At 40.0% G+C, this 144,179-nt stretch overlaps 1 long non-coding RNA gene across 1 annotated transcript; it reads left to right on the top strand.

Annotated features, from left to right (window-relative positions):
- Positions 1-4,634: 4,634 nt before the first annotated feature.
- On the top strand, positions 4,635-118,538 carry LOC142103643 (uncharacterized). Its single transcript, XR_012679407.1, has 4 exons — positions 4,635-4,711; positions 10,928-10,997; positions 115,737-115,861; positions 118,122-118,538. It is a non-coding gene; the product is annotated as an uncharacterized LOC142103643 (long non-coding RNA).
- Positions 118,539-144,179: the final 25,641 nt, after the last annotated feature.

A 144,179-nucleotide genomic window follows, 5' to 3' on the forward strand; every position in this document is an offset into this window, starting at 1 on the left:
TTATTTATTTGTTACATGCCTCCCACGCAATAGATAATAGTAGTTATGGGTGTAGAATAACTATTTTGGGGCTAGTTTTGAGATTGTTTTTGACCTAGGAGAAATGGCAATAGATGGAACTTACATTACTGTGCACACGGAATGTTGAGGTTAAACGATCACTAACATTTCACACGTGAGTGTTTGCGGTGACATTTTCTGTTAAATGGACAGATCTCCATGTACACGAATTTGGTTACACTGTCTGCTCCGTGTACTTGTATAAAACATGAGAAACACGCTCCCTGCCTCCGCTCCTGATTTATCTCCGAGCAGCCAACATCTCTCCTTTTTTTTTTTTGTCAATGACTCCCCGGAGACTGAAAAATAATACATCGTTGTGTTCTTAGCCTAACAATTGTTAACATATGACATTTGTGTGTGCCCCAAGATGATGTACAAATATGTTTCACCGAGCTCTTGTATGAAAATCATGAGATCCCATTTTCCGTGCCCTTATACTAATGATAACGGTGCACATTAGTCTTTTCCTTTTATGGTTCTTTGTGAGTTTGGCATTCAATTGAAAGCGGCTAATGTCAGCAGGAAATCCATAGGTATTGTAGTCGGTGGCAAGTGAGACGCGTTTGCAGGATCTGACTGAGCTTGTTGAGAAAACTGAATTTATTTCTAAAATATGGCTCTAAGATGACCAACTAGACTGGCACGCTTTATGAAATCTTAAGGCAAACGTAACCTGCCTACAAGCAAAGTGTTTTGTTTTAATAATCTCCAGTTGTTCAAAAAGAAGACGATTTTATAGTAGCAGAAAATTCTAAATTGCCCATAGTCATCAATTAAACAATGCCACCTACTGGCACTATTATCATAAAAAATGGTAAAAAGTTAGATATTCATTTTAGGTTGTGAGCTCTTTTGCTTTTTTTTTCCCCTATCATGTGTTTTCTTCCCAGTAGTTCTAAATACCTCATTTTGAAAAAAATCAATGTATTCATTTATTGTTATTTCTTTACCTTGTGCATGTAATAATGCAGGTGGTAGTTTATTTGAACTTTCTCTGCTATATCTTGTACACGTTGCTTTATGAGGATGGTTATAACACTGAAAAACACCAGATTCCAGCACGACCCTTCAGGGCATTACAAAAGTATTTTTGTGGACAGCGTGTTTGCATTTACAGAACTGCACGAGATGTTGTGCATCAACATGTAGACAGCGGACATATTGCAAAAGATGATTCACGGCTGGGTTGCTAAAGGGCAATGTGCGCCAACCTATTCACTATAGTTCATTTTGCGGGCCGGCATTTAAATGAGCTGGCAGAGGTAGAGTGTCATATATATATATATATATATATATATATATATATATCAGCTTTTAATTGGTCCTTGTTACTCACCCTCACCATTTGCTGAGCTACGTTGCATCGTTAGTATGTAAGAATACACAGTACATATGAACAGGTATAAAATTAGTTGACCTCTGGTTAATCCACTCACGGTTCTGTGAGGAAATCTGGAAAATGCGTCCTAGGGGTAGGGGCAGCAGACATCACTTGGAACCGGTTTTAACATTAAACTTGACTTGCACTAGACAGATTTTCCCAACTACATGGCCCTAAGCCGGGGCCATTTAAATAAACAAGATAGTTGGAAGACGCCGGTAGACTGAACAAGTCCAAAATGAGGAAGGGGGGGCTAAGGTAAGCACTCCACTAGAACTGTGTCCCAGGAAGGCAAAAAAAGCCCTCTCCTAAAACAAGAGATCTCTATGTACCCTTGTGCATTGAAAGGAATACCGATAACTGGATCTAATTCACAATGCATGTGCGTGGCCCAAATGCTTACAGTTCAGCTCTTTGGTTATTAGCCAGACTGGAGAGAGTTACTTTTAATTAGTGTTTATGTTGACAGGACATCCTGCAGCCTACAGAAGGTGAACCCAACGCAACAGGAGACCCCAGAGTATTGATCATGGCGTTCATTAACAATTTCCAGTTGTTTAGCTGTATGAAGCGGATGCATAAAATAAATGCGTTGTTCTACTTTCCAGGTTTTGGAATTTATTGAAAAACCTTGTACATATATGATTAATCAGCCTGGGAGAAATTGACTGCAGCGCAGCAGAAACGAAGTTTTCCCTCCTCTTTGTATAATAAATGGAAGCATTTCCCTTTGCAGATTTATCTCTGAGCGTACAATTTGCTTTGTTAAAACTCTTGTTTGTGCTGTGTCTGCTACAATGTCTAAGGAATGATCTGCTACTTTCATATTAAAGTGGATGTATCACAGAAAAAGAGACAGTATGTACAGTTTGTAACACTAAGATAAATACTGCAGGTGTTCACTGGGGGAGAAACGTGATTTGCTACGCATGGCTTATAAAACAATCTGTATAGGTCACACGTCACTTAATATCCCACAGAAGAACTGTCACCCATATATCTAGCGTCCTCATGACTTGGGCTGTAATGCTGAATATTCCGGGTGACCATCTGACTGGCTGTAATGGGATATTTCATTTTTACACTTTATGATAATAAGCACAGATATTATAAAACAAATATCACAACTTAGGATATTTTCTGAGTCTGGAAAAAGTAGCTACATTTATTTAGACCAGTGGTGCACAACTTTGTTTGAAGAATTGACCCCAAGTGTCAGTGTGCCATTGTTCTAAGACCCCAAGTGTCAGTGTGCCACTATCAAGGGAACCGAAAGTGTCAGTGTGCCATTCTCGTGGGACCCCAAGTGTCAGTGTGCCATTCTCGCGGGACCCCCAAGTGTCAGTGTGCCATTCTCGCGGGACCCCCAAGTGTCAGTGTGCCATTCTCGCGGGACCCCCAAGTGTCAGTGTGCCATTCTCGCGGGACCCCCAAGTGTCAGTGTGCCATTCTCGCGGGACCCCCAAGTGCCAGTGTGCCATTCTCGCGGGACCCCCAAGTGTCAGTGTGCCATTCTCGTGGGACCCCCAAGTGACAGTGTGCCATTCTTGTGGGACCCCCAAGTGACAGTGTGCCATTCTCGTAAGACCCCCAAGTGTCAGTTTGCCATTCTCGTGGGACTCCCAAGTGTCAGTGTGCCATCCTCGTGGGACCCCCAAGTGTCAGTGTGCCATCCTTGTGGGACCCCCAAGTGTCAGTGTGCCATTCTCGTGGGACCCCCAAGTGTCAGTGTGCCATTCTCGTGGGACCCCCAAGTGTCAGTGTGCCATTCTCGTGGGACCCCCAAGTGTCAGTGTGCCATTCTCGTGGGACCCCAAGTGTCAGTGTGCCATTGCTGTAAGACACTAAGTGACAGTGTGCCATTGTTCTAAGACACCAAGGGGTAAATGTATGAACCTCCAATTTCTGCAAGTCACCGGAAATCGGCGACTTTGCAGGGGAAATTTAAAGCGGCAAAAGCTTGTAAAGGCCAACTTGCCTTTACAAGCCATCGCCGCTTTAAACACAAGTGTCAGTGTGTCATTCTCCTGGGGACACCAAGGGGTAAATTTATCAAGCTGCGGGTTTGAAAAACCGGAGATGTTGCCTATAGTCACCAATCAGATGCTAGTTATTAATTTAATACATTCTACAAAACGACAGCTAGAATCTGGTTGGTTGCTATAGGCAGCATCTCCAGTTTTACAAACCTGCAGCTTGATAAATTTACCACCAAGTGTCAGTGTCCGGGGATAGATTTTGGTAGCATTTGTTAACATTCTGGTTTTTACAGTCTTATCCATTGCATACATGCGATCAGTATACTCTCCTACTGGTCAATGCAGTAAAAAATGCAATGCAATCCATCCCTTATATGTCATTCCCAAACTTCAGCAAAACCACATTTTTTATGACTATCAAAAGGTAAAAAAAACCTGAAATAAGCAAAACATCAAATGAGAATGATACCAATGATAAACTTTTGCATTAATTTTTGACTGCAAGTCTTACGTTGCAATTTTTACATCAGTCTTTGATAGTGCACACTTACCATTGATGGGATGATAAACGAGTCTAGTGGTTCTTGTTCGGCCCCATATATCACACAGCACTGAGTCCAGTGGTCCTGGTTAGGTCCCACATATCACATAGTATTGAGTTCTGTGGTCCTGTGTATGAAACATATATCACAGCGCTGAGACTAGTGGTCCTAGTTAGGTCCCATAAATCACAGTTGTGGGTCCTGGATATAACATACATATTACATAGATATTACACAGAACTGAGTCTAGTAGTCCTGGTTAGGTCCCATATATCACACAGCACTGAGTCCTGTGGTTCTGGTTAGGTCCCATACATCACACAACACTGACTCCAGTGGTCCTGGTTACGTCCCATATATCACACAGTTGTGGGTCCTGGATACATCATACAGATTACACAGATATTATACAGTATTCAACTACAGTGGTCCTGGTTAGGTCCCATATATCACACAGTTGTGGGTCATGGATACATCACACATATTACTCAGATATTATACAGTACTGACCCGAATTTACCTCACATATTACACTGAACAGAACCTCCGGGGTGTATAGAGGGAGCTGGCTCGTGATTCGCTGCTGAACACCACGTGATTACATTTTTCCTGTGAGTTGTAGTCCCGTGGACGTTCTATTCACCGATGTGTTACAGGTGTCGGGACTACATTTCCCACAATGCTGCGGGAGGTGGCAAGCGTGTCGTCGTTCCTCCTCAGACTATGACTAAAATGTCCGCAGCCAGGTGAATCATAGTGTTACATTTTCAGTGAGTTTAACTTATCATTGTTTTCTTTCAGGTACATTGTAATAGTGAAGCAGATATTCATTGTATAAAATGTCTGTTTGCAAGCTTGACAACAAATCATGCCCTGGTTTACGGTTTACCTCAGTGCTTCCCCATATTACCCCTCAATCCTGATGGCAGCTTATTTACTGTAAATCATTGCACTTGCTTGCTGTTGTTGAATTTTTTTGTTGTTTATTTTTTTAATTAGTAAATATTAGATTTTTGTGTTTATTTGATTTTTGTAGACAGGCCAGGACCAGTGTGCATTGTTTATAGCATCCCACACTTATATGAAAAGTCTGTATGTTTTCAAAACAGAAAAAAAATCTGGTTTTCCATTATTTCAGTGCGCTTTATTGTCGCTGCGCAGGAGTTGCAGATCAGAATTGTACAATCCTATTTGGTCCAAGGGCTGTGTTGGGGGGGATAGTAGTCCTTTAAAGATGTCACCATGAAGTATTATTTGCTTAAACATGTAAAATATGTTTACTACAGATAAATAGAAACCTCTGTAGTTACGCCGTAACCTATCAATAGTGGTAAAGAAAATTCCCACAGAGGCGTTGTGGCCATTCCATGTATTGGGTGTGGTCACATGAAATGGGGAGACAGACATTCCCCCTCATGTGTAACATATTTTGCATCCCCCACTCCTGTAGTAACACATTGTTCCTCTATGATCTCTGTAGTTGCACATTCTCCACCTCACCCAGGTAGTGAAATCCTCCAGGATGTTTTGGTGTATGTGTATATGATAGATATATATATACCTCCCAGCTGTCCTGATTTTAGGGTTTAGTGCTGTAAAGCGCTAGGCAGCCCTCTGGAGGTGTGGCCATACCCCCGTCGTAACATGGCCTCTCCCACTGTCTCGATGACGGGTACTGAAATGTTGAGAGATGTAATATAGCTAGTTGACGTGCCTTTATGGGCCCTACTAGTTGGATTGGATTAAGGATAAGTGATTTTCGGAAATAAAATTGTTGTGGTTGAATTGGCCTTTTCATGAGTCAGCCATTTTATGTGCGTAAACTCATATGCAGCCTATCACTTCACTAGGAATTAGTGACTTTTTCATGAGGCACAAATTTGAAGGGCTGCATCCTCAGCCCACAAAATGTCTGCTTCCACTGTGTGTAGGCTACACTTACAGGAACCTGTAAAGCCAGTATTGTATTACTGAGCTGAATAATACATGCAAAATAACTAATCTTTTTGAAAGTAACTAAATTTGTCCACCCTTCTCTCTTTCACCTCTTCGGTAGTTTGTCATGTTAGTTGGGAACAGCTTCATTAACTGAGCAGAAAGAGTGCAAGTGACAGGTTTGTGACCTTGATCTGCAGAAATACATTCTGTGGACTGGTAGGTTTATACACGGGTAGAGCCAGTGATCGGGTTTGCCAACACATTTCTGTACTGACGTGTATGTTATAGAGGTTCTGTGGCTGATTGGAGTTAGTGCATCTCTTACCTGGATTTAGTAAGCCACGCAACCTGTGGAGTGTACATTATTAGTAATTAAAGGGAGGAGCTGGCAAACCCTGCCGGTGATGTCACAGCAGCTCAACAGACTGCGTACGATTCCATTAGGACACTGCGCTAAAGATGTATTAGGTGGCTTTAGCCGTCTGTGATGGAGTAAGTAAGGAGCATTAAACTTTACTTTTTAATACAGCTGCAGTAGAATATATTTCTATGCATATTCATGTGTATGAACATTACAATTAGGGGACTCTAGTACTTTTGCATATACTTTACTCACTTTCACAAGTCCTTCTTTATCCTTGTCTTTGTTTTGCACTTTTCACCTCCATCACAAGACGCTGTCAAAGTCCGCAGCGCAGCATCACTCGAAGAAGGGAGAAGCTGGTCTGGAGCTGTCCCTAGAGAGACTTGCTCAATCGTAATCTTCACGAGCCACATCCATATCTATCAGAAGCAGCCTAATTATAGAGCTCAGAGATTTTAATGGCTCACTGAAATTTACATGCAGTTGGAAATATGAATATTCCGAAGCCAGCAGTCAAAATATCAAATGATTGGCTTTAGAATCAATGAATTATAATGCAGCGTTTGATTTTCAGAGGCGGGTGCTTCCAAATAGCTCGGCACACATCATTACAGAAGGAACGAACCCCACTTATCATTAAACAGTTTGCATTTTACGACTAGTTATCACGTATATGCCTGAACCTTTATCTGTACCCACACAGGACACTGTCAGCAAGCAATAAGCCTTTTTTTTTTTTTTTTTTAACTGTGCACCTGCAAATACTTTTTAAAAATATTATGTGCGTTATCTACTCTACTTTTTATGACATGTGTATAATACAGACAAACTTGTCACTTTACTTTTGACCACAATGATCTATTTTTCAAGTAACCAGACAGCACTTTTTGTCTTGTTAGAACATTTACACCTCAGATGCACTTTTGACATTCTTCACTGGGTGCGTTTCTGCGCCTTTTGTTCCCCCCCTGTTGTTGTTAATATATTTGTTTCTCCAGCCTCTTGGAAAGATCCTTATATCTAGGTGGTGAAGATAAGGAGCTGCACAAGCAGCCCTCAAAAACCGAGAGTACTGTTATAAATCCCGTTTTATTTTATGAACAAATAAATGCTCAGATAAAATATTCGAGGATCGTTGCTTGAATACTTGCCATAGGAGCGCTACTGTAATAACCACAGTGACATTAATTTAGTGCAATGTGCCGTAGGAAGAAGAAGGAAGGAGGGAGAAGGGCATTAAAAGAGAAAAATTACTATCCCTTGGATTTATTGGGATTGGCCTTCCTCATTTTCAGCCATCATTAGTTGATTAGGTGCTGATGACAGTATGGACGATTGTGCTAGTATAGTTGGCTACGAAGGGCCCTGAAGGTACTCTGTTAATTGAGACGATGTTCATATTCTTAGTTACTGAACATAACTGCAGAGAAATGAATAAAAAGAAAATATTCTTGTATAACTGACCACCTCAACTTTTGTCTGTTTCTCTGTGATGAAACGAAGAAATCCAGCTAACCGGAGACAAGGAGAGCAAAAACATCTCCGTTCATATATTTTTAAAATTTTGCTTTCATCGTGAATTCATACTACACTTATAACCATCTGACTTTATTGTTGTCCATGAAATATATCTTCATTGCTTAAAATATAGTCTCCAACCGAAAAGGGGGCATTCTAGACCCCCAAGGTGCAGGGGTCCTGTAGGCCACCGTCCCTTGCCTAACAAGCACCACTTGAACCATGGTGGGCACTGCCGTTTTCTGAGCCCTGCAAACACTGGAGGACTGGATCCTCCAGCAGAGTCCAGTCGTTTTAGAACTCAGTGATTTTGTGACCAGGAAACTGGCATTCTAAAGCAATGATATGAACAGTTAGAGCATCATACAGGTGAATGGGCAATTCTGTTTTCCTTGAAACTGTCTCATGGATGGGCCACTGGACGCCTACCCCCAGAGTCTCAAAGATGGGCCACTGGACTTCTGCCCGGAACAAGGATTCTTTTTTGCGGGGGAAATAAGCTTTGACTGCAGTTGTTTTGTAATTGTTTTTTCATTTGACAAACCCACCCTCTTGTTCGTGGTATTCTATGCAAAGGAGAAGGTGGTTTATTAAACTGCCTTGTTTTTAAAAAAAGAAAGATAGCTACTGTTTCTTTGAGAAGCATAATGAAACTAATTATGTATGTTTATGACATGTAAGTGTCTAGAGAAGACACCAATGTGGATATATGGGATATAGCCAGTTCCTAGAAATGTTTATATTCCACCGTTGGGAATGAAAGAAGATACTGTGATATAATACTGCTTTGTACAAGCCAAATCACAGTGCATGCCCCTAATGTTTAAGGAGGGGCTCGGGGAAAAATGTAGTACTACAGTTGCTTGTGCTATAACTTTTGTTAATATTTAAAGGGCCTATTCTGAGTTTCTGGTCTTTAGGGATATTCAGCAGTTCTTACTAAACTGACATGTTTCCATGAACATGAGATGGGAGATGTGGTATGGTAACACGAGTGTAGTGTGCACTGCATGAGTGTCTATCCATAGAGATTACTAAACTCTGAAAGGAGAGATGGAATAAATTAACATATGTGCACAGGTCTTAAATCTTTGTGGTTAGCACTTCTGCTTTACAGCGCTGGGGTCATGATTTCAATTCCCGACCATGGCCTTATCTGTGTGGAGTTTGTATGTTCTCCCCATGTTTGCGTGGGTTTCCTCCGGGTGCTCCGGTTTCCTCCCACACTCCAAAAACATACTGGTAGGTTAATTGGCTGCTAACAAATTGACCCTTGTCTGTGTGTGTATTAGGGAATTTAGACTGTAAGCTCCAATGGGACAGGGACTGATGTGAGTGAGTTCTCTGTACAGCGCTGTGGAATTAGTGGTGCTATTGTCTTCTCCCTACACTTAATACTTAATCCTCTGTCACCTTTTCTTCATCTTTTAGCACTTTGCAGTCAGAATTCAAACAGTAGCTGTTCCAGTCAGAGCTAGAGAGATCTATGCATGCAATGCATGATGGTGGATGTAGTTTTCCTTCATTACACACAGAGCTGTGAGGTCAAAGTAGGATGCACTTTACAGAAAACTAGCTGGGATTCACATAACCACCTACAACGGTTGTTTATTGGGTCACAATATTAAGAGAGAAATATTTTGTTGCCACATATTTTTCATACAGATTTTTTTTACAGATGCAGTTACCCTTGAATATGTTTTTTATTTTCTGGAGAAGGCTACATACTTATTAATAACAAAGATGTACAAATCATGGGCCTGATTCATTAAGGATCTCAAATGAAGAGGATACTCATTTCAGTCTCCTGGACAAAACCATGTTACAATGGAAGGGGTGCAAATAAGTGTTCTGTTTTACACATAAGTTAAATACTGACTGTTTTTTCATGTAACACGCAAATACTTGATAGCTTATTTGTACACTGAAATTTAAAGTTGATATTTGTGTGTTACATGAAAAAAAACAACAGTATTTAACTTATGTGTAAAACAGAACACTTATTTGCACCCCTTCCATTGTAACATGGTTTTGTCCAGGAGACTGAAATGAGAATCCTCTTCATTTAAGAACCTTACTGAATAAGGCCCCATGTTATTATCCATTAGGGCATATAAATCTTGACAATAAAAGGTAGGTGGAAGTTTCCTTTAAATCTGAATTAGTAGGTAATGTTGGTGAAACCATAATTTGAAGGTCCCCATCACCCTTTTCTTCATCCCTGTAAAATGGTTCAGTTCTTGCAGTACAGCAGGTGCTAAGCTGATATATGATTGTCGGTTGTCATTTACTGGAGAGCCTCACTATTCACCAACACTGTCAGATAAATTTATCAATTGTCTTTGGTGTTAGTTTTTTCTATTTTTTTATTTTTTTTTGCACTATGTAAACCAACTGTCCTGAAACTTCTGTATCCTGATGCGTCCCCTGGAACAAGTGTTGAAATATTGACATAAAAGGCGTGCAGAAACATAGTTGTGACATTTAAACTGCATAAATGGAATTTTCACAGCCCTCAGAGATAAAGAAAGTGTTTAATTTGATCACTGATCTAGGAGCTGCCATAAAACAGTGCTTCAAGTCCAGGGAGGTGATTGTTGACGAGGTGGATTTATAACATTTTTGTGTGACCACACCATATTTAAGACTTGAAAATATTTTGTTAATATGTCTCACTATATATAACACAACGTTTAATTTTGAAGTCATTATGCACGGGGCTACAGCATACTGCAGCAACTCCTGATACTTGGAAAAGGACTTTTGCCTGAAATCGCCTGTTGAAGACTAAGAAACACACAGTTGCTGTAATTTGACAGTTTGTGAAGAACATACACCATGTAACCATGGAAGCAAAGTGTGGTCTATCCTGTTTCCATAGTTACATATGTTGCTAAGGAGAGTGCATTCTTCACAAACTAGCTCTTAAATTGCAGAAACTGTGTGTTTCTGAGTCTCCAACAGGCAATTGTAGATATAAGTACTAATTCAAGTATCACAATAAATTTCAGTAATAGGTAGTGCATAACATAATGATTGTTAGCAACATCATCTTGGGTAGAGATACTCTTTGAATCAAGCAGGTTTTTTTTCTGATTGACAATCACCAGCTCAATTTAACCCTTTACTGTTTCATATTTAGGTTATACCTGTGTCTTTTCCAGTCATTGGAATCTGGAGGACTACAAACCTTTTCCACAGCTGAATTGTTGGTAAGTGCAATCTATGCATACATTAGGAAGCACATTATAATGACATTTGAATATGATGTACCATTCATTTTTACTAAGTGTGGGTTAGGAAACCAGCCCTTTATAATTGGCATGTGGTGACGTTTACATTACGGGTAAGATGATGTTTAAATAACAGTGCTCACAATCTGATCACAGAGCTTGTTACTGTATCATTAACATCAACAAACACCTAAATAGGAATTATCAGGAAGACCTTCCAGAACCACAGATCAGAGTCCATTCACATCTTGTGACCATTGCAAATCTTACAAGTCAACATTCTCTGCTTTAAGTTACACTATCTACTAATAAATGGGTAATTACAGATGTAAACTTTTTTTTTTTTTTTAAAAACTGCAATGTTGTAAAGTCATTGTGTCTGAAATAGCCGTATAATAAATTAACTTGTCAAGTAGATACAACATGTAATAATGGTATTCTGCCTATCCAATATGCAAATAAACTCAGATTTACACAACTACTCAATTTTCTCTTTGCTAAAACCCCCAATTAAAACTGACAAAGATTAGCTCCTTAACCCCTTTGAAGCTAATGTGGACTCAGGATAGATATATGTGTGTGTATGTGTGTGTGTGTGTATGTGTATATATATATATATATATATATATATATATATATATATATATATATATATATATATATATATATATATATATATATATATATATATATATAATGCTGCTCTGTGATAGTGAATAAGTTAATGTGTATTTTATAGCACAATGTTTGATTTCATGACTTTAACCCTTACGTAGTAATCGTAAGAACAGCAAAGTTAGGAGTGTATGCGGCACGAAAGCATCTGTTTTACATCGGTACCATCACTAGATCCCAGTAGTCTGTGCGGTTATTTTTACTTAATATTCTGTTTGCTGTATATAGTATCTTCTGCTATTTTATTGTATGTTTCTGTATCTTTATCATGTTATGTCCATGGTGTCCTCTTTTTGTAAAGCATTGTGGTATATGTTGGTGCCTTATAGATGAATACTTTTAACAATAATGAGAATACTCTAGAATTAAATATTATTGCACTACTTCCCGTGTTTGTGCACTCTGGCCTCTGAAAGTGTGGTCATATTGGAGCGATCAACTCCATGATCTGTTTTCATCCCTGGACTTAGTTGTTAGTATCGGAGTTGTCTTTAGTAGGACTTTGTTGATATCCAGACGTCACTGCCCACTGCTCCATCTTCACTGAATACCAGATATCACTGTCACACTATTCACTTACCAGTTAATACCAGATGTTACTGCTACACTGCTTACATGGCAGTGAATACCAGACGCTACTGCCACAGTGCTTCTGAGCCAGTGAATAACAGACGTTACCGCCACAGTGCTCCTGTGACAATGAATACCAGATGTTACCGCCACACTACTCCTATGGCAGTGAATACCAGATGTTACCGCCACAGTACTCCTGTGCCAGTGAATACCAGACGTTACCGCCACAGTGCTCCTGTGCCAGTGAATACCAGACGTTACCGCCACAGTGCTCCTGTGCCAGTGAATACCAGACGTTACCGCCACAGTGCTCCTGTGCCAGTGAATACCAGACGTTACCGCCACAGTGCTCCTGTGCCAGTGAATACCAGACGTTACCGCCACAGTGCTCCTGTGCCAGTGAATACCAGACGTTACCGCCACAGTGCTCCTGTGCCAGTGAATACCAGACGTTACCGCCACAGTGCTCCTGTGCCAGTGAATACCAGACGTTACCGCCACAGTGCTCCTGTGCATGTGAATACCAGACGTTGCTGCCACACGTACATGATAGGTTATGCAAAGTTCCAGTGCAGGCCAGAATCCAGGTATGTGGCAGATATGGTGTGCTGCCTGATACGTGATAGGTGTGCTGCCTGGGACGTGATAGGTGTGCTGCCTGATACGTGATAGGTGTGCTGCCTGATACGTGATAGGTGTGCTGCCTGATACGTGATAGGTGTGCTGCCTGATACGTGATAGGTGTGCTGCCTGGGACGTGATAGGTGTGCTGCCTGATACGTGATAGGTGTGCTGCCTGGGACGTGATAGGTGTGCTGCCTGATACGTGATAGGTGTGCTGCCTGATACGTGATAGGTGTGCTGCCTGATACGTGATAGGTGTGCTGCCTGATACGTGATAGGTGTGCTGGGCCACTGCACAGAAGCCAGAATATATAAAATGTAGAGGAAAAATAAGCTCCAATATTAGGTATTTCAAGAAGGGGAACTCTATAACCATTTTCAGATCTGAAAACTCACATACAGTGGGAAAAGTTATATAAAGTGTAACAGAAGTGGGTTTCTCAGTGAGGGGGACATGTACCCCAAGGGTACCTTAGGGAATGTCAATAGTTATTTCAGCCTGTTACATTTTACTTAAAATAATGGTGTCCTTTACTAAGCAAAGTTTATAATAAATAATGTAATATATATACAAGAAAGCTATTTACTAAACAACAAACATATATAAAATGTTATTTATTATTTATATAAATATTATTCATTTACTAACCCTGCTCAAAGGTCAAATATAAACCAAAACCAGAGCGTTCAATCAGACATTTACTTTCTGGGGGCGATTCAGAGCTGGACCCAGGTGCATTCGTGTCACGTAAATAACTGCGTAGTATTTGTCACACCGAGCGTGTGCACTCCGTGCTCCAGTATTTTCACCTGCACGTATCTGATACTTGTGGCCCCTTTGCGTTTAGAGTCATCCGGGGACTTAACATGCAAGTTCAGGACCATGCAAACACAAGCTAAACACTCCCCTTTAAGATGCGTCTTGTTTACCTGTGAAATACATTGCTTGGTAAGTGCAACAACTGTCCCCACGCAGGATGGGCGCAGTTTTTGAGTTGATGTTGACTGGCGCATATCTGCTCTTGACACATCTGTACGTAGATTTACGTTTGCACACGTCTAAAGATGGCTGAAGCTTAAAATACAAACATGGAAACATAAAGTGTGCAGACTCATATATGCAAATGATATTTCATCATCATCAGTTGTTTGTATAGCGCCACTAATTACGCAGCGCTGTACAGAGAGCGCATTCACATCAGTCCCTGCCCCATTGGAGATTACAGTCTAAATTCCCTAACGCACACACACACTAGGGTCAATTTTGATAGCAGCCAACTAACCTACTAGTTATATTTCCTATTTCCCACATTTTTTTTCTTAAGTATTGTATTTTTAGTAATATTAATGGAAAATCACCAAGCATATGTTATGATTCAGGTTGATATGCAAAGAAAATGCCACACACAATACAGACCGGTTGACAAATGCTCCGAATTCTGAATACCAGTGTGTTCAATGTAACAACTTCATGTATGTCAGATCATACCTCAATACTGGCTCTTTAGATGAAATATTAGCCCTTATAGACTAGGATAAACAAGGTCATTCCTTTGATGAGAGTGGACAAAACAAATAATATTTTAAGTCAAAGACACATACTCACACGGCTCCATCAGGGGTATTTTTAATTGTCGTAATGAACTGCAAAACATCGTGACCTTCTAAGACGTCCGATATGGGAAAAAAAAAAAGAGCAGTCCATATATTTAAAGGTAACAAATGATTCATGGCAACTTAACAGAAAGGCCTGTGGGTCTTCTTTCTGTGCGAATGTTTTTTTCTGCATTACAAACCCTAACATTAAATTGTGATAAATTGAGAGCGGAGGCTATTCATACAAATCAATGGCTTTAGTGTATGTGTCATTAGCCTGAGAAATGCAGGCAGCGGTCAGTACTATTAATCATGCGATGATCCGCTGTCTTCAACGGGATGCAAGTAGATGCGTAAGGAAGGTTAAGGAATTAAATTATCTCTGTGTGTTGTTTTATATATTCACCTGGTAATGGTACAGGAAAACCTATCCGCATAATGCCGTTTAACAAGAAAGCTTCCCCTGATATAAATCAGCTTGCTAAAATGTTGTGTTAATTTACTTTTAATAATAAAACACAAGAGTATTGTGCAATACCTCTCATCTTCTGTAGGTCATCCAATGACACAATCCGGGTCATATATTCACAATATTGATGTACAGATAATTGTTCATCGGGATGCGATAAAACAAATATTGCAGAAATGATATCTGTGATTTTTTTTTTTTATATCTCTATAAAACAGTAAGGACTCTTATTGAGCAAGTCCATGGCCAGTAAGAGACTGCATGATCCAGAGTAAAACCTTAACGCAGAGTGTTTCTCTCTTTCATCCTATAAATCTAATGTTCACTAACCCATGACCATGTTCTTCATTCCGGTAACTTGCCGTGGTAAGGGGGTATGATTACAGTTTAATATATTACTGATAGAGTTCATTTTTGGCTATCACGGTATGACAGGAATATGTGAAAGGATTAGAGTCTTGAATTTTGAATCCACAACAGAAGAGGATATTGTGGATGAACAAATAGCGGTAGCGTTTCTAAGAATTTTTCATAGTGATACACGGTGTGAATTGAATGTTAATATTGTCAGTATATATCTTCATTTAAAGGGTAAGTGGAAGCAATATTTTAGGGAAGATATCAAAGACTGCACATTTCTTGTGAGAAATAATATACCAGAATATCCACCATCCTCTCGCTGTTCTCTGCACTTATTATCATCCAATCAGGCTCTTCTATCAACCCCAAAATTTCCTTTGTTCCATGCACCTTCAACTCACGCTGGTGAAGTAGGAATCCTCCTCTGGTCTTCCCAATCCTTTGAAGCCCATCTATCTGTATTTTTATTTTTTCTCCACTCTGTATCCATGTTGCTGTCCCGTCTACCATTTACTCAACAACTTTGCTGCTTGGCTGACGTACCTTGTATCCATTGATTTACCCACCCTCATACTTTGTGATAAAAAACCCTTATAACTCTGCTGCCACAAAACTTTTTTCACTTACTATCTACTTTTGTTTCTCCCAATGGACTTCATATTCCACTTATTGTGATGGTCTATTCTTTTGACTTTGTCTTTTCCCGCATCAGCCACCCTCTAGTTTATCCAAATGGGGTTTCGCACTCTCTGATAAAACCTCCTTTCCTTGAGACTTACCCTCTGACCCCCCTCTTTGTGCATTCAGCTTCAACTAAAATCCCTAGACCAGGCTTGGCTAACCTGTGGCACTCCAGGTGTTTGTGAAACTACAAATCCCAGCATACCCTTCCAAAAATAAGCTGCTATATATTGGCAAAGCATGCTGGGGCTTGTAGTTTCACAAACACCTGGAGTGCCACAGATTAGCCAAGCCTGCCCTAGACCCTCTTCTCCTTTCTTCTTGAACTTCTCATCTATCTCATTATGACTGTGTCCTGCCCTTGTCTCCTACTACAGCAATACACTTACTTCAGCCCTTGACATGGGTGTTTCCGTCCCCACCACACAGAGTCTTCAAAATTCACATCTCAGCCGTTGGAATTTTAAGCTTACTTGTAAAAGTTATTCTTCACTGCTGATATTTGCTGGGAGAAATCTTGCTCCAACACAAATCCCCAAAGGGTTACTTTTTCGCACATTTAGCTGACTGTATGAGGGAGATAATGTTTCATTCTATGGAACCAGGGGAGGACTGGGATAGGGTGGCTTCTGCTCCCAGGCTGGTACAATATTAGCATGTTGGGGCTACCACATGCGTGCGTCCGTATGTGCTCCATTTTAGGGCTGTCTGCATGTGCCCAGCAGGCTACAGGCAGGTAGAGGATGCTGTCTGGCCACTCGGTTGTGTTTTCAACACAACTAGAGCTGCTGAGCCGTATCATGAGTCTGATTCTCTGCCACAGCACGCAGGCTTCCGTCATATCTTGAAGATATGCTAGCACAATGATTGGTGGATGGCAATGGCCCTTCACCAGTCAGCGTAGTGGAAGGTTTCCACACACCGATTGGTGAATGGCTGGAAATATCCACCAACCAGAGTACAGAGTGCTGTTAGAAGTCTGTACAGCGCGCCTAGAGACAGCAAAGAACTGCAGGAGGGGTAAGTAATGTAACTGGATTGCCTCCAGATATCTGATGCATTTTTAGGGAGAGCAGTGGGGTCAGATCTGGGGTCTGCTTTTCTTTTATTATAGCAGAGATTAAGGGGATATCTGGATTATTTTGTCACCAGAGATCTGGGGTCCGACTCTTTATTACTACAGATATTCGAGAGGGAGAGGACATGTATAATAATGCTACCATAGAGCTGGGGTCTGACTTTTGTATTACAATAGAGATTACAATCAAGGGGGGATGCATTATAAAGCTATCCTAGACCTAGGGTCTGCTTTCTTCCCTAATCTATATTTCCTCTATTTAACGCTATCAATATTAAATTAGTACAATAGTGTTATCGTTACATTATTACTTGTATATAAACTGTAATCCTGTATATTGAGACTGAATTAAGACAACACTGTGCATCTAATGATCAAGCCAAACAGCCCTACTTTAATCATTGCTTCTTTTGCCTCCCTATTAAATTATACGAAAATTGAAATGTAGATTAATAGCATATTACACTAGAATGCTCTATGTATTGTATATCGGTGGCTAGATTGCTGTCTGTTTTGTATAGATCATACATTTTTGTATTGTATAACGGTCAATATAATGGTCTGTGTATTGTATAGAGGTCACTAGAATAATCTTGTGATTGTGAATTGGTCACTAGAATGCTCTTTGTATTGTATAGCGATCAGTAGAATGCTGTCTATTGTATAGCGGTCTGTAGAATGCTCTCTGTATTGTATGTAGGTCATTAGAATGATCTCTGCACTAGTCAGATGGTGCTGTGTTGTATTTAATTATAGCTCTTTCACATCACAATTTTTCATATGTTGTTTATTTAAACCACACCCATGTGTTTTTTTTTATCACGCCCCTTTTTTCCATTTCGGTGCATTAGTAGAAACGTCTGGGCCCCTTAAGCTAAAAGTTGCCAGCCAGTCCATGTATGGAACTCATTTTAATAATGATATTTGCTAAGTTACCAGCAATAACTAATACACAATAAGTGCAGTTTATTACTCCTAGAATTTCATCTTTGCGCAATAGGAAATCCTTTGCTGTTTGGCCTCATCCAGCCAACCTGAGACCCGGCTAGAGCTGCAATTGTTGATTTTCTTTCATCAAATATTGTAGCGGAGAGATCAGACCCAACATAATATTGGCACTGTGGGATTGGCATCCCTAAAGTGATTGCTTTGAGGAAGGAGCACAAGTCATATTTCCTGTCATCATCTCCTAATGCCCCACTCAGAAACAACCGGTTCCTCTACGCAGAAGAACCTTGACAAGTTTTATGAACAGAGGTTTAAAGAAACATTAAAACTAATTTGACTGCACACAAGCATCCTGGTTTTGCTCATTAGAAGGGATGCAGTCTTACCAGACTGGTTTCTTGTATTTACGGTATAATGGGCCTGTATAAAGCCAAACCACTGATCTTCAATACAGCTTTTCCTATATCCATATCGTCAGCATTCAGTAAATTAAAAATGCTGTGATAATTTTTTTCATCAGTAATACATTTTTTTTTTCTTTTTCTGCTTTGCATTCTCAAACTTGTTTCACATTTCTGTGTATCAATCTTAAAAGAGTGTTTGATGAAGCAAGATAGCAGTAAAAGATGTGTAAGTGCAGGCACGCACCACCGCAGTCGTCGTCCTCCTTAGCCGACTGCTCGGTTATCCTGGACACCTCCGTGCAATCAACTTATCGCTCAGCGGCACAATGCGATCAGGCGAATTGCTGCTATGGGGGTTTGGCTTACTATGAACGTTCCGATTGACTCTCTGAATTTTATAGCGCAGGAAGCTCTTTACTGCTGTGCCGAGTATAGGTGCAGTCATGCTGTTCCTGTGTAACACCTGCCAGTCTTTGTATGTTGTCCTGGTTCTGGTCTCTGCTTTGGATCTGACTACTTTCTGGACTGCTGCCTGCCCTGAGTTTTGCTTTGGAACCGGATTAGTCTCTGGATTGCTGCCTGCTCTGACCACTGGGTGGGACTTAGACTATCTGTAGGAGGCTGCCTGATTACCACGCAGACTTAGCACCTGGTCTGTGTGAATCCTGCGTTTCCTTTTTTCACTACAGTAATGATGGGTGTCTCCTATATCTCTAGCACCAGGTTCGGTTACAGAATAAAATTAAGATCTGGGGGCAAACAAGTGCTAATGAGCACCTTTCTCTATAAGGCAAAGAAAAGATGATTCCACGACTAGCCTCGTTCACGTTGTTCATTCTAGGGGGGGTTAATGTATTAAGCTGAGAGTTTCTGGCGGGTTTGAAAAGTGGAGATGTTGCCTATAGCAACCAATTAGATTTTAGTTTACAACAATGATTGTATTATCAATAGCTTATAGAAAACCTAATACAATACAAAAAAAGAATATACGTAGATTAACCTGAAAGTGATAGAGAAAAGGGGGGTGGGGAGTGAGAGGAAACAGGGTGGAGAGTAGGAGGAGACACCTTTATGTAGTACATTCTACAAAATTATAGCTATAATCTGATTGGTTGCTTTAGGCAATGTCTCCACTTTTCAAACCTGCCGGAAACTCACAGCTTGATACATTTACCCCTAGCAATTTTTGACCTCTGGCCTCACAGTGATAAACATACACACAGACTCACTAAGCTCATATTAATATTTGTGCAATTCATATGTATATTATATACAGTACATATAAATTGCACATCTGTTATATTAATATCTATATATACATTTATGTATTAAGTCATTTACATATTATAAATTAACTTGCTTGTAGACGGCTGATGATTAGACGGTCCAATCATCCGACAATCTTTTTCAAAGCATTCAAACTCTGACAGTAGTGGAAAGTGCTGTTTATATGGACACAGGGCCCACCGATATTTAGTAGCTGTAGCAGACGCCTTTCTATGGTGAGTGCCTGGTTCTGTACATTCTTCAGTCTCCATGATATATATTCTCTATACAGGACACTTGGGCACATATGGTGCTGTGCAGCCCAAATAAAACACACCCCCCCACGGTGTACTAATTACTTTCTTCTTTGGCTTCAACTCCCAAATGAACTGTGTCTTGTGCAGTGCGCTATTCAGACACCCATCTATTAAGCGGGCAGAGATTCGCCTGTGGTCCGTGGTGAGAGGTGATCAGCTATTTTCTCTCACTGTTGGCAGTGGTGGGCCAGTACAAGTCTAAGTATGACCCAACTACTGACATACCCGACCGCTCAGCGATCGGACTGGATGATCGCATTGTAACAAGTTTGAACAGCTTTGTTGTTTTACAACGCTTCTCAAATTTCAAGTGGGGTAATATAGTTCAAAAAGTTTTCAATTTGTTTTTGGTTTTTTTAAAGTTTTATTTTGCAAGGTCAATACAACAATAAGAGACGATTGACAAAAATAAAATAGTTAAAAGAAATAGACAAAAAGTAATCAAATCAATGATCACCACAAAACATGCCAAACACTTAGTCAAACGATCCTTTAAATGTAGTAGTAGCGAATGACCCAAAGTTTTTAATGAGAGAGGGTTGAGAAGAAAAGACAGGGTGTAGAGAAGGAGAAAGAAAGATGCGAGAGAAAGGGGAGAAGTCCAAGAAAGAAGTGAGGTATTAGAACTGGGTTATGTAAAGGGCGAGCACGCCTGAAAGAAGGCTAGCCATGGATCCCAAACCATGGTGAAAGCTCTCGAAGTGTTCCGAATAATGCTGGTCATATACTCCATCCGTTGAGTCTGCCAGACTCTATTGATTATGGACTGCATGGAGGGAGGGGATTGCATAGGCCAGTCTGACGCTATTTGGCAAGTAGCTGCCGAAGCAATGTGCCTAATCAGTTTGTTCTGATGTCGGGATGCTGAGGAAGCCTCCAGAGGGAGTAGAAAAAATTTGGGTTCCAGGGGAATGTCAACCTGAAGAATTGCACTAACCAGGCCTCTAATCTCAACCCAGAAGCCTGATAATTTGGGGCACGACCACCATATGTGGAGGAATGTGCCTTCTTGGGAGCACTCTGGCCAACACCGATCAGATGAGTCATGGAGAATTCTGCATAGACGCGAAGGCACATAGTACAAAAGTTTTCAATTTTTAAAGGCTATTCTAGTATGGAGTACTGAGTTTTACTATTAAGCCAAACCTACAACTGATCATTTTTCTCTAAACATATTTTTGTACAGATTGTCTTTTTAGCAGGAGTTGAGGTGATCAGTGATATTTCGTGCCTCTGTTTTGCATTTCTGGAGGTGATATCACACAAAATTTAGAGGTTAAATATAATGTCTAACTGGCACAGTATTTGTTTTGTATTTTCCCATATGTTTATTTTACATTGATTTATATTTACCCAGCTCTGTAGACATAATAAACGCTTGTGACACCTGCACATTTTAATATGCAAATTAATTCCTTCCAATCATTATACCAATTACCGTTGCAGAAGCAGGATTTAGTTTTGGGAACTGATCACCTGCAAAATTGTTCCTTATTATTTTAACTTCTGCAAAAATAACTTCTAATTTAGAAAGCAGCATCTAGTAATACAAGGACCAAGCTCTCAGAATATATACATTTTAAAAGAAAACTCCTCCTCGCCTTAAAGTGAAAAAATGCCAATTTTATTGTCCCTTATTTTTCTATCTATGATCTTCACTGTGTGCTGAGATGTTTTCTGTAAAGTATCAGGTAAAAAGGTTTTGCATTTTACAAAAGATCTTTCTTAGGTGTATAAATGAAGCCACTTTGGCAGTGCAGCATAAAGAATACTTATGCAAAGAAAAAGGACTTGATACTTGGAACAGTGGAGAGAACTACAACTCCCATGATCCTTTGTCACAGCACAAATAGAATACACTCATTATAGGAACACAGTGACTTCGTGAGAACACACTGTAGCACACACAACAATCATTGTGTTCTTCCTCCTGCATCCCTGTAAGAGGAGCACTGTGACGGACAGATGTGTAGGTGTAACCGAGGTAGAGGGCGTAACCTCTGTTCCCCCTGATAGAGAGGTCAGTGGGGTGTAAGATTCAGAGACGGGAACAGTGCAGGGGGAGGATTTGGGTGTAGCTCGAAGGGGCACACACAAACAACTGACAGGGGAGAGCGCACATAGGGCCTGAGTCATTAAAGAGTGTGAAGCATAAAATAGGAGTAACTGTGCACCTGGGCAAAACCATGTTGCATTGGAAGGGGAGGTAAATTTTAAATCTGGGGACAGATTTATAGTTTGGATAGGGCATGTCCTAGATCAACTTTACATTTCAGTGTAACAATAAAGCTATCGGATAAGTGTGTGCTAGATGAAAAAACAGCCAGTATTTAACATATGTGCAAACTAATAAACTAATTTGCACCCCTTGCATTGTAACATGATTTGTCCCAGAGAACATTTATTCCTTTTTTTTTTGCCTTACTTTCCTTAATGACTCAGCCCCATAGTGTCTTAGTAACTGATCCTTGAACCAGTATATATTTCTTTTCTAAGGCTTTTTGCTGTCATTTATGCCAAAAAGGATTTTAAGTCTCGTATATAACATTGATGGAATACCAAAAACTCCTATGTGATCCTTGTCCATACTTGATCAGAATATACAGGATGTGTCCTCAGTATTTGTATTTCATGGAATTCTTGTTTTGTTGTTGACACGGTTTTAATGCTAAATGTTTTCTGCGATGACCACTGTCTCCTACGTGAGATTTTATGCTGGGAAGTCTGGTCTTCCTGTGAGGACCAGCTCTTAAAAAAAGCCTCAGGAATTGCTGTGTCTTTCCAATTATAACACAAAACACTACACCATTGGGTCACGGCTGAGAGGGAGTAAGTGTTCAGACACATTGCTGCTTACAGCTATTTAACTGGGGCACTAAAAGCTTCTATGCTTTCTAAAGCACTGTCTTCCTTCGCCATTCTCTCGCTCTCCCTTTCTCTCTAGTTTTCTCCTTTTAGTCTCTAAGAAGCCTAATTAAAAGCATGAGCAGGGCTCTCTCTCTGCCCTTAAATCAGTAATTGGGTTCAGCGCAGAGACTGTCAGGAAATTAACACATCACATCATGACAGCTGTTAATTTTTCCTACTTATTTGTCGTATGAATCACGGCTGATTTGCCAGAGTGCATTACAAATTAGTGGTCTCTAATCAAAGCCCTCTCTCCTGTGTGTAGCACCTACTTGTGTCCATGTATATGCGTGTGTGCGTATATAGGTACATATATATATATATATAATATAATATATAATGAAGTCCATTAGTGCAGTACTACGGTGCGCTAGCAGAGCTGTCTGTTACTAGGTGTGTCATCGTCAATAAATCAGTGTACAGAGATGCTAAGAGCTTAAGAAGCTGTTTAAACTTTGATGAAAGCTTTTAGTTACATTTTTAAACTTTCACATCCAACATTATTTTTCAAATTGACATTCCGTGGCATAATATCATGTCAAGTGTCTGGTTTAGTTTGAAACTCATTGCATATTTTGCAAAGTGGAATTTATAAAAAAAAAAAAAAAAAAAGTTTGCACAAGTGAAATGGTTTAGATGCATGAGTAGAAACTCCTGCGGTAAGGTTCTGTAATAGGAAGCTGTCTTTGACTTATTCACAGTCTGGTCTGTTTACAGGTCAATAGACACTTAGTACTCACCTTCCAGCCCGATATTTGCAGCTTGTCCAATATGTAAACACACCTCCCATTACTCGGAAACAATGTTTTCTTCCCATTGTCCCAACTGAGCGCCCAATTCCATTAAAGAGATCAATACTCCTGACAATTTATCATGATTGGCCAGGAACGGATGCAAGCATCATATGACTGGCTCTCATTCAATCCTGAGACGCCCAAAGTGTTCACTTTAAATTCTGCTAAGGTCGCCGAAATTGTAAACAGGAAGCGGGTCATGGGAAGTATTATATAGAGGAATGAGTAATTGGATCATCAGTAGGACACAATCGGTAGGATCAGAGAGAGGGATTCAACTTTACAGCATGGCCACACTTAGACTACTGGGTTCATCATTGGAGACCTCCTCTCCAGCAACAGATCAACTAGGAAGCATCACTGTCTTAAAATTTTACTGCTCAATATGGAGTCGATCACTTATTTATGCGGCTTAGAAGAGTGAATATAAAGAAGGGGAAACATAATAGAAATATTTAAATATATTAAGGTTCTAACATACTCCGGGGGTGGACTGGCAACCCCAAAAAAAGCAGCCATCTATGCCTGCCCCCTAGTGTGATTGATGTCTGCATGCACTTACTGGCAGAGCAGAGGAATTCCAAGCACTGGAGCAAAGAGTTGAGACAGGTATTTCTGTGAGTGAGAACAGCCTACAGCAGTGATGGCTAACCTGTGACACTCCAGGTGTTGTGAAACTACAAGCCCCAGTATGCTTTGCCAGTAGATAACTAGCTGTTAGCTGGCAGAGCATGCTGGGACTTGTAGTTTCACAACACCTGGAGTGTCACAGGTTAGCCATCACTGGCCTACAGAGCCCTGTAAGTAAAGTTTTTTTTTGCAATGCAAAACAATACATGCAAATTACAGCAGACATATAACTATGCTGCACATGGAGTAGGGATCCTGAGGGTTAAAATAACAAAGAAAAACTCTCATTTGAGTGTCGCTTGAATATTTCTATTGAAGTATTCATTTTAAGTGAACAAATATCAGCTATATGGCAGACAAGATGTCTTTACACTATGATGTGGTCATGGTATGGCTTGACCATCCCTCCGGTGCAGTAACACAGTCATGGTATGACTAGACCATCCCTCCGGTGCAGTAACACAGTCATGGTATGACTAGACCATCCCTCCGGTGCAGTAACACAGTCATGGTATGGCTTGACCATCCCTCCGGTGCAGTAACACAGTCATGGTATGACTAGACCATCCCTCCGGTGCAGTAACACAGTCATGGTGTGACTAGACCATCCCTCCGGTGCAGTAACACAGTCATGGTATGGCTTGACCATCCCTCCAGTGCAGTAACACAGTCATGGTATGACTAGACCATCCCTCCGGTGCGATGATGCGGTCACAGAGCCAGGACCAAAATAACATGATTTGCGGTATCATTACCCCCTGCACTTGCCGCTTGACCTGGCCCCCGTGATCTCCCAGAGAAGAGGTTTTTAAAGTTGGCTATTGTTCCTATTTTGTAAATGAAAGTCCATTTTGTGCTACATGAACAGACAGATCAATGCTATTACAATGTATTATATAACCTTTTACCAATAGAAGTAATGTTGGCCAAGTAGCCTCAATGTACACGAGTGAGGCCGAGATGGGGTATTCTGTACAAAGCACAACATATGTTCGCTTGTGTCACTCGGTGATATTTGTCCTTTTACCCATGTCCACATTGAAGCATATGAAGCCATGCATCAAACCAACAGAGAATAGCAGTCAATAACAGCAGCGGTCACGGTGACACCGAGGAAGCAAGAGAGACGGCCGATAAGAAAACCTGTCATGAGCAAGCGGATTTTAGCAACAAGTGTGACTGGTGCAGCCTAGGTAGAAAGACACAAATGGTCTGAATATGTCCAGGTAAAATAACCGCAGGAATAATCATAAAACACAACAGTCAACAGTTGTCTGCTCTTGTGAGCCTACGGATGGAAATGGAATTCATTAGGGCTTTTGTTTTTGTGAAGAATTTGCAAAACGATGCGTGTCTGGTACTGTCTGATCTGCTGATGGCTAGCACATCTGAACAGTGCTTTGCATCAGACATATATCAGACTTCTTGTGGTGGTAAAAACAGTATTCCAAAATCCTAGTTTATCCCTTAAATAACAGTTAAACCCATAAAATGAAATCTTCCTGGAAAATACATTGCTCAGCCTTGCATATAATTTTCTTTACAGGTGTGTTTAAAAAGTAAAGGATAATTATGTAACTATTGTCAATTCAACAACTCTTGCTCACTGTGTAAAGTGGTTCTGATGTAGGACAAAGAGTTCAAATGTGACAGCATAACATGTCAGTTAGGCAGCTGTCACATCACTGCCCCAATGTAGGAAACCGCTAATCAGCAGCCCTCTGGCTTACAGCTGGCTGCAATGGGATGGATATAGATATAGATAGATATATATATATATATATATATATATATATATATATATATATATATATATATATATATAGATATATAGATATAGATATATAGATATAGATATATATATAGATATATAGATATATATATATATAGATATATATATATATAGATATATATATATATATTGTGTATACTCAAAATACCTATTTTCCTTGCAGTTTGTAGCTATAAGACAAATGTGGCCCCCTGAGCCTTCACCTGTGGCCCCAGCTCCTTCTTGCTCTATAGGCAGATTTGTTTGTTATAGCGTGTAACACTTGTATAAAATGCCTACTGATATATTATTACAGATAGGTATTCTTTGATTAAAGGTATTGTTTTAATTACTGGGATTAAGTTTAATGTGCGGCCCTTTTGAAGGTCCGTCGGCCACCCATGTGGCCCCTGAAGAGTTTTAAGTTGCCCATCACTGTCCTAAGGACATAAGACTGCTGTGTTGCTCACTGAGAACATGTATCTCTCTCCAAAATGCTAAATTATTTTGCTGACTTCTGTACTATGATGATATCAGTTAATCAATATGAAGACAGTAACATTTTATATGTTATCAAGTGTAGTACAATTTCCATTAATCGATTTTTGTTTTATTTTTGTCACATAAATGAAGTAATGTTTTACACAACTTGCATTCTGATTAGTTATTGTTTTTATTTTACATACATTTGGTCGTCTCTAAAAAGATATTTTCTAGAAGCCGTGAATTAGTTTCCCCCCAGAGACCGTAGATTAGTAGTACAAATGGGAGAGCACTGGAGGGTAATTGCTCCTGTATTTTCTGAAATGTCGCTACAAAGTGGAACCCAGCGTAGGTTCTTGACCTTGCAGAAAACTAGTAGTCGATTAGACTGGCAGGAAAAGTGCAAGGTGACAATCTTCCATAGTAACCATATAACCAAACCTTGTCTGAGCAATACACATACAAGTTGGGTCTCTACATAATGTTGACATGTAAGAAATAGAGAGTATTTCATACAGTTGAGATGCAAATTGAGTCTAAGACTGGCACATGTAATTGTAAATTATCTGTTGCCAAAGACTCTTGTCTGCCAAGTTGTATAGATGTCTTTTTTTGTCTTGTTAAGTGCATGCCAATGTAGCTCTTCCATTTAGATCTAACTGGGCCTATTGGATAATGATGGAATAGAGCAAGAACTTGCTATGCTCATTGTCAGAGAAACAGTGTATTCAGACTCAGGAATATAAAGGTATGATGAAGTCTTTCTGTAATCATATTAAATGCATAACAAGATTAGAAATATATCAGACCACCTGAGTGTATTTTGGACCCCATCATTTCTTTGGTAACTATGACTAGGACCTAGTCACTTGGTAAGGCCATTTGAGGCTCGAAAAAGTATGCTTCCTAATTATGATCTTATGCTTTTATTAATTTAATAATGGAAGTTCTTACGATCAGGTCCCTCTACCCTCCTGTCTCTATACCACTTCTTCTCCTCCAACTTCACTGTATTAGCTATGCTTGGAGCTTTTGGAGTGTTGGTTTTACACATCATCATCATCATTTATTTAAATACAATTTGGGACAAACACCATAGTAAACAAAGAGGTGAGAAGGCCCTGCTTGCAAGCTTAAAATCTATGGTATGGGAGTTGGATACATGAGGATAAGTCTACAAATTGCATTTTGGTCCAACCAGATTGCAAAGGAAAAAGACAAAAAAACAAAAGGGATTAGTATGCTATATGATCCAGTCACAAAGCAATGTTGGTCAGAGGATTGTTGTCTTGTGTGAATTGTGTAACGGGTGGTAATCTAGAAGAAGAAGGTAGTTGAGGAATATTATAAGCTTGCCCGAAGAGGTGAGTTTTCAGAGAACGCTTGGAAGGTTTTGTAGACCAGAAAAGTCTTATTGTGCGAGAGAGGGATTCCATAGAATGGGTGCAGCCCGAAAGAAGTCCTATATTCCGGAAAGGAAGGATGTTATGAGAGTGGATGAGAGACACAGATCTTGTGCAGAAACAATTTGAGACAAGTAAGGATATGTATGTTGGTCCAGCTTTGTTGATGGCCTTGTATGTTCGTAAAAGTATTTGTTATTGGATTTGGTAAAACACAGGCAACCAGTGTAGACACAGACATACTGATTCAGCAGAGGAATAACTGTTTGCAAGGAAAATCAATCTGACCGCTGTGTGCAAAATAAGTAAGGAGGGAATTGCAATAGTAAATGCAGGAGATGATGAGTGCATGAATTTTTTGCAGTGTCTTAAGAGTTTATTGTTCTATATTGTCTTGCCCTATATGGTTATCTGTTTGTATTCTGTATGGTGCTGCGAAAATCTTGTGGTGCCATATAAATAAATGATGATGATAATAATATGCTTTTACTAGGAATATTGGTTGGCTTCTTCAGCTTCAAATCTTCCAGAGATTCCTTGGTCCAGATCTTATGTTCCCTTCCTATATATAAATGAGTAGTAATAAGATTCAATGCAAGAGAAGGAATTAGACTGGAACTGTGAACCAGGAGGTCTTACAATGGATATAATTGCAGCCCAAGTGGAGTTGATTTGAGGTTCTGTAATAGAGAAATGTTGGTGTAAACAGGATCACCTGTCCCCTAATAGAGATGGCGGCAGGAACGCAGCAGACAGGGATAAGAACATTATTAAACCCTGTGGCCAGTAGCTTGGATTTCACTCCCTGCAGAGACTTAAAACGCTACTGCATTTATAGTAAATGGATTAATTTGATACCTAATCTCTATAACGTCACATGTATTAGATACACACAAATGACAAAACTGGTAATAGCTATATATGATAAAAGTAAGATAAGTGAATATTTCAATTAATCTCTATAGAATTGAAATATTCTCATCGTATTCATTTATAAAATACTAATACAACTACAGAAACACTTAAAAACTGCAGAAACTAAACTTCAGAAACTCATTACACTCCAAATTAGCCGTAATGTAATTGTTAATAAAAGATAAAATGTAAAGCCACTTTGCTTTAGGGAAAAAGGATGTTGACACTTTCCGTTTGCACGGTGTCTCATTGGTCTCTCTAAATAGTAATCAGCAGTGGCCCCTGATCGTTGCAGGGTCCCAGCGTCCTTGGTAGCGATGCGCCATTGTGAGAATATCTTGGTGCAAGTGTTCCCCCTCTTCATCACTTAGACTACACACGTTGTCAGGGAAAAGGTCTAGATGGGAATGTAAAAAGTGAATTCTAATTGAGATTCTACAACCCTTATTCTTGTTATTGTCCAATAGTTCGTTCACAATGGACAAGTAGTTGGCCTCTTCTGTTCCCTAAGAATCCACGCACAGCAGCCTTGAAGGAGGACCAAGCAGCAAACTCAATTTCCGCCAATTTGGTGTTTAAATATTTCATCCATAAGCAGTTTCCTTATTTGGGGACCTACAAATACGCCTTCTTTTAGCTTTGCTTCACTTAACTTCGGAGACTGTTCCGTCGGATAACTGAAAGCCTGGCCTTCTTTATCCAAAATTCTTCAAAAGCCCTACTTCATGTGAAGCGGAGGTAAAATGATTTTATCTGGCTCTACTAATGGAGTGTACTTGACTTTTTTCTCTTCAGCAACATAGGTTTCTCTCTCTGGCCACTTTGTCATATAGTGATATTTAGTGTCTCTTTTGTCCCATAAACACAGAAACAGCAGTACTTTGTCAATCCACCATGCAAACCTATCAGCAGCGCAACTAGTGACAACAAAGATTCCATCCATGATCTTCATCCTTCCCTCCAACAACACAGCCATAAGTTCATACTTTTCTTTCATGTCCACTGCATAGGCCAAGACAATTTGTTCCCATTATGGAGTAACGCTGCTTTCAGACTACTCTTCCTGAAATCATTAAACAGCCGCCACTCACTAGTATTTTGCTCAGTCATTAAACCGTTAACATCAGTACACACACATTCTTTCCAAGCACTTATTGGGATTAAATGCTTTACTTTTCCAAATTCAGTTTTTCAAAATATCTTAAAAATCTTAAGTTTTATCAAATTTCTGAAGGTATATTTGGATTCTACACACAAAATTACATGAACATTGATATCATGTCAGATGCAAAAAGGCTGAGTAGTGAATCATCTCTGAGGGTCGCAAACGATGGTCTGTTCCGGGTTGTTACGATGCCGCTCTTATCCAAAAGCTGATTGAGCTTTCTAGAACTGCCTAAGAACCGTCAGTACAGACTGGCTACTTACGGGACCTGTTCAATGTAAGCACTGAGTTTTAAATAATGGAACATGGATACCCCTCTTAAAGTCCAACACACATGACTTGAAAATGTGCACCTTTTTAAATCTGTGACAGAAGGCTTAGAAGAATCTAATTATGTTATTGTTGTAGTTTTATATCATATCCATCTCTCATGAGCAACTGACGCATGATTTCGATTTTCTAGCATTTGTTAGCTATAAGGCTGCATTCTGTATAATTAAGTGGATAGATAATCCTCTTGACCTCCAGAGAAACAGGAATTTGTTTTAATGACTCAAGTGTTGGAGTATGGCATTTCTCTTCAATTGTCAGATTGCATGGGAGGGGGGGGGGGGGGGCATCGAATTAATTGTCATCCACACAACAGCCATTGCAGATGATTATTTTGAATAAAAAAAATAAAGGTTAAGAAGATTACAGAGAAGACACTGAAACTACCAGATACCTGTATACGGCACAAAAGGGTACTTTGTAGCATTGAAATTGCAGAATAAGATTAATTACATGGTTTGTGAGTTGATGCAATGTGTTTATCGGTGCCAGGAAGAAGTCCTTCAAATAAACGGACAAGAGATGATTTTGGGCATGAAGTTAATAAAATCTGGTAGAATCTTAATTGTGAGAAGCTTATACAATACACATAATTACAGATGGAAAATGACGTTGGTTTAAACAACTGTACGGTTACCAGTTACTTAAGAAATTATCTGATTGTGTTTTGTTTCTGAGGGAATTAGTTTCTTTCTCCTGCTTTGGAGGGAGGGGTGGAAAGGGTAGGTAATTAATGTAAAAATCCAAATGTTCACGTTGCTGTTTTATAGCTCATTGGAAGAGTGATTGTAAGTTGTGTGTTATTGTGTACACTACACCAATGCAAATGTGTGTGATAATATTAAAAGGACGTTGTTTCAGGTAGCTCCAATGCCAAATAAAACCTTTTCATGATATTTTATATAGTGACCTAAACAAATGGTTTAATTTTTGTAGATTCTGATTATTTTTTTCTGGAATTCCTGCGGCTCCAGAATTTTGTGACAAAATGTTAAAGGCCATTTTGCCTAAATATAGCAAATATGTGTTCTTTATTCAAACATATTGCATTTTACATTTAATTTCTGATCCTGGCTAGGAACAATGATATGTTTCGGTTCCAGAGGTTGTGTTTGTTTTTGTCACAATGGCATGACGGGCTGTTGAAATAGTTGTTCAGGCTTTGTTTTATTCGTATAACTTTTTGAATTATGTTTTATTTTCGTTTGTGACTTTAAGGGGCTGTTTCAATTTCAGCGATGAGCCTCCGAATGTAACTGCGACGGTCGGCTGCACTAATTTCCGCGTACTGCGGTATCTTAACATCGAGGATTTTCCGGCCCACCTTTATGGGATGCAAAGAACAATCTGTAGCGTTGCATCATTGCGCGGTGTCCCCGGAATGGTCTCCAGATTTTGGCTGCGTTCCTCTCTTCTATATGGAGGACAGAATATTCAAACTTTCAATGACCAAAACTTAAATCAGTTGGGTCTTACATCTTTGTCTGAAACCTTAGGCTGTCATTGGTATCCAAACATGCATGCTGCTACCACCTTCACATAGCCCCTATAAAGAAGGAGGTGATGGAGAATTTGCGCTATTTTACAGGTAGTAGCAGTCGGGGGTCAGCGTGTTGGGTAAGCGGCATAGTTTAGTTACCCAGCGCAGAGACCCCTGACTTCCCATAACACTGATTTAAAACCCGCTTGAAATTTAAATATTTCTTGCTGTGCATCCTAAAAAAGCCATCATGCATTGGGGCTTGATCTTACTCTTCTGGACGGGAGGGGTTTTAAAAAAATTATGAAGTTTGTTTATTAAATGGCAAAAAAAAAATCTCCGAAAATGATATTTTTGCTGGAGATTGGGCCTTAGCTCCATACATTAAAATATGGGAAAGCCTATTTAACAAAGATTGCGGTGGGTACAAGTAGGAAGAAGCCCATACTCCCGCATTCAACTCGAATCACCGTCATTTTGGCCCCTACTGGTAGAGTAGTCAAATATGAAACGTAGTAACCAACCAGATTCCGTCATTTTTTCCCCAATACAGAACTGAACACCTATCGGCTGGCAGAGCATGCTGGGACTTGTGGTTTCACAGCACCTGTCGAGAGCTACAGATTGTCAGGCCTTCAGTAGTGGTTAATAGCTACATAATCTCAATAACTATGAAGCGAGAGTTCTGCAGTGTAGTGAATTTTTTTTTATTTGAACCAATGTTAAGGTTCTGCATTAAACTAAATAAACAACAGGAAATGTAGTTGCTAAAGTTATGCACAACCTTAACTGGCCCCACCCCCCACCCCCATTGTATTTTCCGGTGTCGTCATTCATAAAATCACATGAGAAGTAATGATAAAGATGCAGCTGATGACATAATAGAACATTTCAACCATTGTTACACACTGGACACGGACATAACACATTCTCTATACTACAGACAAGCCAACTAAGGGACAGCTATGTCACCTCTCTAGAGTCTTTGTGTGTTGGGGGAAAAGGTCCATTATATATACAGAGAAACAAAAAAGTGTTTTATTTTTTTTTTTTATTAAACATGGATTTTAATTACTAGAAAGTCCTACATCAATTAAAATTCTGCTATCTCTCTTCAAAGCTGCGCAACCACTCAAACATAGCTAGGAGAGCAGAAGTTACACAAAAGGAATCTTAAAGATTAATTGCTGAGACAAATGAAAGTTTCCGGACACTAAAATGCTCAGAAAAGACTGCAAACAGATGTTCCAATAGTGAAAATCAGGTCTCTACAATCAGCACAATATTATGGGACTTGGGAATAACTGATTTTATTTTGCACATTATGGCATTTTTTATTGTCTTCAAGCACAAATGAGATGTAGTTGCTGAAATCACACAAGTCCTTTTCAGCAAATCTTCCAAAGTCTTGTACTGTAGAATGCAATAGAGTGAGCCATAAATCACCTCAATATAAAATTGTTACCATCACAAACAAGTGAAATAAGATGTTTTGTTATCAGATCTCACTTGGATCTTTAAGAGTTAATAGAGTGCAAAAAAATGATTATATCTTGACTTATAAAATGTTTTTTTTGTTTACTTTGTCAATTTCGAAAAATGCCCATGGTTTGCGGACAACCTCGATCGAACTGCTAAGAGACCTATGGGGGTTTTGTTCTCGAAAATCTCCTCTAAGTTGATCATCAAAGTTGCAAGCTCAAAACTATCAGGAAGAAAGCATGCACATTGCAAGAAGGCTCTATGATTTATAGCCATATTTAGAAAGACTTCTTCAGTCTTAACGATGGGTGAGGTCTCTGATACCAAGCTTTGATTTTAGCCTCGATCGCTCCATTCCTCTTTTGCGGAGTCTTAAATCTTCTCTAACATCAGGCAACGATTTTAAAGGATTATCTACTCGGCTGAGGTGTTTGCCTTAATGACACTTCTGTTTTTTTTTTCTCTTTTCTTCCTTTCATTACTAAAATCCAATATACGAGACCTGCGCTTTGTCAATATGATGCACATACAGTGTACAGTAGCAAAACTTTACAGATCTTTCTGTGTTTAATGTTGAACACGGACAAAAAAATCCATGACAGTATTACAGTATAGTTTAGACTTTTCTATACCCCCTCATAACATTGTGGAACTAAAGAAAACAAACAGGGAGTGCTACATGTCCCAGAAATCCAAGGAGAGTTCTAATATCTATAATAAATTACAGGAGGGGATACATTATTACTTATACACACATCTCACTTTTTATGAAGTATTTATATAAAGGTAGCAAACTATTAAGAATACAATGTTAATATACATCACCTGTGTCACTCACCGGACTGTGAGTGCCATTTCCCGTGTGTTCAGGAACCGTGGCCGTCCGCCATCCTGAGGGTCTGCGCATGTGCAGCCCTTATCAAACCTTCAGTACCTGTTGCTTTTAATTGATTGGATGATCAGGCAACCCTCCCTATTTAAACCACCTGTGATCATTACCTGGTTGCCTGATCTTGGAGTCTCATTCCCCATGAGCCTCTGAAGGTGTTCCTGTGTTCCTCGTGTATTCAGCTCCTGCTGATTCCTGTTTACTGCTATTGTGGTTTCCAGACCACTTCAACTCTCCTGTGTTCATCGTGCCTGCACTCAGCTGATTCCTATCTGCTGCCTCCGTTACTACTACAGAGTTCCTGATCGCCTCAACTCTCCTGTGTTTATTGTGTCAGCTCTCCGCTGCCTCCGTTACTACTACAGGGTTCCAGACCGCCTCAACTCTCCCGTGTTCATCATGTTTCCAGTTTCACTTACTACTGCTTCCTGAGTATTGCTTAGTTGATTCTGGATTACCTGCCATGCGCTGCACCAACCTGATTACCGCTTCCACCCTCCAGTGGTCTCTCCTGCTGCCGGCCTTCAGCCGTTCAGGTATCCCTGCACGTCTCTCTCTGACAGCCTGCTCTCCTGAACCGCGGTATGCATACTTTCCATTGACTTTGCTTTTGTATTGCATATCCATCTGGACTGAGTTGTGTTCTCCTCCGGAGCCTCCTATCCACTGAAGCTATTGTTACCATTGACTTTGTTTCCTAATGCCTGGATAGCTATTGTGACTTTGTATACTTCAAGCAGTGCTTGTCAGTTATCGTTGTATTGTGGATATCATCGTGGGATCAAGTTCTGTGTGCCCCGTGTATACTCTGCTTTACAATTATCTCCTCGTGCCCCTCCTCACATATATATAACAGTGGTACAACTTGCTGACGCAGACCACTGACTCCTGTTCCCTGTGACACCAGTTTCTAGTATCCTCTCACATAAGCAGTGGTACAACTTGCTATACGCAGACCACTGACTCTCCTCACGTTTCCTTGTCCATCTGGTTCCTCGTGTACATTCATCTACTCATTACCAGTTGCTGCTAGTCATAGACTTTCTTCGAGCATTCTCTCACCATCTGCTGTTTCTCCTGTTCCGTTGTCACCCTGCTACCAGAGAACCATAGTACCAGCTATATTACTCTGGTAAGTCCATCATCTGGTGATATCCTGGGCCAAGACTCCTAGTGCCCGTGACAGCTAACTAGGCAATTAAAGAGGATAAAGACACCAAGATTCCTAAATGACACACTGCAGTTTGATTAAAAACAAAAGAAAATAGCTTGCTAGATGAGATTAAGCTTTGCCTTTTTAATTTCCATTCAAAATAAACACTAGAAACAGACGTTATTTACAATATACTAGGTTGTTAAGACCTGTAAACAATTATTCCTTTAATCATATTATTTTCTGAACAATTTTCTTGATCAACTTTATATCTAGATTCCTGGTGAATATGTATTTATGGAGTTGTGCATATAGTCAATGCCAAGGTTTCTAATGGACTGTCATTATTATTTTAAAACGCGCCTATTGCCTAGAACACAGTACAGGTAGCCATTTTGTTGGCTGGATCAAACTGGAACTAGAGATATCACTGAGGCACTTTGTGAGGTAGATACATCATATTTCACTGATTTAATTACTTCCTGGTTTCTTGACAGGCTTGATTCTCAGGAACATTGGTATAGGGGTATGTTTTAACAAGGACAATAAAACTGGTGAACAACTGAAAATGTCATAATTTACCAACAAACTCTGTAATATCTGTGGTATCATTCCTCAGGAGAGGTGATCAGGCAGTGCGGAACTTGATCTCAAGTTTGATCTATAATTATGCAGTTATATACTTATCGAGAAATTGTTATCCACAAAGTTCCAATTTAAAGAAAGTAAAGAAAAAACAAGTATAATTATTGCTGAATTTAGGTAATTTTTTCATACATGCAGAGTTTCTTCTTCAAGTCATATAGAAGCTAATTACTAGTCATATAAAACGGCTAATATGTGTTTGTTAATTACTTTTTGGTATTAGCTTGGTGTGGCTCAGATGAACTCTGTGCAGCCATGGGTTAAAATCAAGGAGGGGAAGACTAAATTACTTTATCTCTTTGATTTGGTTTCTAAACTCTTCTGCTCTACCAATTAAGTACTTATGGATAGAGAGTACCAATGAGTACCCAATAGCAACTATGGCACGGGTCATAAAAGCTCAAATACTTGAAATCTCTCTCTAAGGTTACATCAGTATCAATAATATGCCAAAACCAGTCCCTCACATTCTTGATGAGTCTGTGAGATCTCAGGACATCATTACCAGTTGCTGCTAGTCATAGACTTTCCTTGAGCATTCTCTCACCATCTGCTGTTTCTCCTGTTCCGTTGTCACCCTGCTACCAGAGGACCATAGTACCAGCTATATTACTCTGGTAAGTCCATCATCTGGTGATATCCTGGGCAAAGACTCCTAGTGCCCGTGACAACCTGCTATATATTTTTCATATTTCCTGCATAGGCTTGGAACAGTGTTAAACTTTATTATCGGTTATTTGTATAGAGCCAATAATATTACGCAGAGCTGTATTATTGTTTGAGGTTTATTGTAGCTTAGGGATGGTGAGAAGATGTGAGAGCATTGGGTATAACCAGGCACCTTGGTCTTGGTGTGGGTTTTTAAAACGCTGTGTAAATTTACCTGTGTTATCCCTTGTCTTAAGCTGCACCCATCACAGAAAGTTCACCTCTCAAGACCAGAGCTGCAGTGAGAACTTTGTTGCAGCTACATAAGCCAAATCAGATCGCCCAAATAGACTTTCACTCAGCCTTCAAATCATTAGAAGCTCTCTGAAAACCCATCTTTTTTTTTTTTTTTTTTGTTATGCACCCTCACAACTGTCCCAATCTCCACTCTGAGCCACACTCGCTCCTCTTGTTTCAGCTGTGGCCTCTCCCACTTAGAATGTAAGATCTCTAATGAGCAGGGTCCTTCATATTCTTTATTTTATGTCTGCGTTTATTCTGTCTGCCTTGTATGTCCCTGTTTCATGTATATCCAGTTTTTCTACTGTATTGTGCTGTGGAGCACTGTGGCGCCTTACAAATATACGATGATAATAATAATAATCTCCTTGGTTATTTTTTTTCTTATTGAGCTAAATCCGTAGATGAAGGAAGGGGACTGGGGCAACTTTTTGAATGCAACTTTGTCCAGCAATTCAAATCCGACATTTAATATCCATTGACTTTAATAGAAATGTACCTTGTTAAAGCTAATATAATAATAATAATAATTAATAATAATAATGGTTAGGTATTACTGCATGCACCTTACAGAGTAGAGGCTCTTCGGGATGTAATGCTACTTTGTTGGAGGATGTGGTCGTCTCTCATACATTTAGACTCATACTTCTTAACCCATGATACCCATGATCTGAACCTGTGGGATCGGGTCAGAAGCAGTAGTCATGGGCCTATTGATTAAATTAGCATTACAGAGCACCAGGGCTATACGCTACACTGTTGCCCTGTTGACTGACAAGCTCAGAAAGTCTTTACTGATGCTTAAAAACGTCTCCCTTCTGAACCAGCTCCAGCATGCATCCAGGCTGGTCTATGTGAGCCCCACAAAGTCTTCTCTGCTACAGGTAGTTAGGCCATCCTTTGGCATAAGCAACTTTATAAAAACATAGAATTTGACGGCAGATAAGATCCACTTGGCCCTTCGAATCTGCCCATTTTTTATTAACCTATGGTAACCTCACACACTATTTGGTCCTTTATTCTTTGTAAGGATATCCGTATGTCTATCCCAAGCATGTTTAAATTGCTCTACGGTATTAGTCTCTACCGACTCTGATGTAGGCTATTCCACTTATCCTCTACCCTTTCTGTGAAGTAGTTTTTCCTCAACTTTCCTCTGAACCTACGTCCCCCCAGTGTCAGTGCATGTCCTCGTGTTCTAATACTTCTCTTCCTTTGAAGAATGTTTCCCTCCTGTACCTTGTTACCCTTGATATATATGAAAGTTTCTATCATGTCCCCCCGTTACCTTCTCTGATCCAAACTATATATATATTAAGATCTTTTAGTCTTTCCGGGTAAATTTTGGGCTGTAGGCCATGCACCATTTTAGTTGCCCTTCTTTGTACAGTCTGTAATGTATTTATATCCTTCTGGAGATATGGCCTCCAGAACTTAACACAGTATTATAGATGAGGCCGTACCAATGACCTATACAGTGGTGGTATTATTACTTCTTTCTTTCTGCTACTGATTCCTCTCCCTATACAACCAAGCATCTGATTTACCTTCCTCGTTGCTTTGTTACATTGCTTACCTGCCTTTAAGTCACCTGAAATAGTGACTCCTAGATCCCTTTCCTCCTCAGTAGTTTCCATTACAGTACCATTAATAATATATTTAGCCTTTGGGTTTTTGAGACCCAAGTGCATGATTTTGCATTTTTTTGGCATTAAACTGTAGTTTCCACTCTCTTGACCAATCCTCTAGTCTACCTAGATCATCAATCATTTGTTTTACCCCTCCTGGTGTGTCTACCCTGTTTCATATCTTTGTGTCACCTGCAAAAAGGCATACTTTCCCTTCTATACCATTTGCAATGTCTCCAATAAAGATATTAAAAAGCACTGGTCCAAGTACAGATTCTTGGGGTACTCCACTGGTAACCTTTCCCTCCTGTGAATGTACTCCATTTACTATAACTCTCTGTTTTCTCTCCTGCAACGAAGATCCTATCCATTTAACCATCGTAGAATCCAATCCCAAGCTTTCAAGTTTATTTAAAAGTCTGCGATGTGGAACAGTGTCAAAAAGCCTTACTAAAATCCAGATTAGCTACACCTCTGTGATCTATTTCTTTAGTCGCCCAGTCAGAAAAATCAATAAGATTTGTTTGACATGATCTCTCCCCAGTAAATCCATGCTCTTTGGGATCCTGTAGGTTACTGGTTTTGAGATATCCTACAACTCTTTCTTGTAAGATTGTTTCCATCAATTTCCCTACTACTGATGTAAGGCTCACTGGTCTGTAGTTGCCTCTTCCTTGCTTCCACTTTTGTGCAGTTGGACTACATTTCCTCTTTTCCAGTCCTCTGTCTACAGCATATCTATCTGAGAGTAAATATTTTTGTGTTTTGTATCTGTGCTGTGCACGCTGGGAGCAACGTGATACAACCAAGTTTATTACCAACAGTATTGTTGTCAGGTTTCCTAATGGTAGATTGTGGTTACGTCGGTGTTGACCGCTGTCTCGTCCAGACTTTGTTTGTAATTGCTGTTTGATACTGTTTATAGTTGATGTCTGTATGGAGCTATCCAGGACAACCATACAGGAGCCTATATAGAGAAAAGGAAGAAAGCACTTAGTACTTTTTACCATGTCCTTACATGTTTCGAGGATACCCATATCCCTTCATCAGCTGTTCACGGTGCTGTTGGTGATTTTGACCTACACTTCTTCAGCTGCTTGACTGCCATCTCCACAAATACAGTTATATGCAAAAGTTTGGGCACCTCTGGTCAAATTGAATTTTTAACTGAATTTCTAAGTGAAATAAGTTAACACATATCTGGAGGGTACACCCTTAAACATTAGGGGTCTGATTCATGTTCAGACATAACCTGCACGCAACTTGCTTTAAAAAAACCAGCACAGAACTTGAGCTTAGATCTGACTGTATTCAAAGCCAATCGAGTTTCAAGAAAAGTTTTAATTTCAATCTGGGTGTCCGTATGATCTGGCTAAATGTTGCGTGCCATATGTAGACAGACTGAACATGATACACACATGTATGTGTGCAATATAAAGTCGCATCAGAACGTGTGTAAAAAGAAAAATATTTTATACAATAAATTGACCGCTCATAATACTAGAACCATTACAACTGTAATTTTTTATCTAGTGGTACACATATATGTAGTTCTTAATACAAAGACGATGCCGTGACAGTCATCACTATTAGTCGTAGCTTACATCTGTGTCATTTGCATTCAGAAATGAAATACATACAATTGCGTTCATTTGCTTACGGTTCGTTGCTGAGCAGACACAAAGCTTTTTCACGTAAGAAATGGCACTCAATGTTTGAACATGAATCAGGCCCTATATATTTATGTATGATTTGTGCAACATTACCGTTTGTTTTCAAACTGTTTAATTAATAAAATAATCAACATATTGAATGTGACATATATGCAAAAGCTTTTAATGCCTCAAAATTGTATTGAATTCTTAGGCCTTAAATTAAACCAGATGAGGGCAATTTAAATTTCAGTTGATGACACCTCTAATCGTTCATCATTCTTTCTGTAGATAAATTGCTGAATGTTTGCTAGCCAACATGGCAACAGTGTGGTGTATAGCCCTGGTGCTCTGTAATGCTAATTTAATCAATAGGCCCATGATCACTGGGATTGGGCCATGGGTATCTTTGGTCAAGAAGTATGAGTCTGAGAGATGACCACATCCTTCAATAAGGTAGCCTTACATTTCCAAGAGCCGCTTCTCTGTAAGTTGCATGCAGAATTACCTAATTATTATTATTATTATTTTTATTATTAGTTTAATAAGGTGCATTTCAATCAAAGTCAATGGATATTAAGTATCTGATTTGAATTGCTGGACAAAATTCAGTCTCAAATCAGGACTGTCCCATTAAATCAGAACAGTTGACAGATATGCAAATGAATCACAAGTTAAAAAAAAACCAACTGGTCATTTATGTTTTCATTAAATGGGTTGGGGGAGTGGTACAGAGTAATATGCTGATAATTAGAATCTTAAGTATAAATACACAAGTGGATCTTCTTCATAGTCTCAATTTTCTGTATTCAAAAGGCCAAGAACTTTCCATTGATCCAGATTGTCGTGTGTGTGGTAATGCCGAGCTATGAGGCAGCGGTGATCTGGTAGAAGAATAAGGAGGTTGTTGCTTTATGGAAATATTTGCACTGAGCTATATATTCATTACAACATCTCCAGTAACTGTAATCAGGGCCTTTAAGGGTACACCTCTTTGGAGATATTTCTCCTGACATATACCAGGGGGATTAGTCATTTATGGAGAGAGGGGTTGATCTATTTAAAAAGAAAATCTGGGCCAAAATCGCCAAACTTAACTGCCAAAATCCTATAGTTGCAGACCTAACACTGTGGAGATGGGAATCTTGTGACCGCCATAATCCATTCAACGGGGGTAGTCCCACCACTTCCTGCTCCCTATATCAACTGCGAGCAGGCGCTATGATGCTGATTCTTTTGTGGGACCTGGTAATATTTTGTTATAAACCCACCTTTGATTTCCTTGAATCTTTTTCTCAGTTTGGCAGTCAGAAATAGCTTACTTCTGAATGTAAAACGCATAATGTGCCATTTGGTGTTTCTAAAGCCAAACTTTCTGTATTATGAGATTAACCGCGTTGGGCTCTCATGGTTTCTAGCCTGGCACTTAAAGTGTGGCTTACAGTGAGGAGAATTAAGGTAACAATCCCATGAAAAAAATTAGTTGTGTGTTTTTTGTTTTTTTTAACAAAATCACAGTGACAGATGAAAACCAGATTTTACCCTTTTTCCTTGGTTTGTTTTTTCAGATTTCTATTAATGATTGATAATTCTCAAGATATTCCACATTGTCATGTGACTACCATGACAACAACATTCACATGGCACATGATGTAGAGAGCAAGAGAGGTTTGGACCACTTGACTGATGTTTTGTTGTCACTGTGACATCATGTCATGTGACTGCCATCACATGACATGCTGAGAGTTGTGTGTCTGTGTCTGGGAGCCAATGTGTTTTGTGTCTGCTCTGTGCATTGTTACATCCTCTTACTTCTGCTCTCCCATCTACTATCACATAACATGATGAGAGCTGTGACCCTGGGGCAGCCATTATTGTTTGTCCTCCAGAGAAGTATTGAAAAGGGGATAATGATCTGTAGGAGGGTAGCTAAGAACGACTATCAGATGCATGCTTAAAATCTACTTAACTTGCTATTAAAAGAAAAAAGAAGTTTCAGTTTTCCAAATCAATCAATTTATCTTTTAAATGATTTACGCAATTCAACTGTGTAATAGATTTATGCATTTAAGCCATATCCAAAGCACCTACCACTTAACTAAGTGGAAAGGATCCTGGAGGCTGTCCTGTTCTCCCTGAAGTCCAGGAGGACTCCCAGAAATTCGTGAGTCTCCCGGATATTCTGGGAGAGTAGGCAACTATGATTTAAGCAATGACATGTAACCTGACCTCCCATGTTGCCCTCCTTATCCCTATCCCCAACCAGTGTTTTTCCTAAACTTCGAATGTAAACAAAATATCTAAAAAACAAAACAAAAAAAAACCCAGTTCATAAAGTTTGGCTGGACAGGTTATTTAAAAAGAAATCTTCAGCCGTACTAACAGGCTCCAAGTACCTGCCCCATTTGTAATGAGTATTGTTACTTAGGACAAGTTTTTTCATTTCTGTTACCATTGTGCTAGTTTTCATTTTTTTCCCCCTCAGTTTTTTTAGCTGGGGAAATATATACTTAAAATTAATATTGTGGTATCTTTCAAGCACAGGCTAGACTTTTTCTTTTATTTCATATTTAGAGAATTTAGTATTTAATAGTGAACATTTATTGAACATATGGTAAAATTTAAAAACCAAAGGAGCTGTTTAAAATGAGCTTTGTCAGCACAATGCACATTGGAATCAAAGATTATAATAAAGCAAAAATATGTGTTTTTTTTCTTAATTTACACACACACATGTAATCAACGGCACCTCTAATGTTTATGAACAAAGTTTTTAAATTAATTTCCTGAATGCGTTTGCAAACATTTTTATCTAAGTCCTTTGAATCTAGACAAATATTGTTTTTATTATGCTATCATTTTGCTTGGTCTCACTGCCACAAACCCCCCACTGCAAAGAAGGAGATACATTGATACCTGGACTTCCTCTGATGAATAGTTTTAATTAAAAAATGCTGTACTATAAGTATTTTAATGTTATAGACATTCCAAAGCTAGGCAACCATAAATTATTCTTTGTGTTTACACGAGTGTATAACAATAGCATCGCACTGACAAGAAATTGTAAGCAAGAGCAATCGCTATACATGCTTAATTGTCACAATTATATATATATATATATATATATATATATATATATATATATATATATATATATATATTATTGTCACTACGCCATGTTCCAAAGTAATAAAAGGCTCGTGTGCAACAATAACAAGGAGATATCAATACTAATTAAGCTCTTTACAAAAAAAATACTGATTTTCTCCATGTAATGTTTAATTGGAAAAAAGATACAGCTAAGGATCGGAAAGATTTTTTGTTTAATGACGGAAGCCAAAGGCAATTAATAGGCACCCTTCTGAAATTTTGCTTCATTTAAATCAGTCATTAAGTGCAGCATATGGGGAAAAACAACTAGAATGCCCAATAATTATGGGATCTAATTGTAAGAAAATGGCTCTATGTGTGTGTTTACCATGTAATTCTAATATCTCTGAATTCAGTATGTGATAGATATATATATAGATATAGATATATATATATATATATATATATATATATATATATATATATATATATTAGTATGCGTATGTATGTGTACAATATTACATTATCTGTAGAATTTTAAGAATTAATTTCTCCTTACCTAATTTTATTCTTCTAATAAAAGCTGTGTTTTTCTAATTAGATGTTCTTTATTTGTCTAATCTTTTGGAATTTAGTTTGGTATCTAGTCCTTGCTTTCATTACTGGCTCTCCAAGTATCAAACCCAATGCATATTATTTTTTTCCCCAGCTAATTATATCCTCATTTACAGACAGTTGCTTTCTCTGTTTGGCTGTTACACCAGTTACTATGACTTAATTAGCAATGTCTTCTGACCCTGTTATTTCTTATGACAAGATTTGCTCCACGTGTCCTGTGGCATTGTATCCTAGGGTCACTTCTCTCTAGGGTCAGAGTAGTGTCAAATGCAAGAGATTTACAGCCTAAAAATCACCGCTGAAGTTGCTAATTACTACATGCAGAGATCCTACAAATTAAAGCTTCTAGCATCTTTTATTCTTTCCCCCACTGTTTAAAAATGAATGTTTTAAAGGTGTCATTAGCAGGTTAGTTTCATTTATAAATGTGCCAGGGAAAAAAAATATAAGAGAAGTGTAATATAATTCTGCCTTAGAGAAAATAAAAAAAAACAAAATTGCTTTATAATTTTATGATGTGATAATTTTTATGTTTTATTTTTTCTTCTGTGCGGGAAATTAGGTTTTGTTTTTGGTTTTTTTTTCACCCTTGTAGCCTAAAACATTTTAACATTTTGTAAAGTTTAGCTATCCCTTTTTTGTGCGTCTATTTAACAAACTCTCTTTCACCTAAAAAAAATAACCGTAAACAATAAGTGAGAATATAATAAATGTGTAAACGTACATTATATTAAACAGAAGTTGCTCCAGAGCTAGTTGTTTTGCAAAATTACTTTTGTTGATTAAAAGCCACTTCAGAACTTCCGGCTGGTGAAAAGGGTTTTAAATTGTTTAATGCTGATTGTGATTGCTATGCAGAAAAAAAGCAATGCGAAGCACACCATTATATCACTGAATCTTTGTTAAGCAGGCCTTGAAAATGCTTGACAGCATAATTAATCTTGTGATATGAACAAAGAAACTAGCTCAATACTATTGAAGATGCTTATTAAAAATACTAAATACCTTTTTCCACTTAAAATCTCTCCAAATAGTGTGGGGTGGGATGCGTCCCATATATATATATATTTATATATATATATATATATATATATATATATATATATATATATATATATATATATATATATATATATATATATATATATATATATATATATTATTTATATATTTTAATATTGATGCAAAAGAGTGTAGCAGAATATAATTTGTAACTCAGATGACAATAATAAAAAGAGAGAATAAAGAAAATCAGTGTTAGCAAACAAGGAGATTCTAGCTAATAACCTTTAGACATAAAATTGTGCTCCAAAAGCTTTTAGCGATGATAAAAGAAAAAAAAAAAAGTTTTTAGTTTATTTTCCTTTTTTTGCTGTATTTTTTTTTTCTAAACAAATTGCGATATGGGCAACACATTTAAAAAGATAAATCTGTATAATATCTTTAAAGTGCATTTATTAACATTACAGTGTAAACATTAATCTTAATTGTGGTTGCAGCAATTTTTTTTTTATGCAGACTTTATATGGATTGTCCCATTGAAAATAATATTGTTCATAACTGTAGAGCATTTCTCAGTGCTGAATATAACAGCTGATTTCAGCAAGTGTACAATACAAGGGGGAGGGGATGTACGGTCCCTACACACATAACGTGTGGGTAGTTCAAACTCCATTTTTATCGCATCCAGTGACATACATGAAATAAAATAAATTCCTTGATTTTCAAAACATTGTTTTGTATTCAGATGCTCATTAATTATAAACCATTGTGTGTTATTTCAGGATAAAAAGTTTTGCTATAGTTAGCGCTGTTTTTTTCGGTGGGGGGGGGTGTTGTTGGAAACTTGAATTTTGTACTGTGATTGTTTGCTAGTGTGACCGCTGATATGTTATATGGTGATTGTCTTAGTCTAAGGATAATACATCATTGAACACAATGCTTGATTTTGGCTATTCTATGAATATTTTTTCACATTGTTCTATTATTCAGACATCTGAGTCTTTCTTTTTCGATTCCCTACTACTCAGTATAAAGAGAACAGCTTGTAAAGATTTAATAGATCTCAGCCAAAGAAACACCATAATGGCATCAATTAAAGATAGCATTTTAGTTAGCAATTTAAAGGCGTGAGGGTGGGATGTCAACTGTGGTTCCATACAAAGCACCCCAGTTGTTCGTGTAATCTGCTCTTATTTGTCAAATTATGAACATATTTGTTGTTTGTCTTTTTGGTTTACTTATACTCTTATGTTCTTAGATCCGTGGAGAAAACACGGTGCATTACACGATTACCTCTCTCTGTCCCTCTCTGATCTTTTTCTGTCTGCATTATCATCATAATTATCATCATCATCGGCTATTTATATAGCGCCAGTAATTCCGCAGCGCTGTACAGAGAACTCGCCCATTGGAGCTTATAGTCTAAATTCACTAACACATACATATAGACACACACACACAGACTTTGCTTAATTTGGTCAGCAGCCAGTTAACCTATCATTATATTTTGGGAGTGTGGGAGCAACCAGAGGAAACCCACGCAAACACTGGGAGAACATAAAAATTCCACACACAGATAAGACCATGGTCGGCAATCGAACCCATGACCCCAGTTTTGTCAGGCAGAAGTGCTAACCACTAGGCCACCGTGCTACCCACCAGGGCCACCATCATTGATGTATGGGAAGTACTGCTGTAAGGTGCTCACACTAACTAGGAGGCCTGCCGGCCTCACTCACTTGAATTGAACTTATTTTTTCATTCATATGTATAGCGTTGCACATACCCTTTTACCAGGGAGACGGGGCCTACTGCATGTTCTGACTGTTGCAGGATAACACTACCTTGTATTGTGCAGATCTTTGCACAGTTTGGTTCTTAATTTGTTTGTTGCACTTTTTAAAGTTAATCCTTCTTTTATATTTCAGTAACTTGTTTTTGCACTAGGGATTGTTGCATTTGGCGCACATTTACAGAGTTTTTAAAGACCACATTTGATTTTACTTTTGCAATTTATTAACTTGTCGGTATTGCACATTTTCAGTGGGGTTAAGGAAGGAGTCAAATATTGAGCAGAGGGAAAGGAAAAATGGGGGGATAGGAAGAGAAAAGGAAGAAGGGGGGAGTTAGTCTTTTGAGATTCACTACGTTACTCTGCCTCAGGTTCTTCTCACTACACTATTCACTCTGCCTCAGGTTCTCCCTCATTACACTACTCACTCTGCCTCATGTTCTCCTCATTACACTACTCACTCTGCCTCAGGTTCTCTCTCATTACACTACTCACTGCCTCAGGTTCTCCCTCATTACACTACTCACTCTGCCTCAGGTTTTCCTCACTACACTACTCACTCTGCCTCAGGTTTTCCTCACTACACTACTCACTCTGCCTCAGGTTTTCCTCACTACACTACTCACTCTGCCTCAGGTTCTCCTCACTACACTACTCACTCTGCCTCAGGTTCTCCTCACTACACTACTCACTCTGCCTCAGGTTCTCCTCACTACACTACTCACTCTGCCTCAGGTTCTCCCTCACTACACTACTCACTCTGCCTCAGGTTCTCCCTCATTACACTACTCACTCTGCCTCAGGTTCTCCCTCACTACACTACTCACTCTGCCTCAGGTTCTCCTCACTACACTACTCACTGTGCCTCAGGTTCTCCCTCATTACACTACTCACTCTGCCTCAGGTCTCCCTCACTACACTACTCACTCTGCCTCAGGTTCTCCTCACTACACTACTCACTCTGCCTCAGGTTCTCCCTCATTACACTACTCACTCTGCCTCAGGTTCTCCCTCATTACACTACTCACTCTGCCTCAGGTTCTCCCTCATTACACTACTCACTCTGCCTCAGGTTCTCCTCACTACACTACTCACTCTGCCTCAGGTTCTCCCTCATTACACTACTCACTCTGCCTCAGGTTCTCCTCACTACACTACTCACGTTTCAGTATTATCACTCAGACGGAGTCATGTATTTTGAGCCATGTTCGGAATGCAGAGTAGCAACTGGGTTGATCAAAAGATGAGGACATGGATGAAAACTTGAATCATGCATTCCTATTGATAAACGTAGTGATATTGACCATAGGAAAATGAAAGCTTTGCATGCGTCCTTTATCATCCTCACTCCTAGGTTTGAATTTGTTGAGGTTTTTCATATCCTCTCAAGTCTCTCCTAACGCTTGACATTTGCACAAGGGTATATGAAATCATTATGTTTGGTATAGAATATGCTGCCTTACATTATACAGTTGTATTTTATATAAATCTTAAATGTGGTACTATTATCTTCATTCAATAACCATCAACCATTCTGTTCAATGGTATCACAAAGATTTAGATTTGTCCGTGTAAACAAAGGGAACTGCACAATCACATGAAAACGTTTCTAATTTAGAATCAGATGAAAGTGAGCACTTGGTTATTTAATGTTAATCTTTAACAGCATCCTATTTCTAATATCTCTGTGTTTGGGTACAGATATATGCTAATTCCTGTACACAATTTAAACAAATACAGTAATATGGGTAAACTTCTTGTAGCTCTCCAGCCTTTTCCAAGCTTTCAATCAATTTCTAAGCTCAGGCTTGGAGCCAACATCATTTCCACTCCCTTAACACGATTATTTTCTGATACGAGGTTTCAAACAGTGTTTGACTGAGTTGATTTTTTTGGGGCTTTACAGTAATTTGCTGTAGGTATATATGTCTGAGACTTGAGCACAATTTATTACCCCTCCCTAATCTCTACCTGACTTCCCAAACCCTGAGTATTCCTAGCAGACAATCTCTATGGGACAGTCCGTTCTGGGATGTGCATTAATTACCGTTACTATGGTAATTTTAAAATCCGGATTGAAATTACCGTAGTAACGGTAATAATCCGCATCTATTACCGTAGTAACGGTAATAGTGCATGGCCAGCGTTGTTCTTTAGATCAACGTGGGGAATTGAATCTGCCCCTATAGGTCTTGTATCAATATTTTATCAATTGATTTTCCTCCATAGAAGCAGCAAGCACAAATACTTTTAGTGCAATATCACTGGTGAGTCTGATATTTGGAAACTTTTAGACAAGGATTTCACAGAGGTTCCAAAAATACCACCTCTTAATTACCCCACACAAATTCTACACTGACTGTGGTGTACAATTGATTGACTATCAAAGTACAAACATCAATATGTAGACGCAATCACATGTAATTAAGTTTCGTAATGAGATTATGGTGGTACTGGGCACCCAAGACCCTGTATTTTGGGCCTCCTTGGTGAATTGAATATGGCATAATTTCAAGTATATTCCATGGGTAACAGGTAATGTATCCCAGATGTACTATGTTCGCCAATATGTGAAAATAATATTAACAGTCAGCCATCTTCTCAAAAACACTATACTATTATATTTATTCATATTTTCCAATTGATATAAAGATGATTTGACAACAAGTATGGTCATTTCTGCTGCTTTTTGGTAGCAAACTAAGTATGTATGAAAGGATATGTGCACTTTTTCTGGCATTTAAAAAAAAATAGTGTGATAGACCAGTAGTCTCAATACAACTCCTTTGTCTGTCTTTAATAACTGTCTAGTAGAGTGTACATCACATGTACCTGAAACGAAGGAGACTCTGCAGCCTATTCTATCTTTGCGATGGGCACTCTTTATATGTATCAACTGTTAAACATAATGCACCTGATTGATTAAGGAGAGCAAAGCAAAAAAAGGAGTATTTTTGCTCGTGGACAAACCATGTTACAATGCAAGAGGTGCACATTAGTTTATTATTTTGCACGTAAGGAAAATACTGGCTGCTTTTTCATGTAGCACACAGATACTTGATGGCTTTTATTTTACAATGAAATTTAAAGATATGCCCTATCATCTATAAATCTATCCCCACATTTTAAATGTACTTCTCCCTCCAGTGCAAAGTTAGTCCTTTATTATGCTTTGCTTTCTTTAGTGACTCAGGCCCATTGTGTTTCTGCAAAGCAAGTATGCCAATGTCACGTTAATGACACTATAGATGCCAATATTTGGTATTGGCGCAACTAAACGGGGAGGCGCAGAGTCTAACACACCCCCGGTATTCACCAGGGATCCCTGTGAGGAGGTATGGACTTGGCTGCGTGAGGTGGGCAAGTCGCGGTTCTCCAAGTTAGTTACCAGTGCAATGGGTGAAGTACAGGAATGGTTGTGCAGTCGGGGTTAGATACCAAACAATGGCGCGGTATACAAGGAAGATCCAGAAGAATGGTCAGAGACCAGCAATGCCAGGCAATGGTCCCATTGCCTGGCAACTGAACGCGGCCTTACCGCGCATGTGTGCGCAGCATCGGGGCAGAACCCGGAAGTGCGTCCCATTGCCAGGCAAAGGGACGCGGCCCAACAAGGAGTACAGGCGTTCGCTGACTGCGCCTGACAGTCAAGATGTCAGTCATTCTTTGTCTGTTCGGTTAGAGAAGCACCTCCCACCTAACAAGTAACTTCCTGCAGTGAAGTGACAGATTACATGGTGGAATTATTTAGTGAAGTATATAAACATTCCAGTAATTTAATATATAGTATTTAGCTTAGTAATGCACCGTATTTGATATATATTAATGTCAATAAAGGTTTTCTTGCTGTAACTTTTATCCTAAAAGATTATAAACACTTCTGTTTACATGCCCTAGAGGGAACACCAAGTGAAATCGACAGGTGTACGTCCCAAATGTATTGTATCCTTCAGTATAGCCTTTCTAACCCAGGTGATCATGACCAATCTCACAATATTCAATAAGGCTGCATTTTTCTTTTCAGTCCTCTTGTCTATAGAAATATACTTACAGGTGTTTATGTGCCCTTTTGTTAAAATCCTTTTTAATGTGAATGAAAAGGTGCTTCAGAAACGTATTAGGAGTGTTTCTGAAGCAACATTTACCTTTTTAAATACAATGGGGAAAAAATAAACATCCCAACATAGACTAAAAAGATGCCTTGCTAAGGATTTCTGTTCACTGTCTCTGGGTCTTTCAGTGCTGAGGTTTGACACTTTTTGGAATATACGGAAGCAAACAGTTTGTTACAAAAATTTGCAACTGTTTACAGTAAAGATTGGAAATTAAGCAATCAAGCGGGACTTACAGATGTGTACAAATATCTGTTGTGTAAGAATAGATAGAGACGTGATGCCTTTGGTAGTGGCCCCATGATACAGAGAAATATCTAGTCATTAGGCACTAACTCCAGCTTTTATGAATGTCCATGAGTCCCAGACCTACAAAGAGCTGCCGTTATGCTAATCAGAAAGATTCTCAAAAACCTTTATCTTGATTACACAAGGAGCTCTCTAGCATAAATAATCCACTTATTACTGGGTTGAAAACATATAGATAAAAATAATATTTTAATGTGCAAAAGGAGCAACTATTTAGAAGGGACGTGTTTCAGTTGTTCAGGGGGGCGTTATGTATTGTGACTTCAGAGCGCTGGTTGAGAGTCGTTTGTAGTGTAGTCGATCAATAAAATAAAGTGGATTGGCTGCACCAAAGAAAGGGGAAATTGGCGTCAAGGGACCCATTTAGCAAGGTTTGTTCTGGCTACATGCTTTCTTAATCCTCAGAGAATCTGTTTCCTTACTGGTATCCTCATTTTGTACAGTACACTGTGCTCCTTAAATCCAGGATAGCTGTAAATGTATGTGCAACAGTGATGCTCAGTATGCTTAACATCGTCAATGAACAAAGTGGTGTGATCAGGAACCCTTTATTGTCAGAGAGTAAAAGTATAAGGTCAAACAGCTGTAATAAGGTTCTGTTTAGTTGTAAAATATAATAGCCTATTACAATAGGGCTGTCGAGCTAAACGCCTGCAGGCGAGGGGTGCCCCTACAAGTGTTTTTGGTGGCCCTCACAACCTCCATAGACTCTGCCGTATGACATCACTTTTTGTATATGTATTTGGTTCGCTGGCATATATAACATGTGGCCCTGTTTTAGAATACTCAATATGGTTATTCTGCTGGATTTATTAAGCATTAGTTATAAAGAGGAAATGTATTGTACATGTTAGGAGATATATGGTCATTGAGATGACTTTGGAAGAACGGAATCATAGATTGGAAAAAGTTGGACCAGTAAGCCAGTTGTTAATAATTTGAACTAAAATTAAACAATTTTCTGAAATGTTGTAGAATTAATAGAGTTTATACAACAATGTTTTTGTTGGGAGAATGTTGTTCACAATTTAATATACAGCCTGTTTTATTTAATTTTTTAATACCCCCATAAGAACAGTAAATTTATTCTTGATTCTGCTGGTTTTCCATGTTTTATCTAGACTTGGAATCACAAACCTTGTGTACATCTAAATGTCATTTGAAACCTCCAAGACAAGATGACAGGGGAGGATAAAAGCGTTGTTGTGAACTCTGTAGGAGCCTTGTGGTGCGAGAGGAGCTGGTGAGGCAATTGTCCCAGAGACGAGGAATGACAGTGATAGTGAGCAAGGTAAAAGATAGAACGAGAGAGGGAAATTGCAGTATCACAGAGGCCAAAAGGCAGGAGGTGAGGTATGTCCAACAGTGTTAAAAGTAGAGGAAGTATCGAAGAGCAAGAGTAGAGAAGTTTCCCTTGAACATTGCAGTGATGAAGTAATTGTGACTTTTGGAAGTGCCACATTCGAGGTAGTGTAGAGGAGAATTAAAATACTTTACCCAACCTTTCTATTAGTTTGGCCAATGAGGAGGAAGCTTAGGTTGTAGCTGACAGACAGGTAAGGTACGTAAGAGCTTTGAGGATGGTTGAAGGATTAGGGGTACATATAAGTGGAGAGAGATTGATGATTTGTGTTAGTACAACACAGAGAGTTTGAATAGACAGGAAATGGTCACACAGGTGTTATGTTAAGCGAAGACATTTGTATTTGATAACTATGTCCTTGCAGCAGTCAGCATAATATACAGCTTCTGCCCATTCACAAACCAAGCTCTTCTGCACTTTAGTAGGTTCATATCTAGGCTGTCTCCTGCAGCCCCCATCACGGTGCTAGCGAAATGAAGCCAAATGGTCTCACTAACTTCCAGCTTCGGCCTCACAGGTCCTTGACAGCAGCAAGTGGTTTCATTAATTAATACCAATATTGCACAACTAGAATCCGGTGCAGTTTGACAACATGAAGTCATAGTTGTTCTGTTGGTCGATACCACCAAAATTTTGATTAGATGACATTACAGTGTTCCTCTGCATTGGCTCCCCACATTAGCAGCAGGTTTGCATCTCTGCTGATGTGGACACAAACTAACCAAAATGTATGAATTGTGGGGAAGATTGAAGCAGGGGACTAGGCCTGGTAGTAGTCTGGTATAATGGATACAGCCTATGTGTCATACTGTGTCTGTGGTGGGCGGGAGACCTGTTTGCTGTTCACAGACTGTTGTTGATGTTATATTGGTGTAACGCTCCGGTCCCACAGATAGTACCTGTCTCGTTACCTGCAGTCCAATCATCTGGAAACTGCCATGTCCAAGTATCAGATATTCTCCAGTTCATTCATTCAGCTATATTCAGATCTGTGCAGGTGCAAGCCTATTGCACTTCAGTACCTCCTCCCTCTTTTTCATTGGCTAAGCACTTCTGGAGCACTATTTAAACCTCCTGGATTCACCTGTCTGATGCCTGTGGTTCTGGTTCCTGTTCTCCTTGTGGTTTGCCTGTGTTCCAGTCTGCTCTCAGTTCGTGGTCTGTGCTAAACCATCGCTGTTCCAGTACCTCTCTTACCATCTCCAGTGTACTTCATCGTGACAGCTCCGGTTCCCTCATCTCTACCACTCAGAGCCGCTATTACACCTGTGACTCCGCAGCTGCTATCACGAGTTACCATCGCTACTCCAGCCTGCTCTCAGTCTCTGGCCGTGTTAAACTATCGCTGCTCCAGTACCTCTATTACCATCTCCAGTGTACTCTATTGTGACAGCTCCAGTTCTCACATCACTACCGTTCAGAGCTGCTATTTCATCTGGGACTCATCGGCTGTTACTACGAGTTACCTCCACCACTCCAGTCAGCCTTCAGCCTCTGGCTGTGTTGAACTATTGCTGCTCCAGTACTTCCATTTCCATCTCCAGAGTACTTCATAGTGACAGCCTCTGTCCTCTCGTTTTATACCACAGAGCACCTATTCTCCTAGTGACTCATTGGCTGCTGACCATCAGCCTATATTATTGTTGTGCCTGTATTTATACCACTCATCTGTGGACCTCCATCGTCTCCATCCACTTCTCCTGACTCCCCCACATCATTCTGCTGTACACTCACTCACGGGACTGCGACCTGCAGACTTGGTGCAGCTAAGACCATACCTCCTTGCGGAGGTTCCTGGTGAAAACTACCTGTCTGTTAGACTCCGCGCCTGTGGGTGGGCTTAGCCATGTTCAGCAGAGCCTAGGGATCAATTTCCTGTAAGCCAACTGTAACAATTGGTAGTGTCTTTATATTGTGTGTTGGAGATGAGCCTATATGGGAATGAAGTAGTTGTGCTGGGCACAGCCTGGCTAGTAGGCATGAGACTGCTGGAGGCATATGAGGAGGGCATAGGCTGTTATGGTGGTAATGAGGCATGTTATGATGGGCATTTGAGGATTTTATGTTGGACACAGTGCGGTATGTAGTGGGCGCTGGTGTTTTTACGAACAGTACTTACTTTCTGCTATTCTGCTCACGTGTTTTACTTTATTACTGTCTCTGCATTGCGTATGAGCTTTATGGCCATATCACGAATGCTAAATATGTTGGTTTTCTGCTATGCCTGGTACTGTAGTGGACATGCTCTTTTTGAATACCAATGTGCTCCTCCCGTATGGTATCTAGGCCTCCATCATGTAAGTCTGTCAGAAAGACCACGAGGGATGAATGGGATCCTGCTGTCTCGGCTGGGATTGGATAGACTCCACCCAGAGGCGCGGAGTCTAACAGAGCGGAATGTATTCACCAGGGATTCTCGCAAGCAGATTTGGGCTTAACGGCTTCCACCCTGCAGGTCGCGGCCCTCTAGGGAACTTCCCAGTGAGACGGGACAGATAAGTACCTCGAGAGGTGAGGGGAGTACCCAATAGCTACCGGAGGTAGGATGAGATGAGACTGAGGGATGAGACCCTATGAACAGGAGTCTATAGTAGTACACTGGAGAGTAGGAGGCGATGATCCAGGATAGTGCTAACCACAAGTGGAGCAGATGAGCAGAGGTCAGCGATGGGCAGGATATATGGCAGACGATGAACCACAGCTATTACCACTTGGGAGTAGAACGGATCAGCGTAGGTCAGCGGTGCATACAGGATAGGTAGCGGGCGTTGATCAGAGCGATTACCACCAATGAGTGGAACAGGTAAGCAGAGATCAGCTGTGCACAGTATATACAGCAGACTATGAACCACAGCTATTACCACTTAGGAGTGGAATGGATTAGTGGAGATCAGCGGTGTATACAGGATAGGTAGCGGGCGTTGATCACAACGAGGAGAAGGGAGCTGCTGCCAGGCCAGGTAAGGTAAAGGTAAAGACTCGAAGAACCAGCACTGAAAGGTGAGGGGAGGAGCCTTATAAAGGAGTGCCAACCAATAGAAAGATAGGGCAGGTAACACAGGTGAGGCAGTTTGCACAGGAGCACACTGCTGCTGACAGAACAGCATGCAAGATAGGGAGAATCAGGATGAGGATAGGCGTCCCGATCCTGGAGTGGAGGTCCCAGGAGGTCCCTGTGTGACAAAGTCCTAAAATTGTGGCCTTGAGAAGATGGACAGCACTGCCATAGGGCAATTAATGCACATTGCACATAGGCATCAATAGCTCGCTACGGACTTGCACTGCGATTGCTACATTAACCTAATTGTTTTTGAACAATTCAAACTTGTCAATAAGCTGAATAAACTCAAAGAAAGCCTCAGAATAATAAAACTCAACTTGACTTCCCCAAAAATAACAAATCAAGTGCAACAATTTATAAGAACAATGGAAAGAAAAGCATACATTTGCATTTGTCTTCTGGAGCAGTTGTAAAGATGTATCTCTGAATGTGAAATAATCTTTATTCACATTTCATGTCCTGTCATGGATAGACCACATTAAAGAGCAATTCCTTCCTTGATAAATATTGTCTCTCCAGAACTCTTTTTAACTATTTCTTAACGGGTCATTTTTCACTGAAGCTCAAACTATCCGTGGATCCCAGTCACAGCAACAAAATCTCTTAATATATTCCTAGTGATACTTCTGAATATTAATAAAAATTAATAATTAATTTTGCCTTTGGCATTGCAAGAAATACTAGTTTTAATTAGTGTAGTGTACTCTTCTACAATTAAAAAATAATTGATGTCCACATGTATTGGTGGTTTCTGTGATCTCTTTTCCTGTTGTTGTCAACAAACGGTTTGAAAAACAAGTTCAAGACTGTTGTACTGTCCAACTGACTTACAGACCTACTGCACGACCCAAATCGACTATGATTTAACTGGACCTTTTTTTATTTGATATTATGCACAAGTCTATTGGAAAGAAGAAATAAAAATAGCACTCTACCAATTTAAATGAAATAAATTTGAGCATTTTCACTTTTCAGGATGATTTATCATGTTTACACAACGCGTTTCGGTTTCTTAACTGTAGTTTGTTGTTTATGGATTTGTTTCAGGAATTGCAGAAAAGATAAAGCATGTTCAGTCAATGGTAAAAGTATGTATTTGTGGTATTCTATTAACGATCCATCTCTTCTCATTGTTTACGTTTCTGACGTATTGCGTTTTTTGTTTTCTTGCCATCAAATAGAGCATTTGTAGATGGAGTCTTTGGGGAAACAAAGCTTTATCTGAGACTCTTTCCCAATGTGTTAAAAATAATGACTTGTGTTATAAGAGCAGAAAGTGCTGTTTTTATGTTTAGAGTTCTGAATGGATAACACTGTCTTTAAATACTATATGTAGTAAAGTCCTCAACAAATGTTTCTGTGTTTTGGTTTTATTATTATGACCCCATAAAAACCTTGTGTAGGAACTTTTGGGATTCACCCTAGCAGTTTTAAGGTTTTGGATCTTTTTAAATGGGAAGGGAAGGACCAAATTATTATTGTTTATTTAGCACCTTCTTATTGTGCAGAGATGTACAGAGAACTCATCTTTAAAGCCATTGTCGCTTTAAATTTGCCCCGCAAAGTCGCTGAATATCGGCCACTTGAAAAAAAAACGCAGCATAATACATTTACCCCCAGAAGGCTTTTTAGTTTTTCTTAGCAGGCAATAGTATATACTCTATAATAAGTATTGCATATAATTTGCCCTTCGATGTTCTAAAAGGTAATAAGAATAATTTAGATAAGTATGAATGTGCAAGCCCACGGGACTCTTTTATGGCATTACAAGCAGAATTTGCGCTAACACACCCACTTTTAACAAGGGGTCACATGGATTTGCCGGCCAAGATATGGCCATCTGTGGAAATGCAAAAGATTGCAGCAGCCAATGGGAGTAGTTGGGCAGAATGCGTTGTTCCTTGCTAAGTGTGCGCCTACACTGAAGTGTAAAAACAATATTTCATTGTGTGGGGTTGGAGACCGCTCTCCCCTTTATGGGAGGGGGCATAGACTTTTTCTCACTTGCAAAATTTCTTGAATTCTCCGGCAATTCTGAGGTGCAGGTGATCTCCCCTCATTCCTATGCTTTTAATAAGATGCATTTTGCAACTTTTGAGTTCTATGTCTGCTGGAAAAAAACACATTTCAATCAGTGTAATTAAAACATAACTACTGGTGACCCCTCACTCTCATGAATAAATTAGGACATATCTGAATCTAAACAAATAGGAGAGAAACTTAAATGTGGATTTAGGTTGGACATTTTTTACTATTTCCACCATGCGTATTTGAGCATCAATCAACCTGCAAAGCTAAATGTCGCAGATTATTTGGTTCTTGCCTAAAGCTGGGTACACACTACAGAAATTTCAACCAACTTTTTATGCCGAGCGATTTTACATGCGATCGATGTTCCGATCGCTCGGTCCATGGACTGCATACACACTAGCCTTGTTTAGGACGATAAAGGGAAGAGGGAACGTCCCTTTAGCAACTTTTTACAGCCATGTTGTCGTGAGCAATTACTGTAATTTCGTACTCACTGTTGTGGATCGGTCGGAAGTTTATACACACTACACAACAGAAAACGAGATTGGAACGAAGATATTAAACGGTACGACCAACCAAATGAGGCGACAATCGTCCATTTGGGCAGACTTTCGACCATCGTGTCACTGCACACACTGACCCGACTTTTGAACGAGCGGTCGTATGTCGGCTGATTTAGGCGATTATTGGATGAAAACTGTGTAGTGTGTACCCAGCTTAAGCCAGGAAGTGGACATGCACCTTGAGAGGTGTGCATGGTGGACAAGTATGTGTACCTTTTTGTAGTTCCTAAATAATCCTTAATGTCATTTACCTTAGAATGCTGTAATTACATAATGTAGTTGCTGCATGAACCAGTCCTGTGCAGGACACTTACATGTTGTCCAACAGTTGTACATGACATTGAGTTGCAGAATGTTCTACGTTTGTTCCATTTCTCTGTTGATTTACATCTCTCTTTATAAAACACAGTAGTAAAGTGAACCTTGAGAGGTTGTGTGGCATTTCTATGTATCACTTTGCTTGACATTTCTTTTCATTGTTTTTTATCTCCCAAGGATCCACCAAAGATTTCCTTTTTCAGACACTATCAAAGTTCCCCACTGTTACCTTGCATCATGTTCCTAGCTGTGCGGGAAGGGAAAGCTGAGGATCTGCTTTACTCCCACTTTCTCTGATGGAAATGTTCTATCGCATGCTGGGAAGGCAAGGCAAGCATAGCACTCGCTACAAAAGCTGGAGGAATACTCTGGTGGCAGGGAAAGTTTAGAAGCTTGCAAAAAAAAAAAAAATCAGAAGACTAGGAGAACAAGAAGTGTTTTTCATATATAACAAGATTGATTGTAACAAGTTTTCCTCGATACAATGGATTCATGTCCTGCCATTCTCCGAGCGCGTTACAAAATTTGTCAGATGAATAAGCCCTTTCATAACTAGTGCAATTTTTATATGGCCTTTTGATAAAAAAAAAATCCGGATTACGGTGCTGCATACAAATGTCCTGCCAGTCATATCTCATTTCTCGAACCTGTAGCAGGTCGTCAGGCTTATTTTACAGGCAGTACGTGATTTTCTGTTCTGCGTTGGAGTATTTCTTCATACATTGTTCATTTATTGTTCATGAAAGCTTTTGGTTTGTAAGTACTTGTTTTCCAAAACATAGAGAGGTTCTATGTGCAAATACAGGGAAAGGATTGGCGTATTTGCGTACTCGTGGTCGCTTTCTGTGGCCAACCGCCGGGGTGACGAATAGCACAAATGCACAGTAATGAGATTAACACTGAATAATGTATTTTACGCTCATGATTCAGATCTAAAAATGTCAGCTTTGGGATTTAGCAAGGACCTTGGTTACCTGGCTTCTGGAATTTGTCCAGCTGTCTTGTTTTTTGATCTATATTTGAATTGTTGTTTATTGCCGACATACTGGCCTCCCCCCCCCCCCCCCCACATCCTGTATACTGTCAGCTGTAGTTAGTTTAAGAAGTGGAGATTTTGTACTTTTTAGGTGTATTACTGGTTGTGAGTCCCTCCATCAGGTTAGTATCTACTCTCAAAGGCTTCAAGCGTGCCCTTAAGACTCATTTCTTTATTCAAGTCTATCAGTCCTCCTCCTAACTCTCTCCCCCAGTTAGTACCACCCTATTTTGTCTCCCCCTTTCCTTTAGGATGTAAGCTCTCAGGAGCAGGGCCCTCTTTCCTTGTGTGCTCCTTCTACTATTCCATCACCCCCTGTACCTCTTGGCCTGCTTCCCTAGACCTATTTTCTTCAGCTTCGGCCTACTTTTCGCTGATTTCTACTATCACTTTCACTCATTGTCACAGTAATAATTTGATTTGCATTACCATGTTACCTGTGTCTGTATATATATTTTTGTTAATTTTTTGTTCTTTCTGTATGATGATGTGTCATGGCTCACTATTTTTTGTATGTCATGTACGGTGCTGCGGACCCTTTGTGTTGCCTTTATAAATTAAAGATAATAATATATAAGGTTTTCTCCCCCCCCCCCGCAATATCTGTGTGTAAGAAACACACAAGAGGGTTGGACTATGATGAACCTGTAGTGTCCTAGATGAACTTGTTGCTAATCTGTTTAGAATGTTTACAGGGCATTAGATTATTAGCACATGAACAGAGCTAGACCAACCTGTACTAAATTAGAGCATTCTGAGGGCAAGTCCAACCTGTAGTCAATCAGAGCATTAGAACATTAACATGGCTAGATTAATGTAACCAATCAGAGCATCTGTAATAGCATGATGCCTGTGTGTCAGGTTACGCTATCAAAATGCAATCCGTGCAGGCGTTAAGGACTTGATACATTTTTCTTGCAGGTGTAGTACTGGTTTTATAATTGGAGCATATCTGTTTCATTTTCTTATTTAATACTTATTTGTGCATATAGGTGCTTCGTACTGAGAACTGAGGGATAGGGTTTAGTTCTGGTCTGAGACGAAACCGAAAGAAGTCTAGTCTTACGACCGCGGAGACCAGTCTGTTATGCTGTAACATTAAGAGATGTTTATATTGTTTCTAAGTGGTATTAATTGGGTTAAAATTTTCTGGCGCTAGTTCTGAATCCATAAAATGTTAAAATTAGTATTAGTATGCAAATTTTCTTTGAGGAGCCTTCATAATGCAAAGCGATGGCTATTAGATCGCACTCTAAATAAAGGTCATTAGGCAGTGCGGTGTCCTTAATCCTACTCTTTATTCTTACTATGAGCGAGTATAATGTGTCAAACTTAGAAAACTGAAGGCCAGGATCTTAATCACAACTAAAGTTATGCCATTTACAGTCTGCCCTTTCAACTTAAATTAACTAAACTATCGGTGAAAGTGAAAAGCCCGCTTAAACTCCTAAAAGAGTACTTGAAATGCTGTTTATCATGAACTTTGACAATTGTAGGATTATTTTTTAATATTCTAGATAATGGGGCTAAACACTACAAATACTAAGTGAACGTTCTGCTTTCCACACAATGCAACGTCCAAGAACTCTGTTCTGTGTCAGCCGAAGATCATGATTAAGGAGTTTATCAGAATGATAGAGTGGTTATGTTCAGTGACACCGAATATCCAGCATTTAATTCAATTGTCTCTCAAGCAGTAATTAATCAAGAAAATGTAATTTCATTTGACAACACAGAAGATTTGTTTAAAGGAAAGTTTATAGCTCAGATGCAAGTTGTTCTATACAATGTAGTGGCTCTCGCATGTACTATATAATTTTTAAGAAAATTTCATATATTTGCACTGTAGGCATATTTTATTTGCATATACACATTGCCTGTGGATTTTATCACATTTAGGTTGCTGCAAATACTTGTTTTAGTATGGATGTGCTCTTTAAATAAAGAGCTCATTACTGCTGAGGGCAGGCAATATATTTTAGTAGACCAAGTAGTGTGTTCACATTTCTGACATACCTTCTACCGTCCCTTTTTAGGAAGTTAACAGAAAAATTATTGCAAATCTACTAGAAGCACAAATTCTAATATGGGAGGCATGGCATGACGGCCTGTTGAGAAGGACGTGTCTCTGTCGAGCTCTGCATCAGTATCCTATATACCTGTATTCATCAGGGGACCGACCACATACCTGGATATTGAGAACTATGTTGCTGGTTGGGACCTTTCTCCCGCCAAGCCGCATGAAGGCCACCCACCCACTCTGTGCTTGAGATGAGGGGCCTCTCAATTGTTTGGCCACAACAGGCTCTTGACCCTAACCGACCGCACACTCATGGTCTTCCTATTTACTTCAGCAACACTACTAGTCTATTCTACTGATTGTCCACTCAACTATTAATTACACACGGCCTGAAGCCAGGCCACTCTCATGGACAATATTCCCTGCCCTCTATCCACTTCCACTGCTCATTACTCTGTCCAGAGCCAACAAGGACAGCTCATACATCTCAGCCACCACTTCAGTGTCTGAAATACCCACTAACGTGGCTCTGAATTACCCTGGTCTACACAATGATCACCTTAGCATTTCCAGCTATTTGCGACTACCATCAGCCCTGCTCATCTCTAGTCTTTTATGCTGGTAAACCACCACCCCAGCAATCTGATTTCCCTGCCCTTAACTCCCCTGTTTGCTTTCTTTACCATACCTTCATGCAGATGAAGACAATTTCCTCCATGGGAAAGCTTCAGTCACCTGTGGGCCTAAATCTGCAACTCCCCAATAAGCACGAGGCATCACGAGGATTCCCCTTTATTAGGTCACAGAGGCCAAGGCCAACTTTTAATTAATATAGGTGCCCCCGGCCTAGCATTTATATAAAAGACTTTAGATCACCCATTGGAATTTAGAATAGAAAGGGAGCCTGGACCACCTTTATCACTGGTATCTTTGCCAAAGAGTAGTCGTCATAGGTAAAAGACACTGCCTTCTACCCTTGCTTGCCCTTCAGCCTCTCTGATTCTCTAGTATCCCAATCTGACTCTTATGCCTCCTTGTGCTGGTATACCAAACAAGGGTAGCATACAGCAGCCCTTTAACCTGCTGAGCCTTAAATCCATAATAAATTACAATTTACAGTCTGATCTAGAACAATTGGATAATGGGAAATAATGTGACTGTCGTTACACCAGTCCACCAGGAGATCTCCTAGCTCAGAACCACTCCCTGATGAGAGGGTCCCCTAAAGTTTTCAGCATCTTAAAGTATTTTCCAAGATATAAAAGCGATATTTCAGGCAGAGATTACATCAAGCTGTTAATGAGTTCCACTCTGAGCTAGTAGAGATGTGCAGTAGAACAGAGGAGAACTGTGATGAACTGAGAATCTTTAGATCACAAGCAACCTTGGATTGAGACCTTGTGGCCTTCTGTTCAGAGCTGTCCTCCATAGGTGATAAATGTGAGGACCTCGAGAATAAATAATATTAGTATTATAGACTGCTACCTACATATCTGCTAGGCCTCTTTAACTACTTTCTCCCTGAGACTGCTGATGAAGATCTGTAAGTGGATATTGGTCATTGCGCCTTAAGACCGTGGGCTGCTCCCAACCAAACTCAGGAAATCATAACTCTGAATGCACTATTTCTGAATAAAAGAGAAATTGGTGAAGCATCAAGACCTTCAGCCTCCATTAATTAAGAGGACACTGAATTCTGATTAATGATTTGGCTCCTGTCACTATACAAAAAACATAAGAGCTCTTCAAATAGGGACGAAGACAGCAGGAATCTACAAATAGTGCAGACTGCAAGCGTTCATGGAATCCAGTAGCCTCTTATCTAAGACATCCAAAGAAGGAGCCCCAATTCTTGAAAAACTAAGACTTGGAGAAATCCCTTTATCTTCACCTACCTCTGCTACCTCTCTCAGTCAAGAAGGAACGTGGGTCCCCTCACCAAAATTACCGAAGATCTAGTCCTTGTGTTAAAATACTTTCTCTCATAGCCCATACACCTCTGTCATTTGATAATAGAGGATACAGTTTGATGTTCCAATGTTCAGGACTAACCACTTGTTGATGGTTTGAGTCACTTCTCTTGGCCATATGAATATTTCACCTCTAAGGGAACCATCTTATCTTGAATGCACATAGGAGAAGTGACCAAGGGCCGGTTCCCACTTAGATACTTAACAGTGTGTGATTGTCCATTTCAGTGAATCGAAGTACTTGGTTGGTTCAAATGTATTGTGACAGAAGCTCAGGGAAAGTGCTGAATGGCAGAGGTATATGTCCCAGGCTTTCTGCCCTGTGTACATTTAAACCCCAGGGAGATTGTGTGTGTGTGGGAAAAGCTTTCCAAAGTGTGTTTCTCAGCTGTAGGAAAAACTGGTAAGAGTCCCTGGGGGTTATGTATGGAGAGAGAATAGTGGGCTCCACACACAAGGCCCAGTCTGGGTCTTCTATTCTCACAGTAGACTAATCAGCACTTGCACCTGCAAGGTGCTGACCAAAAATTGCTAGGCAGTTTCCTCTGTCTCTCGGTCTGGGGAGGAGGTTGGATACCTCCTGAGAAACACTGGAAACGTTGACCAGTAAGTCTTGTATTTTTGTATGTATCTGGGACACAAGATATGTTTAGTTAGTGCCGGACAGGCAAGGATTTTGTTTCGGTTTGTTTATTTTTATGACTGAAAAATAAAATTAGCAGTGGCTAGTCAAGCCAAAACAACAGACTGGTGTGATATCCTGACTGGTCTGTCTGAAGTGCAGCCATCCACCCCAGAAGATGGTAACCCCGGTCTGAATATCTCACAAAAATATAGATGAGTTTTTTATGTTAAAAATGCCGACTCAATGCGATCCTTTCCAAAAAAGCTACCACGGCACTCAAGTGGCTGAGCCAAAAGTTTTACAAAAGTGACAAAGCAGACTCTGTTGGGGAGAAGATTTTGTCAAACACACGATAATATCTCAATAATTATTCATTCTCAAGGTCTCCTGGAGTGTGTGCTATCTAGTATCATCCTCTTATTGGGAATCACCAGCTTTTTTGGGGCTATACACACTGCTGGGATATTGCAGCATGTATTGCCAGCAACCTTTTCATATTAATCTGTACTTTGGACAACCCCTTTTTAATTGACCTTGTCCTATATGTTTAATAAATAGGGGCTGTCCCCTAAATCGGAGAGAGCTGACTTGTTTGTTTTTATTTGTGCTCATTTTGCTGCAGAGAAAATTAGGGCACTATAAGTCAGCGCTTCCATAGACTGAGCCATCTAGTATGGGGGGCCACAGTGAAAGCATACTCTTCACCGCAGGACACCCACCCATTTGCTATACATACAGGATATTTAAGAAGGTGTCATCAGAAGTGGGCAGCCCCTTTAAGAAATGTCTGTTTGTATAAAAGAAACTTATTACAATAATATTTCTGGGCATTACAGGTGCATTTGCTGATGGTAAAATTTAACCTATTTAGCAAATGCTCCAAATTCCATCGTCTCCAGAACATACCGCCCAATGGGGATTTGTTTCTTTCTCGTTTGACATTTTGGAATGGATCAGATTACAATGAACTTTCAGTAATAATTATGATGTTTTCTTTTTTTTTTCTTTTTTTGTCTGAAAATTTTTAACTACATGAAAATGTCATGAAAACAATATTTGCAAACAATGAATATAAAGAATTAAACTGCAGGGTACGTGATGTTTTATGCGAACGTTTTGTGTTTCATTTTTTTTTTGTCTCTGGATACGGCAGGTGAATTCCTCAATATGCATTACTGACACACCAAGCTGCATAATACTGCTTGGGAAGCAGAAAGTGCCCATTTATTAGGCTGCAGTATGTTTTTAACAGCTCACTGGACAATATTATTTGTCAATGTCAATGGATGAACCTACTGTATAGGAGAACAAATAGGGTGCCTTTAGGAATTCATTTAATACCGGCACAGCAAAATATATATAACAAATCTATGATCATGGTGTTCAAACAGTATGGCCACGGGACTCATTGCGAGGATGAAGAAGGTAACCCTTTTAGGTTTCCTTTAGTTGTCTGCTGTTTTCTTCAAGGTGGACAGTCAAGCAGTAGGGAACAATATTCTCCCAGGCTTTGCACCCAATGATAGCAGCTATGGATGGGTAGTTTACTTAGAGCACAGAATAAACCTTAACTATGTCCGATTCACACTTCTCTGCTCCCCCAAGAGATCCTGGAGGAGAGGTCAAGTGCAGGAGGAATGCGGCTCAGCAAATCGCGTCATTCTGATTCCGCTCCCCTGGCACAATGATTGAGTTATTTGAGGCCCCCTGTGGATCTGGGTGAAAAGTCTACTGTATCGGTGGTCTGGTAGAGTTAAACAAAATTTGTGGCTCTCCCGGACATCCCCGGTTTGGCCACACATGTATGGCAGATACCATAAAGCGCCAGTTGGTGCAGTTGATGGATAACTCTACACACTGTTACACAACGTTCATCATCCAGCAGCTTTTTTTACTTGTCCCCATTGACATATGATAATAGAGTAGACAAATGCTTGTTTTTAATTTATTTTTATGTGTTGAAATGATGGAGCCATTGTTAGTGTCCATACACCCATAAGGCATTGAGAGCAAATATGCTTTAGTTTACTGTGTTTTTCAGACCTCAAGACACACTTTTTCCCCCCCCCCCCCCCCCCCCCCCGAAAGTGGCTGTGTTTAATGGTCAAAATGGGACCCTTATAGGATGCCAGCATGCTGCTGACATGGAAACGGCATTATTATTTCAATGCACTCAATATTCACCTGAAGATAGGCAGACTGTATCTCTCTGCTTATTACATTGACATCCGACACTTCCCAGTGTTTTATACCCTGCCCTCCTGATGCTGGATTCACTCACTGCTGTTGGATGTTCCCCAGGATTAAGACATTTTGGTCAACCAACTGGTTGTAATCATTCCTAGAACCTCCTGACCTTTATTTTTTACAGTCTTGCATTTTGGGTAGTAGGTAAACCCACTTTACTTTTCATCTTCACTATTATGTTGTTAGCCAAGAAGACCAAATCTGGTTCAATGGAATATGCCAAATTTTCCTCATCCAGCTCTGTTGCGATCCCTACTTTCTGAGATTTTCAATTGTGAGTACCCATTTGCCTTCAGATACAGAACAAAGTCCCAAAATACTCTAGAGGCAGTACTGATGGCCGCCCATTCTTGCCTAATCAATGCTTGGAGTTTCTCAGAATTTTAAGCTGATTGACAGAAGTTGATTGACAGCATGCCAGGGCAAATTGCAGAGGTCTTAAAAAAGAAGGGTCAACACTGCCAATATTGACTCTTTGCATAAACTTAATGTAGTTGTACTTAAGAAATGCTTGTAACTTTACTTCAGTATACCATAGCAACATCTGACAAAAAAGGTCTAAAACTGAAGCAGCAAACTTTGGGAAAACCAATACTTTTCATTCTCAAAACATTTGGCCATGACTGTACTTCGAAGAATTGATGCTGTTTTGAAGGCAAAGGGTGGTCACACCAAATATTGATTTCAGTTAGATTTCTCTTCTGTTCCTTCACTTTGCATTTTGGTGGTGCCCTGATTCCGCAGCTGAATCAACTTTATGGGGTAAATGTATCAAGCTGAGAGTTTTCCGGCGGGTTTGAAAAGTGGAGATGTTGCCTATAGCAACCAGTCAGATTCTAACTGTCATTTTGTAGACTGTACTAAGTAAATGATAGCTAGAATCTAATTGGTTTTTCAAACTTGCCGGAAAAATCTCAGCTTGATACATTTACCCCTAGGAAATGGTCCTGGTGCTTGCTGGACATTCTTGGGTGCTTTGAAGCTTTCTTCACAACTATTGAACCTCTCTCCTTGAAGTTCTTGATGATCCGATAAATGGTTGATTTACATGCAATGTTACTAGCAGCAATATCCTTGCCTGTGAAGCCCTTTTTGTGCAAGACAATGATGACTGAACGTGTTTCCTTGCAGTTAACCATGGTTAACAGAGGAAGAACAATGATTTCAAGTACCACCCTCCTTTTAAAGCTTCCAGTCTGTTATTCTAACTCAATCAGCATGACACAATGATCTCCAGCCTTGTCTCCATCAACACTCTCACCTGTGTTAACGAGAGAATCACTGACCTGATGTCAGCTGGTACTTTTGTGGCAGGGCTGAAATGCAGTGGAAATGTTGTTTTTTGGGATAAAGTCCATTGTCATGACAAAGAAGGACTTTGAAATTAACTGCAATTCATCTGATCATTCTTCATGACATTCTGGAGTATATGCAAATTGCCATTATAAAAACTGAAGCAGCAGTGTTTGTGAAAAATAATATTTGTGTCATTCTCAAAACTTTTGGCCATTACTGTACACTTGCACAAAGTCAGGGATTTGGAGGATTATAGTCATGTATATGATTAACCAGTCACACCAACAGGTGATAATGATCATCATTGTTATGTGTAGGTTGAAATATTCATTAGCTGAAATAGAAACTGTTGTGTAGGAGGCTTAAAACTGGTCACAGTCACATGTCACAGGACATACACCATTGCAAGACTGAGCACAGCAACAAGACACAATGTAGTTATACTGCATTAGCAAGGTCTCTCCCAGGCAAAGATTTGAATGCAGTCTGGGGCTTCAAGGTGTCCTGTTCAAGCTCTTTTGAAGAAGCTCAAAGAAACTGCACTGTATACGCAGTGGTCGGCCAGAAAGACGCATCATGCTTACTTACCTTATCATGCATTTAAATGTTTTAAATTAGTTTGTTAAATGTATCTGAGCTTCCCCTTGTGGTATATATTGAGGACCTGGGTGTAGAACAGAAGGAAGTGTTCCCAAAGCAGTACTTGAGATAGATTTAAAGGATATTGCAGTATGCTCAATATAGCTAATTTATTAGTGGGAAAAAAATATTAAAACATTGAAATGAATGCGGAGTGGCTTTATATACATTTTCTGGGAGCAGGGGTGGCATTTATAAATCAGATCGTTTTCTCCTCCAATAGAGTTTACTAGAAAACATTGGCTTCTGAAAAAAGTACTCTATTGTGCGTGTTTGTGTAGCAGACAATATAGATTGTAAGCTCCACTGGTGCAAGAACCAACGTGAATGATTGATTAAATATTCTCTTTAAACCAGATTGTAATATGAAGGCGCTATATAAATAAAGTTTAATAATAATTCATCCACTTTGAACATTTAGGGATAATGCAGTCAAAACACTTAATATTTGAGCTAAATGTCTTTGATTTTCATGATATTAAATATACCAACTGATATGATAAATCCAGCGCGCATTCGTAAGCAGATTGTCAGCCTGAAGCAAAAGACTCGCACATGTGTCCCTGGTTTTGTTTGTTTTTCACCAATTTGTTGGTGTAAACGACAGCAGATTCCAAAGCGCTAACAGATTGAAATCTGTAAGGTGAAACAGACAAACAGCTGGTGGCACGACAGATGTGTAGGTCTTCTTGAGGAACGATTTAGACTCACACCTCAATATATTCACAGTACATCATCATCTCCCGTTACCATCATCTCCAACATGATCTCTCTTCCCTGCACGAACATCTCCTCCAGCAAATTGATATCAATTGAAGGAGCCTGTTCTTCCTTTCTGAATCTGCTTCCTTATCTCAATTGACATTTTTAATTGATACATAACCTATTATTTCTCATTAGCCGGCTGAAGAAAATAATTCATGATTAAATTCCATGCAATTTACTAATTCCACATTACGTCGGCAAGCTATAAAAGTCAATCAACAGGAAACCAGAAATGCGGCAGTTGACAATAGCATTATTTATAAGAAATTGATATTGAGCACAGACTCTAGAGTGGAAGAGGGGGCATCATGTATTTGCTGTATATTAATTATTAAACCTATTTTTGCTAGACAAAAGAACTGTAATTCCAGAGAAAACAAACCAGACACTTTCTTGCACAGAGTAGCCAACAATCCTGCATTCATACAAATGTTCGGTATGGTTATCCCTTATTTATAAAGTGTGATTATCTACTCTAGGTTACAAAGAAAATCGTATTGTGCAACACTGTCGCCAGTGTTTGCAGTGAACAAATCCAATATACAAGGGGTCTGAGCAGTATTTAGCCTCTCTTGAGAGTATCATCTCTAATTCAATAGGATAATTTGTATTGATCATGCTTATTGAGTAGTTAACGTACCCTTACTGATACAGGTTTTATTGATCTTCGGTTTCAAAGAGGATTATTCTATAGAAGCGAATGAATCCGAAAAAGTTCTTCCATTTGATGGAACGACTCTACCATTTACACCATGTTCTAGTAAATGTTTATTTAAGATGTAAAAATGTATTAGGACAGCCCCCCTACGAATACGCCTTCCACCCTTTTAACTTATTACACTATTCTTGTTCCATAAAATTAATTCTCTTTTCTGCGCTGGTCTGCCTGCTGTGCACTTAACTTTGATTTCACGCAGCTTCCCTCCTCCCTTCTGCGTGTGAAAACTGCTGTTTCTCCGTGGCCGCCTTGCTATGCCATATATATGCTCCCCAGTGTGAATCTAGGCACATAGGGCAGCATGGTGGCTCAGTGGTTAGTACTTCTGCCTCACTGCACTGGGGTCATGACTTCAGTTCCCGATCACGGCCTTATCTGTGTGGAGTTTGTATGTTCTCACCGTGTTTGCTTGGGTTTTCTTTGGGTTCTCCAGTTTCCTCCCACACTCCAAAAACATACTAGTAGCCAATCCGGTTAATTGTGTGCTATTAAATTGACCTTTAGTCTGTGTGTGTGTCTGTGTATGTATCTTAAGGAATTTAGATTGTAAGCTCCAATAGGGCAGGGACTAATGGGGCAGGGACTAATGTGAGTGAGTTGTCTGTACAGCACTGCGGAATTAGTGGCGCTATATAAATAGCTGATGATGATAATTTCCGCTAATCAAGACAGAGAGCAGGTCCTAAGCTGGATTTGCACAATGTTGTGGTTGTTTTTCCACTTTGTGCAGAACCTCTATTGCTTTAGTTTGCTTTATACAGAGATGCAGGAGCTTCTGTGCTTGTTTACTACTGACCCTGCTTCAGTTGTTCCAGGTAGTATCTGCAAAATGTACATGTCCTTGGTGAATCCAGGCCCCAGGTCTGAAATATTAGCCACACAGCAGGGAATTTAAAAGGATACAAGGCGATAAGAGAGGATCTAATAACAGACTATGGTATTGAGGTATGCGTATTCATTCTTCTCCGTGCTGGGTTCTTGGGTTAGATTCAGACCAGGGTAAGATCTGTGTGTCACTGTGTTTGGGAAATTAGATTGTCAGCTTCACTGGGGGGGGGGGGGGGACGTTCTGATTTGCCAACCCACGGAATATACAAGTAAAGAATAATATTTCAAAAATAAAATGCTGCTGGTGATGTGGCTCTTAGTTGAAGTTGCAGCCGCGTTTTGGATAACGCCACCTGTTAGACATGTATAGATGGCATTCCTGGTTATGCTGTTTGTGTTGCATGCAAGATGTGGGCTTACCTGCCAACAGTAATTCCTAGGACAGACCCAAAAGTTCAGGCAAAGGGTCTACCCTGAAATAGCCTTAGATTGGTCTGATCTGGGCATGGTATGGTTGGATCTGGGTGTAGTTTAGGTGAATCTGGGGAGGCGTGACATTGGGAATGTTGATTTGGTGGATGTGGGTCTTTATAACCAAGTATCTCAAAGACAAGAAGAAAGTGACAGCTGTACACATACCTCACATACTACATAACGAACTTAGAATCCATAAGAGATGTCCCCAGGCTTGGGACTTGCCTCTGACCAGTCCTTCTCCTGGCAATCTCAAAGATAGCCAGTAGATGCCTTATAGTCAACTGCATTGATTCCCATTCCCAGATGAGTTTTGTGTCAAACTTCTCCAGGTTATTACCGCTGGACAAGCGTCATCATCAACAGACAAAAAAATCTCCTGGAGGTCTCTTTTAATTTTGAGGTAATATAATAAACAATTCTTATATTCTCCTTTTAAGATATTTGTTCCTACAATTAGCAGAAGTGATGCTGATGGTATGTAAAGTAATTTAAATGAGATTCAGTCTTTGTCGCTTTTTCTCTATGCTCCTGTCCCTGAAATGCAACAGAAGCAGTCACTTTGTGGGCTAAATCAATTCTTCAAAGTTATGCAGCCTATTTGTTGAGTAAGATCAGTGACATCACTGAGGTACTAGTTCGTAGAGAAATGATAGGCTGATTTTTCATAGGCCCATCCCACAAAACATCTCCCACAAGGGTGTGTAGGTGACAGGTGCTCCTAAATCACATACCAATTAGCAAATTGAAACACAACCGAATATGGATTACCCTTAGGCCTAACATATGTAGAACACCACTGGTGAAGAAGTGTGGGATGAGAGGTGACAGAATGCACACAGGAGTTTCAGCAGCAGAAGAAGTAACTTTCCAGCACATAATTCTGTACAGGGAAGATCAGTAGGTTGTTTTTCTTTACAAGCCATGTGCAATGAATAGTGGCTTTGTATAGAATACTTATAGACGGCCGCTTCAGAACTGCAATATTTATATTCACCCTTTTTTAAGACACTTTTTTAAATTATATTACCTTTGCATTCAAATAATTTAGTCAGTTGTTTACATTTATTATATATTGCATATTTAACAAGCCAAGCAGATCCACAGAGTTCTGTCAGCGTGCACGTTCATGCCGTGATCCTGTGTTGTGAAACCAATCTCCGATGCATTGCAATGCTGTAGCAAAGCATTGGATTTGCAAATGACACTGAAATTATGCAGCATAAAACAGCAGCCTTTAAATGGGCCTCTAAATTGCTTTGGCATTGCTAAACCTTCGCTCCACTCTACTGGGACCAGGGAGGACCACTCAATCGAGTTACAGAGATATCTGTGTAATGATCTCGGGCATTTTAAAATCTGAACATTTGTTGCTTTTGAATGTCAGAATTTATCTGGTGCAGATAAAAGATTACATCCTGACTTCACAAAAGTGATCAATATTGGTGCGGTGACTGTAAATCAGGATGCATGCAAAGCTATTACTGTATGTTCTATGAAAGCATTGTTTATAATATTTTATAAAACAGAAGTTACATCTGATGAGGATATGTGCCATTTAATAGAAAAATATTCACATATGACCATGCAGAAGCAATTACATATTTCATTCAAGCAACTACTGAATGTTTCCTCCAGAAGTTCCACGTTTATGTGAAAAAAAACCAGGTTAGGTCTAAAGTCCACCTGTTGACCACACAGCGGAGGTGGACATTTTTATTGGCCTGTAAAAGGGAATATTAAGTCAGTATAGTAAAAATTATATACTTATTGACTTTTCCCAACTACTATTTGTACACTAATTAGAGTGGACACTGTGCAGAATATGCAGCTTATCAGAGCCGCTTTTCTGTATGTAGCACAGGGGCACAATATGGTGCAGCAAAACGTCTACATTCTACGTCTTTACAATTAGGGACAAACATAATAAACTAATAAACAAACTGGGTAAAACAGACAGAGGTAAGAAGGCCCTGCTCGCAAACTTACAATCTATGGGATATATATATATATATATATATATATATATATATATATATATATATATATATATATATATATATATATATATATATATATCATACACTTTATGGAGTTGGTCCCACTTTTGCAGCGATTACAGCTTCCACTCTTCTTGGAAGACTTTCCACAAGTGTTTCTGTCGGAATTTGTGCCCATTCATTCTGTACAGCATTTATGAGGTCAGGCACTGATGTTGGACGAGAAGGCTTGGCTTGCAATCTCCAATCCAGTTCATCCCAAAGGTGTTTGAGGTCAGGGCTCTGTGCGGGCCAGTCAAGTTCTTCCACACCAAACTCATCAAGCCATGTCTTTGTAGTCCTTGCTTTGTGCACTGGGGCACAGTCATGTTGTAATAGAAAAGGGCCTTCTCCAAACTGTTGCCACAAAGTTGAAAGCATAGCATTGTCCAAAATGACTTGGTATGCTGAAGCATTAAGATTGCCCTTCATTGGAGATAAGGGGCCTAGCCCAAACCCTGTAAAACAGCCCCACACGATTATCCCTCCTCCACCAAACTTCACAGTTGACATAATGCAGTCAGGCCGGTAACGTTCTCCTGGCATCCCTCAAACCCAGACTCGCCCATCTGACTGCCCCACCAAGAAGCGTCATTCGTCACTCCACAGAACACGTTTCCACTGCTCCACAGTCCAGTGTCGGTGTGCTTTATACCACTCCGTCTCACGCTTGGCATCGATCTCGGTGATGTGAAGCTTGCATGCAGCTGCTCGCCCATGGAAACCCATTCCACTAAGCTCCCACAGTTTTTGTGCTTACATTAATGCCAGTGGAAGTTCGGAACTCTTCAGCTATGGAATCCGCATTGGCGACTTTTACACACCATGCGATTTAGCAGTCGTTGACCCCGCTCTGTGATTTGATGTACTCTACCGTGCTCTATTCATTGCTGAGTTGCTATTGTTCCTAAATGCTTCCACATTCTAGTAATATCACTTACATTTGACCGTGGAACATCCAGTAGGGATAAAATTTCACGAACTGACCCATTGTAAAGGTGGCATTTATCACAGTACTACGCTTTGTGTGTGTGTGTGTGTGTGTGTGTGTGTGTGTGTGTGTGTGTGTGTGTATATATATATATATATATATATATATATATATATATATATATATATGTGTGTGTGTGTGTGTGTACATGTGTATTTTCTAAGCGTGTGCGCATATATATTAGAGAGAGATACACAAATATGGTTTTAGCTGCAAATCAATATAAGTGTACTATATGGACACAGGAAAAGATTCAATTGTCAGTGCTGGTCCTTACTAGTGTAATTCTGTTTGTATGTGTGTGTGTGTGTATAATATATATATATATATATATATATATATATATATATATATATATATATATATATATATATATATATATATATATTAGCTGCATGGCGCAATACAAATATAAGTTATGGGTCCATCATTTATTTCCATTATGTAAGCCACACCTGCAGTAAGACTTGTATCTATGTGTTATTCCTCAAATAAGGACACATGTTTATTTAAATCTCCCCACCATCTGGGTGATAGGCGGTGGTGCTTATGAGTCTAGCTTGCTACACAAGGGCATTGTGACAAATGTAATATATTTTGCTGGTTCTTCCTGAGAGTGATGCAATATATATTATATGTAATAATGCTTACATGATACAATATAACAAGGTCTGACAACATGAATGTTAAATATAACATGTTATGTGTAGCACAATCTCAGGAGGGCGAGAGTTAGGTACTGAGAAAGTATAGATTATATTGCAGTATGTTATATTGTACTGATTATTATAATTATTATTATTATCACCAGTAGCAGTCATATTGTTTCCTTTGACTTGTAGAATGTAACATGTGTCCTAAGAGCTTACAAAACTAAGAGGCGAGCTTAAATTATGTTGCGGTTTTTATTGTTTGATTAGGCGTTTAAACTTGTATGGAAAGCTAACACTTTAATTTATTTTTCTAAACCCAAACGTTCTGACCCGTTTCCTGGAAGCTCACAATGACAGTGTTCAGACTGAGTCTGTACCTTGGGTTTAAGTTATAAAACTCTCTCGAAGCAAAAAAATAAAATAAAAAAAATAATAGATTGTAGTATTGCATTATATTATCTCTCCATGGTCTAGGAAATCATTTTGGCTTAACTACAGTAGACATAAAACCAGACAGATGAAGTCAGTAAAATGGTACAGAAAAAAAAAAGAAACACTACACCGTACAGCTGATATAAAACTTAATCTGCTCGGAGCGCTGTGAACTTCTAGTCGGTCATGATACAATAAGGGTGTTATTCTACTGGTGCCTCTGGCTGCACTTTCCAGCCAGAGAAGGAGATTTGTCAAAATAGCAGCAGATTTACTACGTTCACATCGCATAAATTTCAGGCAAATCGTGTAAGTCGTCACGCGGATGTGATCTTGCACATCGGGAGCCACAAATAGCACCCACCCACATGGCAGCAAATAACACTAATTTTCACCCTCGATTGTTTTACAGTTCTGTGCACTTTCATTGGTAGACATTTTATTTCTTATGCTTTATTTTTTACATTTCATTCCTCCCTTGACTCACCAAGGTTGGGTGGTCCCACCGTTTGGATGCCCATCATTTCTGTGATATTTTTTTTTTTAAACCCTTTAATTAGTTAGCTTTACCAAATGGGTGCCATAGCTCAGCCAGTAGAATGACATTGACTACAGTGTCGGAAATACCGACATAACGGGGGGCTACTGGACATGGAAATGAGTGAGAGATTGTACCCGCAGACCGTGCAATGGTGGGAATTCCGCTACTGCCTACACCGCTGTCACATCATCACAAGAGCAGTAAACAGTGCTTCACTGCGCATTCTCCCACACATGTTTAGAAGAGCAGAGCTGGGGTCACTAGGGGTCAGAGTTAGGGCCTGGCTGTCAAATTTTAGCCTGGGGGGAAAGACTCGGCTCAACAACCTATTAGGAACATTTTAAAGGAACAAAATGCAGGTAGCCCAGAGACCGTACCCAAGGTAGTCCACTATGGACTAGCAGATGCCCACTTGTGGCCCAGCCAAGCCTTCCCCTGGTCAGAGTGTCTCTCCAGGTTAACCCCTTCCAAATTTTGTTATGTGGTCCAACGATGTAGTATTCCACCCCTGGTCAACTATCTTTATAGAATGAAACCATCAAACCAAAGGAGGGTCAGCTGCTGTTCTGCTTAACTGGGTGGAGAAAGAGAGTTTGTGGTAGTTCCCTTTTTAATATGTTTAGTCAGCGTCTGATTGGTATACTGGCACACCTACCAATGTTACAGATCACATAATCAGAAATAAACCGGCCACTTCCTGATTCGTCCAAACCACGTTCTGATCTACCCAATCAGTGCCCTCATTTGACAAGGCCACACCCGAATTGTGTGATCCCGCCCATCAGGGCCTCTTGATGGTTGTCATACGAAGCAGCAAGATATCTCATATAAGCTTGAATATACATTATGATTTAAATCCCTGTTCTCACTGGCAATTTGAGGGAAACGGCCACGTCACTCTGCTTCCTAATGAATTTATAGGCATTTTCATGAAAAATGGTTCGGCTAAATAACAATAAGTTGAAAAATGAGCTACATCCAGAAATTGTGCATAATGTCGGTTCCTTATATATTAAGTGTCAGATATGTTTATACATCGGGAGTAGGCTATGAGGGATCTTACTGAACATTGCATTACCCACATCCTGAAAGGGTTAATCGGTTCGTCAGTGCAACTCATCCTGAATAACGCAGCCTCCCTATAATGACAACGAGAGGCGCGTCACCAATTTCTGAAACCGTGTAAATTTCATTCAGGATGGCTAATTTTGCAGGTCGCTTGAAAAAAAAAAAAAAGCAGTAATAACACGTCAAAATCATTACCAATTGTTAACGACCATTCACATGCTTGGCTGTTAACGATCTATAATTGCCATCACACTTTAGTGTATCAACCACATCATGCATACTGTAACAATTAGTTTCACTTTTCCCCCCCCCAACCCTTAGTTAATTAAGATAATCTATTTATTTTAATGTTTAATTATAAATCATTTCACATGCCTGTTACCCGGATTAGGCCTAATTGAACAGTTTGGATGATGTATTTATTTGGAGTCCAACAATAAAAAAAAAAAAAAAAAAGGAAAGAAGAGAAATATTTGAATCCAGGCTCGATTTTTCTGTGTAGCACTTAGGTGGGGGGAGAGGAAACAACTGGGCCTTTACAGTCGAGGCGTTTTAGGAGATGATACTGAGCTATGTTTGCTGTCGAGGCGAAAGGCACCAGCATATAAAATGGCAGTGAATTTGCATTACCTCTAATCCATCATTCTTTGAGAGCGCAGGGAAAAATACGTGAGACCTGCTGCATGCTAGCGTAGGCTTCCTCTGACAGATTCTTATTTAAGTGACTGTGAATACAACAATTCCACAAATAATTTGTCAAGTGTGTGGCTGAACCAGCTCTGAACTCTGATAAATACCAACTCTCTTCGCCGCTACAAAGACATGATGTTCTTTTGTGCGGGCAGTGAGTAACAAGCACTAGGATTTAACAATCAATGCCACTATATCTCTGCTGGCTTTTGTTACTAACAGAAAGTCCTTTAAGGGCAGCCTGCATCCCCCCCCCCTTCCGAGCACTATAAGTTTCTGCATTTGTATCCTATATTCCAGTCTGCACTGTATAAACCAAATTGCCTCTTATCTAGGGCACTAAACATTTAACTACACGTATGGTGTGTAAAGCCTAACAGCAGTTTACAAGCTAATGGTATTCTAATATTTGATATATTCCGCTGTGCAAACCGTAGCTTAAATGCACGCGGAGGAGGCCGACAAAAAAAAGCGCGCGGTTAGACATTTAGTCTGTGAAAATCACCTTTTCATCAGGGAACGCGATAATACGTCCTGATATTTATTTAAAACACTGCGTTTATGGATGGCGGTCCGATGCTCAAACTGATGCGCATTACAAGAAGAAAAAAAAATCTTATAAAGGAATGCAAATCTAATCAGTCCTTAAGTCTGCAATATATACATAAATGTCTCCAGCAGACATAATTTAGTATGCATTATTAATTTTTTTTTCTTCTATAAAGCTTTTCAGCTGCAAACGGGCTAAGAGGAAGTGCAGACCCACACAGATGATAACAGTCATTTGTCAGGATGTTGCAAGAGTGAACAAGGAGACTGATTCTCTTGCTCCGAATGCTGTCAAAGGAGTACAGTATGTGCAGGATCCTTTCCTAGGATTAAAATAAAATAGACTTGATGTAGCCTCTGCAAACAAGATTGCCCGGTACATTATAGCACGGTAGCAGGCCATCATGGTACATGAACTCCCAACACGCAATCTGCCGGGTCTCCAAACTACAGGACAGGAAGGAATAATAATTGTGCTTCTATTAGTCAATTAAGTTTAAACTTTTGACTCTGCGATAGTAATGTCTATAGAAATAATTAAGTGTGTGGCATATTAACAGTTCCTAATGCAAAATGCTAATTATTTATTGTTTATAAAGCATTTAAATAATGCACAAGCAGATGCACTAATGCTATCATGATTTTCCAGTCATTAACCAAAAATTTGCATTTTGGGATTATAGCCAGTGACTTACATGCAGTTCTTAAGCACCATGTCCTATCTTAATCTATTTATCATTAATCAAATTTGGCCACCTAACATATAGAACATTCTTGTAATACTATATAAAGCTCAGTGAGATCTAAATCAGGATTGGTTTATGTCTGTGGGTATCTACCCAGTATCATTGGTTAGGATGAAACATTAAAGAAGGGGAAAAATATTGTTGCAGATTTTGGTAGAAGGTTATCAAACATTTTGGATAATAACACAAATACAAATTTCTAGATTAATTTGTTTAGCAGCATCACAAACGTACCCCAATTCCTATATGACAGCTGACACCTATCTTAACTTCAGTCTCTGTGGAAACTACCACATCCCATTGATTGGAGGCCATTGGAGCCCTTTATGGATTAACATATTCATTAGGGCAGATTAGTCCCTTATATTGGCTCACCCCATGTGTCAATTGTTTGTCTGCTCTTTCCCCTTTAGATTGCAAGCTCTAGTGAGAAGGACCCTCTTCCCTCCTGTTTTCATTACCTATACCTATAACACTTTTTTCAGTTTGTCAGTGTTAGGGCCCATGACCACCAAGATGAGCTTTTAGAATAATAGGTAGAGATCTTCACCTTTTGGCAGCTGCCTATCCCGTAGAGCTTAATGTGCTTACAGGTACTCGGGTGCCCCCAGGACTTAAGCTCAGAGTAGTAGAAGCTCATCAAAGATGGCTGTAGTGCTGATGGAACCGGGGGTTCTAGCCCAGACTGGAGCGTGTGGTCAGAGGCAGCCCGAGGTCAGGGGTCCAAAAACAGACAAACCAATATCCAAGCAGAGGTCAGGGTCACAGGTGAAACAGCGAAGTCCAGACAACAAGCCAAAAGGTCAGGGAAACAGGCAACGTCCAAAGGGCCGGAAAGGGTCACAACAGTAGATCAGGCAAACAGTAATCCAACAGCAGGCCAGCACGGCACAAGACTGGAAACGCTATAACCGGCAGGGAGGTCCAGTCCTCCCTGCTTTGAATACCCAGAGCAGCCTTGGCAACGGTCAGCCGGAAACCGGAAGTGACATCCTCATCGTCAAGGAGACGGCCGGGACACCAGGCACAGAGGAGAGCGAGCCGCGGTGGTGTCCATAGCCGCTGCGGCTCGTAACACTCAGTAGCTGTGCTGAGCGCTGTAGTGTTATTTGTTTATTGTATTGTACTGTTATACCATGTACTGTTTTGTTGTTTGCCCTCTGTACAGCGCTGCAAACCTCATGTGGTGCCTTATAAAGATTAATAATAATAATTATCGGAGATGAAGGTAACTCTCTCTTCTATATAGCTGGTGACACATTAAGATCCATACCTCCGGCCTACTGGCCTAACATCTGGATATGGATCCGATTTTGCCACTCTGGTGGTGGCCCAAATTGGACAGATATGGTCATTTGACGATCGTGCTAGATGGCTGGAATCTAAGAGACCCCAATATTGTGGCTATCAGATTACCTGACACATATGACGACCGTGATCACCAGCCGATTGTGATAAGAATTTACATGGATTTCAGTTGTTCCCAGCAGTCATTTCAAATCTTGTGATGGACACACACCCAGAAATGATGTCAATCAAATGAGGCAGATATCACAGCATGTACAACAATCAGCAACCAGGTGGGCTAATTGGAATCCAATAGATAAAGATCTTCGGCTGATGATGCACATTGAAGCGTGTATGGTGTTACGAGCCAAATTTAACATGTGGTTATGTCAGATTTGGACATTCTCTCCAATAATTGAACAACCAGATCTGTGGCTGGTGTGGCCACTGTATGTATGTACAAATCTGCTTTTTGTCTGGTTGGTAGGAGATCAGATTAAACGGCCGAATATGACCATCCAGACAACTTTAGCCTATTGAGCAGTGATGAAGTAAGCATGACAGATCTGGAATATGGCTTGATCCATGCACAGGTGGAATGTTCTGCGGTGTGTAGAAAGTTCCTTTTGTGTGAACCTCTAATAGCAGTTGCATATAGAAAAAAGTTGTGCAACTAGTTCTTCCAAAGTTAATTAACTCATTATTAGTTACATCTATATTACCTATGTAACTGTTTTGTCGGTGACCGCATCATAAGAGTAGACAATACTTTTACCAAAGAGAGAACATTTTGTAAAATAAAATATTTAAGTAAATTTGAGTGCGGCATACTAGTTGGAGAGAGTATCCATAACGGCAGCTTTGTTGGCCTTCTCATACAATGCTGTATCATGGCTATATCGCGTATGGTCGACCACCCAGGTAACATCCCACCAGTGAGGTTGTAAACAGACTGTTGGTGAAAGAGGTTCACTAAATTTCACTGGTGCAGAGTAAGGAAGTACTGATAGAGGTACGTAAGAATCCACAACTCATTCCACTCCTATGAGTGAAAACAAGACTTTGCCAGGTGGATCCAGTTCTGCTGATCTACACCGATTTGAGGTGAACAGGTTATGGTAAAAGCTGAGCAGATCCTGCTAGTGGGAGTTAACAATGCTATCTGTTGCTGAAGATATAACGCTCGGCAGGATGCCTTTATCAAGGCACATTGGTTCATTTCTACAGTCATAGAAAAACCTTTTAATGCCACTAGACATCATTGCTAATCAGGTGCTTCCCTTTGTGGCAGCAGTGTACCCATCTGTTATAATGCTGCATAGTACACATTTCGGAATTTCCTGCAATGGTCCTGAACATAACAGCGAATTCTACTTAATGCAGTGACCTCCCGAGTCACCAGGGGGTAAATGTATCAAGCTGAAAAACCAATCAGATTCTAGTTATCATTTATTCCGTAAATTCTACAAAATGATAGCTAGAATCTGATTGGTTGTTATAGGCAACATCTCCACTTTTCAAACCCGCTGGAAAACTCTCAGCTTGATACATTTACCCCCAGATCTCCATCCTATTGAGCATTTGTGGGATATTATGGAATTCAGAGTATAAATCCACCACTAGCCTAATTTACAGCCACCATGGAACTCATTGGAGTAGACAACATTCCTGCACTGCACCTTCCACAGTTTGCCCCAACAAGTACAAATTTAGTAAGCCTAATAAAAGAGCCAATTAGTGTATATGTAAATACCAGCATACAATCAGTGAATAGCTTGTAGTTTTTTAATAAAATTTAAGTTTTGGGGTTTTTGTTTGTATTTTTATGTAGCAAATGACCATTATTAACCAGTTTGAGAAATAAGTTACAAAGTAACAAATGACCTGTCTGAAATTCAACTTGGTTTCCTTTCAAAGCTCTTTTATTTATCAGTAAAGCTGTTTACCAGTTACTGCGTGATGATGACAAGCCTTACCTAGTGTTTGATTATTTTAGGGCCATCATCATTTTCCTAAATGTTCAAAAGAAAAAAAAGAAGAAAAGTGTTTGACAGAACGATCTAGTTGACACATATTAAAATTCCATCCTGACAGTAATGATTTAATTTTTTTTTTTTATGTTATGAACAATATTTATCAAAAACAGCCCACTAGCGAATGAAGGATGCTCCTTATCGCTTCTTGTCAACTAAAGCATTATTCACTGAAAGTTCCCCTCATCTCTGTCTGGTGGTTCTCATTGTCATTTTAAATTGCAAATCAATCACACATCATGAAAGCTCTCGTTCTGCCGACGAGATTAACGCTCTGGCTAAAATTGTTTACAAAGTCATTTGTAAAGCTTCTGCTAATGCAGATGAGGCAACTTTACCAGTTTAACATTGTTGGCCTTGGAGAAAGCCTTAAGCAATGATTACAGAGGGCAACAAAAATTGTTCATTCATCATTATTGTCATGGGCTTTCGCAAATGATAACAATTTGTCTTCATCCTATTTTTAGACAATGAACCACAATAGAGTCCGGAAAAGCCATCTTGCCAGATGGGAGAAGGTGCTTTCAGTGCAAAATGTTTTGTGTGTGTGTGTGTGTGTTTTTTTTTTTTTTTTTTCCTTTTCTTATTTTGCCATATGAGAGAGTGGGGAGAAAAAAAAAGTTTAAACGAGAGCAAAGAATATACTTTTAATATCGGATCTCGGTGAATGTATGACAAGTCCTAAGTGAGTTTGATGCCGAAATGAAAAAAAAGAACATCTCGCACAGAGACGCAATATATCACTGAGTTTCTGATGGAATTTTAGCCAATAATCCAAGTGGATCTATATAGTAACACAAATCATTTCTGTGCCGTTCGGGTTTATGTCTAAGGAAAATGGGACAATTTTCAGCAGTGCATCGCGAATGTTATATGTTAATAACAAATGATTTTGTAGAGAATTATATTTATGTTCTATTCTGTAATAAAAAAAAAAAAGCAGTTTATGGGTATTTGTACAGTGTGTGTGTGCCTCTGTTCACACAATGCAAATTTCAAACACCTCTGTCATTGATTAAAGTAGAAGTTTACTTTTTAATTATTTTTTTGATAATCCACTTATCTCTTGTCTGCAGTTTAGCAGGGCTCCTGCACCAGCCAACATGCAAGGGCACAAAGCCATTATCTGCTTTTAACCTTTGTCCCTGTATTGTCATGACTACTTTGTCCAATCAGATACAGCCATTTATTCCTTACCATTGGTAGCCAGGGAGCGAGTCTGAAAGTAGCTCCAGGCACCTATGCCTGGAGATGGCACTTCCCGAAGCGACTAGTGTCGTGCAGATCCAGCGAGGAATCACTGCCTACCTTCTGGTAGGGCAAATATATTGGTCAAATTCAATACATTTCTGGGTGGAAAAATTGGCACATTTAGGGTTATGAGAAAAGGTGGTACATAACTAATATTACCCAGAATGTGAAATATAGCTAGAAGCACCCAGAAAGGTGGGACATCGCTAGTATTACCATGAAAGGTAGGATGTATTGAGTATTACTAAACAAGGCATAGAATACTAGTATCACTTTTAAACAAAATTTAACTTTTGAATTAACAAGGATGGCGGTATATAGTGAATATTACTAAAAAAGAGGTTTGCAGTTATATAGTTGAAACTTAAAGGCTAATGTCTCATTTATAGGGGGAATTTTAAAAAGTTATGAATGTAACAAGTATGACCAAGGAAGGTCGGATATATTGGATAATACCTAGGATAGTTTAAAGTAACAGGTATGACCAAGGAAGTTTGGATAGATTGGATAATACCTAGGATAGTTGAATGTAACCGGTATGACCAAGGAAGGTCGGATAGATTGGATAATACCTAGGATAGTTTAATGTAACAAGTTATGACCAAGGAAGGTTTGATATATCGGATAATACTTAGGATAGTTGAATGTAACGGGTATGTCCAAGGAAGGTCGGATAGATTGGATAATACCTAGGATAGTTAAATGTAGCAAGTATGACCAAGGAAGGTTGGATAGTTGAATGTAACAGGTATGAACAAGGAAGATTGGATATATCGGATAATACCTTGGATAGTTGAATGTAACAAGTTATGACTAAGGAAGGTTGGATATATTGGATAATGCTTAGGATAGTGGAATGTAACGGGTATGACCAAGGAAGGTCGGATATATCGGATAATACCTAGGATAGTGGAATGTAACAATTTATGACTAAAGAATGTGGAACACATTAGGTATCAACAAGGATGGTGTGGAATATATTGTGTGTTATCCGGGTTGGTGGGATGTAATAAACATGGCCAAAGAAGGTATAACATAAGAAATAGAACTGATAAAGACAGGATGTAACAAGCATTGTTACAAATTAGGCATGAGATTAAGAGCTTTGCCAGTGAATGTGGCTATTGCAAGCATTACTGATAAATATCAAATATACAGTGAGGCTCATCTGCAGCTGGATCCATCGTTACATTACTATATGATTACATGATTTGTGTTTTATCCCTAACAGAAAATAATCCTCATCAGCCACATGCAATATTTTTGTTTTGCTAATGTTTGTATGCAGATAATGTAGCTGCATTGTGAATACAAAGATAGAAATATATGCCAGGAAATAGCAGAGTGAATTGCAGGATTGCTGTTACCAGGGATCTGGTGTTTTATATGCAAGCTATTAACTCCTTTTCTAGCTTTGAACCATATAGTTCAAGTACACATGCATGTCAGTGCTGAAAAACAAATCTGCTTTGTTCAGCATTGAATATACATAGACCCACAACTGCCTCCTATGTAACCTAAAAGCCCTTCCATTAATCTCCTCTGGATGAGAGATGTTTCCTGCATTTCTCTCCACTGTCAGAGCTCATACAGGCTCCGTTCCTGATTCACCGGTCACTGACAAACAGCTCTGTAATAGGTAGTTTGTACTATATATCAGGACATTTTAAGAGATTAACACATTTTTAGTAACTAATTCTCATTGGCCATATATTTGTATATTGCAGCACATTAAGCATTGTTTGTCTTTTTTTTACTTTTAATGTAAATTGTTTATTGAGAGCAATACATATAACTGAAACAGAATAGTAAACATAGCTTCTGCAAACAAACGACTTGCCAACATTGTCTATGGTCATGGAAACAATATAAGTAGCAATAAAGTAACTGAGGACTAATAGCTGAGACGTAAGTCAATGATGCCGACTTTCAGGCAGGATAAGAACTAGGTGTGTGGATTGAAATTGGAATGGGTGGGGTGAAAATGAAAGGGGAGGGAGTGGATCCATTCGTGTGGAAATCTAGAACGAGGACTATGGCTAACAGGTTCTAAAGCTAGATCATTGTATACTTTGGACAATGTTTGAGATAACAGCTTGAGCAGAGGCCACGCGTGAGGTTTTCCATGATGCTGCTACCGGTCATATGACCGAATTTATAATCTGTCTGATTAGTTTATATGACTTTCTAGGGACATCTGGGATCGGTTGGGGGAAGTAGGATACATTTTGGATTATGTGGAATCGTTTTGCCTGTGAGTAGATCAGGCATATGACTTCCGTCCATAACAGCTGACGTTTGGAACAGCTCCACTAGATGTGGAAGAAAGACCCAGCTGAACTGAACAAAATTAATCCAGTACACGTCCAATATGTTTGGGAAAATGCTGTGGAGCCTGGTTGGGTCATAATACCACCTAAAATGTAATTTATAGGCATTTTTTTACTACTGATGTTAATAGAAGATTTCACAATACCTTCCCATGTGTTGGGTGTCCACTAGCACATTACTAAATTATTTATGCATGACCAGTCACTTCCTATTGTTTTGCAATGACCAGAACTGGCACCGCCCCTCTGCGCCATCATCTGCTTTGACTAACGTACGCCGCATACACCTTTTGCTGTTCCTGTACACGAGAATATGACCCATTTCTCGATACTGTAAATTAACCACATGAGAAGCAAATCGAAGCTCCAGAGAGGATGTTAGAAACATTTAAAAACCATTGTTTCCATCCTATTTCATGTTAACTCTCTTTATATAAAACTCAAACTAGTAAAAAATATGTTTTTCCAAATCCGTTTTATATAAACCTTTCTGACATATGGTATTCAGACGTCGCTTGTGTGTTTTGTTTTATTGCATTCATATATCTTGATATAAAATTCATATGCACCTGAGAAGATTTGTGACATCCGGACAGAAAAAGACATATCCTGTTCTGTGCAACGTGGCACATTTTTCTTCAAATTTAATAGACCCTTTTTCTATTTGTCACTCAAAATAAGTGTCTAATACTTGAGCATAAATTGTTAAAAGCAGTTCCAGGTACAGAAAAAGAGGAAAGAGGAGGATTTTTCTATGCAAAAGCCAACCTCAATTTATGTCAAACAAGGTTAAAAGACCTTGGGATTAGTGCGATAAACGTGCTGCTGTCAGAGCGAAAATCCGCTAACAATTTAGTGGCAAACGCATGTTGTTCAATATCAGTTCACATTATATTATGTCACGCACAGGTGACAGTTGCATATCAGGCTGACAAGACTCATTTACCTTATAGAGTTCAACGCTGACATTTGCAGACTAAACGCTGACTTTTTGTCTGGAATGTACAATTTAGATACAGTACAGTGTTCATTGTAAGATTCCCCCTGGCCTCACTTCTGTGCTATCTGCACAAATAAATGTATACTGTGAACGACAACAATTGGCTCAATGAAAAATCCCCATTGTATGTTTGTGTGTGAATTACAGTACCAGCATATTTTTGTGGTTATTGCGGATAACTTCACAGAACGGTGTTTATCTAACTTTTGGGCTAAACATTAACCCTTAACTTCTCATGTAAGAGTTATGTTGTTGCGCACCTGGGAGTAACAATATATCCTGTACATTGTTGGGGTGGCACTACATTGTTGGCTTTACATACCCGATCTGGGCTGATGATTCTTAGTTCTGCTGCATCATCCGGAAATACATTAAGCTTCTATTTTGGCAGCACATCATTCTATTATAGAATGCGGTGTTGGGTGCATTCTACTGGTAGGGGGATGCCCCAGTGAAGACATCAGTGTGGTCCTTCTGCCGAGGGGAATGCTCTAGATCTATTCCTGACTCCGGAAGACTCTCCCAGGTATAGAAATTTGGAAGGGAGCCGGTTGCAGTTAATAGAGAGGGGTCAGTTTGCACTACGGTTAAGGGTCCCATTGACCATTGCAATGTGAGAGTAGGGGATTGTTATCATCAGTGGGTCTGACTGAATCACCCTAATCACCTCCAGCACCTGGGTTGCAAGGTAGAGGTATCAGCCCTGGGGCTTTTTGTGTGTAGGAAGTGGGGGGAGAAGAGCTTATTAAAAGCAACCAGCCCAGATTCCTAATACCAAGATTGAAAAAAAAAAATAAAAATAAAAATATATATATATAATTATTATTATTATACTACACATGCATGTTAGAAAAGCAGCACTCTTACCAATGACATACATAACTCATGTCTATATCATGCCTCTAGGTGGAATTAAGTTAATTTATCCAACTTGTTTACAACTTACCCCCCCCCCCCCCCCCCTTCCATATGTGGTTTGAAATAATGACCTGGTTGATTACTGTACTACTGTAATGGTCTCCTCCATGTAGTGTAATTAAGCAGAGATGTATAGCTCCCTGTGCAGAATGAATTATGTATATTTATTGAACATATAGAAATAAACAGAGAACGTATGCATTTGTTTTGTTGTTAAATCAGCAGCTGTTTGATTGTGAAAATACACTATGACAATAAAATTGATTCATATGCAGTGTCAAGGAAAATGATGACATCATCCTTTAATTGGGAACACGTCTCCATACATGGACTGTGTATTAGTGTTACCTAGCATTGTTCCACCTTCATTAATGGCTTTTATATGCCCTCCTGCAACTTTTAACAAATTAATTGCTTAACCCAAATTTGAACATTTGGTTGTGTTTGAAGTGCATTATATTAAGCAATAATTCTGAATATAACTTAAGTTCAACTTAAGCATTCCTTGCGATCTGGCACTTCCCCCAATGTCTGTAACAGTCCGGCAATGCCATATTCGCTTATTGTATCGCTTGCCTGTTTCAGGCATACAGTTGTCAAAGCCCCTCCTCCATGAACTTCCAGTTCATGTAAATGGTAAGCGGAGGCGGGGCATTTGCAGTGCGCTGTCTATTGGAGGAAAGGTCGTCCTGAGCAAGAACGTTGTTTCTGGACTCAACTGGGACCTGCTAGATGTAGAGTAATGCAAGTAGTAGTCAATATTATTGTTTACCTTAGTGAACTACACCCAAATCCAAATGTTCTTTTTCTTTCTGGTTCCCTTCTGTACCTTTTAGTCAAACTAATGAAAGTTTTTTGAAGGTGGACAGCCATTGTAAATCAGCAATCCCACATAAAAGATTTTCTTTTTCTTCAAATTGCATGGATCATGTAATATTTCTTAGCTGTGCTCCTACAAAATCATTCTCCCATTTTCAAAAGCTCTCTGGTTGGCAATCAAAATTAGCTGCCAGACACAGACAGTTTGCTACACAGACATATGGTCACAGCTCACAGCATGTGATGGCAGTAGGGAGAGAAGGAGGATGTCACAGTGCAGACAGAGCTCTGAAGGGCGTTCCAAAGCCTGTCTGCTCACTACATCCATGTGCCATGTGGCTGTGGTTGTCATGGTAGTCCAGAATCCTAAATCATTAAAGGCAGTCTGAATAAAAAAAAAATCAATGGAAAATAGTAGAGCCTAACATTGTAATTATAGCCTGCCACAGTAGTTTATGTAAAAAAATCACACCTGCTTTTTTTTCATGGGATTGCTGCTTCAAGCACTTTAGCCGCTACCACCATCGTAGGATTAACATTTACTAAGAATGATGGGACCTGTAGTTTTAGCAGTAACTGCTGAACAGTTTTCTTACAGGCTTGCAAAATATCTACCAGCTTTCCACTCTTTCTTTTTAAACTCTGTGCTCTCTCTTCCATCATTTCCCCCAGCTGTTATGTGCCACAGACCCAGAGGAGTATAGGAGATGATCATTTGATATTTTCTCGAAAATCTTCTTGTTTCTCTAATCGTTTTGTTCCTGAAAATCTCTTTGCCACCTAGTGGGCAAAAGAGAGCGTACGCGCTGCAAAGACTAATCTCATTTAGCAAAATCTCTGCGCTGCAGCATCTAACAATGCTTCTATTTTTTTGGTGTTTTTTTTTCTATATATTTCTTTGTTTCCAACAGCACTTGCTGCAGGGTCATATTGGTTCCTCTCTTGTCTCCTACAAACAAAGTAGCAGCTTCTGTTCCATTGTGAACTGGGGACTGACGTGTTACCCTGACTACAGGTTAGGAAACACTTAATTAGCGAGAGCAGTCATGAAGAGTGTCAGAGCAGCGGACAAGGCTTGGACACTCTAAGAGAATCTGTGAGGGTATTGCAGGCAAGAGACAGCTATACGCATCTACAGCATGAGAGCAGCAATCCAAATACAATCCAGCATTTTAATTAGCACCAGAAACGAGGCTTCTGATTGTTTACAACTGTATAGCTGTAATGATCAGGCTCTTGGTATTTTACATTTGCTCAATTCATAAGTATTATTGTTTTTGTAACGACTTGTGAGCATCATTAAAGCTGCGGACAAAATCTTTGCTAAAGTAGACATTTGTGCTTTAAAGAATGTCTTGTAACGATTGCAAACGTAACATCGCCCGCGCTGACCCCCTCCACTGGAACAAGCTCCCTCCCTCCATCAGAACTTCCCCTAATCTATCCAGTTTCAAACGGGCCCTAAAAACCCACCTTTTTCTTAAAGCCTTTCTGTCTCCCACTTAACTTCCTACCTTATCTTCTGCCTCCGTCCCCCTACTCTCCCTCTCTCCCCTGCGTCTCTCTGTCTGTCCACCCCTCCCCTTAGATTGTACGCTCCTCTGAGCAGGGCCATCTCTCCTCCTGTTTCCACCACTTCTAACTCTGCTCTCCAGCTACTTAGCCCTCCTCCTCGAGGGTCCTCCACCCCACGTCCACTCTCGCTCCCTCCTCCCCCTGGGGGTCTCCCTGTCTTCCGCGCCCTCCTTCTTGGGCCCCGTCATTTGCGGATCCTACCTCCCCCTTCTCCGCCCTCTCTAGCTGTGCATTAAGCTTACTGAGTTGCTGTGCTTACTGTTTACTGTACTGTGCTGCCTCCCATTGTATTGTTATTTGTTTGTCTCTGTACGGCGCTGCGGACGCCTTGTGGCGCCTTATAAATAAGAATTAATAATAATAATAATCCAGACTTTTGGTTTTGCACAGGGGAAGCTATTTTTCTACGCTCTTCTTAGTTCCTATCAGGATGGTTTCACCGCTGTTGGTTTTTTTTTTTGTCTATAGATGTCACAAACCTGTGCAGGATAAATTTGTACTTCATGTACTAATAAAGGGTAAATATATACTTGATACATGTACTGATAGAATGTTTCCACTTAAGCGGCATTAGTGCTAATAAAGTTTGATGTAATTTGTATAATTTTTCACATAACTTTGGCACTTGGGTACACATGCCAACTCTCTTGGAATGTCCCAAAGGCTCCCACATTTCTTGGGAGTCCTCCCAGAAGAGCAGGCACCCTCCTGGAGACGGAGCTTAATGATGTGATTGACGTCATCAGGCCCCACTTCCGTTGTGCGATGCTGTGATCGCCTCCATCGGCTACGATGAAATACTTCGATAAAGAAAAAATAATCTGTGATCGCAGAGAAGGCGATGTTTCCATAAACTGCACTTTCTTTTGTGGTGAATGTCATCCTCTCTTTTGGCAGATACACCCCATTCACCTTTATTCCCACCATCTCCTTCTGTACAATAGGTACATCTGGTCTTTGTGGTTCATCCAAGTGTCTTTCCAGCTGAGGAAATAGGTTGGCAAAACTTAAAACTTCACAAATTAGACAGTCTTCATTAACTTTTGCCATGCCAGAAACCTTTGGTAGGGGGCCCTCTTTGAGTAGTTTGGGATTTTTTTCAAAGATGTTCGACATAGTCAAGGGTCCCATAACTGGATATCACAAACCGCTTTCTGAAAATCTCTCAGTGGGACTTTCAAAAATATGATTAAAAAATGAATCTGTACACTATTATGTTTCATCAGATGGATGCCCATCGACCGAACTCTCACCAGTCATTCCATTCTTCCTGGCTACCCTTCTACCATGAATCTCAGGTTCTATCTCCAGGGTAGAAATAATTTCACATTTAGATATCACATTGTTAAATTTTATTGCAAAATGTTGAGCCCAGTTTTCGTATGCTGGTCAGTGGCGTCCCCAAATATTTTCCCATGGCATCATAAAGTCAAGACCACTAGTTTGTAAATATTTTGTTAATGGACCAAAGACATTTGCTGCTAGAGTGGGTTTGAACTCTCATAGCTTTAGATTGAAGCCTCAGAAGGGGCCCTTGAATCACAGTTACCCAATAATCAATCAACTCACAACAGGCTCAGTATCAGATAATATTACTTAAAAAAGGAGCCATGTATTACAAAAGAACACATAGTCAACCATGCAAACACTAATATCAATCAATCTCCCATCATAAATGATATAGTAAAATGTCCCCAACATTTCTTTATTCTGCCCAAGCCACGAAACAAAAAAAACAATAATGTAATATTATATTTAAGACTGCAGAAGCCCAGTAGACTAGACCATAAGACCAATACTACAAAATAGGCTTCATTGTGTCACTGAACCTGTGTCGCTTGCATCGTAAGGTCCACCAACCACTAGCCTCAGTCTCAATCTGTTACATTTTCTTCCTGCATAGAGAAACGACTCCGCCACTAGGTCGCATAGGTGGCGGCCCAACAGTCTATTAGAAAAAAATTAAAATAAGGCAGATAGCTCCTACAAATATTTAAACCCTGGGACTATTCCTGGAAATATGGACAGTTAGCAGCTTCTCCCAGAAGTACTTTCAATCTCCAAAATAATATTGCTTCTGAGATATGGGTGCACTCTTAAGTTTTTATCCACCATAGATACATGGTCTACAATATCAAAGCTCCCAACTGTCCCAATTTTGGAGGGACTTTCAGGTTTGCGGCTCACAAAAAAAGGTGGAGCTTAGCAGAAAACTTGGGTGGAGTTTAACCCCATGTTGCTCGTTTGTGGGAGGGGTGTGGAAAAAATGAGGGTGGGGCTTATTTCCACACTTTCAGAATTCTAAATGTTGGGAGATAGGGAGTGCGCCATGATAGGGCTCATAATGCCCTGTCACCACCCCAAGGCACCCGCCTTGCTCTCAGCAGGGTCCACCGTATGCGTAGAGAAGCCCACACCCAGCCTGATGATTCTCAGAGTTAGGGCCTCGGGATGGTGGAGGGGCCGTCCTCCAAGTTTTGCTATGGGGCTTGTCGTTGGCATGTTCTGCCCCTGTGTATCAGGAATGCAGATTTGGGATATGTACACTTGGGGCTTCTTTAGCTGTAGTTGTTGCTCTGTTCAGGCTGTGTGTTAATATAACTGTGTCCCCACAGATACAACATGCTTCTTTTAGACTAATCGCGCAATCAGGGACCTCCGAAGAACGGTGAGCTCGCCGGTCCATGCCGCCTACCACCCCATCTGTTTTAATAGTAATAGAGCACGTTAAGCATCGACATGCTGGCCAACTGGCGCTAAATTGCCCCTTTTTGTCTAAAATAATGCAGATTATTCCCTTTTAAATTTTTATTTTGTAAATGGTGCAAAAAACAATGTAAATAGTGGAATAAATTTTGTAGACAAGTAACCATGACTTTGGTAACACAATATCAGGACCTCAGTAGTCGAACATGCTGTAGTATTACATTCATTTAAATGGCTGCAGTTGTAGTGTGGTGTTAGTTTTGTTCCCAGCAGTCATGGCACTGCGAGAGAGAGGGGGGGGGGTGACTGAACGACACAGACCCTGAGCACTCTCGCATGTGTTTCACTACACTCAGATCCTCCAACACCACAACCACAACACTTACAGACAGGTCCCTTCTGTTTGAAGCCCAAAGGACAACATGGTACTGAAGCATACATAAAACGTGCCACTAGCAAAAAGTAAGTGGCAGCAGACAAAGCCCCAGCCAGCAAACTGTCACTGCTACTCCAGAGGGTTTCTAAGCTTTATCAAATCCTTGCTGGCTAATCCACTCACAGAGGTGTGCAGATAGCAAGGACCCCCCCCCCCCCCCCTCTGCTACAGGTTCTAAGGAGAGACTCTTTAATGTCACAAGTCTGAGGCTGATGCCCTCCCAGCAGTGCCGGGTCCTGCTACTGTGTGTGCAAAGGAATATTTTCCTCCGATTATTCAAGCCTGCGGTTCTCCAGCTGCTATGGAACTACAAGTCCCAGCATGGCCCACAGCAAGGCTGTTTTTTTTTTTAGAAATAACACAGGAAGATGGTTTTCGGTGCTGGTGCCCACCTCCGATTAGTGCTGGAACCAGACAGTCAGCTACAGCGCTGTGCCCGTATCCGTTTGATTTAGATCCTAAGCACCTTTACGTAGGGTTCAATGCAGAAGCTACAGGGACTTATCTAATAAACCAGGGTAAGAACCGAACAACAGCTCTCAAAATAACTCCTCCAGGCCATATCTGAAGATTTGAGTAACTCAGAATTAACTTGCACCTGCGCTAGGTGTCCTGCAATTGCACATTGTATGTACTTTGTTTGTTTTTTTTATAAAGCATGCATGCACGTTCCCTGGAGATGCGGCCTATTCTAAGCTTCCCGCATCTCCAGTTACCAGCCATATACCTTGCGGGTACTTGTTCAAAAGATACTTGGTGATGATGATCACGGATGGAACAGTACATCGCCCCATCACAAAATTTGGTTTGAGACTCTTTGTAGCTGCTCTTAACTTCCAAGTCCTCATTCTGCTCTTAAAAGGGGGTTGGGATGAGGCATTGCCCTATTACAGTGGGGCCAGATCAGCCTGACATAAACTGATGCTGCTTGCCACATTTGGTGTTTAGTCTTTTAGGGGAGGAGCGGCGGACAAGTTTTCTTTTTTTTTATTTCTTTATTTTTAACATTTGTCTTACTATGCAGTTGTCTTCAATGGGTTGATGATGAAAATAATAACCAAGTAATATGCTGCGGCATCAAGATATGCCTAAATTGTATCTCAACAGGCGTAAACGTACTTTGATGTGGCTGTATTTTTACACAGTGTTATACTGCGTGTAGCAAAAAACACGCGCAGCTCAGGATATGCAATATTGTCCCCGTATTTTACACGTAGGTTCGTGCCGCCAAATTGCGTTTAACTGATTCCATTGTAATAAGGCACATTGTGTCCAGAAAGTGGCTTTGTCTCCTAGGAGATTGAAAAAATCTGCCTGATTAAATAAATACATGGCTAAAAAACAGAGATGGAAACTTATAAGAGAAAGCAAAGTAGCAGGAGAGTGTCAGAAGGTGGAAACAGCCTGTGAACTCAAAGGGAAGGTCTTCCAGACCACTGCTATAAATGTAGAATCTGTGTGGTTGGTTGGATTATACAGCTCCTTGTACTGCTTGCACCATGTAATACGCATTGGGGCTTTTTTCAATAAATTGATGCACAAATGTATACTAATACCTGGCAACCAATCAGATTCTGTCAATCTTCTAGTACTGTTCAGGAAATGAAATCAGACATCTGATTGGTGTCCTGGGTTACTGTAGCGCAGTTTGCCGTTTGCATTATGCAATAAGTCTTGTCAGGTTCGACTGTTGTGTGATTATAGATCCCATCCCACATACATACAGCGAGATATTTGCTCCACAGCTTGAATTTTTTTTTTTGTAAACATTGTTGTCATAATTACTTTACATTGTCATGTAAATAGCACTTTCAGATGTTGTGAATTCCGCACTAACAAGCTGCCAAGCCCGGGACTAAATATAGCAGAGTACTCCCGACTTCATAGGAAAATGATGGGTGTGCATTGCTTACAGTCTGCACGGGAGTAATAATAATAATAATATTGTCAGTCAAATGCAATACATTTATAAATTATTTCTTATTTAAATAGTTGCAGGCGTCACGCTGGAAATGAGACGCTGGTGGGTTAGGGGGGTATTTCAGACTACAAGAGAAAGCAAATACCTGTCGGAACTTAGAGGTGGCGCCTCTCGGTGAGCATGACAATTCAGGGCAATTTGTCTCGATAAACCCCAAGAAGCTGACACTGAGCTTAAATGTCTAATATGCATTGTGATTGAGCACATATAAATTGCGCTTTGCTTTTTTTTGTGTAAACTGCTAATTATGGTACCTGAATGAAATTCGTCTATTATTTTCACTGCTGGAAATTCACAGGGTGAAGCTAGTAACTAATAACCGGCTCAGACGCACAATACACGATTTATGTTGTGCCGAACGTGATTCGGGATTTTGGTAACAAAATGAAGACTTCTACTACTATGCGAGATCCGTAAGTGGATTGCATTTAATTAACAGTGGTTTGTATTTCTGCAGAGGAATAGGAGAGATTTTAAAACTTTAGAAAGAAAGGCTGTAATATTACGAGTAATGATTATTGTTTGTTGTTGAAGAGCTTCATTTGTTACACAGTAATCGTACATTTGTGATCTATCAAGAAACTGTCATGGGGCATAGTAAACTAAAATTATTGTTTGCGCTCCTCATAATCATTTTTCTCAGTGCCTCGTCTGATATGTACTTTACACCTAACAACATTTATACATGCAAAATTAGGAAAAGTTAAGCCCTGCCTCCGATCTGCCAAAACCTCGACCGATATCTGCTTAAAAAGGGCCCATTTATTGTTGAAATATTTGCTGGAATTTGCTGCTGCCAAGGAAAAGTAAAACTCTGTTCTTAAATAGATATTGCTTGTGTTATCGTCCCTGATTTCCAGCACTGGGACCCTCTTCATCTGGCGAATCCTCATCTTCTGCCCCTGCTGTAATAGATGGTCCTTTCTGCTGACTTATTGGTCGTCTTCTTTATGGACTTGTATCTTCTGGAAATGACCCCCCCTCGTACAGACCAGTGTCTTCAGTGATGACTTGTGGCCATTGCTGTCCACTCTGCTTTATAGTACTACCTAGGTCAAATTCAAAATAAACTACAGCTAATTGTCACTAAAGCTGGGTACACACCTATGCAATTTCAGTAGCGCTTTCACCAACGACTGAAAGTCCTGATGAGCATGCCGATTCCTGTGTACACACCTACCTGATTTACCTTCAGATCTGTGCTCTTCATCTCATAACCATCTGCTGAAAAGATCGTGACTCTGTACCCTCTACAGATATCTGCCTACACTGCTGGTGGTTAGTGTATACACACTTCCACATTTCCCCAACATCGTTCCATCGTTGAACGTGATTTTTTAGGAAGTTTATAAAACAAAACAACAGATATGTTGTGTTTTGGTGAGATAGAACAAACAGTCGTGAGTCATGTGCATGATAATTGCATAGGTGTGTACTGAACCGTACTGCAACTATTTTAGCTATAACAAGACAACCACATTTAGTACCGATATCTATACACATGTTATGAAACCCAAATTGTCTACAGTGTAACACAGAGTTTACAACAAACAGCAAGCTTCTATTTTTCAAATCTTACCTGACATCTGGTTGGAGACACAATAGCAGATATATATATAAAATATGTGTGAATATATGTGTGTGTGTGATATAGATATATATAGATATAGATAGATATATATATATATATATATATATATATATATATCTATATATATATATATATATATATCTCTATCACATACACACACACACACACACACACACACACTGTCAATATTCTGAAACTACTGTTTTAAACAGTGTTATATTCAAATAACAGCTGAAATATACCACCGCTAAGAAATAGTTCACACTGATTTAGCTGTAATAAACCAACCACGTAGTTATTACTAATAACTATTGTCATTTTATTAAATTGAGTTAGCTGCAATATGATCACAGAGCTTATAAAATAACAACAGGCTTTTATCTTTCAAGTCTGAATTTCTATCTTAAATACAAAATAACAGCAGCATTGAAAATAAAAGGTGAAGATGAATATTTAGATATGTACGTGTGTTTGTAAGATATGCTGTGTCTGTCAGTAAAATTTGGTATAATTAAAACAAAATCTGTATGTAAAATAAATAATAATGTATTTATAAATGATGATGTCATTTCAGCAATGTGAAAATAACCAATACTAATTGAATCGTTCCCCGTTGCCTGATGGCTCAGTGATGTCACTTGTTTCTAGTGAATTGATAGGCTGAGTATTGGTTCAGCCCACAAAGTAGCTGCTCCCGCGTATGTAGACGACCAGGAAATGTTATGGCTAGGTTTCCTGATGTGCGATCTGTAACGATGTTACCAACAACTGGAAAAAGAAAAGTCCCGATCAGCATGCCGATTCCTGTATACACACTATACACGTTTTACACGATTTACCTTCAGTTTTATGTTCTTCATTTGTCATAACCACCGACTGAAAACATTGTGACTTTGTAAACTCTATGGAGATCTGTCTACACTGCTGGTCGTGAGTGCAGGTTTGGAACAACATCGTTCCATCGATGAATAAGATTTGTAGTCCGGTTTAAAAAGGGAAATCAAATGGTATTATGTGCTTTGGAACGATCCTCGTTCTTCTTTGGAGCGCACACGCTAATGCGATATCGGGCCGAACACTCGTTTATCGGGTGATTAGCCCAATAATCGTCTGAAAACACTCTAGTGTGTACCCAGCCTAAGAAAGTCCCAGAAACACAAAAGCTTCGGGCCTTTCCTAGAAGACACAGAGCTCCGTAGGTAACTATCGCGGAGTCTGAGAAAGACCTTCTAATTGGGTGAAGGTCAATTAAGAGTCATGTTTGTGCTAAAGTATGGTTATTTTTCTAGTCTGTGATCCTTTTTAGTGGTGATCATTTTCTTTATGGAAATTTACATCTTCTGTCACCTTTCATATTTAAGATATATACGTTTTTAATAACATAATTTTATCTTATGTTAGATTACTGCTTTTTGTGATACTGGTTGTTTTTGTTTTCCACGTTTGTTATTTTGCTGAAAATCAATAAACGGGTCGTGTTAAACACAAAGCAATAAATCTACTGTCACAGAGTATTTCTGGCTGAGGAGACGTAAGAGTCTACATAAGGAGACGCAGAGTCTAACACGCCCGCGGTCTTCACCAGGCACCCCCGCAAGGAAGTTTGGGGTTCGCTGCAAGAGGCGTGCAGGTCGCGGCCCTCCAAGGTAGCTACCGAGGAGTAGACGAAAACAAGGTCAGGAGGCCAAGAGTCAAAACCAAATAACAGGAAACAGACGAGAGGGATATCCAAAGCAATGTCAGGGAAAGCCGGTTCGGTACACAGGAACAGGCAGGAGACTGTACCAGATACAGGAGTGCTGGAGCTTAGGGAAACCTAGATACTCTGGCACCCTAATGGTGCCAGAGTCTCCCTGATATAGAGGCAACTAGGCTTTCATTGGTGGACAGGGGTTTTGGCAGTTAGCATGGCTGACCGCCGACAGGAAGCCGAGAAGCGCGTCTCATTGCCGAAGCAACGGATATGCAAGAGGCAAGCACAAGGGCATGTAGCATAGCAAATAGTGTCATCTTAGTCCCACGTCAATACACAGAGGGGGTAGGCCAAAATGCCTTCTCTCCCGAGGGTGCAGGAGTACTACCTGAATCTCGAGAGTCTTCTGGACATACCGATAGAGTAGGCAAGTATGGTTTAAGGCATAATATACCTGTTGTATTTGATACTAACTAATAATTCAAAAGGGAACTCCACACATTTGTTCATATCTCCCAATTGATAATAAGATTATTTGCTGCCTTCTGTATTAACATGTTTCTTTAACTATTTGTAAGCTGGAGAATCCGACTGACATGTAGCAAGTGACAAGATAGTAGTGTGTGTTGTCACTACCCCCTTCCCCTAATCACTGTAGCAGAACTTGAAGTTCATTCAGGGCCAGTAGATTTCTTTTAATTTTGATTTTGCAATGTTGCCGCACACTGGAAAACAGTTATCCTTGGTGCTACAGAGAAGCTGTTAAATATAAATGTTTAACCCTGATAAATCTGCAGAAAAATGAATATTGATGTTTGTAAATCATTTTTACTATTAAGTCAATATGAATATATGAATTTATAGAGTAAGTAAAACCACTATTTGATATTAATCTGTATAAAAGACTTGACTACTGAGCTGAATAATAGACATTAAATAAAAGAAGTGCTTATATTTAGGCACTTGAGGTGCTTCTCTATTGGAGCAGGCACAGAGTGACTGACAGTGCCAGAGCCTTGTGTTTTCAGAAATACACTGTGCGGATTGGTTGATTCTTACACAGTGGCAGGGTCAGTCATCTCACCGTAGCATAACTAAATACATACTTGCCAACATTTCAAACCTCACCTCTGGGAGATGCCAGAGGTGAGATCTGGTGACAGTGTGGCCCCACTCCCTGCTTTACAATGCCCCAATTAGCTGCATCGCACAATGTAGGGGGGATATGAAGGAGGGAGTCTGCTCTTCTGGGTGTCTGGAAAACTCACCGAAATTTATGAGCTTTCCAGACGTCCTGGAAGATTGGGAGATTAGGAAAGTATAAATAAATAAAGTCACACTTCCTCAAAATTGACCAAAACAGCCTCAACTTTATATATATATATATATATATATATATATATATATATATATATATATATATATATATATAGTATAAGAAATCGACAACAGGTCTAGTTTTAATCATCACATTCTGAACCATTATTTACAGAGTGCTAAGAGAACTTTTCTGAACTTATGTACCATAATCCAATTGTAATGAAGCATCTTACATACATTCTAAAAACAGTCATTCACTAATGAGTACAGTGGTCAGCAGGCTGCTTGCATTTTGTAGCCTGGTAATAAGAGTTAATAGAACTTGAGTATAAAGTTAGAACGCACACAGCATCTCACTTTGTATATTACATGCTCTCTACAAAACAAGGTGACAGGCAGCTTTGGGCATTTCCATAATAGAAAAAAGAGCAGATTTTCTTGCCGAACAAACATCTGTTCAGCTCTAAGTACATAGAGGCTTCTCGAGCCCCCGGTGTATTCAAAGGGCTGTGATAATGTGATTGAAAAAGCGTATGCCCAGAGGACATAATACTGGTGGATAGGTACAAAGGTTGACCCATCGCAGCCAATGAATGTCCTTAGTATATGAATTTAAAACTAATCTCGAAGAGCCTGGGGGTAAACAAAGCTAAGGTACTCATTTCACCGTGTACTTTTAGCTGGAAACATTGTCTACAAATGACTCCCGTGTTTACCTTTCTGTCGTGTTCCAGCATTAACGGGCGCGTTCAGGTTTAATGCACTCTCAGCTACGAGATGCCATTGATCCTGCTTTCAATCTCAGAGCGTTCTGGAAAAAAAGGAAAAGAAATTACATTATATTTCGTAGCACAAGAGAAGACTCAATATATCACAGAAAGGCATTGCGAGCGATCTATCTTTTTATAAACTAAGCCATAAGCAGCGGTTTTCCTCGGCGTAGCACAATCACTCAGCTTGGTGTCGTAAGGATTATACAATGTCCTAAGTGTTTGGAAAGTTCTGCGCAAACATTCAGGTTTGGCGCATATTTCCTTGGGGGTCCCTCTTCTGACATGTAGATCCAAGAACCATATTTCATTCATTTGTATTATCCCGTAAGAGCTGCTTAATCAGAAAGATCTGTCCAAACAGACTTCTGGAATTCTGAAGTCAGGAATAGGATGAGTTTAGAAAGATAACCAGACAGTTACCCTGCAAGGGATTGGGTTTAGATTGTATGTGACGTGGAGGATGAAGGATTCGTATGGTGAACGTAGATGCTCAAATTATACCTTAAAGTTTCACCTGTGCTAATCCAACTTGACCGTCATTACCAACATGTCCAATAATGATTAGATCAAGTTCATTTGGCTTGTTTCCAGACATTGAGTAATTTTGAGGCCACACATTGTGCAATATTGGGCCAATTGCCTGATTTATCCCGCAATATCTCAGCATATGTGGCAAGCTTTACAGTCTACCTACCATATATGTCTGGCTATCTGAGTGTCTGTCTACTTACTTACTGTCTATACGTTTGGCTAGCTACCTAAATATTACATAGGAGAGTTTCTCAGCGGATCAGGCTGTTTCACAGAGGTGCGAAGTCCCAGCGATATAATGGTTGAGTTTCTCCTCCCCATCACACAGAGTGCCATTGTGCATAGCACCTGTAAATGTATATTTTGCGGAATTTGTAGTCAATATATAGAGCTGCGGCTGGGAGGGTCAATTCATTTTGCTGCTCGGTGTGAAAGTTTGGTTTATCTGTATAAAATATCTATACCGAACAGGGCCTTATCTATGTGGGGTTTGCATGTTCTTCCCATGTTTGCGTGGGTTTCGACTGTAAGCTCAAATGGGGCTGGGACTGATGTGAGTGACAAATAATCTCTGTACAGCGCTGCGAAATTGGTGGCGCTATATAAATAAATGATGATTTTGAAGGAAAAACCCTCTCTCACTCTCTGTCACTCTTTTTCTCTTTCTTTCTCTCTTTGTCTCTTTCTTTGACTCTTGGGGCTAGATTTACTAAGCTGCGGGTTTGAAAAAGTGGGGATGTTGCCTATAGCAACCAATCAGATTCTAGCTTTCATTTATTTAGTACCTTCTACAAAATGAAAGCTAGAATCTGATTGGTTGCTATAGGCAACATCCCCACTTTTTCAAACCCGCAGCTTAGTAAATCTAGCCCTTTGTCTCTTTCTTTTTCACTCTTTGTCTTTATTTTTCACTCTTTGTCTCTTTCTTTCTCTCTCGCTTTCTCTCTCTTAACTTGTGTTTTCTCTCTTTCTCTCTTTTTTATCTTTCTCACTCGATTTCTCTTTTTCTCTCTATGTCTCTCTTTCGTTTTCTGTCTTTCTCTTTCGTTTTCTCTTTCGTTTTCTTTCGTTTTCTCTCCCTCGTTTTCTCGGTTTCTTTTTCGTTCTCTCTCTCTCACAGAGCTTTCTTCATAGTGCAGACATTTGTTTGTCTGATATTTTTGGGTAATACAATCATTTTAGAGCTATATGCACAACAGCACAGGACAGCTTTGTTGTTATTACCTCTTCGCCAACCAGCAGACTGTCTAAGAAACATATTCGTAAATAAATATTTTAGCTATATACTAGATAAATGAACTGATCCCTAAATCTGTAAAAGATATTAAGTATTGTTTAAGTATGTTCTCTAGATTTAAAATAAACTGAGTTTTTTTCAGAAAAGATATATCAATATACATAAGGGCTTACAGTAAGTGGGAAAGATCAGACCCATGTTTTGTAGAGCTTACAATCTAATTGTTAGAGCTACAATAGCGAGCATGTGTTACATGTTGGGCTCCAGTTTCTAACAGAAGTACAGTACCTATGTGGTTGTCAGGTTTATTTAATTACTGCTTGTTGTCTATTTGGGATGTCTCTGTATCCTGTTAGCGTGAAGCGCGTTCTGCAGTTCTCCGTAGCTCATGCCCTGTAGCTATGTTTAGTTTCCTGTCTCCACAACATATTTTCCTTTTAGCTGCAGGTACATTTTGGTCTCCTGGCATGACACTACCTTGATCTTATTTACTCTGTACAAGCTCTAGCTGTTATTAGATAAGTTAATCCACAACCCCCCCTCCTGGCCCCCCCTCCATTCGACAGCAGTTTGGGATTGTGCACAAAATGCTGTTTTGCCATCGGAAAGTAAAGTGAAATCTCTCCAACTCCAGGAATCCGCGCTGTGTTTTCTTTAATTGGAAATATTACACACATCTTCCAAACTGCACGGGAGGGTAAGGAATTACCAAAGGTGCAAGATGCGAAAAGAGAACTTGTATTTCTCTGCTTCCAAAACACTTGTACAAGAAAACATACTGATAAATTCAGCAGACAGAGCTGTGATGATTGCAGAGACCGCAGGAATATTATTTGTCTGCATGCAAGACACTCAGGGACCATTGTGGTGTTGTGTTAATATCTACTTGAACAACTAACGTACCACGTTTCTAAACTGTGGGCACTTCTACATACCACATTATTTGCCCTGTACTGTTTCCATATCTGTGGCTAGCTGCAGCGTTGGATACTAACCGTGGTCATATATATCTCCATTACTGCAGAAACTGCAGGCAATGGGACAGATAAGGAGCCAGGACGCGAGGGGAGCTGGCGATTCCTGATTGCCCCCTGCTCTCAGAAGATCAGAGCACAAATGCATTGGGCGCCGTGTTCAGAGGAGGTCCCCCGATTTGATTGACAGTAGATCTGATCCCTAGGAGGTTAAGCTGGATACACATTTGTGTAATTATTGTGCAGAGCACACAATTCACAACGGTTTTGTCAGATATTACATTAGTACGTATACTTCCACAATCATGTTTTATCGAACTAAAACACATCGCATCTGATGATTTGGTTTTATAAACTCCCTAAATATCACGATGGAGAGATGTCGGGCAAATATGGCAGTGTGTACGCACTCACCACCAGCAGTGTAGGCAGATATCTGTACAGAGTCACAATCTTTTCAGCAGATGGTTGTGAGAGATGAGGATCACAGATCTGAAGGTAAATCGTGTAGGTGTGTACACATGAATCGGCATGCTCATCGTGACTGTCAAATCATTACAGAAGTTGCATCTGAAGTGTGATTGCATAGGTGTGTACCCAGCTTTAGAGTGGGAACTGGCCAAATTTTACTATGGGCCACAGCAGTGCACGGATCGTTAATATGCTATCTGTTGACGTGTATACCCGGTCATCTAATATCCTGTTCTATCATCAAGTTTCAGACAAGTTTATTTGAGAACATTTTCTTGATATATCCTCTGTTTTATAATCTGCTATATTTGATTAATTCTCATATTGATATACAACAGTTGTTTTTGAATTATTGTTATATTTGATGTATAGTTGGCTTTTTTTTCTGGACTGATCACTTTTGTTTGTACTGTCTTTGGTCATTGAGATCTGTCTATAGATTGCACTCGTCTATTTTTGTTTTTTATTTGGTATGTTTTACTTTTCTCTTAGCTTGTGCATTTGGTTTTACTCTTTTGTGTAAAGTAAAAGTTGCATATGTTATAAAAACTTGCAGGTTGAACAAAACAAAGAGAGATTTACATAAAACAGCCTAATTTTTGGACCATCCATACAATGTAAAACTTGATAATAAGGGAACTCTCTGCCAAAAACCCTCATCCCTCCCCCCCGATTCTTCTCACCTTCCCATGTAGCTTTCTACTCAATGTATCTGGTTTAACCCTAGGCCACTGGCACACTTCTGGTAAACTCTGGGGTTTATGGAGAACATTGTAGGTGTTTCACCCGATTATCGGGCCAATCAAACAATAAGCGAACGTTAGGCCCGATATCGCATTAGTGTGTACACTCCAACAATGAACGATTATCGTTCCAAAACACACTGTATCAATTCATTTGATTATATAGAGTGACTAAAAATCTCAGTCAACGATGGAACGATGTTGGACAAATCCGGCAGTGTGTACGCCCTCACGACCAGCAGTGTAGGCAGATATCCATAGAGTTTACAGAGTCTCGATCTTTTCAGCCGATGGCTATGACAGATGAAGAGCACAGATCTGACAGTAAATCTTGTAAAATGCAGTGGTGGGATTCAGCCGGTTCTCACCGGTTCGCCGGAATCGATACAGAATTTTAGGCTCGGTTCGGCGAACCGGTGTCTACAGGCTGAGTCCACCCATTTCGTTGGTGGGGGAGCAGGCTCCTTGGAAAAAAAACCCAAAAAACCTCACCTGTCCGTAGCGTTGGCACTCCTTCTCCCTGCTCCGTCCGCACTGAATTTCGGGCGTGAGGGGCAGCAAAGAAGCATTGGCACAGTGTTTTGAGGGGTAAAGGTGGCATGGCACAGTGTTTTGAGGGGCAAAGACGGCATGGCACAGTGTTTTGAAGGGTAAAGGTGGCATGGCACAGTGTTTTGAAGGGTAAAGGTGGCATGGCACAGTGTTTTGAGGGGTAAAGACAGCATGGCACACTGTTTTGAGGGGCAAAACACATTTTTGTATACTTAGAACGGTCATTAAGGCACAGAACCGGTTGTTAAGTTATTTGAATCCCACCACTGGTAAAATGTGTATAGTGTGTACACAGGAATCGGCATGCCGATCGGGACTTCAGTTGTTGGTAAAATCGTTAACGATATTGCATCAGGAGAAATATTTTGTTGTGTGTACCCAGCGAAAACTGAGTTTTATACACAGGTTCTACAAAAGTGAAATACTGATTTAATGCTATTACTAATAGTATACATTCGTAGGTTAATCAATGAACTTATTTTATGTATTAAAGTAGTTTTAACACATAGAAAACTGTGATGATCCAAGCCCTTTAAGCGTGTATTATAAAATAGATATGTGCTCATTTCTCATACAGAGGTGTGTTTCACACCGCAATCTCCCTGCAGAAATATGACAGGAGCCTCACATCAGGATCTTGTGCTGTTATTAACGGTTAGAGGCTTGTAGGGGCTGTATCTCCAGCTTTTACCTCCTACTTCAAACTAGGTGGCACACAGGAAGTAACTGAGCTGAACGTTTGAATGTTCTATGTGGTGGTCTAGCCGTACCCACTTCATCTCTGTGTACCCAGTTTTAAATAATGAATCGCTGTAAGTGCTCTGACCTTTAAGCAAACATCCATAAAACAAATATTCTATCTATGTGTAACGCCCCCTGCGGGGAAAAGACAGGGACAGACGCAACAGAAAATAACTCACCTTGTAAACGATGGTCACCTCCAGTCCGCTTCCGATTTCCCAGCTGCGATCCGATCCCAGCAGATCCGCAGCCGCAGTCACCTCCAATCACGTCCCTCTAAGATAGAGGCAGAGGTTACGGCCGTGCCTACCAGGTAAGGGCTGTCCGAGACTACGGCAAAGGACAAGGACACGGTCAGTCCAAGCTCCTTGCCGCCTCCTCACTTTGTTCTTGCCAAGACGCGGGGGACTACAGGCACTGAAGGCCAAGACTAATCCGAGGACTAATCCCGCCTCAAGTGCCTCACACACCTGCCGGTGAGGGCCTAACCGAAAGGGGGAATCGAGCGTGATACTCACCGGGACACTCCCACTTCCGATCCGGTTCTCCTGCACCTTCCCGACTCCTGCGGATGACAAGACACACAGCCTCCCTCTACGCTCTCCGTGAACTAAGATGGCACCCACAAACTGGACTAACTACAACGGCGACCCGACCCTAACAACGTTCTAATGGTCGGCAACGCAACTAAGTCAAACACTAGGACTAACTAAATGTGGTGCACTAACGGAACTACTAGTTACACGCTACGGGGAACACCAGCCGGTGTTCACAGCCTAAACCGGAGGGCGGTTCCTAACCCCCTCACCCAGGTCTTACCAAGAAGCTGCCTCCTTGCTATGGAGTCACACACAGGCCCTAAGTACGGGTTCTTTAAGCCCGGCTGAGGCTCAGTAAAACAGCACACTAACCCGCGGGCCGACTGCCGCACGGAACAGCCGATCGAACTGAACCGCCCGACTGCCTGTACTCGGGTATCTCACACGTGTCCCTACGTCCGGAACCACAGGTCCACCTGCACGGAACCGGCCTTGAGGACCCTTGATCAGAACCACGGCCGCCCCTGGAACTGCCTCAAGGTGTGCTGTACTGCCACCAACTCACTCAGCCACCCCCTCTGGGTACCAGTGTGACCCCGGGGACCTAAGGGACAGGGAAACTACATGTGTTCTCCCCTGACTATGTGTATGCTGTTACTTACACTTGTCCCCCACAGCACGGGTTAGCACAGGAAAACCACAGGAAACAAGAGCCTACCTTTAATGGGGGCCTGACGTCTTGCCCCTGGACACAGCTAGAAAGCACACCAAAATACTGTAATGTAAACTACACTCGCCACACAGACAGAATAAATAGATACAGTATACAGTAACTTGCCCGCTACTTACCCGAACACACCGCTGCTAGCCAACCAGCAGGTTGCTACAGCACCACGGGAGCCTACGCTCGACCGTACCTCCTAACCACGTGTGCTCACCTCACACAGGACCGCGCCTACTCTCACGAGGCTCCCACGCCTCTACCACACACCACCAGGGCCTTATGCCCTACACACCATGGGTCTCTGCCCAGCTACACACAGAGCCTTCTACTCTGACTAATGGGCCTCAGCCCCCTCTCTAACTCAGGGCTCTGAGCCCACTCACTAGGGCCTTATGCCCTACTACCTAGGGGGTCCTAGCCCCTGCCTGAGGCCTGTGGCCTCTCTAACGAACTGAGGGCCTTGTGCCCTTAATAACCTACAGGCTACCAGCCTCTAACCAGGCCCTCTGGCCTTCCTATGGCCTCTAGGCCCCTAACTACCTAAGGGCCTTGTGCCCTTGTACACCTGGGGCTCTGAGTCCCCCTTTCTAACTAACAGGGGCTTGTCCCCTTTATATCAGTATACTAATGGCCTACTGGCCCACTACTTCGTTGGGGCCTAGTGCCCAGGTCCCTGGGCCTTGTGCCCCTACTTTATTGTGCCACGGGCCTTGTGCCCGAATGTGCCCACGGGCCTAGTGCCCGAACCTAACGTTGAGTATACTTACCTGCTCTGCGCAGGATACTCAACTTGACACGCCGTCTTCTTCCTTTCTTCTCCGGGTCTTCCAGACCCTCCAGCCGGCGGCGCCTCTTCTCCGCTTCGGCGCTGGGTCTCCAGTTGCAGCTGGGGCGGGGGCGCTCTCAGCCCTGACAAGGGCTCCCCGCCGACGATCTCCGCTCCGGCGGCTTGCTTGAAGTCTTCGGGCGGCAGGGTAGCTCACGGCCCTTACAAGGGCCCCCTGCCGCCGCTGCTGCTGCCTCAGTTGCTGGACGTCTGGACGAGACGTCCTCTCTCTTCTCCGCCGACGGACTTCTGCTAAAATGGCGCCACCCGGCGACTTATATAGTCGCCGGCGTGACGTCATTAGCCGGCGCGAGCGCTGATTGGCTCGCGTCGGCGTCAATCTTTTGAATGGCCGGGCGCGAGCCGCGATTGGCTCGCGCATCCGGCCGCTGATTGGCCAGCGGGGAAAGATGAGCCCTGATTGGCTCATCCTTCCCCCGCGCACAGGACCTGCAAAAAAGAAGTTATACTCACCGCCGCTGGATCGATGGACGGGTGAGTACTTCTCCTCTTCTGTCTTCGCCCACTTGCAGGGCTCAGCTACCGGGGGACTCTTCATCCCCTTCCCGGGCACCAGGCGCATCTTCAGCCCCTCCAGGGGCATAGCGATGGCGGGCACCTTCGCCCGCTTCTCGGGCACCATCTCCACATATGTGCTGGAGAGGTCATGATTTCTTCTGGTTAACCCACCAAGGGAGCTGTCCATCTTTCCTGAGGATTTCAGCACCTGTGTTGTGTGTTTGTTCTAATAAAAAATAAATGTTTCTTTTTCTGATTTCTAGTGAACGTTCTTGCCGGGTTTTTTACTGTTTCTCCAGCCACCAGTTTTCCGAAGCCTTTGTTATGTGGGTGGCATACAACAGGGTACCTTGAGGAATTCCCAGTATTTATATTTGGGAATACATGAAAAACACAAGCGCGATGTGCGAGGCATGATAACCATGTACTTGTTGTAGATTATACGCTGTGATTTCTTGTATATCATTGATGATAATTTGACATTTGAGAAAAGGTCGTCATGTAGTTGGCCGTGAATCAGACACAAGAAAAAAAAGTGCAGTCAAAATAATAACATGATAATGTGTGTTAGAAATACATTACGTCTTATTTTGATCTTGTTGATGTTGTCTTGTCAAACATAACTGTGAAAAATGGAGAAATATATAGGGGTTTTCTTGCTTTCCATAGCGCATAAAAAGGGTTATATAACACTGGAGCATACCTGGCAGGTTTAAACAAGTACAGGAAACACAGGTGGACCCATATTTCTTATCAACCTTTAATATGTAACTATGTAGCAATCCATACAAGTTGTATTTATGGACTTTGGTTCCTATAGACATGTGTTTGAGGCCACAATATTCACATATCAGTGTGACAGGAGCCTACTATTTGCTGCTGGGGGACCCTGCTTCTTTTACTATATAACTATCTGTGGATTCCTGCTGCCTCCATTCCCCTCCTCACATCATGTCATTGCCCCTGTCACATGCAGCCCTGTCCTCACTAACACATCACTCATCTCCTGATATACTCTGTGCTGCTGGGGGACCCTGCTCTTTCCACTCTATAACTCTCAGTCTGTGACTTCCTGCTGCCTCCATTCCCCTCCTCACATCATGTCATTGCCCCTGTCACATGCAGCCCTGTCCTCACTAACACATCACTCATCTCCTGATATACTCTGTGCTGCTGGGGGACCCTGCTCTTTCCACTATATAACTCTCAGTCTGTGACTTCCTGCTGCCTCCATTCCCCTCCTCACATCATGTCACTGTCCCTGTCACATGCAGCCCTGTCCTCACTAACACATCACTCATCTTCTGATATACAATGTGCTGCTGGTGACCCTGCTCCTTCCACTATATAACTCTGTCTGTGGATTCCTGCTGGCTCCGTTCCCCTCCTCACATCATGTTGCATGCAGCCCTGTCCTCACTAACAGACCCTAGTCAGACACATCACATTCTAAATTAAAAAAATATTAGCAAATTAAGCCCTATGATGAAATATAGATATTTTATTATAATGGAATATAGTTTAATTGAGTTTGGCTATTTAACTCATTAGCGATATTGACGTTATTTTTATGGGTCGGATGTGGTATTCCGTCTCTTCAGAGTTTTTCATGCAGTTTGTCCCAGTGAAATTTATCACCATGAAAGCTACAAACATATTTCCTTAGGTATGTAGAATATTCTTTGCATATTGGTTGCAGATATCCTTTAATGCTTTTGATATCTGTTAAGAGATTTGGTCACTGAGGGTAATTGCCCAAATCAAGTGCCCTCCACGTCCTTGGAACTGGCATCGGGAAAGCAATCCCCAAAAGTGCTGGATATAATAAGCGATACGTCACATCAACGTCCAACCTGCCACCAATCTAGGACCTTCCCTATTATTTATTTTCATCTTGTTTATGGTTTTTCTTCTGCAATTCTCTCCGTTTAGATTCATTCTTAAATAAATGATGAGAGTGAGATGACACCAGGGGGTAAATGTATTAAATGCCCATGTCTGCATGTCTCAGGAAATCAGCGAGATTGCAGAGAAAATTTAAAACGGCAATGGCTTTCAATGCAAACTTACCAATTTCCGACGACTTGCAGAAATCGTCACTTAGTACATTTACCCCCAGGAATGTATTTACATGTGTTATATTTGTGCCTTTTTGAAGGATTTGATTACATTGGTTGAAATGCAACTGGAAGGTGGAAAGTGCATCCTACTAAAAGTTTAGGACAATACCTGATCTCTTCCACCTTGTCCCCTTGTAGGAAGGAATATCCCCAAAGTACCCAACTCCTATCCTTTCCACAAATGCTGCTAAATAAAAATGTGTGTGCAAAAGTATTCATGTGACATCACAAAAGATAATTTTCACACTTTTGCACGGTCTTGAATCTTATCGTCTTAATAACTCTCCTATAGACTGCGACTAGGTCAGAGTTTCCCAAGTCCAGCCCCATAACTGTGCAGGTTTCCAGGTGAGCAGTGATATAATTATACCACCTGTGGATCTGTTACATTGTATCAGTCAGTGATGACTACACCTGTGCTCCAGGTGAGCAGTGATATAATTATACCACATGTGGATCAGTTACATTGTATCAGTCAGTGATGACTACACCTGTGCTCCAGGTGCCCAGTGATATAATTATACCACCTGTGGATCTGTTACATTGTATCAGTCAGTAATTACTACACCTGTGCTCCAGCACAGAGATATGGAAAACCTGCACTGTTAGGGGGCCATAAGGACTGGGTTTGGGAAACCCTAGACAAGTTGAAATTATTGTGCTCCAGCTAAATAAAAAAATTGTTCAATCATGGCCCAAAGATACAATTTCAGTTCCTACTAGATTTGTTGGAAGATTGAAACATCCCAGTCATTACTGTGATACTCTATGCCAGAAATACCTAAAGAGCTACAAATATATTCATCTTTTTCAGGATCTCTTTAATCATACACAGGTGAGTTAATCTATTGGCTGGGTCAGTAATTATCCCACCTGTTTCTACAGACAGCCTGAAAACATAACCTGTTGGTAGCTCTTGAGGACTGGGTTTGAGCACCTCTGCTCTGTGCAATATCTGCAGGTAGCACTTAATCTGCTTTATTACTGACTAGTAGATGTAAATATACAGGGTGAACTTGTCTTCCCTACAAAGCCTTGTTACTTTAGGATTATTTGAATGCAGGTAATTGTATCACACGCTGTCTGCGAAATTCGGGTGTAGATTTTGACTCAAAGTAACATAATATATATAAAAGCTAAATGTGTCACATACACAGAATATCGCCCTGTTAAATAGGTATCGCTTCATATTGTGAAAACATGATCGGCCCCTTGATACACGTTAATCATTATCAATAAGCAGATAGAAGCAATGCATTCAGATATTATTTGGATGAACATTTTTCCCCAATTTATTAAAGTGGGATTTTATGTCTTGATAAATCTTTAGTTTTTGGCACAGCATAAATATTCATCTATAATTGTTTGAGAAGTTGAAAGGACACTGCATAATCCATTAGGTAACTCTACATAGTCACCGTTAGGTTAATTTAACAGACAGTGGACTCTGGATATCAATTTTTCCAACCTAATTTAGGCTACAATGGCATAATGAGCCGTTTGCAGTCACCCCTGTCCTCTGCTCCATCTGTGTGGGGAAAAGTCCTCCTGACAACCACTTGAAACAAAAGATTTTTAATGAAAAAGAATGACACTTAAAGTATATTTCTGTAGTGATCTATACACTACTTAACTCAATAAATGGCTAAGGTTGTTTTTTAAGTCACCAACCCCTGGGTCCAGGCATTCCTCAAATGTCAGCCTAGCTGCCAACTGACTCGCTGGGCAATTTGCATAGCATTACCCTTAATGTCTATTGATTTTAGTTTTAAAACTATTGCATTTTAGCAGTTATTGATTTCTCTCGTCTTGTTGCAAACCTTCTCGATTCCTTTCTAGTTTTTATACAACAAGTTGTTTTCAAATTGAATTCTAGTTAAAGTAGAATTTACAGTCAGCGGGTTGTGCTTTCAGTGGTGATACCTGTTGTATTGTGGGTTGACCCTCTGAAGAGGAGATTATCATCATCATTTATTTATATAGCGCCACTAACTCTGCAGCGCTGTACAGAGAACTCACTCACATCAGTCCTTGCCCCATTGGAGCTTACAGTCTAAATTCCCTAACACACACACAGATTGACAGACTAGGGTCAATTTGATAGGAGCCAATTAACCTACTAGTATGTTTTTGGAGTGTACAAGGGAACTGGAGCACCTGGAGGAAAACCAAGCGAACACGGGGAGAACATACAAACTCCACACAGATAAGGCCATGGTCAGGAATTGAACTCATGACCCCAGTACTGTGAGGTAGAAGTGCTAACCACTGAGCCATGACTGTGAAATACTTATAATATAACTTCTGTATTCATCTAAAATGTCATCATGTTTATTAGTTGGTTCACGTCTTCGTGGCTACATTGTTTGTCATTTGGGGTGGGGGGTACCTTTTAACGATTATCGTATCCCCAACAATGGATACCCCGACAGGAATACACCGAAGGGGTGTTCCTGTCGGGGAATGTTTGCGGTTGTTAATTTGGTTTTTTAAGGAGGTGCTATCTGTACAATGTTCTTTACAAAGCCTAATAGATTGTACAGGTAGCGTCTCCTTAAAAAAACAGGTTAATAGCCACAAACATAGTGTGGAGCTTAAAAGTAACGTCAACGCTACCTGCCGGGTTCTTCATTTGTCGGCAATGTTTCAGGTAGCCGGGCTCTCTAACTGGTGCTCCAGAATGCAAGTATTTAATTTTTTAATTACCATGCAGCTGGGAGCTGTGTATTGTAGCTCCCTTTTACCGATTCCTGACACGGAATGACACGAAAACTCCTCCTGTGTTAGTGATCGAAGGGGGCTTCTTGCATGCAGGCCACATTCGAAGCCACAAAGGCCGCTGGTTCCCACTTCTGGACTAAAGCAATGTCTACAATGGTAGTAGCTGCCATGAAACCCACTCAAAGAGGTAGAACCCATACGTATGGGTGGTCAGTTTGAACAGATTTGGGTCGCTTGGCCAGATCATCGATGATCTATCGGAAAGTAACTGGACACCAGACACTGATAGCCATCATCTGTCTTATTGGTAGATCTTACAATGATTTCTTCGTCATCGTCGTAATTTTTTGCCCACACGCACAGCAGTTTGCGGATATCAGCGCTTATGTGGACAGCATTTATGATGTGCTAGTTATTTACTAAGAATCAGTAGAAAATAGTCGAAACAATGTATGGTTTTTATGATTAATTTAATTCATACCTTTAGTGTATCGATTTACAACAGTACAATATAGCTTGATTATAGTTGCTCTTTAAAAAAAATTGCATTTAGACAAGTTTTTTGATGTTTTTTGTGATGGAGCGATTGCGTGGTACATAGACCCAAGTCATATTTCTGTATGTGGGGATCAGAGAGGAATGAGTACCATGGGAATGACCACATAATTTGACTAGTATGAGGTCATTTTTATAGATCTCAGCAATAGCTTAAGGGCAGTTGTATGATCTTTTGTTAAAAGGAATCTGAAATCACAATGGTGATTCAACGCTCATTGATCATCCAGATCCTAACAAAAGTCTACGTTTCCCATTCATCTCTCTCCTGCACTGTTGTCCATTCTCCCCTTGGACTTTATCCACGGTAAACCAATCAGTCTTCCTCTTCTGTACTTTATAACATAATTTATTGTAACAATGATCAAACAGTGTGTAGGCTGAGTTTTTCATTTCCTGTGTAACCACGTCTATGAAGAAGATTTGGGAAGAAAATTCTTCTTGGCATCTAGGCCCGCGTTACGCTCTGTCTTATGTCTCCGCTAGTTGACTCTCCTGGTTTTCATCTGTCCTAATTAGTTTGGATTCCGCGAAATAAAAATGTAACAAATCCATTCGGAAAATGTTTTTTTTCTTTTCTCTTTTCGTTTATAGAAGTAAATATATATATATATATATATATATATATATATATATATATATATTTATTAAAATATAGTAGATATAATAAGGTCACATTGGTCTACAATAAAATACACTTTAGGCTTGATTTGTCAAGGGACGCATGTTGAGCGCAATGGGCGTTGGTTTAAGAACGCTCGTAATTCATGTCTGTACACTTCCGTTTTCAACAAGCAGCGGATGTGAAGATAAGTGCGCTGATGTATATGGGTGTATGTCCGCTCTGCTTTATTACACAGGACACAGCAGAGTACGTACAATGCCTATGTGCAAAATAATTTCTCATGCACAGAAAAGGAAAAATGATTTAATGTCACCTGTTAATAATATAGGCATTAATAACAAAACAAAAAAAAAAAAGTATTTTTTTTTTTCATGAAATACATTTATTAGGATGTTATGAACATTACTGTACATAATGAACATTTTTATAGTTGCTCCTGATTGTAAACACATGTTATAACATGCATACACAAACATCTTCATTAGTAAGCAGCATTTAGACTCGCCCTGTAGCTGGAGCAAGAGATATGGCTAAAAAAAAACAAGTATCTGCTGTGTTTGCTTGAGTTCGGCACGCCCTTGCTGTACATTGACCACGGCCAAACGCCCCCTTCCCCTGTGTCTGGCATGCTCTGAGTGATTTTGCGGATTGTATGCTCAAAATCGTATTTATGATCCTTAATGAATCAGGCCCTTTAAGTATTAATTTTAGCAATGCTGATGGGCAAATAATTGAGCATGAAATGTAGAACATGTAACTTTTGCTAGGTGTTGCATTGTAACTAGTAAAGTATGGGATGCATCTAGAAGCTTAATACTGGAAAACTGACCGTTGTAAGAGGTCTAGTAGAGAAAATGTCCTGGAGAAATTGGGACTCTGCTGAGGTGGAACACTTGATTGGAGGGCTACGTAAGCTGAAAAACCACCCAGGAACACATTTTTCTAGATGCTCCCTCCCCCTAATCAAACTCGGGGAGCCTCTCTGCACAGTCAGTTTTCCCACTGATTCTCTGTTTCTCTCACAGATTGGTAGAAAATTAAGGAAGGAACAGGGGAGGGGGGGCAAGAGAGTGAGAGGACCAGTCATAAGCCAAAGTCGAGAAAATCGCACCTTGTGATTGGTCCTCGCACTCTGATGTCATTACTGAAGCTGCTAATGTGAGGGGACAGTAACATTCTGTGATATGAACTTGAGGAAAACTTGTTTTTCATTATTTGGACTTTATATAATTATATATAAATTACTTTAAATTATTTTCATTTTTTCGTCTGTAGGAACACGCAGAGTCCGACCAGGTCATTTCTGAGACAAGGGGCATGTTGTCCGTGGGTGTATGCAGGAGCGAGCAGAGCAGCGACCAGCGTGCACCTGATGACATGGTCTAAAAGCCGAAGTCTAGGTAAGCAACCTTTTGGGACAAGGTTTTACTTAATTTTTTTTTCTTTGCATCAATAATTTTTATTGAAAAGTTTTACAACATATGGTGTACAAAAATTAAAAGGGATTACATAAAGAAGAACGGAAACACAGGGGGAGCCCCCTCACAAAGGGGGGGGGGGAGTTGCTCAGGGAAGAGCACATCATGAATGAGACCATAATTTAGTATAATTGCAAAAAACTACAATGAAAAAGTATTTTAGAGAGAATAAAATGTTAATATGCAGTGTGGTAATAGGAATCTGCTTGAAAGAACCGTTGGAATAGGGGCCACTATTCCTCTCAGGGAGAGTCAGGAATACTTGAGAGGGGGACAAAGAAGGGGTTTTGCTATTGGCTACATCACCCTCTGTGGTGTATACGTTCCATTTGAACCACTTCATGATATTGGCTGAAGCAGAGGTAGAGTAGGACATGTCAACTGTCTCCATTTCATAGCTATGCTGGATTTAAGAGATAATTTTAGGCACAACAGGAGCTGCGGGAGATTTCCAGTTTTGGGCTATCGGTGCTCGTGTTGCGATCAAAATGTGGCCTAGTATGTACCTGTCGTGTTTAGGGACAGAGGGGGGATACAGGTGAAGTAATGCCAAAGCCGGGTCCATATCTACGGGTCCTCCTAACAGGATGGTTATGAAGTCAAATACTTCTCGCCAGGGTGGTTGTATGCCTGGACACGTCCAAAATACATGAAATATATCAGCTGATTGGGATGCATTGACGCCAGCAAGATTTAGTGTGAGAAGGCCTAAGGACCTGGAGCCTGGCAGGAGTAAGATAGAGCCTATTTACTAGCTTAACATACATTTCAGTGTGACTAACGCACTTGGACATACAGTACACTGTAGTATATATGGTTTCCCACTGTTGGGATGAGTGGATGAGATTGAGGTCTGATTCCCATATTAATTGAGAAGGGGCTTTGGAGGGAGTAAGAGGGGATTGAAGATACTGATACCAGAAAGTTATATTTCTCCATTGGAGCCTTTCAATGACCTGTCCAAAATTTGAGCAGGAGGTAGAGCTGACCCTATCCAGTGACGTATTTGGGAATATTTAAACATGTCTTTGGTGGGGATGTCAAAATGCCGACTTCTAGGGACCTTCCAGTTATTGTTTGTATCAAATATCCTATAACATGTCTACAGTCTAAGAATCATATTCTTGTGGGTCGGGCAAACATTGGCCTCAACAAAATGGCCACCATCATTGATCTTACCTCGTTTCTGGTTCTAGTGTATTAGTTTACTTATGTTTTGGCTCTAGTGTTTTTCTGATTTAAGCAAAAGTTAAATATAGACAGTAAATGACTTGTGCTCCTGATCGCATTACAAGGTGGGTAACTATAATCCTAATTATTTTTCTTAATTATTTTAATTAGGAGTGAGGAGATATTAATATTTACTTTTGTGGAGTAGAATTAATTGATACGATGGTCAGATTTATGTCCATTGGGTTAACAATTATGTTGGAGGTTTACATTAATGTACAACATACTTTATACCTTATTCTTTTTTATTTTATTTAACATTTTACTACATTAATATACATTTTACTTTTTTTAATTCTAGTTTTAATATCTGAATACTGCAGTATTGCCTAAATTCTGTTTTATATGCAACCATATACCTCCCAAATCTCTCGGAGGAGAGTTCCAATTATAGGGGAATGAACCTAATATTTGGTCTATTGTCCCAATTCAAGCGAACTTATTATTTACAGGAAAACAAAATAGTGTCTGATGGAAGCTTAACACAAATTCTTTATTTGAAATTTTTTGTATTGCTCTGAAATTAAACATTTGGAACCCGCCTCTAGAATTCCTACATTTGTCCCTGCACTGTAACACTGAATATATATTTTGCCTTCATGGTTCATATGAAATGATTGTTTGAGATTTGTGATCCTTTGGTATTTTTTTTATCAAATTTGGTGATCTTTTAGCTGACAAAATTTGCCCTTGTGCTGCCTCTTGTCCCCTCTCCTGGGTGTCCGATCCAACATGTATCAGTAGATCCATGACTCTCACTATATGTACTTCTGATATTACCAAATCGTCAACCTCCCTGTCTCTAATCACGGAACTTCCCAGTTAGTAGGTGTTAACTATAACACATTGTCTGCAGCTTAGGAAACATTTCCATGAGCACCTGCATATGTCTTCATGAACCTCGGCCTCAACAAAATGGCCGCTATCACTTTTATCTCTATTAAATTTACAGTTTTCTTTATAGCTCTAGTAAAATAGAAAATAAAGATAGTAAATGACCTGATCCCATCTGCAGTCTACTGATGTACAGCACTGGGTAAGTAACTATAACATTTAATACTTTTTATTTTAATTGGGTGTGAGGGGATTAATGTTAATTTTGTTAGATGTCCAGATTTATTTATTTTATTACATTAATGTACATTTTACTGTTCTAATTCTAGTTTTCATATCTGCATAGAGCACTACTGCCTAATGTCTGCTTTGTATACAATTCTGAATTGTTTTGTTATGCTGTATGTATGGACACTGCACAGTACCACTTCTCTTTATGTCATTTCCATGCTATACATATATATGCTGCACAGTACAACTTTAGATCATTCTCATCCTGTACATTTGTGGAAATTTACCCTGACCACGCACAACCAAAAGTCTCGGAAACTCGGCAGTGGCCATGGTGTTTTTTTTTGTTTTGTTTTTTTATTTAAAGTTAAACTTAAAATATTAAAATAAGTTAGAATTCCTGGGGTTTCACCAAACTGCCCTCATCAGGGTCATATTTCCAGAAAACCAGAAATAAAACCGGTAGGTGGAAACATTGGAGCAAACGCCTCTCAGTAGCTGTTTCTGCCCCAGTTATTAGATTATGTATTACACTCTGTCACTCAACCAAACTTCTCATTTACACTGAAACAATGTAACTACAACAAAGTGTCTGGTTTATTGCAGCAAGTTTGTTTTTGTTTTGTTCCAAAATCAAATATTTGGAAACCCCCCTCTAGAAATCCTGTGTCTGTCTGCCAGGGTCTCCTTTCTATTTTTCTAATTACAAATAAGACATTACTGCATTCATTATATTTCTGTTTGTCGTTTGAGATGAGTGAGGATTTGAGCTGGGGATTATTGCGGACGCAACGTCTCGAGCTCAGGGACCTGCGTCCATGACAGCTTATAATTGTTACTTTTATAAATGTACTTTAGCTATTTAATATTTAGTAGAAATTAGACTAAACAGGAATGTAAAGTGCATTTCAATGTATATAATCCATAATTCAGGGGCATTCACTCCTATGCCGATAGATCATCCTTCTGTGCAAATTAGCTGCATAAATAAAAAAAAACAATTTATTGCATTGGTATATGGTTGTGTATATTGTATAATTCAGTGTTAAGGCACCGTATATTAATAACTCATTGGGTGCCTTGGTCGCACCTGGAAGGAAGGTGTTTGACAAATATATGATTTGGTGTCATAATGGAGAACTCGAGATGTATCTACTAACTGTAAAATTATATGACTAAAACACCACTTTATGTGTATGTATAGATAAATGCGAGTTTGTATATATAATTGATATCTGTGTGTATTTATATTTAAATGTATGTGTGTATGGTTGTCTACGTTTATATTAATGTAATGTAATCACTGAATATCTGATGCAAACAAATTAAAATTCATATGAAGGTAAGTCCCATATGTACATGTGGCAGCACTTCTTCAAAACTGGTAGGTTAGTCCAGAATAATAGAAAATGATGTCAGAAGTAGATATGAAGTAGGCGCCGCCTTTAGATAGATATATTCAAATCCTATGCGTACCAGAAAGATGATGGTAAAAGACACTTCAAAGGTTGTGTTGAATTGATGATTCTTCTAGGTATCGGTGTCCTCTCAAACATCCGGGAAGATCAGGTGCTCTCACGAAAGAAACAGAAATGATCACATCATAGTGTAATATCCTCTAGAAATGTGAAGTCTTTCACCATAAAACACTTTGCAATAAATCTGCGTACCAAAAGAATATATAATGTAGGCTTATCTGTGTTATGGTGTATCTTCTGTCACTGGATCTTTCAGCAGTTATTATGTATGATCCTTCTCTTCGCTGCCTGTCCTAGTTGTCCCTGCGGTCCTCAGGCTCTTCTGGTTTCAGACCTCTCTGTAAAATGCTGTATATATATATATATATATATATATATATATATATATATATATATATATATATATATATATATATATATATATATTCGTGTATTTATAATGTATGTGGGTGTGTTTGACATTATACTCCTACCTCCCGACTCACCCCGATTAAGTGGAACAGTCCTGATTTTTATGGACTGCCCACCATCCTTAGAAGCAGAAATGTCTTTAATTACATGTGTTTTTAGGGAATGGAAAGGAGGATTGGTCGCCACACCCCCAGGGGCTTTATGGCCCACTCTTGGGGCTTTATCACACCCTTTCCCCCACCATTGGCGCACACACACACACTTTATCGATTTGGGACAAGAAAAAGTTGGAAGGTAAGAAATCTAGGGCTTGCCTAAAATCTACAGTCACTTTTATAAGTAACTCCACCCCATACATTGCCCCTCTATCTCCCTTCCTCATTAGATTGCCTAACAGTGCTCCTCATAGTAACTGTGATCATGACTGTTTGCAGAACAAAATGGCTGAACAATTAAAAACCTCCTTTGCTTTCTGGCTAATGATCGTCTTGATAAGCGTGTGTGTGTGTACTATATATGTGTGTGTGTGTGTGTATATATATGTGTATATATATATATATATATATATATGTGTATATATATAATATATATATGTATATATGTATATGTATATATGTGTATGTATGTATATGTGTGTATATATATATATATATATATATATATATATATATATGTATATATATATAATGTGTGTATATGTATGTGTATATATATATATATATATATTGTCATTAGTTATTATTTTTTGATACTGCTCATTATTAATAAAAAATATAATTGTCAGAATCCGCTGATTGAACGTCTGTACCGTGTTTCCCACAAGCAATAAAGTCCGGGCCGCTGCGGTTTAATCTTAATCATTTATTTTTTCACTTGTTACGGTATGAAGTATGAATTTAGCATGACGGCCCGCATCACACAATAAATCATGTGACAAGTCATTAGGCACCAGGATCATGTTAAGTGTTTTACAAATAAATGAGCTCACATCGCTTTTATGTAAAGTAAGCAGTTGTTTAAAAATGACGAGGTGCTAATTATTTTTTCTTCTGTACGGTATAAAAAAACAAGATCGATGGATGTGTAAAAATGACTTGTACACCTTACTCGTAATTTACTGGACCGATCTAGTTGGCTCCGAACTCATAATTATAATTTTTCACAAAGGAACGATTTGCTGGATACTATTGAAATGCTGGAGTCGTTTGAATTTAGCACAGCATTTTTTTTTTCTTTGTTAAAACGTGCGGTTAATTACGTGTATGTCAAGCGTTGGGCTTGTCTGCGTTATATTTTACCTTTAAATTATGTGATGTACTAATTAACACTTTTATTAAGACCCGATGACTGGTTCCAAGTCTTCCGCTCCTCTGTTTGACTATATCTGTGAATCTTTCCTCCTTTGTGACATCTGTGTTTATGGCTGAGCTCTAGCCATTGAACTAGATGGCACATTGAATTATTCTCAAGTGCACATGGGCATCACGTCACATTTGCGTGCTTGATATCATACGTGACTAGCTGTACTGCAGCCAAGGCCCTTAATGTACGGTCTGCAGACGCGCTACCCTCTGAATGGTTAGCTACGTATTAACTTAAATCTTTCTAGAGTCAAGCTCGTTTCACGTCAGTTACACAAACATATTGTTTCCTTTAGAAGGACAAACACTCTGTGTTAGGGAAAGAGAAATGTAGGTCAGAAAGGAAGCATAATCATTTTCACTTGAGAATTTAATCACGTCTTCCAGGAATTCCCAGATTTGTGTCTGCCTCGTATTTATTTTCAAGCAAACCTTGCTTCAAATCACATTCTGTGGCACAAATAAACAGCGTAAACGAACCACAGCCACAGAAATGTGATGTAATTGTACCACAAAGATCTGAAGCGCAATAATAAAATAATTTAAGTACCAGATGCTAAATAAATTTAGTAGCAATAAATTCTCCCTCCTGGAATTTAATATGTAATATATTCATCATAAACAGACGTGTGTGTGTGTATGTGTGTGTATATATATATATAAAATTTGTAAAGGTTTGAAATAATCACGTCAGGACCACATTCCTCGCATAAAATACTTACCAATCACAGCTTATTGATCAAAGGAGCAAAGACATCGTGTAAAGCATATATATGAAGGCAGAGGAAAAATACGGTATAAATTAGGATTTGGGGGTATATTTACTAAAAGGTGGGTTTGAAGAACTAGAGATATTGCCTATAGCAACCAATCAGATTCCAGCTGTCATTTAGTACAATGTACTAAATAAATAACTAGAATCTGATTGGTTGCTATAGGCAACATCTCCACTTTTTCAAACCCGCAGTTTAGTAAATATACCCCTTAAAGTCTTTTTTGCCAACATAAAGTGCAAAATGTGACAGGGAATAAATTAACAATTTACATAGCGCTAAATCAATTGAAAGTAACTTTTTTCATTGATCTGAGGAGGTGTAAAGGTTTGGTATAATTCTTGCCAGCAGTGTAAATTATTCACCATTGCATGTGAGTGATGTATGTTTTGCATTTTGTGTATTTCTGGCAGACACCAGGGTTATGAAACAGGATCATTACATGACGACAGTACATATCCACAGTATGATGAAAAAGCGAATTTTGTAAAAAACAAAACTTTAATATTACTTGAAAAAAAACCATCAGGAATATCTACTATAGTGGTAAGAAGACGTTTATATTCATGGGCCAACTGCATGTTCATATCATCATGACACCCTGATAAAGTTTGGATCCCACCCAATCGTCTTGTAAAGAGGTAGATCCTTGATTAGGTGATTTAGTCATCAGGCCTCGCCAGGTGGATCCTGATCCCGCCTAACAACTTGCCATTTGGACCTCCCAGCCCCTCTCCCTCCCCCGCCCTTGGATCTCTGGAATGGGAAATCCTACAAGTAGGCAAACAAGGTGTATTTTGACCTTAGGAACCCAATTTGCTCTTACGTAAGAGCGTAAGTGCAGCTACGATGATGACCCTGACGCACAGGGCTCGAGCATGTACCTGGGGTCCGATATATCTTACAAGACCAAGGTCTGGCGATCCTATCCTGGCTAGGCGGACTTTTATCACATGACCACATGACTCTCGCCCCCCCCCCCCCTCCACATTGGGTGGACATCCAGACAGAGTTTCTTTTAAGGAACTCCTCCGAAAATACTGAAATTTCAGTGTTGGGTTGAGTTGTCCTTTAAATATAATTAAACTTAGTGATCTATTAGGAATAACGTTACTACATTTTGTGTTTCATAGAGTCTGCAAGTACAGCTTTTACTGCAGCTAAATATGAAGAAGTTTAGTTAGAAGTAACATTGAAATATGAGAAACATCAGAATAAAAACTAAATATATTCAAAGCTACATAAGTTTTACAGAAATTGACTTCAGTGAGTTACATTTCTTGTTCTACACTATGGTAGGAAAGTGTATTACAATCTTAGTTTCTCTGCACATGTTTATCATATATTTAATAGCTCACCATGATTTTTATGTATTTGTGGGGCTCGGTTGTTTTATAGGAGTACATTGTGTAGAACACAAGGTCATTTACTGATCTATTTATTAAAATGCGGCGTTAGGGCAGAGATAGAAAAACTCCTATCGCCGCGTTTTACCAAGAAAATATCGCCGTGGCTGCTCAGTGACACTGCCTGGCAGCGGTGAGGCTGATCTTACCGCTTTGCCGCTCCAGTCTTGCTTGACCTGGGTTGCTAAATAAATACAAATTGTAAACAAAAAAATTATAAAATAATATTTTAAAAAAAAATTGTCACATAATAAAAGGTTTTATTTAAATAAATAAAGCATTGTTTTTTTATTCAATATATCTTGCTCATCTCATTGCTGTAGAAAGTAGGATTGTGACTGCACACGTACCGCCGTGATCCTTGTTAAATGGGTTCATTGGGACCCGTTTTCGCCAAAGAAATTGGTAGTAGCCTTTGACAGCTATGGCTAACTACCCATTTTCGCCAGAGATAGTGCTTTCCTCTGTTTAATAAATAGAGCACTTAGAGGCACAAATCACATTAGAATGGAGAATGTATTGTTGCCATGAGCATGAGGCCTCTTAGGCTATTTATAAGCATGTGAAGACTACACGGCACACTTATCAGTCAAGGTGAACATATCTTTAAACATATCAGGTGCAGGCTGTGAAAAGTACTCTGTGTTTTACTGATCAATGGTGAAAATGGGGCTGTCAACTTCGTAATGAACATTTCAACTTATTAATGTAGGTTTTAATCCCCTAATTAACTCGGCGATTCTCACAGAAATAGACAGAAGGTGTTGATTCCTGAAGAAGAGGCCTTTACACTTTGCAGACAAGCAAGTGACGAGGTTAGAGCAGACATGTCTGTACATTATAATAACTGGTAAACTAGGGTGTCATTAGTTCTGTTGTCATTCAAAATGGCGTCACAGATATGTTGGCACGTGCAACAGCGGTTACGTTTATAGAGAGTTCACATGTATTTCTTTTATTTATAGAAAATCTGCCATATTTGATGACTTTTTGGCAATGTGGCACATTGTAAATGACTTTCTAATTACAAATCTGTGATTTATGTTAAGCTAGTTAATTTGCTCCTCAATAGTAGTATCTCTGAGAGATTCAAATTATAATTATCTATTATTTACCATGCACCCTGCAAATGCTAATGTTAAATATATGGGGCATGTTGCCGTGGAAAATCCCAATTAGTTCCGATTAGCAATGTGCGGAGATTTAATCTGCTATCTGGCCACATATTGTGCAGTTTTGGTTGGCCAGTTTTCCCAACCACTGTCCTCTGACTGGGTTCCAGAAGTACCCTGTGTGGAGGGAGGAGCCACCAACCAGGTGTGGTGACGCCCACTTCAGTGGCTATGAAAGAGACCCCAAGATTTGCTGCACCAGGGTCCAAAATTCCTCTTGCGTCCTTCTGTGTGCATTGACCCAACACTGCAGAGAGCAGTACAAAGTTGTTCAATGTGGTCCTTGGTTCGGGTGCCTTAAAAACAACAAAAAAATGTGTCTCCAGATCACATGATCCAGGTTCTTTGTCGGTTGTGTCTAACTGATGGATCACAATGTGTGTAGGCAGCTTTAGGGCACTAAAGTGTCAATTTATGGAGTGTTCCGTATTAGGAAGATTATTTTATATGAATACTTACAGGTAATGCATGTTTTGGCATTGCCAGGACACAGAGCTGTGAAACTAATTTCAGAAAGCGATACAAGGGTGTTGTCCAAAAAATAAGATGACAATGAAAGAAGATCGATTTCTTGTTAGCGCGAAAGAGAAAATTCCCCCATGTAAGAAAGGTTCATGCTGTCGATGTTGAAATGATTATGATCCCTGCAACTAACTGACATGTAGGTCCCATCCAATTGTCCCCCTCAGTTTATGGATAACAGTCCACCACCCCCTTAGTTCATTCTAACAATATCTGAACCCTGTGTACTTCTAAATAGCGTTACGCTTCTGCTGGGCTCCTCACAATGACAGCCGGGATATTTATGTAAAAAGTGTAATATATAAATGTGTCAGTGTAGCTCTCTAAACACATCAGTAAGTGCCTGAGTCCGCACACACTCATATAATCTTTATATAATTACAGCGCAGCTTTGTTCTTTTCTGGTAAACTTCAGAGAGGAAAGTGTCAAAGTCTATTCACCGTCTTCCTTCACAGATCTGACGCTGGCCTCCTCGCTCACTTCCTGGCTGAAGACAAGTACTTACTCTACCTCCTATTTTGATTTACAATTTACCACATATTGGTCTCATGTAAAAGTCATAAAACATATCAGATTTCCCCTCAAAGGATGAAGTCAAAGGTGTATGTTTTACAAGATGAGATGAATAGAAAATAGTCTTTTTTATGATCAGAATGCAATAGTATTGAAATCATCTGTCTTAACGTAAAGAATTTTCCCTTCATAAAATTGTATTTCAAAACCCCCCAAGAGCCCTCCTCCCCTTCAGATAAACCATCTTCGGTGACTTGCAGTATGTGCAAATTAACACAACGGGGGAGAGTTATATATAAAAAAAAAAGATACAGATGTGGAATGGTGCAAAGAATGTCAGACAGACACAGCTGAAAAGGATATATACATTGTACTCTGAGTTATATAAGGGGAAGGTGTGTCTCAGTAAAAGCGTTAGAGACCTGATCTGCACTAACTGAGGATTGGTGCAAGAGCCAAATCTTTCTGTGTAGGGCAAGTGGCTGTGCGCCCCTCCCCAGAACAAATGCTCCTCATCGTCCCTTACTCTCGCTTCACAAATTGCAAACTTGTTTCGGCATAGCTCTGAAAAAAAACTAGCCACATCATTGTGTCTGCAGTGTACTTCCTAAGGAACGCCTCCTCCTCCTCCTCCACTCAATACTCCACTCCTCCCATTTGTCGCTGCATAGCTCTGATCATCCGCCAATGTTGCCAGCTTGCTACGCAAAACTATGCCCTCTGGTGTTAGTGTAGATGCAACAATGCAAATCTATGCGCACAAACTGGGCGAGTGTAATCATCTTGTGGTCAGAGCCATGTAGTAAAGTGTATAGTGTGTGTGTGTGTATATGCACAGCATATATCATACCACCCAACATTTGGGAAGCTAGCATTGGGCTAGGGCATGTCACTATGGGCGGTAACCACGTCCGGGGGGCTTCCTCATACTCTTCTCTGTTCCCTTCCAAGCACCTTCATTGAGGTGTGCTCCAGAGAAGACATACCTTTGACATTTCCCAACTGTGAGGCAAAGCTGTCTCGGTGGGGATTGAGGGACAGAGCTCTCAATATGGACTGTAACACCTATATTGAGATATTTGGGAGTGTGTATGTATATGTATATATATATATATATATATATATATATATATATATATATATATATATATATATATATATATATATATATATATATATATATATATATATAGCACAAGCAGCCCGCATGCACTATTTTAATGATTGTTCCGCCAACTGGGCAATTCAAGTCCACGTGGACCAAACATCAAATGTTCAAAAGTTACTTTTAAAACTTGGAAAATCTGTTGAAAAAAAGGTGCCGAAACTCTGTTCCGGTGATTTCTATGACAAAAGAAACACTGTGTATGTGTGTGTTTTATTTATAGATAGATATATATATATATATTACTATTTATAATGTCAACTTAAAACTCAGGCCAAAACTGACGAATTATTAGGAGGGTGACACAGCTGTTTTTATAAGTGTCTTTAATATATACTGCATTGTCTGACAGCTGGCAGCGAACAAGTTACATCCCATGATTAAAATGTACTAACAATAGGCATGACAATGAAGACGTTTTGTCTTTGTTTTTGGCTGTCTGCCATGATGCCAAGGATGGCTCCATCTAATGCATTACCTTGTTGGGCAGACACCGTGTTTTTTCTCTCCCCCTAAACTAAAACATTTTTGACAAGCAGCTCGTCTTCCATTTACATTCTCATTAGAATAATGTGATTCTTTCTCCCCCATTTTTGTCCTCTGTGCCCAGTCGAATATTGCAGCTTTCGCCAGGCAGGGAAAGAGACTGCACCCTACATCCAAGGTGATTATACAAACCGACCTGACAGCCGATAGACGGGGAGATTCATGATTGGCAATTTAAACAACTCCAACTGATATATGAACAGTAATATCGCATCACAAATCATCTCAACAACTGAACCATTTTCAACTCGACTTAATACGGACTGGACAGAACAAGAGTGGACATCTTATGTTAAAGGCAACATACAGAAAAAAAAAATGTAAATGTCTTGCACCATTCTAAAGAAAATAGGCCTTTGTACACTAAGACACATTCGGAGTGTGTTCTCCAATTGTCATAATGAAATGAACATATAGCGGACAAGCTACATTCATTACACAGGAAAAAATGCAGACTTAGAAGTGTGGAAATGTTAATTGGATTATTACAAAATAAACATTTTTTTTTTTGATACTTGACATTCTGGAGTTGGTTTAAAGCAAAGTCTTAGGTAACTTATCTCAATAGAAAAAAAAAATCTTGCAAGATTAAATCAGTTCACGGCGCTCGTTTCCCGTTTTTCTGATGCTAGAAAGGTTTACAGTTTAATATTTTAAATTAATTCCATCCAGACATCTGTATTTCATAGTGGAAACGGGCCTTGTATAAATATTATCAAAGTGGATTGTTTTGTTTCGTGTGCTTCCAAGAACGTCAGATTTCGACTCTTATTGGATAAATGTGTTATCCGTTGCTCGATCTCGCTTGTACTAAAACCCTAATTAATTTAGAAACACAGGTGCGGCTTTGAGACTGCTCTGGTTTGAGATATCTCCCACTGATAGGTGGTATGACGTTGATGTTATTCAGACATCCCCGGATCAATCAAGGATACTTTGATTTTGTCATTTATGATGCATTTTGGCGACATTTTTAAGGATTCTCACCTATAACATCTGCAGCAATTAAAAGCAATATATTAGAAGCAGAATGCAGCTGTGCAGTGGGTGGGGGTGGGAAATAAAGATTTTTTTTTTTTTTCAAACTAGAAGTTTAAAAGTATATTTTGCATGTCGTAGTACACGATGGTTTTGAATGCATTGCCTTTTCTTGACAGCTTACTCAGAAACCTATTTAGAGATTGCGCTCTGCAAACTGCCATATTTCTGTGAAACTCCATTCTACATCACTGGCTTGCATCAATAGATATACTGTTTTGTTGGCAGCAGCTGATGGTATCGCTTTTTTTTTTTTTTGTACTTCCTTTACTTGACAAAAATTTAAATTGAAATTCTGAGATAAACTTTATATCGTAACATTTTTTTGCACACAGTGGCCCTGATTCAAGTCTGAACACAAATTTGCGGTTAAAAAAAAAAAAAAAAAAAAGAGTACGGAATTTGAGCTCAGTTTCGTTCGTATTAAAGAATTCAAGACGCGTTTCGTTTTGAATCTGGGTGTAAGCACGCTCTGCCTGACCTTTTATGTGCCGTATGTTCACAGAAAGAGCAGGGTGCATTATACGCACATGTCTATGTGCAATATAAAGTGACATCAGAACAGATGCAAGTAAAATATTTTAGAAAATAAACACATGATACTATTATCATTAATACATTTATGTTCTAAAAAAGGCATAAATCAGGAGGTTCATAATCCGTACTGTACGTACCATGAATTTATATAGTCAGTCTTACTTGCACACACATGTTCTGTGCTATCTAGTGGCACACATACATGTAGTTTTTAATACAATGACTATGCTGTGTCAGTCATCACTATCGGTCGGCACTTACACCTGCTCTGTAGCTGGTGCAAATAATACGGCTGAAACAAGCGTACTGGCGAGAAGCTCAGGACGTCAACCTGTCCCATCTGCATCAGCACGCCCTTACTACACGTGGTTTACGCTCCTCCGACCCTTTCCTCCCCCGTTCGGCCCCTTAAGTCATAGGCAGTCGTGTCATTTGCGTTTGGACGTGAATTGCATACAGTTGCGTTCCTTGGTGTAAGTTCACGTTTCAGAGTGTTCGCAGAGAGAACTCATTCGGAACGAACGTCCGAACATGAATCGGGCCCCTCTTCCTCGCTTCTTACATAGTATGTAACACTAGCGATGCTAGGGGCATCCTCTGTCACACTGGGAATGTGGCACTGGGCTTTGTCAGCCAAGGGCTACGTCAGCGGCCGGAGCTCAGTGTGGGGTGCTTCTAGGGAAATGCATCAGTCACTCTTTATATACTAACACCTTAGGCACAGCTTATGTTTGCCTAGCGCCAGCCCTAAGTATCATCATGGGGTCTCCCAGCCATTAATGACTGATATTACAGAAATGATGGAACTCAATCTATATTATCACTGTGTGACCTTAACGTGTGTCATGTGGCAGGGTTACAACCATTGAAAATATTTATTTTGCTGTTTGTTGGCAAGCTAAGGGGCCACTAAGAAGAACCTGGGGCCCCTCTAAGGACTACTCTCCCTGTTAAAGCAAAAGGCTGTGTAGGATTCACAGCCTAGGAGAGGTGTGACCAATAGGAACCTATAGCTCCACACTGTCACCTTCCCCCAACTAGTTGATCTTAAAGGGGGCTTGGATCCCCATCCACCCCCACAATAATTGCCACTTTTGGGCCCCAGAGTACTTTGTACTCATCCATCCCCGCCCCCCTTGGGGCCCTTGGAAATCTTGATGGATAAATGAGTCTTACATGAAGCTTTGAAAAAAAAAAGAGTTCACTTTAAGGCCTCTTGCCTATTAGCATTAATAGATCCAATAGTTCAATGGGTTTTTCAGTGTTATTGGAAAATGTATAAAATATATATTATGCTTAAAAATTGTTGTGCAGACAAACATTGGGACATCCCCCACCACTACTAAAGATGTATCAAGTTTCCCCGGGTAGGGAAGCATCACTGCAACGCATTTCGCAAACTCTCTTCTACAGGCAAAACGCTGCTCTGATTGTATGAATAGTGGAGGGAGCTTCTATGCGATACTTTGCATAAGTGCACTGATTATTAACTAAGGGAAAGCACAAGTTTAAGAGCAGACAGTAAACTTACAGGTTATTACAAAGCGTACATAAGATTAGTATAGAAAATCAGTGCATACCATATTTTTTCAAAAACATACTCTAATCAAATGTTTAATTAAAACCAAAAGGAGTAATTAAGTCTTTCTAATGTGTAACGTATAGGTCCATGGAGTTTACGCAGTTGATAGGTGATAGGTGATCACCACCTCTAGGATCTGTTTAGCATAAATTCTATACACCAGTCCCAAAACTGCCAGGGATCACTTTCATGTACTGTCTGTAGTTGTAAATGTTCTGTGTGTATTAAAGCGCTGGTGCTCATAAGTCCATTATTTTAATTCTCTAATCGTCCTATCGTCACAGTGTATGCCACAAGGGCAGCTTAGTATATAACCCAGATGTAGAATTGTACAGTATTAGCACCATATTTACACATGTGACATTTTTCTACATATATTCCATTCATTTGTCCCTATTTTTTTAATTTGTGAAGGGGACTGATAGGCTTAATTCTTTTTAGGGTTGTTCGCTTTCTTGTATATATAGTTGGGCTTATTCCCTGTCTGTGTAGCTACTCTCTGGATGATTTTTAATATGTTCCAATTTTGTGGACGACTCTTTCTATTTATTATTATTATTATTATTATTATTATTATTATTAATAATAATAATAATTAATACCAGCTCCGTTGCCTGGGTGTCACCCTTGACTCCTCTCTCTCCTTTGTCCCCCACATCCAATCTGTAGCCCAAACCTGCCGCTTCCAGCTGCGTAACATCGCCCGCATTCGGCCCTTTCTCTCACAGGATACCACCAAAACCATCATCCACGCTCTCATCATCTCCCGCCTCGACTACTGCAACCTTCTCCTTACTGGCCTCCCCCTCTCCCACCTCGCCCCCCTTCGTTCTATACTCAATGCGGCTGCCCGACTCATCTTCCTCTCACGCCGCTCCTCCTCTGCCTCCCCTCTCTGCCTTGCCTTACACTGGCTTCCCTTCCCCTACAGGATCCTTTTCAAACGCCTCACCACCACTTGCAAAGCTCTCTCCCAGTCTACTGCCCCCTATATCTCTAACCTCCTCACCATTCACACCCCTGCCCGCTCCCTGCGCTCGGCCAATGACCGTCGCCCCTCCTCCACTCTGATCACCTCTTCCCACTCCAGAATCCAAGACTTCTCCCGTGCTGCTCCCCTCCACTGGAACGACCTCCCCCGCTCCATCCGTATCTCACCCAGTCTGTGCTCCTTCAAACGGGCACTTAAAACTCACCTGTTCCTCAAAGCCTACCAACCATCCACTTAACCCTTACCTTGTTGCTCCTTCGCTAACCTCCTTCTCTCGATCTCCCCTCTCTCCACCAGCCCCGCCTTTCTATCCCTTACTTTAATGGCTCCCTCTTGTGCCTGTCTGTCCACCCTCCCTTTGGATGTGAGCTTGTACGAGCAGGGCCCCTCTCCCCTCCTGTCTCCATACCTGTTCTTCTGCTCCATCTTCGCTCATATGTCTGCCCGGAGTTCTGAAGTATTGGTACTTTGTGTTTTTTGCTCTGTACTATGTCACCCTGTATGGTCTTCTGTTTGTATTATGTACGGCGCTGCGGAAACCTTGTGGCGCCTAACAAATAAATGATAATAATAATAATATCGGTAATAGCTGTAACCCAGATGTTTATTTGTTTGTATTCCTTTGCTGTTAATTTTAAATTAAAAAAAACCCCGTAATGATACCCTTTTTCTTGAAAACAATTTGTTAAGAAGTAGCCTGTACGTTGCGTTTTGCCAGGGTACTGCAAGTCCTTCTAAGTCTAAGAGACCTATCAGTTATCCGGGAGTGATATCACTGCTTATTGTAATGATAGAAATTCAGGTTTCATCCCTATTCATCAATACAAATTTTCCATGGCAGCTGAGCGATGCCTTACCGCTTGCTGGGTCTCTCTGCACTTGCAGACTTGGACTTCCAGTTCAAAATTCATTAATAGATAAAATTATAAAGTTATTTTAAATAAATAAATAACTTTATCTAAAAGAAATAAATGCTTTGCTACAATAATGGAGCATTTTTTCTTTTTCGACACACACTGGCTCCCCATTCTGATATTATGATAGCATTAAGGGGACAATGGAGACAATACTTGTCCTTGTTAAATAGACCTCCCCATGCTTCGCCAGAGGCCACCCAATGTCTGTTGATAGAGAGACTCCTAGATATTTAGGTGGGGCAAAAATGACTCTGTGTGCCCCCGCCCATCATTCCATGCGCGCTTCACCTCCCAGAGGGGGAACAGAAGAAAATTGGCAAGTATATCTTTAATGGAAATGTCTATTTACGGTCAAACCCCATCTCTTTCCTGGGCCATCACCACCATTCTAAATTGGCACCAGACACTACCATTTTCAACACATGAGGGTACCTTGAGCACTGGAAAATCTTTGCCTTCCAGATGATTCAAATTGCAGAAATCACTGCAGACCTGATAGGACAGATGACACATCCAATAAGAAACCGCTTTTGCTCACACGCCTCCTGTCTCTCGAAGAATGGAACATGCATCGTCTGCACTGTGGCATAGTGAACTCATCCTGACAAATCGGGGTACAGCCACATATTGTACACTAATTAGGGGGTCACCCAAAGTGAACAGTCTGTTTTATGTACCAGCCCTCACCCTGCAGATTTTTGTGAATTATGGTATTCCCAAAACCAAGTAATATTCTTTGGGACATATTCGCTAAATTTGGCCATGTAATTTAATTTAGCTTTACTTTTTTTGCAAGGGGCTGCGTTACAAAGGAACATTATGAGCTCTTCACAAATCTCAATCTCGCAGTCATTTAATTTGAGCATTCACCTTAACAAGGTTTGAGGTCAGCTCAGAATACAGAATTTCCTTTTCTCTCCTTGCAGGAATTGAAGAATCCTACATGAGAAATTCACATATATTTCAGTACCTTATAGCATAGTCCTATTAGAGCATTTGATTACTAGAAATTGAATACATATTAGATTAAATAAAAAAACATGTTAGCATTATAGCCAAGTCAATTTATCTGAGGATTTCTGCCAGAATAAAAGCTAATATTCGTGACCGTGAACCTGACAGCTGTTTCTGCAGAGGATTGTCTAAGTGTGGTCACCTCAAAGCCTGCAGGTCTCTGTTCTCCTGATTTTTGAACCTAATAAACAATCGGTGTCATGTACGATGGCAGTACATTTTGTGCTCGTTTGGTTCATCTAGCCTCCCGAAGAAAGCCCTCCATGACGACGTGGTGTGTCTGAGATAGTTCTGCTGACATTATTGATTTCTAACCACAGTACACTTCGTCAAAAAATCAGATACGAAACCTACTGGGCCCTTTCACCTTTCCCAAACATGCAGCAAATAGACCTTTTTAGATTACGCATGAAAAGTGGGTACATATTTCTTTGTTTAGATAAAAAAAAAATTATTTTTTTTTTAAATAACTTTCTTTCTCCACTGATCGGCAAACAAAACATATCCCTTGCAACAACAATCTATAAAGGCATTTAGATTTTCCATATCTGACGTAATGATACTTGTGCAATGATACATAGCTATAAGTAATATGTAGCACACTGTGATGACACCTTTAGGGTTATCATAAAACGTCGCCATTCAAATTTTCCCTTTCTCGTTAAGTATGTTCTCCGATTCCCATAAAGCCCTGGGATACAAATCTTCCACGCAAACAGTCAATAAAGCCCGTTCCTGGCCCGACGTGGGCATTAAGTATGCTATAAAGCCTTGAAGTAGCCACAGAATCCAACTCCTTTCCCCGTCTTTCCTGACACAGAGAAAATATTATGCAGGGAGTCGTTTGTAGTGAATCCGTGTGATTCATTGCCCAATTTTAAACTGCCAAGCTGCTAAATTGCATCAGGTCTGCCAAAATTCATTCCACGACTACGAAGAGATATGAAAAATTAAATGTCATCTCGGTACAGTAGAAAACTTTTACCTTTCAGAGAACAGAATATGTTAGATTCAGTAATGATGGATGGTTGCCTATGGCTATACTTAACCTACTTAGTAATGTCATGTAGTGAAAAGCATGTTTACCTAAAAAAATGGCAGACGACATAAACTGTATCAAGGTCTGACCTCAAGGCATTTTCCTCCAAATAAAGTGACTTTTTATGTTGATTCGCTGATATAAAATAATTTCTCCTCATCAGTGTTTGCAAGCAGCGCATTATGTTGTGGAAGGAGGACTGTGACAAGCACTTAACTCCTTTTTTTTTTTCCCTTTAAGAGCAGTTTTTGTTCTTACCTAACGAGAGAGAGAGAGAAGCAAGGTTGGAATTTGAATGGAGCTTAATCTTAGAGCGCCACGTAAGAGTGTGTGCGTGTGTGTGTGTGGGGGGGTACTATAGTGTCGATACTATATGAGGATTATGGAAGCCATGACAGTATGGCCACACAGCGTGCTGGACGATGCGTTATACGAGACTTCAGCTCCTCAAACTGCTCCGGTAATTTTTCTCTGGAGCTTTTCCGCGTCCGTGACAGCTTCATTTGTTTAACACACGGCTGCGGGTGCTCTTAGTTCTAGATTATGATATTGCTCTTTTCTGCATTATTTTAGAGCTGCTAAGAGGAAATTTGGGAATTCCTGAGCAGTGCTGCTATCTCTCTAAAATGCCTGGTCACTAAGGGGTTGAGCCGCTCGCTTATTGCTCCCTTCTCCCATCTCGGAAAACGCCAAACTCAAACTCATAGAGTTGATATTTATTATTATGAATCCCATTTGTATTAATCATGACGATAAATGACTGGTGTGGCTATCTGAATGCCTCATTTAGAGAAACTTCTCTCCTATGTCATCGTTATAAATTACAGTCAAAGACCTTTTTTTTTTCCCATTTCAACCCATGGGCTCTCCCTCCATATTTGTAATGTTTTTTTTTTCTTTTATCCAGTAGATATTGTTACTAATATATTAGCTCTCTTCAAAGAGAACAACTGCTATCAATGCCTCTTCGTCCAGTACAACATAAGTGTTAATTCTCTCCTTTCTTTCAGGTGAAAGACACATCTCTGATTAAATTATGCACCCCTGCAAACTAAAATCAGGCTTTATTAAAAATGAGAATAAATCTTTGCCGGGGCCAAGATGTGGAGAAATGTTTCACTTGCCGCGTTCTCTCATTTGCATCATTGATTTTGTAGGGAAGGGTTTTAAAAACAATCTTTATTACATGGATTTTAAAGGGATAACAGGACAATAGTGTCACATAAGATTCATGATCTGCCGGACGTCAGATGTGATCTATTTTTATGGTGTGGATACCATGGTAGTATGTCGTAAAGCCTTGTTTAAGGGCTAGGAAATGACTGTTAGAACATGACAGTTCCCAGTTTGGAAAACTAAGGTTAATAATTTTCCATCAAATGAAAACATAAACGGGGACATTTATATACAACTGGTGCATAGAAAAAAGATACTGTAACCGACCGCAACCAACACGATACTAACTCTATCTTAGAAAGGAAAACAAGTATCTGGATGGTTGCTATTGATTACTATACCTATTTCTTTTGCAGTTTTCATAAATGTCCCTAAACAGGAAAGTTATGTTAATGAATAGGTACCTTCAAGCGTTCTCTGAAAACCCACCTCTTCAGACAAGCTTATGATATTCCTCAACCACCATCTTAATCTCTCCTGTTACCACCCTCTACACAGCTAACACAAGACAACAAGCCTCTGACCAACATTGGTACACACACAGCCCACTCAGTACTTTTACCTTTGCATTCCAGCTGGTCCAGTGTGCAATATGATGTAGCACATGCCCTTGTGTTTCAAACTCCCATTGTCCCATAGATTGTAAGCTTGCGAGCAGGGTTCTCTTACCTCTCTGTATGTATTACCCGGTATTGTTTTATTAATGTTTGTTCCCAATTGTAAAGCGCTACGGAATTTGCTGGCGCTATATAAATAAATGATGATGATATATTGAGGCAAGCTGGAAAAACACTGGCCTCTATAACACAATAACGCTATGAATAACAACCCCAAACAGTAACCGGACCCTCAAAAAGTTTCTAAGAGGGTAGGGGTGTAAGTCAACAAAAGCCAGCTTCAGGTTAATTGAGATTAAATCGTAATATCAAAATAAAAAATAATTTGTACATTACAGTGTTCTAATAAGGATGCTTTCATATGTAATAATCACTGGTTATTTCAATTTTAATGTCATTTTATTTATGCTATTAGTTTCAAATAATGTTTAACTCAATGTCCATTTCCAGGGCTGTGACAATAATTCCTGTACAAATAGGAGACCCCACTTGACCAAACCAGGTCACAAAGGCTTCTGGGAAACAGTCATATGTTCAGCTAATCAATGAAGGTTACATAGTGTTATAACCAATTTATAACCATAGATTGTGCATATTTAATGAGCACTTAACATTTTAATTTAATCTACAAGGTAAAGCATGTAGTTCTTATGTGTGTTTCCCATCTTGCCCATGAATGATTAAACACAAGATATAGTACTCCTATTTCAATCTTTGTTCCAAACGGCCATCTCCACAATTTCTAAAGTGTGCTTACCATTGAATTCTGAGCAATGACTGGCTACTTTAGCAATTAAAATCCAGGGCAAAGACACAGCAGCATCGTTTGGCTGAGAGACTTCGCCATTCATCATTTCAGCTGCCATAAAATAGCACTAGATGGAATCTTTGATTTTAGCTTTAGAGGAACATAAATCAAAATCTAAAGCATTGCTGTCAGGAGCGTCACCAGAATTATCCATTTGAGAGAGGGTGAGAGTGCAGGCCAGTCTCTCTCATTGTTCATACAGAGCTCGACTCTCCATGCATGGAGAAAGGCCCCTTCTTCAACATTGCATGTTGTGTAAGTAGTGTATTTTAAGTGATCCATACCAGGACTCGCGAACAAGAGGATCATAACTTTAAAGTAATTATATGCTTGATATATCTGAATGCAAAATCAATGTGCAGCCCTATGCGATGAGTAACACTCTCTTCCATACTGTTGGCTTACGTTCAATGACTGTTATGCAGGAGCGTCAAACTGTAAATGACAGTAGATTGCTTTTCTATCCTGTCAATTTAGTCAAGCATGCAGTAAGTGGACTTTGCCTTGTTTTAATGGGAGGGGTACCAATTTATGTGGAATGATTGAAATTAGTAGACGTGTCCACTTTTGAACATACCCTGCTATCTAGGGACCCCCTGTGGGCCCCTTAATTGATGATCTGCCCCCCCCCCCCCGTGCCCTACCCCCACCACATAACATCCACTGTTACTTAACACCATTGGACAGCTGGGAGCTGAGAGTTGTATATGTTAGTAGAATTGGGCAGCAGATTCGGTATCCCACTCTGCATGTTTACAGTGACTGTGGATCCTGATTAGACAGGGGCCAGGGCTAATCCAATCAGAAACTGCGTTTACTACACCCGCCCCGCTACCCTCTGTCCTAGTTACTGAAGCGTTAGGATGCAGGTCTGCGTCTCCTTCATCAAACTCATATGTTCTTGTTCTGTTTTATGAACGATTAGTTATCCCGACTGTCCGTTGTTGTAGCAACGGTGATGATTGTAGATGGTTCAGTACAAAGCTAAAATGTTTAGTGGATCAGAAAATGAACGTATGCAACTGCGGCTATACAGATATAAGACTTTTTGCCACCTACGACTCCCATGCATGATGGGGGAGGGAAGGCGTTCTAACATAGGCAATGTACTTTAGGGGTGTATTTGAGCAATTGTGAACAGCTTCAGACTGAAATGTACTCGCAGACACGACTGAAGAAGCAGGGGTGGGGTGTTTTGCAGTCGGTCAGGGTCAGGTGTAAGTAGCGGATTATGATGATTATGGGCAGCACAGTGGCTTAGTCGTTAGTACTTCTGCCTCACAGCACTGGGGTCATGGGTTAATTCCCGACCATGTCCTTATCTGTGTGGAGTTTGCGGGGGGTTCCTACGGGTGCTCCGGTTTCCTCCCGCACGCCAAAACATACTACTTAATTGGTTGCTATTAAATTGTCATTAGTCTCTCTCGATCTGTGTATGTTAGGGAATTTATACTGTAAGCTCCAATGGGGCTGGGACTGATGTATGTGAGTTCTCTGTACAGCGCTGTGAAATTGCTGGCGCTATATAAATAACTGATGATGACAAAACACCGGAACTAGCGAACCGCTTGTAATTAGAAGTTTGCCATCGATTTGCAGACTCTTGTTGAGACTTTAGTAGGTGCTCAGCATAGATTAGGATTTGCCAAGCGTGTTGTAGCAAAGATTAAAAAAATATGTGGGGTTTTTGTACGCATATAGGGAAGCTGTTCCAGCTGTATTCGCTAGGTTATTCATATGATGCTTCATAGCAATTGTGTTGGTAAAGGTAAATGTTTCCAAATTAGGCATCCCTGTCAGAGGGGTGTGTCTGTTGTCAGGCGGACGCACCTGCTGCTCATTCAGACCAGGACGCCTCTTTAACTCTGAACACAGCGTTTATGTACAACTTTTTCAATGGCAAGTTATACTTAAGCTTATGTTCGCTCAGGTCTATTATTTTGAATTTTGGAAACAGCGGATTTGGGGGTGTTTGCATTTAATTACATTCTCTATGGTATATGCGACTTGCATTTATTAATAACTGTTGACACTCTTATCTCTGGTATATATGTGACATCTCATTATATTATTATATAGTATACGTATAGGGTAATACGTCTTCAGCGGTTACTGCTAAAACTGTCCAGACGCATTATTATTGTTACCATTTATTTATATAGCGCCACTAATTCCGCAGCGCTGTACAGAGAACTCACATCAGTCCCTGCCCCATTGGGGCTTACAGTCTAATGCCCTAATATAGACACACACTCACACACAGACAGAGAGGGGGAGAGACAGACAGACAGAGACTAGGGTCAATTTTGATAGCAGCCAATTAACCTACCAGTATGTTTTTGGAGTGTGGGAGGAAACCGGAGCACCCGGGGGAAACTCACGCCAACACGGGGAGAACATACAAACTCCTCACAGATAAGGCCATGGTCGGGAATGGAACTCATGACCCCAGCACTGTGAGGCAGAAGTGCTAACCACTTTGCCACCGTGCTGCATCTCTACACTTGTACGCTTGATAGTGCAAATACTACTCCTATGACGTTATATAGATCACAAGAGACTTCCTACTCACCATACACATGTGAGTAGGTTGGCTTTTAGCATACGTCTTTTTCTGCATATGTTCGGTGCATTAAATGAGTCCCAAACTGTAGTGAACCTTCCTCTAGTTTATAATGTGACTTTTTTTGATGTTTACTTTCATTTAGAAATGAAATTTGTAGCTGAAATAAATGCATTATTATATAAAAAAAAGAAGAAAGTCATAAAATGCCGATAAAAGACTACAGAGATCATCCTTAGCTCTCTTACATTTATTATTCTAAGTTGTGTCTTCTATTGAGTCCTGAATATGCTTGCCCGGTTGGATTAATTACTGCCTACTGGTCATTGACCCTTAGGTGTGAGTATAGACAGCGCTGGCCACAAGACTGATGGTCCTTTCAGAGAGCAGTATACTGTGGGTGGTACGCTCAGGTCCCCCAGTGGGAGGACACAGATAAAACAAGTGGGAGGATAGTGTAGGATTCATCACCAGTGTTATTTACATAGAAACAGAGGATTATATAGTTAATGATGCATTTTATAGTTTTATGTGCAACGTTTCTATAGCTTATACAAATTCTTTTGCTATGGTTAGCAAGTATGGAAACCACTGAGCCTATTTCTCAAAATTTGATCCTCACCTTGTATATAATATCCATGTATTGTATACAAAGACTTAGTTTTATCCAGCAAGTTTGTGGCTCAGTCCAGAGTCTGTGATGCACATTATAATGTATAGATATATATACAGTCATCTTCCCAGACCCGAGTGGCTGGATGGGAACCTTTGTGGTTTTTTTTTTAGGCTGTTTTCTTGCGCTCCTGTGTCTCTAATTTTCATGGTTGTCCTAACGTTTAATAAACTTTATTGTTAAAACCTTGCAGTTGTGTTCTGTTGACTGTAAAGCAGATTCAACACAAGGTACCAAGTGTGCGTTATGGCACTTATACAGCAAAAATCATCCCTTATGTGCAAGAATGTTAACGAGTTACAATTTGTATAAATACTTTTCTTAATATCAATAAACCTCCCAATTGTCCGGAATTAGGCAGGACAGTCCTTTTAAGTTGGACATTTGTCCCGATTTCAGGACACTTTAATGCAGCGAGTACTGGCACTAGGTGAGCATGGTAGTGCTGGGGTGTATATATATGTTATAAGTAAAGAGCAAGAGAATACACTTAAGGGATCATTAATCTTAAACTTTTCGTTGATTTATAATAATTAACTATTACTAACACAGATTTGAATAATGCTTTGTCTATGGGGGAGAGGGGCTTATGTATATTATATTTATGCAGATCAGATTTCCTGCGTTGCTATTGTGATAGAATTTACTAATGTCAACACACACTGGAAAAATCTGTGTTTCCCTTAGCAAAGTGCACTATGTATATACAGTATATATGTCATTTCCCCATAACGTATGCGGTGAAAGATTTGCAATAATAAAAAACATTATCTGGGTTATGATTTTGCAGTTACTGACAAAGTCTCCTAGCGACGCAGTTCCTAAATGCAGAGCAGTTTGTAAGGATTTTAATCTCATATTTTCAGTTATTACTATAAGCTACTAATTAGGTCGTAAATTACATTGTTAATATTCACTCTCTACAAATAAGTGTTTGTGGTGGAAATTGTGCCTTGTTATGGTAGCAGAGGGACCTATACACCAGCAATGTCAAGGACCTTATTCATAAATGGAAGCCTCTGGTTTTCTTACTTTCTCTGTAATATAAATATTGCAACCTAAAGACTCTGACGTATGGAAAATATACGGGCTAATTTAAATGCAGGCTGCCTATGGGACGCCGCGGAACACTTTTTTTTTTTTGGTCTTTAAGGAAAACGTTTTATCAGCAGTTATTTCCTTCAGTATATAAAAAAAGAGCATTTTATTGTTTCATGGAACAATAACAAGTGAGTACTAGTACTATAGTATAACCATTTTCAGAGGTGTCAGTCACACCTGCTCCTCACAGCTCATTACCTGGTACATACGGTGCTTGTAATGCGTTTCTTGCGCTTTCCGTCTGATCTGTCTTCAGCGGCATAGTGAACTCAGCATACAATTAATTTGAAGTAGGGATCATTGATCTCTATGGCAACACATTGACAGTACACACCGTCATGAATGCAATAAAGTACAGCAAGTACTCTGAGAATACAGTCTGATGTTCTGTAAGAATACCTTGTTTAAGGCGATTGGACGTAGTCTTTCCCTCCTGATAGAATGTGTCCACTTTCTGTTGTATGGTGGGCCTGAACTATCCTTGACGGAATGCATGTATGAAAGTGATTTCTGGAACTGGACTTCCCTGGCTTGTGGTCCTACTCACAAAGGCATGTCCTACAGTTCAGGAAGGCCTAGTTCTGTTGTCAAGGGCAGCCCATGCTTCTGCCATCTTGGCTCTACAGGGTAAGTTTATAGTTTGTTTATAGAATTTTTTTTCTTTTTTTTTTTTTGTTTAGAAGCATTTTTGGAACTGCTTTCTGTTTCTTATGGAATAGACCTAACAATGCATTTCTGGGCCTCCCAAACAGTGGCTCAAGAGGACTCTTTTGGTAGTGTTATGAGAGTGATATCTATAGTGGATTCAACTTGCTACTTTGCCTATGAATCTTATAGAAGCAGATCGCCAGGACCAGTGCCTGACTGTGGCTTGGGATATGGATAGTGGCAGGACATTCCTGGAAAGTAGGAAGTATGGGATAAAAACAGGGATACAGGAGCTTGACCTGTCCAGGTGATTCGGCCGACGCTAATGAATGAAGTACTATCAGTTGGAGGGGTCTATACGCAAGCAGGTAATTAGAAGCAGCTAGTTAATGCTGCTGGTGTCATTATCGTCAACATTTATCTATACACCAGGCCTCTAGTACCTGCCTCCTAAACGTATCTGGGCAATTTAGGTTGCTTGTCCCTGGCTTGTTACCCTCGCGTGTCCCTTACTGTGCTCAACCTACTCTTGTCTCCAGGCATAAATGTCTGCAAGACTAAGATACACTTTAATCTAGATACGGAGATTTTTATACTCCTGTCCTGGTTTTTAAAAATGATACAGAAACTGTCCTGTTCTCATACTATAGGGTTTTCTAGCATTGGTTTATACACAAAACGTGTGCTGTCCTAGTGAAGTAGTGTGACCTTTAGTCCTATTCATAGACAAAGACTGTCCAGTCCTAGTCCAGTAGTGTTCTCCAGCTCTGGTATTATTCAGAACTTGTATTTCTCCTGTAAAATAGAGGGTTCTCCAGCCCTGATTCTATGCTTATCCTGTCCTGTTCCCATGCGATAGAGAATTCCCCAGCCCTATCTTGGTAATGTACAGTAGAGAGTTTTCCAGCCATGGTTTCATACAGAGACTGTCTTGGTACTGTACAATAGAGGATTCTCCAGCCCTGGTTTCATACAGAGCCTGTCCTGGTACTGTACAATAGAGGATTCTCCAGCCCTGGTTTCATACAGAGCCTGTCCTGTTCCTGTACAATAGAGGATTCTCCAGCCCTGGTTTAATACAGTGCATGTCCTGTTCCTGTACAATAGAGAGTACTCCAGCCCTGGTTTCATACAGAGCCTGTCCTGTTCCTATACAATAGAGGATTCTCCAGCCCTGGTTTAATACAGTGCATGTCCTGTTCCTGTACAATAGAGGATTCTCCAGCCCTGGTTTAATACAGTGCATATCCTGTTCCTGTACAATAGAGGATTCGCATACCTAGTTTAATACAGTGCATGTCCTGTTCCTGTACAATAGAGGATTCGGCATACCTAGTTTAATACAGTGCATGTCCTGTTCCTGTACAATAGAGGATTCTCCAGTCCTGGTTTCATACAGAGCCTGTCCTGTTCCTGTACAATAGAGGATTCTCCAGCCCTGGTTTAATACAGTGCATGTCCTGTTCCTGTACAATAGAGGATTCTCCAGTCCTGGTTTCATACAGAGCCTGTCCTGTTCCTGTACAATAGAGGATTCTCCATACCTAGTTTAATACAGTGCATGTCCTGTTCCTGTACAATAGAGGATTCTCCAGCCCTGGTTTCATACAGAGCCTGTCCTGTTCCTGTACAATAAAGTGTCAATCATAGTGCAGCCAGCCCCCTCCTGTATAACTCCCAGCTGTACTTACCCTGTTGTGTAATAGAGATTGAACTTGCATCCAGCAAATATGCTTTAGATATAGACTTGTAACTGGGAGAAGTATTGACTTCAACAAAGTACCCACAAGAAGTGCCCTTAGAGATACAAAATCTTAGAAAAATAATACTGGCATCTAATTACGTGAGCACAGTTTGCTGGTTTTATCTGTAATTGGACTGTATAGTCTTTCA

Source organism: Mixophyes fleayi, chromosome 10, assembly GCF_038048845.1.
Source record: "Mixophyes fleayi isolate aMixFle1 chromosome 10, aMixFle1.hap1, whole genome shotgun sequence".
Classification (NCBI taxonomy): Eukaryota; Metazoa; Chordata; class Amphibia; order Anura; family Limnodynastidae; genus Mixophyes; species Mixophyes fleayi.